A 144,179-nucleotide genomic window follows, 5' to 3' on the forward strand; every position below is an offset into this window, starting at 1 on the left:
ACATAATTTCTATGCAGACAAGTGCAGGCTACTTGACAAAACCCAAAATGATTATAATAATAATTACCAGATTGTGGTAGCTTATCCTTGAAATCCTAGCTTCTCAGAAGTCTGGAGATCTGAGGATTAGAGTTCAAAGCCAACTCAGGCAGAAAAGTTCGTGAGGCTCTTATCTCCATTCAACCTGCAAAAAAGCCAAAAGGGAGGCATGGCTCAAGGAGCGCTGTCCTTGAGGTGAAAAGTCAAGCAACCGTGTTCAAACCCTGAGTTCTAGCCACTCTTCTAGCTCCAAAAAGAAAGAAAGAAAGAAAGAAAGAAAGAAAGAAAGAAAGAAAGAAAGAAAGAAAGAAAGAGAGAGAGAGAGAGTGGGGGGGGAGGGAGAGAGGAAGGAAGGAAGGAAGGGAGGAAGGAAGGAAGGAAGGAAGGAAGGAAGGAAGGAAGGAAGGAAGGAAAGAAAAGAAAGAAAGACAATTGGTTGGCGGTTGGCATTTAGTTAACAAGTGAGAATACAGGACCATTTGAAATCCATCAATTGTCTGTCCTCTTTGAGCCTGTTAAGGGAAACAACAAGAACAACAACAACAAAACAAACCTCTGCAGCATGATGGATAGATTCAGATTTTATTCCCAACCCTTGCCTTCTTCTGAACTTTAAAATTCTTATCAGCGCAGAGAGTATGACACACTCTACAGTGGATGGTAACAGGGTTTAGTTTTCTGTGCATGCTAAATGATACAGCAGCTCTCTTCTCAGCTGTTGCTTGGCTGTCTCCTGGAGTATTTGTTTTCTGTTGCTTAGCAACACTGCTGTTTCTCCCGTTCTCCTTCCTCTACCTTCCCCCCTTCCCCCCCTTCCCCCCCCCCCCCCCCCCCCGCGGGTTTGTTGACTAGCCTGAGCTGGAGATTGACCTGAATCAAAACACATCTTTGAACCACCATAAAAAAGGGTACTCTTTATTTTGGGTTCTTTATTTGGTTCCAGATCTAGCACATGTCTCTTACTAGTAATGAGAGGAAAATACAAATAAGTCATCTCCTTTCATTTGTTTTTCTTGCTGGTACAGGGGATTGAACTTAGGGCCTGGATGCTGTCCTTTAGTTGTAGGTTGGTGACCTACTACTTGAGCTATACCTTTACTACTGGCTTTTTGCTAATTACTTGCAGATATGAGTCTTACCAGCTGGCCTTCCTGAGTTGGCTTTGAATCACGATTGTCAAATCTCAGTTTCTGAAGTGACTAGGATTCCAGATGTGAGCCACTGGTGTTTGGCTTTCTTTCATTTTTAATGATATATTTTATTGTATTGACATGGGCTATTTTTCCCAGTTTAACATGCAAACATGCACATTTTACATGAAAAATGATTTGCATGAGAAGGTGATCATTAGATATGGAAACAGTTTTTTTTTGAGAAATCCTCTCATTACAACCAGAATATTGTAGAAGATTATAAGGAGCTAGGTGCAGGTGACTCATATTTATAATCCTCAGGAGTCTGAGATCTACGAATTTCTGTTCAAAACCAGCCTATGTTGGAAAGTCCATGAGGCTCTTATCTTTAGTTACACACATGCACACACACACACACACACACAAACACACCACAAGCTGGAATTGAAGTGTGGCTCAAGTAGAGCCTCAAGCAGCAAAAGTTCAAGATCAGCACCCAGGCCTTGAGTTCAAGCCCCAGGACTGGCATATGTGCATGCTACACAGATACACACACACACACACACACACACACACACACACACACACACACAGGATTTACATACAAATGGTGATGTATTATATAAATAGAAGCAGTTTAACTTGATTGGAGAAATCCTCTCACTACCATCAAAATACTAAGGAAGAGCCTCTTAAAAGATCCCAAGGCTTTGAGCTCACAAGCCTGAACAATTGAATAGACTAACTACTTAAGTGCCTTGAGGATCATAACAAGTCAGAAAGACGTGTTGCTATGTATTCTGCTGCATTCTCTGTGGACTTCTCTTCCAACAACAGGGTTGGTTCCTTGCTGGCTTGCCCTCTATTCAAGATGCTAAAAATATCGGATAATCACCTTCCTTGCTCTCGCTACGCCAGGATTGGACAATGTGACTCAGTCCTGGTCACAGGGATCTGAGAGGGAGGTCTGACTTAGCCTGCGGAAGAGAAGTGCTTAAATTAAAAAAACAAAACAAAACACAGCTCAGAGCAGGTAGCTCACACCTGGAAACGTAACAACTCCGGAGGTTGAAATCAGAGGATCATGGTTTAAAGCCAGCACAGGCAGGAAAGTCTGTGAGACTCAAAACACCAAAAAAAAAAAAAAAAAAAAAAAAGACAGGAAGTGGAGCTGTGGCTTAAATGGTAGAGTGCTTGCCTTAAGTGAAAGAAGCTCAGGGACATGCCCAGACCTGGAGTTTAAGCCCCAGGGCTGACACAACACATGCACACGCGCGTGCACACACACACACACACACACACACACGAGGAGAAAATGTTCTCTACCCCTGAACATAGTCAGTCACTCCACGCTCTGCCAGAGAGTGTGGAAACTATCTTGCAGCATTCATGTGATGATTGAAAAATAAAATACCTAAGAGACTTAAAGTCAGAGGCTCAGCCAAGAGCAGGATCTGAAAAGTGGACACGTTGTTCCCCATCCGGACAGGACTGCAGCATGGGAGGAGAGCAGGAGAAGGACAAAAGCCCTGGACATGGTTTTCTGGGATTGCTTGGATATGATTCTTGTGTTTTCATTTCTGTTTGTTGCCGATCTGCTCGAGGGCACTTGTAAAATCACAGCAGAGGGCCTTCAAGAGCGGGTCTTAGAATATGGCAGGCTATCTCTGAGTGGAGACCTGGAGTGGAGGCTGGGGGTGGGGTGGAGGGAAAGGAAGAAGAAGGGAGAAACCATATTGTTACAGTATTTTACCTTATCTGATATATTGTATATATGTTTATTTGGTTATTTGAAATAGGATAGGGAAGTGGGAAAACAAGATGAGGGGTGGGGTAGGGGGAGGGAAATGGGGACCAAGACATGAGAAAGGGTATCAATGTGTGTGAAGTAATACACCCTCTATCTGATGAATATAATGTAACCCTTCTATTAATTACAATAAAAATATATGAAAAAAAAGAAAAAGGGAGAAACCCACAGAGGGAGAAAACAGAAGACAGAAAGAGAGGAGAGAAAGGAACAGTGAAGACAAGAGGAACTGAGAGGGTCTCTCATGTTTTAACCCTTTCAGTGGATTAAATCCACTTCATAGACATGAAACTGTAAGACAGTTAGATAAAAAGCACAGTGGAAAGGCTCTATGACATTGGGGTAGGTACTAATTTTTATTTATATATAATCCTTAAGGCACAGGGGACAAATGCAAAAACAGATAAGCTTACCCAAACTACAATGCTTCTGCCTGCTGGAAGCTGTGGCTCACCCCTGTAATCCTAAATAATTGGGAGATCATGGTTCTAAGCCAGCCTCAGAGCTTATCTCCCTTTTGGGCTCCACTTTTCTCTTCATTCTGCTTGAACCTGTGCATGGAGGTGTCTCTAGAGGACTTAGCGGTACCATTGCTTGGAACAAAGGACTCAAATACCATTCTAGGTCTCTAATCTCATATTTCTTGAATTTATATGTAGGCTCAAACTGTTCTTAAAGTCTTATTTCAGTTTCAGGTAAATTATTCTTTCACTTCCACAAAGCTTCTGTTACCAGTGTCACATTGTTCTTGTTCTTATTTATTAACTTATTTGTTTTGTGCCAATCTTGGGGCTTTAACTCAGGGCCTGGGTGCTGTCCCTGAGTATTTGTGCTTTAGGCTGGTGCTCTACCACTTGAGCCACAGCTCTTATTCTGGCTTTTTTGGTGATTATTTGGAAAGAGGAATCTCAGAGACATTCCGGCTCAAGCTTGCTTCAAACTGTGATCAAATCTCAGCCTCATCAGTAGCTAGGGTTACAGGTGTGAGCCATCCATGTTCACTTTTTAATTCTCACAGGATACTATTTTCTTTCAACTATGTCATTCAACAGATATTTTGACTCTTTTCTCCTCTTAGAGTAATATCAGATTTATTCCTGTATTTCTGACTCAATAATTGAGAGTGTTGCTGTATACATATATACATCTGTATGTATATATATAGAGAGAGGCAAAACCTCCTAAGTCACATACATTCTCCAAATTTATGTTATTCTCTACAAAAACTATAAAAGTGTATAACATGATTTCTACCAAGATATAGGTGCAATATTTTCTACAATTTTTACATTTTATATAACTTTATAATATTTATATCTTTGTAGACAAAATAAATATTTTTGTAGAAACATACATGTTTTTCTACAAAAATATACATAAGCAAAAGCATTATCTACATTGGAATTGCTTATAGAATAGTCTTGAGTTCTTATTTTATCTTTAACATGCAGAATGTAGAATGAGGAAAAAAGAATATTCATATATTGGCTTTAAGGAGATAGGAGGGGAGAAGGGGAGGAGAAGGAAGAAGTGAAGAGGAAGGGAGAGGAGGCAGAAGGAGATGCACTCTGAAGCAGACCCAATGAGATTAATTAGTCTTGCTCCTAGAGGTAGAAAAGCCCTTTGGAGTGATCAGGGCCGAGCTGCCATGACCAGGCCCATGGCTGAGGAAGCCTATTTTCCAGTGGGAATTCTCTTACTATTCTTTGACCAAGATCAGGACTCAAACGTGGTATCTGACCTGTTAGGCTCTTTGGCAGGCACCTTACTATTCTTTGAAATGCAGGGCATCTTGTGGAGTTTAGCACCCTTCTGTCTCAGCATTCAGAGACCAACAGATATTTTAACAGTGCTAGTGAGAAAAAAATGAAAACAGGAAAACTAGGTTATTTGCACAGACCAGGCTCCAAATGAAGTTGTTAAATGACCAACGAACAGAGTTAAGTAAACATAATTAATACAATTGCTATTAATGGCAATATAGTTTAAAATATGGGCTAAAAATACCTTGTCAAAGGCAGTAATGCTTGGAGACAGGCAATTGTTAATGATATACCTCTGGAGAGTTTTCCTTCTTATACCTAATTTAACGATAAATCATCACAGGTACATGAAGCAGAATCTAGCTACCTTTGTGTTTGCTAAGAACTTTATAAAATACCAAAGCTCCAATCAAACAGATTTTCGACTTAGGCCCATTTTTTTGTTGTTATAAAAATAAAAGTATCAGAGAAATGTACATATCCCCCTTCTGGAGATATATGTTTCTGTTTCTCATGGGTTAGTACCTAAGTTTTGAACTGTTAGGTTGTGTGATAGCTATTTAATTTTCCAATATTCAATTTATTCTTAAATATCACCTATTCCTGCTATAAAATTTTCTTGTATGTAGAGAATGCATTTCTCTGATTTCAATTCTTCTAGATCTATTTTATGCCCTATCATATATTCCATTTTAGTAATACTTACCTTTTATAAACACACATAGGGATTGGATACATATATTAGATATTCACTCATAGTATGAATACATCCTATAATTAGAAATTTCTAAAATGTATCTCAAGGCTTACTTCAAGATCACATTGCATTATATAATATATACTCTTTCATTAATAGTTTATTATTTGTGTGTGTGTGTGTGTGTGTGTGTGTGTATGTGTATGTGTGTGTGTGTGTGTGTGTCTTAGTTGTGGGTTTACACTCAGGGTTTGAACTCTGTCCCTTAGGGATTTTTGCTCAAGGCTAGCACTCTACCACTTGAACCACACCTTTGCTTCTGGCATTTTAGTAAATTGTATTAATTGTACTAATCTCACAGATTCCAATGGGATTGCCTAGAGATTCATTTGAAATTGAATGGCAGCATACCTATAACTATAGTCCAGATGGTGTAGAGTCTGTTAGGGATCAATAAACATTTTCATGGAAATGTCTAATGACTTCACAGAAGGGATTTGAGTTGGGCACTATTCCTCCTGGGCATAGAAAAAACCCACCGGTATAAGCCTTGTGTGTTCCTCAGGTTTCCATCAATTTAACAAAGACCAGAGGTGATTAACCCACTTATACTTTTGACTCACAGAGGTTTCAATTTGGGATCAGTTGCCCCTCCTCCTTGCCAGGAACATCCCCAGTGACCTAAGGACCTCTCCAAGATTCTGCTTCTTTCCAAGCATGCTTCTAACACGTGGATGCTTGGAGGAAGCATTTAAGATCTCAACTGTAGCACCTAAGAACGCAAATGTCATTGTATTCAAGTTTCTACAGTGAGGCAGTTACTCCAGATAAATTCTCCCTAGAGAAGAAGGATCTATAAAGGACAGGAGGTGCTTGGCCTATCATTTTAATTGTGGGCTCTCACTATCTCTCATGAGGGCAGTGTAGTTGGAGAAAGGCTATGCCAAGGGAAAAAGCTACTCCTTTCGTCATAGATGTTTTTGCTTCTTTGTTTTGTTTTACAGTGGGGCATGTCCTGGGGTTAGAAATCTTGGCTGAGCACAGTCTGTGAGCTTTTTCTCAAGGCTAGCATTCCACTATAGCCACAGCTCCACTTCTGGCTTTTTTGGTGGTTAACTGGACACAAGAGTCTCATGGACTTCCTTCCTGGCTGACTTTAAACAGCGATCCTCAGATCTCAGCTTCCTGAGTAGCTTGAATTATAGGCATGAGCTGCCAACAGTTGGTTTTAGCTACCTAATTTTATATACTGTAATATATCAAGCTTTAAATTGCATTGTTCAAAGATTTTATATATTAATGGTTTTAAAATTCATCTTATTGATAAGTGAGATCAACATGTTGAATTTCCAGTAAGATAGTGGATTTGTCTCTATGTTTAATTATCATATTTGTCTACCTTATTTTACTCTGTGGATTTGGATTTTATTTCAACATATTTGCATATGTAGAAATGCCTATCTTTATCATTCTAAATAGGAATATTGAAATATACTTCCTTCCTTTCTTCCTTCCTTCCTTCCTTCCTTTGCTAGTCCTGGGGTTTTAACTCAGGGTCTGAGCACTGACCTTGAACTTTCTCAAGGCTAGAGCTCTACCACTTAAGCCATAGCACCAATTCTGGCTTTTTTCTATGCATGTGGTATAGAGGAATTGAACCCAGGTCTTTGCGCATGCTAGGCAAGCACTCTACCACTAGGCCAAACTCCTGGCCCTTGAAATTTAATTTTTAAGAAATATTATATTTCTATTCAGGTCGCTGCATTTAATCTAGCTCATTCCTACCAGCAAATACATTTTTGCAATCTGTGTGTATCTGTTTTCTAAAAATATAAGATAGTGCAATCTATAAATCTAATTTAAAGCTTAAAATTGGCCAGGCACTGATGGTTTGTGCTTGTTATCCTTGCTACTGAGGAGGCTGAGATCTGAAGATTATTGATGGAAGCCAGCCTGAGCAGAATAACCTCTGAGAACATTTTGGAAACAGTATGTCTGGATGGGCTGCAGTGTTTGTGTTGCTGTTGCTGGTGTTGTTAACAGGACTAGAAATCTGTCCTGGGGCCTCATGCATGCTAGGCCAATGCTAGAATGACACCCCTAGCCCAAAGCTACAGAGTTTTAAAAACATGAATGGAAACATAAAATACTGGTAAAGCCAGTGTTTTGAACACATACCATTTGTGCTTGACAGTTTTCAAACTATGCAGTATAGACAACTAGATAAATAATGACGCTCAATAATTACCTACATCAGTATACCTGATGCCATTTAGAGCTAACAGTCCATTTCTATTGCAGGTAAAGTATTAAGAGGTTGAGGAAGAGTGAAGAATAGGAAAGCAGAAAATTTATTGAAAGTTGGAAGTAGAGTGCATATTATCTGTATAGAAGAGTTCCAGACTGGTCAGATAATCAACTTCTTTTGGAGGGCAGTTATTATTATATGCTATTATTATATAATAGTCTATATACACACAAATATATATATATATATATATATATATATCATTATATGTGGACGCTCATCCATAGCTCCTCCCCCAGGGCTTTGTGGGATTGTCTGATGGCTTGTGCATGCACCACCTGGCTCTTTCCATTGGTTGAATGGGAACCCAGGGCATTATGGGAAAAAGAGGCACCATCTTGAGCAGGAATGCAAGGACTGAAAATGGGAACAAGATGTACCATTGCCATGTTATCTGCAATGTATTATTGTGAGACTCTCCAGAGCTGAGCTGTGAGATCTGAAAGAGATTGCCATCTCTAAGGAAACTCTCAGAATCTTGGAGATACCAAGCAGTCTAGGCAATGTGGAGGCTCAAGTTTCTACCTTAAATGGGAGCTGTTTAGGACAAGATGAGAGTCTGTGCTAAAGTTAGAATATTTATTGCTTCCCTTACTTCCTAACAGAAGGAAGTCAATTATCACTTGTATGCAAACTATGCCTCGTGTTAATGGTTGTAACCTTAGCCTTTGCAAATACCTACTGTCCCTTCTCCCTGTATTAAACTCACTAAAAAAAAAAAAGAGCTTGTTAACAGGATCTGAGAGTTGGCAAATTGCATTCCACTGGCACCCCAAATCTCAGTTCTTCAGCCTTGTCTCCCTTTGTTGTAATGTCCCCTGTTGAGAGAAACAGCGACATATTATAATCACCATTTTTATCCCTGTCTACCTAATAGTTCTTCCTTCTTGTCCTCAGGCAAGATGAATCAGAAGAATATTGTAATTTTTTTCCTTGTTCAACTTCTTTACTATCTTTTCTAAAAGTCCTTTGGAAAGAAATACATTCTGAATGTAATTTTCCCCTACTGGGAGGCATTGCACAGCCTGGAATTTTATATTCTATGAAGCAAAAGTATAAAATGCTTCTCTACAGACCAGCTTTGGTCTGGCTTTAATAGCTTAGAGAAGCATCAGAATCTAAGATTTTCTAAGTGAGTTCTGTGTTTAACAGGCGACTAATTCAGTTCCTAATGTCTACAACAATTTTGATAAATCGCCAGTAATCAGTGCTATGTGGAATTGTTGGTGCTAGCCAATGAGTGTTCTGGCAGTGACTCTGAAGAACTTTAGGTCATTAAGATGATAGATGGTATCATCCCCTCTGCCAAAATTGTATCACATAAAAGGTAGAAAGTTAAATAAGATTGACTAAAGAACATTCATAATTCACTTGAAATGTGCCGCTTGGGTCATGAAGATAAATTATATGTGTTGGTAAGTTCAGATAAGCCTGAAGATGCTGAAAGCAGAACTAGAAGGCAGCTGGGCTGTCAGAGCCAAGTCCCCCTTCCACAGATTTTCTGTATCCCTCACCATGGCTGTGAGTAATCCTAGAAATCTCATCACAAGAGTATTCATATATGTGGGCCACATCATGCTTATAGCCCTGGAAGATTTGCATGGGCTGCTTGGACCCCAAAGATGTATGCAAGAGCAGGCATCCAATCAGAGTGGCTAAAGAGATCTGGCAAGCTCACACAGGCTGGGTGGAGCTTCCGATTGATTCTGGAGACTGCTATGGCCAATGATCTTGAGAGCCATATAGCTCTCTGTCCTAGAGGCACCTTATTAACTCCTGCAAAACGCACCCCAGGTGCTGCCCTCTTTTGGGACCCCCCTCCTGTCTAGCAAGAGCTCTGATTACTTTATTGTTCAATAAATCTTGGCATTTTACTTTTTTCTCTTGTGTCTGTGTACTCATTCTTCAAGATCAGAGAGACACAGGGTCTGATCCATATGTTGCACATTTTTGGTACTCATACTATGATAATTTAATAATATTATGAAGCCAGATTGACATAAAATATATGGAAAAATGCTGCCACTACAGGCATCAGACAACATGCATTTTTTTTATTTTTTATTTTTTATTTTTGTGGATCATGGGGCTTGAACTTGACCTAGGCATTGTCTCTGAGCTCTTCAGCTCAAGGCTACCACCCTACCCTTGAGCCAGGCCCCACTTCCCATTTTTTCTAGAGGTTAATTGGAGATAAGAGTCTCAGGTCCTTTTGTGCCCAGGCTGGCTTTGAACCTTGATTCTCAGATCTAGCCTCCTGAGTAGCTAGGACTACAGGTGTGAGTCACTGTGCATGGCTACTATGTATTTATTAGCAAGCAAGGTAACACAATCTCTTCTTCAGTAAAGAGTCCATGCTGAGACCTAAACTTATGGGAAAGAAATAACAACATTGGAAGGATGCCATCATTCTAGTGTAATTATCATTGGACAGTCCTGTTAGTGCCTTGTTATCATCATCATCATAACTGTGACTAATGATGATGATGGTGTTTAGTCACCATTAATTTTGTGCTGAGATTCTCAACTAGACATATTAAGCATCCATCACTTACGTATTTATACAGTCAGATAGCTTAACATAAACCTGTACATATTTAAGTAATCTAGGTGAATTATAATCTTGGTGCAGTCTTTTTCTCACTGAGTGTGAATTCTTCTGAGTATGAATGGTTGATTATAAAAACATTTCCAGTTGCCACCTTGAGTGCTAAGCAATATGCAGCTTGTGTATATATACCTTTGTCGGGGGCAGTATTTGAACTCAAGCCTTTTACCTCTCATTTGGCTTTATTGCTCAAAGCTGTCTCTCTGCTACTTGAACCACATCTCCACTTCTGGCTTTTTGCTAGTTCACTGGGGATAGGACTCACAGATTTGTCTGCATGGGCGAGCTCTGAACCTCAGTCCTCAGGTGTCAACCTCCTAAATAACTAGTATTATAGGCATGAACCACTAGATCTAAACCTAAAGAAATATCTATTTCAAAACACAATGTGTCATGTTTTAGATAAAGAGGTTATAGATTTGTAACCTATGGCTTCCAATCTCAATCTTCTCACTTCAGCCTCCTGAATAGCTAGGATTATAGGTATGAGCCACTGGAGCCTAGCTACATTCCAGAGTTTATTAAACAAAATGAAAAACATCGAATGCAATAATAATTTCAAACACAAACACAATGGTTGTTTTCCATCAGTAATTCCTGTCTGACTTTAATTATGTTGTTTCACACAAACAGACAGAAACTCACTACAATAAAAAATGAGTCTGATAATACTTCAAGGATTAAAAATTATGAAATTTTAATAGGTATCCCAAATAATTTAAATCAGAACACAAATTAAGAGTCTGAACTGAGTCAATGATCCTCTCTCCCCAGTTTGTTTTTTATTAAAATGTTGGCACCTTTTATTTTTAGACTCCTCTTGCAACTATTTTAATCAGCCAACATTTTGATTGTAAACAGTTTGGTTCCTACAGTGAGGATCTATCACTCAAGATCACATGGGAAACTGACTGGAAAAATCATGTATTCTTACATAGAAGGCTGAATTGTCTCCAGAAAAACCAGAAGTCTCAGATTTATAAAATGGCTCTAAAACCTTACTTGCCATCTTTTTCCTTAAAACTCCATATCCTGAAGTCCTGCTGCAGTCATGTGACTGACATATAACTGGCTCCCATTACACTAAAAATAAAAACATTCTTCCAGAATCTTTAAAATTTTTTGTGTGTTCTGGTACTAGGGATTAAACTCACTTGAATTTTTTTAAATTTTGCACAAGACTGGCACTCTACCAATGAACCACACCTCCGTTTCAGGCTTTATTGTGGTTAATTGGAGATAAGTGTCTCATGAACTTTCTTGCCCAGACAGGTTTTAAACTGTGATCCTCAGATCTCAGTCTCCTGATCTAAATTTGAAACCAGTTTAAACAGAAAAATTGGCACTGCTCCATCTCCATTTAACCAGCAAAAGCCTGGCTGGAGTGTGGCCAAGAAGAAGCACACAAATAATCCGTGTAACCTCAAAAAAGTCAATAAGTAATTGTCTTTGCCTATATTGTTATTGATGCTTTTTGGCTCAGGGTCAGGGATTTCTTTGAATCCTTGTCATCTGCAAAGAGGGAAGTTTCACTTCCTCTTTCCCTATTTGGATCCCCTTTATGCTTGCTTCTTGCCTTATTGCTCTGGCTAGGAATTCTAATACTATGTTAAAGAGGAAATGGCTTTAGCTTTTTGCCAGTAAGTATAATACTAGCTGTGGGTTTGTCATGCACAGTCTTTATTATACTGAGGAATGTCCCATGCATTCCTAGTTTCTCCAGAGCTTTTAGCATAAAGGGGGTGTTGGGTCCAGCACACATTTCCTCTCTGCATTCTTTCCATATTTTCTTTTCTTTATCTGAGTCTGTGACTCAAATATAGTACCTGACTTTTGCTCCTTCCAAGGCACTCTACCAACTGAACCACACTACCAACCTGGAACTCTAAAGATACAGAAATTATCTGGAAATTGTTGTTTGATCTCCTTTTATGATTAGCGAAATCATGTGATATTTCCATACGTGAATACAATGGACTTTGACCATGTTCACCTGCTGTGATTCTCTTCCTATCTTTCCCTTCTTTATTGTTTTTCAGTTTTAATGGATTCTCTATTATTTTGTTTTCCCACATGCATATTATGTAGTTTGATCATGTTTATCACCCTTCTGCTGGCCTTTCCCTCCATTCCCACTAAGTCCCTTCAGTAAATGTTATCCTTTATATTGATGTCATATTCATATAAAAATATGGCATACATTTTATAAGTATAATATAAATATATAATTTCAAATATATAATAAATGTATAAAGATATGCACATTTTATTATTATATGTATATATTTGGCCTAGATTCTGCATAGGAAAGAAAACAGGTTATTTCTTTTCCTAAGTCTGACTAATCTTATTTCTCAACATGATCATCTCTAGTTCATCCATTTTCCTGATGAAAGAAAAGGTGATTGCATCTTTCCTTGTGGTTGCATCATATCCCATAGTGCTTATGTAATATATATTCTTCATCCATTGCTTGGCTGTTGTGAATAGCATTTCAGTCTTATATGCCCATCTTCCCAGTAGAGGTATAACAGGATTGTATGGTAGTGTGTTATTGGCTTTTTAGGGAAGCTTTACACTGTAGTAATTTCATTAACTTCCATTCTACCTACAGTGGGAATTAGGCTTCCTCCCCAAACCCCCAGCAGCATTTGCTGGTTTGTTTTCTTATTTTTGCCAGTCCTGGGCTTGAACTCAGGGCCTGAGCACTGTCCTTGGACTTTTCTCAAGGCTAGAGCTCTACCACTTGAGCCACAGCACCATTCCCAGCATTTTTTCTATGTGTGTGGTACTGAGGAATCAAACCCAGGTCTTCGTGCATGCTAGGCAAGCACTCTACCACTAGGCCAAACTCCCGGCCCTGGTCGTTTTTCTCATGGAATCTCATTATAGTTTTAATTGTGTTTCCTTTATGGCTAGTAATGTCAAATATGTTTCATCTATTGACAAGTGATTTACCACTCTTCTTAAAACTGTCTGTTCAGTTCTTATTTGCCCATTTGTTAGTTGGATTATTGGTAGACTTAGTATTTAATTATTTGAGTCCTTAATATATCCATGATGTTAATTCTTTGTCAGATGAATAGATGGCAGGGAAAAAAATGTCTTTCATTCTGGCAGCTGTCTCTTCGTTCTGCTGATTGTTCCTTTGATCTACAGACGTGTTTTAATTTTAGGCAATCTCATTTGCCAGTTCTTGCTCTTATTTCCTAAGCAACTAGAGTTCTACAAAGAAAGCCATTCCTATAGGTAGATCTTAAAGAGCTTTAAAGAGTTTAAATTGTTCTGACCTCATATGAAGGTTTTTGATCAATTTTAAATTGATCTTTATGACAGGATCTACTTTCAATCTTCTAAATGTGGACATGCAGTTTTCCTAATACTAAAGAAATACTGTGTGTGTGTGTGTGTGTGTGTGTGTGTGTGTGTTTTATCTTGGTCCTAGAATAGATGGATGTAGCTGTGTGGGCTTATTTCTATGTCTTCTATTCTATTCCATTGGTCTGTGTGTCTGGTTTTGTGCCAGTACTATGCTGTTTTTGTGGGGGTTTTTTTCTTTTTTAATTTTTTTAATACTTTTTATTGTAATGAATAAAAGTGTTACATGATATTTGCCAGATAGAAGGTGCATTAATTCACATACATTGATACCCTTTCACATGTCTTGGTCCCCATTACCTTCCCCCCACCCCCCCATCTTGGTTTTCCCCCTTCTCTATCCAATTTCAAATAACCAAATACAAATATATCCAATATATCAAATAACAAAGTGAGATACTATAACAATATGAGATAACCAAGGAACAGCAAAGGAGATGAGAGATAACATAGTACATCAAGGACAACAATCATTTGTTATATGGCTTTTGTTTCAATATCCTGAAGGTCCTTTCAATTAGCTTCATACTATATGACCTTATGTATCAAGGTTTTGCTCTATTGCAAATCTCTGCTAGTTGAGGCCAAGGTTTCTACTGATTATGACAAATGAGGGAAACCATTGAGCCTAAGTTCCTTTGAGTCTGGCTTACTTCACTTAATATGATTTTTTCTAAGTCTTTCCATTTCCTAACAAATGGGGCGATGTCATTCTTTCTGACAGCAGCATAGAATTCCATTGTGTACAAATACCACATCTTGTTGATCCACTCATCAACTGAGGGACATCTGGGTTGGTTCCATATCTTTGATCACCATCACCATGCTGTTTTTGTTACAAAACCTTTGTAGTAATTTGAAGTCTAGTATTGTGATATCTCTAGCACTGCCCATTTTGCTCAGGATTGATCTTGCTATTTAAGGGCTTTTGTGCTTTTATATATATATCTTAGGAATAATTTTTCTATTGATGTGGCAAATGTCATTGGAATTTTTATGACAATTGCCTTGAATCTGTAGACAGCTTTTGGTACCATAGCCATTTCCATATTATATCCACTGGGAGGTTGTTCCATCTTCTAGTGTCTTTTCCTTTCTTTGTTTATCAATTTTTCATTGTATAAAGCCCTCACCTGTTTAGCTAAGTTTATTCCTAAGTATTGTTTTTGAGGCCACAAGGAATGCAGCTGTTTTCCTGATTTAATTCCCAACATACTTGTTAGTGGTATATGTAAAAGCGACTTTGTTTTGAAAGCTGTCTTTATTTCCTGCTACTGTGCTGAAAGTGTTTATCAAATTTAACAGATTTTTTTGCTGGAGTCTTTAGGGTCCTTTAAGTATGAATTCATGTCATCTGCAAGTCGAGATAATTTTTCTTCCTTTCCTATCTGTATGCCTTTTGTTTCTCTCTTTGCCTTGATGGTCTGGATAAGAAGATATTAAAAATAAAATTGTAGTGGACACCCTTGTTCTTGATTTTAGAATTTTCCTAGTTTCTTCCTTCCTCTTTCCTTCCTTCCTTCCTTCCTTCCTTCCTTCCTTCCTTCCTTCCTTCCTCCCTTCCTTCCTTCCTGCCTGCCTTTCTGTCTGTCTTCTTTCCTTCCTTTTATTGAAAATGAATTTTTAATATTTTATTTATGTATTAATTTTTATTATTCTCAAGTAGTTGTACCAGTAAGTTTCTACTCAACGTGCCAGATTTATAAACATACTGCATCTCAATCAATGTCACCCCATCATCATTTCCTCACACATCCCCTTCACTTACCTGCTTCCGTGGAGAATCATTTTGTTTGTAAAGTCTCAGTTTTATGAATATACCCTATACATTAGTCAAATTAAAGCTTAGTGCTAATGGCTTACCCCTGTAATCCTGCTTTCTCAGGAGGCTGAGATCTGAGGTTCCTGGGTTTGAAACCAACCCAGGCAGGAAAGTCCATGAGACTCCTCTCCAATTAAGCAATAAAAAACTAGAAAGTGGAGCTTTGGCTTAAGTGATAGAGCACTCACCTTGAGTAAGAAAGCTCAGGGGTATTACCCAGGCCCCGAGTTCAAGTCCCAGGATTAGCACAAATGTGCATTAGTACAATTAACATCTCAGTCAAAGGTCTGTTTTTAGTCTTATACTGACTGATAGTGTTATGGTCAGATCTTTAGTTTGACACAAAGCATTAGCTTTATAAACTTGTAACTGTGCAAGTACCCTGTTCTCTCTTTGTCTCTGTCTCTTATGAATCCTTCCTATTTTAAGCCAGAGCCATTAGGACCAACCTTGAATATATATCCTATGGATTAAGCAATTTAAGGCAATTATCGACAGGGCTGGGGGGGTGGAGGGTGGAGGGATTGGGAGTGAGGAGGAGATGACAGGGTGGGGGGAGCTTTCATTCCAGGTCAGTCCCCACATGGTTGCTTTGAAAGTTCATGGGAATTAGCATTCAGTGATATTTGTGTCAGCTGTGACTGCCCATGGCATCATTACAGGGGACTGGTATGCAAATGGCTCTGCATAGCTTCATTAAATGCCATGTTGTCCTCTAATGGAAGTGACATTTCATTACTTTACAGACATCAAATGTATCCTGGCACTTTTTGCCAGTTCTACTTTAGGCATACTGATATTTGTGGCCTATGTGATAACTCCAAAAAGAAAGGTTCTCTAGAATTAAGATGATTGATAGGGACATAGAAGTTACCAGATACATTTATCAAGCCCAATAAAAACGAGCCATGAATAAAGTGTGTAATTATCAGTGACCTTATCTGTGCTACTGATCGAGCTAGGGACACATCACCCTGGCATCTGGAACTACATATCCTGTCTTCCATTAATTATGCCAATGGTCTAGCAAGTGAGTAGTCTTTCATGCAATGTTTTTGGACTTTCTTTGGTACTTTTCAAAAATCTCCTCTGCAATCCAGTGGCACTGACCAAAGTTAAAAAAATGCCAATCACTCGGTTATAAGTGAAAATTTAAGTAGAATATCTCCATGCCAATCTAGCAAGCAGAGAAGAAACGAGGTAGAAGATAGGATTCCCATGCTCAACCCACATTCAGCACAAAGTCTAGTGTACAATTTCATTTCCCTTTACTTCCTAAAATGAAATGAAGGAACTAGACTAATTTATTTAAAATGAAAATGAAGCACTTTGGTGATTTTTTAAAATTATTACTCTTAAGGCCACAGAGCTGTGTAAAGCAATCCTTCAAGCCTTTTATCTTCACAGGGTTCATGTATGAAATTGCTTATTTGAATAATTTATCTCCTGGTTTATTGCCACTTGCATTGCATATTTCGCTTATTTATACTATGACTTGACCTTTCCAGGCAGTCAATATCAAAATTTATCTTTGAACTTTGGAGATGTTTATATAAATGGTATTTTTAAAGTTTTGTTGGTGGTGGTGGTGAGGCTGGAACCTAAGGCCTGGACATTGCCCCAGAACATTTGTTATCCAAAGCTAGTGCTCTACCACTTGAAGTCATAGTACCACTTTCATTTTCTAGTGGCTGATGAGAACTAAGAGTCTCATGGGGACTTCCCTTCACTGGATTGGCTTTGAACCGTGATCCTCGGATCTGAGCCATTAGCGCTCAGCTAGAAATATTATCTGTAACGTTGCTTCCCAGCCCAGGACTGGTGGCTCAGAGCTGTGATTCTAGTTACTCAGGAGGCTGAGATCTGAGGATCTTCATTCAAAATTAGCCTGAATTGCAATATCTGAGAGGTTTTTATCATAGACAACTGGGAGTACAAAGAGAAAATTCTATGAGTGATGTAATAATCATTCATTCATCATAATGAATGAGAAAAATTCCTCTCACTATAGAATGAGCTCTTCTCCCTAGTTATTTCAAAGACCTTTCTTTGCACACTGCATTTTTACAGCCCCCACACACATGTATAAAAGGTTAACTCCTGTCTCTGCAACCGGGTTTGCACTTTTCTCCTTTGTTAATTAGACACTCTCCTCTGCAGATTAGAGGTTGCTTGACTGTTATTAAGCCCATGAATTTGCAACTAATAGGCTGATATGTCATGACTTCTTTTTCATTAAATAAATATATACTAAGCACTTATTTTAAAATTGTCAAAAGTCAGGAAATCTCAGACCAAAAGGAACCAAATAGGTAAAAATGTAATGTGTTTTATTTTTCTGTCGATAGAAAATGTCAGCCTGGTGTCAGTAGCTCACACCTATAATCCTAGCTACACAGGGGGCTGAGATCTGAGGATCACGGTTCAAAACCAGCCTGGGCCTTAAAGACTGTGAGACTCTTATCTTTAATGAATCACCAGTGCTCAGGTCATGATTCTTAACCCCAGGACTCCCCTAGTTTAGACTTTCTCCAACTACACTGTGTCCTCATGAAAGACAAATAGTGAGAGCCCTCAACTACAACTGCAGGCACAGCACTGCCTGTCCCTTATAGATCCTTCTTTTCCTCTCTCATGTGGATATATTGAAGTCACAGTAAAGAAGAGTCAATAAAGAAATGAAGTGCCAGCTGCAGGAGGCCAAAGCTCAGACCATCTCTTCCTCCTCTTCTTATTCTAGGGAGAATTTACCTGGTGCACGTCCTGGCCTCTCAGGAGTAACTGCCTCACTGTAGAAACTTGAATACAATGAGATTTACATTCTTAGGTGCTACAGTTGGGATCTTAAATGCTTCCTCCAAGCATCCACGTGTTAGAAGCATGCTTGGAAAGAAGCAGAATCTTGAAGAGGCTGGGTCTTTGGAGAGTTCTTTAGGTCACTGGGAGTGTTCCTGGCAAGGAGGAGGGGCAGCTGGTAGGGAATTGAAACCTCTATGAGACAAAAGTATAAGTGTGTTAAGTAAACAAATAAACGTATATACAGTATACCAGGTAACAAAGTCAGATACAGTAACAGCATAATTTGAAAGAGGGAAGGGGAGGGGAGAAAGCAAGATGATTGGGAGGGGGTGCAGGGAGGGAAACGGGACAAAAACATGAGAAGGAGTATCAGTGTGCAAGAAGTAATGCACCTAACACCTGACCAATGTAACTCTAACCCCTCTATACATTATGCCAACAATAAAAATTTTTAAAAGTGGTTTAATTTTCTCTGGCCTTTGTTAAACTGATGGCAACCCTAGGAACCTACAAGGCTTATACTGTTGGGCTTCTTTCTAGGCAAAAGTATGCAGGAGGAATAGTGCCCAACTCAAATCCCTCCTGTGAAATCATTAGACATTTCCATGAAAATGTGTATTGGTCCCTAACAGACTCTCCATCCTCTGGACTGTGGATGTAAATATCGCCAGCAATTCAAGTTCAAATGAATCACCATGCAATCCCATTGGAATCTCTGGGATTAATCTGTTCCCATTCTGTTTCCTTTTGGAGAAGAAATGCAGTAAGCCTAAAAATAATTTACAACCTAATTTCAGTGAGTATTTTACATGCAAATGTAAACAAGATGCTGCTTTGAGAACTTAACCAGTAAGACATCATTTTATTAAGATTTATTTTATTGAGATTCCTGGATCACAGTTGGCACTCTACCACTTACGTCATATCTGCAGCCTGATATTTTGCTTGTTACTTGGAAACAGAGTCTGGACTTTTCTGCCTGAGCTGGCTTTGAACCAGATCTGCCAGCTCTCATGCTCCCGAATAGCTAGGATTCCTGTAAGCATGAAAAATATAACTATATGTTTTAAGTATTAACACATACAATACATTAAGAAAATAAAACCAATTCTTTATGGACTCATGAACCTTCTGACTATTAGAATTAAATACTAATAGCCAATTATGGAAGATTAATTTTAGTAGGAATTGTGGAGCACCATATTCTTTCTGGGTTATGTCAAGTCTGTGGTCAGGCTGAAGTCTGGCTATAACATTCGGAAACTTAAGACAAGAAGGGATGCAAGAAAATATGCTAAGATTTTTCAGTTTGTTGGAGAAATAGTTTCCATTGGCTAGTCTTTTATCTCCTAATTTTTCAGAGTTAAGAAAATTCCCTGTGTTATTTCAGCAGAGCCCTGATTACATCCTGTAAGGTTTTATAGAATTAGAAGCTTTATTGATGACTGAAGACAGAAAAAAGTTCACTATTATCTGTTCATTGGTTTACTCTGGAGAATCTATCCCTTAAAAATTAATAACAACTATGATATAGATGGAAAAATAATAGGAGTAAGTTGACAAATATTATCTACTGTCTTTTTCTGGAGAAATTTGTGAAGAGAACTCCCTCCCCATTGGTTATGAATTGCACTGGAAGTATATTGAGGCAAGTTTCAGTTATTGACCTGAGTTGAGAAGAGTCTCAATTAGGTTCTAAAAATCAAGCCATTATAGAGTCAAGGAAAGTGTTTTATACTTATACACACTGGAAGAGAGGGAAGAGAACTAATTGGAGCTAAACCAAAGTATAATGCTCTTTTTCTGGGGTCTTTTCAGTTGCCTCTCTGTGAATCTTTAACTTCTTCACTGATATAGACAAAGCTCAAATTGATTGAGCATCAGCTTCTCATTAATAAAATGAATTTTATAAAATAATACACATAGCTAGCTAACAGACTGTATGTCTCAATTTGAGACATATTAAGAATAATAAAATTAAAATTGTGGTGCCCACACTACTTCAAATAACAGAATATAGATATTTTCTTCAAACTGATTGGTATTACCCAGTCAAGACCTATCTTTCAACTCTGTAAAGTTACTTGTGGCTGAGCATAATGGCTCATGCCTGTAATCCTAGCTACTCAGGAGGCTGAGATCTGAGAATCTCAGTTGGAAGCCAGCTCAGGCAGGAAAGTCTTGGACACTCTTATCTCCAAGGAATCACCAAAGTCCTAGAAGTGTAGCATTGGCTAAAGTAAAGTGATACAGCACTAAATTTAAGCAAAACAGCTCAAGGACAGTACCCAGGCTCTCAGTTCAAGCCCCAGAACCAGCACACAAACAAAAAACAAACAAAAAAGTTACATTATTGGGTCCCCTGTCTCCCTTTTTATTACTATGCTTCAACTGTCCTGCCCACCTCCTACAATCTATTATTACATTGTAAATATCTTATATTTTTTTCCATGAAGCAAGGACTTGGATTAGAGCCTCATAAGATAATATCATTCTTAGTAATAATGCAGTTTACATGAGTATGAAAATAATTCTACAACTTTTGTTTTGCCTGCAAGCCTGATTTAAATTTGATTCAGCTCCAACTGGTTAATGGTTGGGGAAAAAACTAGATATTGAGTACAAGTTGAATTGCTATTTCCGTAGCAATTGAAAAAATTTGATTGAAGAACAATGGCTTGCAAAGTGAGCCTGCTTGAATCTAAGGAAGAGGTGAAGGGGCTCTAATTAGCAGAACACTGATAGAATTGATGAGGAAAGGGTCATTAGAATCAGAAGCAGTGCTGGGCTCAGTGTCCAGGCCTCCATCCATCAGAAGTTGCCATTGGCCAGTTAACTGTGAAATAGCAAAAGGAAAAAAGAAGGGAATACTGTTTAGCACTCTAAGAGAGTCATAAAAATAAGGTCATTTGTATAAATATGTTAGTGATATTTGCATGTTAATTAATACTAACCAACATAGTTGATACAGAAAGTTATACATACATAATATATAAATTATATGAATGAGTTACTGTCATTCATTAAGACAGTGATTTACATATGAATTTATATAAATTTATACCATAAATTTATATACATGTAAATACGAATATGACTTCATATAAATTAGTATGTCAATATTAACATTAATACATATATTAATTATTGTGATATTAATAAAATATATGTATTGCAGAAACGTGTACACATAGGTATATATTTTGTTTTCTATTCACAAGTATACTTGCATGTATTATATGTAAATATTAATACATCAATTTGTATAAACTAATAGGTCAATGCTAATTAATATAAATATATCTGTAATGTATTAATGATTGCATATGTGAATATATTTATATGCAGAAGTGTATATTTACATATGCACATATACATATGAATACGTATATATAAATGTATGTATGCATAGTTACATGTACATAGATATACACAATATATTGTATATATTATATATGCATGTATATTTGTGTGTATGTGTGAATGTATGTGGAATGCTACGGTTTCCTCTCAAAGAAAATTAGCAAGAGCAGAGAGAGTCCATCGCATGGTACTTCATGAACTTCCTCACATTTCTGCCTGGTTCATCGCAGGGGGACCCATGCAATGGATTATGGTGCAGCTGGGCCTGGCAACCCATGAGATGTGGACGTGGCCCCCCGGCCATCCCACACCCCACCCAGGTCCGTGTACACAGCGGCTGCATCCTGCTGAGAGCTGGAAGGGAACGCTTCTGGTGGATGACAGCAGGTGATTTTGTACATGCCAGCCTGCAAGCTGTTCACCTCAATGCTTGGCAAAGGGCCGATTGGCAGTAACGACTTAGCCTACGGTGTGCCTTCCCTCTAACTGCGCGAGGACAATCCAGAGTCCAAGACCCTAGACTGGTAGTAGTTGTTCCATTGTTCAAGTTGACTGCAATATCTAGTTTCTTCTTTGGCCTGCAGGGGCGAAAAAGCTTTCTCCTCTCCACAAGTTCCCAATGTGCACAGAGATAGCAGACAGCCTTCCCTGATGAAGTATGGCTTAATAACAGGATGGAAGTTTTCCTGGCCTGTTTGAAAAAAGAGAAGATTTGGCTATGTGACTTCAATAAAAAATCTGTTACTGTATTTTTTACACTCAATTCTTAATATCAACATATAAGCATAATCCTTGGATGGTATTATGTGAGAGATTATTTTCGCATGTCCTATTTACTCGAAGCAGAAGGGAGACTCTAAGCACTTACGTGTGATTAGAGATGCACTAGACAGTCACATTTTCATTTGAGCACGAAATAATTTTGAAGAACTTAAAAGCACTGGGAACTACAAATGACATACATGATTAAAAATTAAAAACTGCATAATTTATAAGGCAGGCAGGTCTGGTTTTGAATGACAAGAATGTTTCTCCCCAAGCAAGTCAAATATGGAATTCCATAACAGTGCAAGTATCATGTTAAATCCAAACAATTGGCAACCAAATAGCTTATGCAAATAAGCTATAAATAAGATCTTTAGGATCATAATTGCCATTTTCCATTTGTAAAATTGTAATTGTTCAGGTGTATTCTCATTACTGTGGACTCCGCTCACACACATGTATAATACATATGTGTATGTGCATAATATGAAGATTATATATCTATATTTCTAGTGCAACAAACCGAATATCAGGGAACTGACACTCGAAATGTGTATGAGGCAAGTCAAAGGGAGGGGAGTAAACGGGTGACGACAAAAAGGAGGGAAGAATGCAGTCACAATATTCAATGAATATCTTATGAAAGTAAGTAAGAAAATAGAGGGAAGAGGCTGGTTGAAGGGGAGTGGGGGAGTATGATATAGGGCAGACATCAATCCAGATGCATTGTTCTTGCAAACTGATGTGTCAATGGTAGCCCCTTTATACAGCTACTTAAAGATAACAAAGGTACAATAGAAACCTGTGTCTATATATAATAAACTATATATTATATAGTATATACAATATACACGTATAGTATACCCACATATGCACAATAATATAATGCATATGTATTATATGTATATGTTATGTATGTGCAGCTAGAGAGACAGAAAGGGATAGAGGAGAGAGAGGCTGAGATCATAATTCAAAGTATTAACACTCGAAAACAAGAATCATTGTTTTGAGAGAGACAGTAATTAATGTTTTAAGTAAATCTTCCTTAGCAGCGTTCCTAATACGTTACATCAGACAAAGGAGAGAGTTCAGTTATTTCCTCCAGCTTAGGGTCTTCAGAACCAGCCCCAAAGGGCTGTGTGTGTGTGGACTTGACCCCCCTCATTTCTGCTTCCTGTCTTCGGTCTGCAAGAGCAGAAAAATTGCCTGAGATGCTTCTAGCATGGGTAAACAAAAACGAAAAAGCAAGATGTAGATTTCCTGGCCTTTCTTTGCCATGTTATTTCAGGCTGACCAGGGCCTGATTCTTTACAAAAGAAAGCCCTGAGTATTTCTTAGAGATTAGGAGAACAGTAGGGCCATAGGGCTGGGAGGGCCAGAAGGTGAGTGGTATGTAATTGGAGCCCAGTCTGGTCGAGGTACATTGGTTGAGTCCTTAGAGACAGAGCAACAATTGGAAGCGACTCCCTGGGGTTGACTGTGCCAGGAACAAAGAAGGCAGAAAGCAGTATTTGCAATCTGATGGTGAAATAAGAAAGGGGACAGGAGAGAATGTCCCCAGGGAAGATCACACCAGGGACAATTTCCGGGAAGCCTTCAGGACGCTCTGTGAGAGCAGGCACAGAGTGTGAAGGAATCCTGAAAATGTTCACAAGTAGCCAGGCCTGGGGGGTGTCCAACCAGTCCCCTCTCAGTCTTCTGCAGGAGGCTCAGAGAGACAAAGACAAGAGGATGGCAGGTCAGAGGAGTTGGTTACAGCTGGAGGCCAGGGGCCAACTGTGTCTCTTGAAAGTAATTGACTAAGTTTATTTTTCTTTTCTTGAGGCAATAACTGAACTGCACACTTCTTTGGCTGTCACCTTTCCAGATTTTTTTTTTCTGCATAATCCTGATTAATAAGAATGTCTCTGTGTGTGATAATACTGGGGCTAAAAGTCAAGGCCTAGATGCTTATATTTTGTGTTTGTGCTCAAGGCTGGTGCTTTGTCTTTTGAACCACTTTGGGTGTTCTGGTGGTTAATTGGACATCAGAGTCTCATGGACTTTCCTGCTCAGGCTGGCTTCTTGCTGGGGTCCTCAGAGCTCAATCTTCTCAGTAGCTAGGACTACAGATGTGAGCTGCAGACACCAGCTGTAACAGTGTCACTTTGTGTTTGTAATACATTTCTCTTTTTATTAGCTTCCTGACAAGGCCATGATGTTCATATTACTCTCTTCTCATTTATGGACTCCTACAGACAAACCGTGCATCCTGTGAGCATGCGTTTTACCCCTCCAAGATGTACACCCTCAAATGTAATGAATAATACCTGTTGGCTTATTTCACATGGTGTAAGTTATGTTCTGTTTGGCTGTGTTGGGTTTTGAACTCTTAACTTTTTCACTCAAAGCTGGTGCTTACCATTTGAGTGATACCTTCACAGCCCGCAAAAGAGTCTCTTATCTTCTGCTCAAGTCAAAATTCAACCTTCAGATCTCAGCCTCCGGAGTAGGTAGGATTACAGATATGAGCTACTAGCAGTGTTCTTCCTAGTTTAAAATACGTTTTAGTGAAATACATACATTGTAACCTAAATTGTAAATGTAAAGATAGAAAGCTATAACTAGATGATAGATGTATAGAACCATTCTTTTTGAGAAATTATAGCTAATCATTTGGTTGTTTTCTGTTTATTTATTTTCATCTCCTCCAGATATTACCCTCTTGTCTCATTTTCTGTTGTCATCAATTAGCATTCCTCTTCTAGGACTTCATATAAATGTAATCATTCAGCATGAATTGTTATTTTACATCTGCCTTCTATTGTGCAAAGTTGTCTCTTTGTCCCCTTCTTGAATACTCCATTTTAATTCATTTTATTTTTAACATTTTAGGCATACAGCTTTATATTGTTTTTAGAGTGGATTGCTGTATAGATTCTTTTTTTTTCGAGTAATGACCTCTCCATATAGTTACTTTATTTTGAAGTAAATTTTTTTCATAAATTTTTATTGTAATTAATAGAAGTATTACATTATATTTACCAGATAGAGGGTGCCTTACTTCACATACATTGATACCATTTCTCATGTCTTCGTCCCCATTTTCCTCCCACCACCCACGCCCTTTTTTTTTTTTTTCTTTTTTTGCCAGTCCTGGGCTTGAGCTCAGGGCCTGAGCACCGTCCTTGGACTTTCTCAAGGCTAGAGCTCTACCACTTGAGCCTCAGCACCACTTCCAAATTTTTTCTATATATGTGGTACCGAGGAATCAAACCCAGGTCTTCGTGAATGCTAGGCAAGCCCTCTACCACTAGGCCAAACTCCCGGCCCTGTCATGAACTTCTTTACCTGAGCTAGCTTCAAACAGAGATCGTCAGATCTCAGCCTCTTGCGTATTAGGTGGGAGAATATGCACTCATAAACTGATGGGTTGAGTTGAAAACCCTCTGTGCAACGAGTTAAAGATAACATTAAAAAAATCATAGTTTATATGTAGTGAAAAACTGTGAAGTGAGAAGTATGAAATGGAAACTGTCAGGCACAGCAGGATTTTACCCATGAAGATTAGGGGCCCTCAATAGGTGCTGGTGGCACACGCCTGAAGTCCTAGCTACTCAAGAAGCTGAGACCTGAGGATCAAAGTTCAAAGCCAGCCCAGACTGAAAAATTTGTGAGATTCTTATCTCTAATTTGCAAAAAGTTGGTAGTGATGACCGGGAGTCTGGCCTAGTGGTTAAAGTGCTTACCTAGCATGCACAATGACCCAGGTTCGATTCCTTGGTACCACATACATAGAAAAAGCCAGAAGTGGTGCTGAGGCTCAAGTGGTAGAGCTCTAGCCTTGAGAAAGTCCAAGGACAGTGCTCAGGCCCTGAGCTCAAGCCCAAGACTGGCAAAAAGAAAAACAAAGGTGAAAGTGAAACTCAAGTGGTAGAGCTTTAGCCTTGAGGAAAAACAAGAGTTCAGGAGCAGTGCCCATGCCTCTGAGTTCAAGCCCCAGGACTGGGGGAGGTGGGGTGGGGGAGGGAGAAACGGTTTAGATACCCACACAATGCTGCATGCATATTAAATAAATTAATGCCTTTTGTGATGTAAAATATAATAAAGGTCATACAGTGTTTAGGATTTACTAAATAAAAAACTTTTTATTATCCAGTGAGTCTTAACTTTTTTTTTTTTTTTGTGGGACATGTGGCTTGAACCCCACCTGTCCCTGAGCTCTTCATCTCAAGGCTGCTGCTCTACCCTTGAGCCAAGTCCCACTTCCCATTTTCTAGAGGTTAATTGGAGATGAGTCTCAGGTCCTTTTGTATCCAAGCTGGCCTTGAACCTCAATCCTCAGATCTCAGCTTCCTGAGTAGCTAGGATTATAAGCATGAGCCACTGCATCAGGCTCAGCGGGTCTTATCTTTACAGAAAATTCCATCACAGGCATTTGGGCCTGTCTGTGTCTGGATTCTGATGAATACAAGTTGAAAATGACAAAAATCAAGTTGTAAAAACAACATAGACATTTTAAACAGCACATATTTGTAGATATGCTATAAAACCTACACAACATTGTACCCAGATGTGTAGATTTGTTTCTTTCAATATGTACCAGTGGAACCATCTGTGCCTTGCCTTGGTGCCCTCTCTCCCTCCCTCTCTTCCTTCCTTCCTTCCATCCTTCCTTCCTTCCCTCCTTCTTTCTCCTCCTCCTCCTCCTCCTCCTTCTCCTCTTCCTCTGTCTGTCTGTCTATCTGTCTCCCTCCTTCCCTCCCTCCCTCCCTCTCCCTCTCCCTTTCTCTTTCTTTCTTATTTCCTGGGGGTTGGACTCAGGGCCTGGATAATGTCCCCGACCTTTCTTGCTCAAGGCTAGTGCTCTACCACTTGAGCCACAGCTCCACTTTTTGGTGGTTAATTGGAGATTAGAGTTTCATGGACTTTCCTGTCCAGGCTGGCATCAAACTGTGATCTTCAGGTGTCAGCCTCCTGGGTAGCGAGGGTGACAGGCAGGTGTGAGCCTCAAGCACCCATCTCATCTAGCACTTCCAAATGGCAAGATCTTTGGGATAAAGGCCTAACATTTCTTTTAATTAGTAGTAACATTTTAAGCCTGGGCTCTTCAAAATCACATAGAACTAAAAAAGATTCAGGGTTTTTTTTTTTTAACTCTAATTTTCCTTATTAACATTCTGAGCCCCATAACAAAGGAAAAAAGACAGTCATTATTTAGGTAAAAATGGTATCTTTTGCCTGGTCTTCAATATTACAGATAAATGATAAAACACCATATTGGGCCAGGTGCCAGTGGCTCACACCTGTAATCCTGGCTACTCAGAAGCCTGAGATCTGAGGATCATGGTTCTAAGCCAGCCTAGACAGGAAAGTCTATGAGACTCAACTCCAGTTAATGAATAGTAGACTGGAAGTGGTGCTATGGCTGAAAGTGAGAGAGCACTAGCCTTGAATGAAAATGCTCAGGGACAGCACCCAGGCCCGAGTTCAAACCTCAGGATAAAGAACATTAACAACAGCAAAAACCACATCAGCATCTATCAGTCTTAGGAAAGTCTAAATGTCTACTTTAGAATATGTCTCAAAAGGTAATTCTAGTTATTCAAATTCTTATATCTAGATTAAACTAAAGACTATAAAAACTTCAATGTTTATTAGATTCTTTCCCATCATTTATATTTTTGGAGGGGATCTAAAGTATTATGTGTGAATCCTATTAAAAAGAGTTGGATAAGCTGGGTGCCAGTGTTTATTGCCTATAATCCTGTCTACTTAGGAAGCGAGGCTTGAAACACTGTGATTTGCAGTCAATCAGGGAAGAAAAGTTTGAGAGACTCCATCTCCAAAATAATCAGCAAATCGCCAGGTTAGTGGTATGAATCAAGTATTAGAGTGTCAAAACAACAAGCAAAGCAACTCTAGGCCCTGAGTTAAAAGCATCTGAGAATTGTCAGAGTGGAAAAGGCTGTGCGACTCTTGTCTCCAGTAAAGACTACTAAAAAGCCAGAAGTGGAGATGTATCTCAAGTGGTAGAGTACTAGCTTTGAACAACAACAACAAAGCCTAGGGACAGGGCCCAAACCTTGAGTTAGAGCCTCCAGCTGGCACAAATCAAAAGGAGCTGTAGAAGGCCAGAATAATATATATTTAATATTTGAAACTATGCCTGTTATTTGATTTCTATGTAAATTCTTACATCTGGCAGACCAAAATGCTATGAGTTACTTCTGAAGAGAAACTTACATGTCTTCTCTCATGAACATCAAAATCAGAGAGCTGGCTATATGGAACTGTCACTAACCTGAGGAGCACATAGCCAGGTTTTCAAATAGAACTCACCAGTGAATACCTGTGATGGTCTGGGTTTACTAACTGCTCCAGCCCAGATCTGTGTTGTGTACACACTTCTTTGGAAAGACGTTAAGATGGATGTATTAATTCACTGGCTTCCATCTTTGCGATGGGGAATGTGTTAGCTTTATTTTTCTGTGAGCTCTGTTTCCCTCCTCTGCTCTGGCTTGCCCATTCTTCCTTACCATCTGCCCTCTGAGTTTGCACAGGCTGCTCACGTCATCTTCCCTTCCTCTAGAGATATGAATTGGAAACAACATCTCCCTTAAGGAGATCCTTTTACTCTTCTTTGTATTTTGTTCAATGTTTTCAGTGATCAGACTTAACCAGCATATTTATTTAATTAACCAGTACTAAGACTTGAACTCAAAGACCTCAAACTCAAAACTGGTACTGTCCTACTTAACCTACACAATCAGCCAGCTCTTTGTTAGTTAATTAACTAACCAAGACTTTTCTACCCTAGCTGATTTGGAACCAGCATTCTTCACATTTCAACCTTCTGTAGCTAGGATTGTAGTTGCAAGTTGAATTGGGGAAATTTCTTTAGTAAATGTCTCTTCAGTTGTTTTTGACTCTTTTATTTTTTTGCCAATTCCAGTGCTTGAACTCAGGGCCTGGGTATTGTTCTTGGGTTTTCTTAAGGCTATCAATTTATCAGCCACAGCACCACTTGCAGCTTTTCTATATATGTATGTGCTACTGAGGAATTAAACCCTGGCCTTTGTGCATGCTAGTCGAGCACTTTATCACTAGATCAAATGCCCAGGCCTGTTTTTGACTGTTTTTTTTTTAATTATTCTGGTTTTTCTTTGTTAAAAGATTCTAAAAAATTGTCTCTCAGTAGGTGTACAAGGGGTTTAAAGTCAACATGTCACTTACAAGTCTAGTGTCTCAGGTCACACCTTCCATCGTTCTCCCTTATTATTCTCTCTTTTCACCAAATGCCTCTTATTATTATTATTGACAAATTGTAGTTGTGTGTATTTGTGGAGTACACCGTGATGTTGTAATATATGTATACAATTTAACACAAATCAAGCTGATTAATAGATCCTTCACCATGCTCACCCATGTCGTTTAATCATTTGAAACTCTTGGCTAGTTGAGATATGTATACTAAGTGTAGACCTTTCTCACACTGTTGTACAAACAAGACTGGTGCCTGTTTAAAACATTGTAACTCACTTCTTCCATCCTTGCACCCAACTTCTAGTACCCATAATTCTATGGTCCATATTTATTCCTGTGTTGTCATTTTTTAGAACCCACATTTAAGCCAGGTCAGAAGTGCTTACATTTATGCACCTAGTTTGATAGCTGTGTATGTATGTCATATGTTTATGGTAGGTATATCACTATAATAACATTGAATATAACACAATTTACAAATGCATTTTTCTATTCTTGTTTATTGTCTAATCCCTGTGAGGAAATCATTGAAAAAGTGAATGTTTAAAACTTCAATGCATCTGGGAGTGGTGGCTCACACCAATAATCCTAGCTACTCACTAGGCTAACATCTGAGGATTGAGGTTTGAGTGCTAACTTGAGTGGAAAAGCTAAAGGACAGTGTTCAAGCCCTGAGTTAAAACCCCAGTATGGAAGGAAGGAAGGAAGGAAGGAAGGAAGGAAGGAAGGAAGGAAGGAAGGAAGGAAGGAAGGAAGAAAGAAATGAGAGAGGGAGGGAAGAAGAGGGAGGGAAGAAGAAGAGGAAGGGAGGAAGAAGAGGAAGGGAGTAAGAAGGGGGAGGAAGGAAGAAGAGGGAGAGAAAGGAAAGAAGGGAGATAGGGATATAGAGAAATAAGGATGGAGGAAGGAAGAGAAGGAGGGAGGAAAGAGGAAGAGGATTGCAGGTAAGCAATAAAGGATGTGAATATATTCAAAATTCCATGAAAGACATTTCTAGAATTATCATAATGAAACTCCCTTGTACTATTGATGTATGTTGACTAAAAATGAAATATTTGTTTGGGGTTTGAACTTATGGCCTGGGTGCTATCCCTTAGGACTTCTACTCAAGTCCAACACTTTCCTGCTTTAGCCACAACTCTACTTCCAGCATTTTATTTATTAATTGGAATAATTGGAAATAAGAGTTGCACCAACTTTCCTGCCCAGGTTGGCTTTGAACTTCTATCTTCAGATCTTAGCTTTCAGAGTAGCTAGAATAGCAGGCAGCACCCTGCTTAAAATTAAATTTTAAGTAAAATGCATAAGCAAATAAACCTTTGTTTTGGGAAATAGTATAATCCACATGATACTGGATCTGTGTAATTAAATGTTAAGTGGTCATTAGTTAGGAAATAGAATGGATGCTCTCGATTTAAAAGCCTGTTGGACCATGAAATCAAATATTGCCTGATTTTTCAGGTGGGGTTTAAGTAGGCTACCACATTAATGAGTTTTCTATATGATGAATGCAGTCACAAAGACAGAATAGCTTGAGTTATGTTTTACTGTCCCTGTGCTTATTTAATCTTTAAAAGCATTCAATATAAATAACATAATTTATGTCTGTGGGAGTTAATTTAATCTCAACTCAGAGGAATGTGTATTATATTTCTTTTTTTTTTTGCCAGTCATGGGCTTGAGCTCAAGGTCTGAGCACTGTCCTTGGACTTTCTCAAGGCTAGAGCTCTACCACTTGAGCCTCAGCACCACTTCTGGCTTTTTTCTATGTATGTGGTACCGAGGAATTGAACCTGGGTCTTTGTGCATGCTAGGCAAGCACTCTACCACTAGGCCAAACTCCCGGCCCCTGTGTAGTATATTTCTGAAGTGGTAATTTACACTTCAAATGCAGTCATTGCCATAAATAGTTCTAGAATTTATTATAAGGCATATTAGTAGAAAAGAAGGGTTTTATTTTATTAGGAGAAAGAAGTATTAAATACAGTTAGGAAGCAAACTGAATAAGATCTATTTTCCTTGCATGAATAAGGCCTAAAACAAGACACTCTTCCAGAACCCCCCCCCCCCTTCTTCCTTCCCTTCTCTTTCCTCTTCCAGGGCTAAGAATTGAGCAGATTTGCTCTCAGGGACTTACTTCTGTCTCACTTGGGGCCCTTAGGGACTGAAATTTCAGGAGCAGTAGGCCAAAATAAAGCTTTCTTCCTTCAAGTTGAATTAGGCAACCAGGCATGGATAGCTATACCTGCATTCTAGCTACTCAGGCGGTTGAAAGCTGAGAATTGCAGTTCAAAGCCAGATTTGAGAGACCAGTCTGTAAGGCTCCTATCTCCAATTAAATGGTGAAAGGCCAGAAGTGGTATCAGCAGGCTTGATCAATATAGCCAATGCCCTGAATTCAAGCCCCAGTACTGTTAGGAGAGAAAGAGAGAGAGAGACAGAGAGAGACAGAGACAGAGAGAGAGACAGAGAAAGAGAGACAGAGAGAGACAGAGAAGAAGAAGAAGAAGAAGAAGAAGAAGAAGAAGAAGAAGGAGGAGGAGGAGGAGGAGGAGGAGGAGGAGGAGGAAGAGGAGGAGGGGGAGGAGGAGGAGGAGGAGGAGGAGGAGGAGGAAGAGGAGGAGGAGGAGGAGGAGGGAGGGAGGGAGAGAGAGAGAGGAGGAGGAGGGGAAGGAAGAGAGGGAGGGAGGGAGGGAGGCAAGAAAGGAAGAAGGGAGGGAAAATATTAAATATTTTTATAAGGTATCCATTTTATCATCTACAAGGTATAACAGAAATATGCTACCTGAACAGGAAATATTTGGCTAAGCCAAACAGGTGGATTGGTAAATAATTTTCATGATATAATAAAGACTCCTTAGATATATATTACACCAAAGGGATGTTCTACACCTTTCCTGTATCTTTGTGTCCATAATTCAATTTAATATGATTTTTTGGCCAGTCCTGGGGCTTGAACTCAAGTCCAGGGCACTGTTCCTGAGCCTTTATGTGCTAAAGGATATCACTCTACCACTTGAGCCATAGCCCCACTTCTGACTTTTCTGTTTATGTGGTACTGAGGAATCAAACCCAGGGCTTCATGCAGGCACTCTACCATGAAGCCATATTCCCAGCCCCTAATATGATTTTAATAACTGTGAACCTGTCAAGTTTGATTTCAAAACTCCTTGTCCTGACCTAAAAATACACTTTTATCCTATGGCATCTGAGAAGCAAATCCTCACCTTTGGTTTCTCAGAGAAATTATTTTATGAAACATTAATTCATAGTATGTGATGTAAGATTTACAGGAATATTTGTTTCTAAATATATTTTTCTAATATATTTTTTTCTCAAGTCAGGGCCTTGAGTACAGGCCTTACTTTCCCTCAGCTTTCTTGCTTATGGATGGTGCTCTGCCACATGATTCACAACATCCACCTAGTCTTTTGCCAGTTATTTTGGAGCTAGGCTTGTAGTCTATTCTGCCATAGGTAAACTTGAATCAAGATCCTCTGGATCTCATTCTCCTGAGTAGCTGGGATTGCAGGGTGAGCCACTATCAGCTAACAATTATGTGATTTTCCAGTAGTCATAGATCCATCAAATTAGGAATATATTCCCCCTTTTCTACCAGCTTTACATACCACAAAACTTCACATTGGATATATCCAACTCAATGATTTTTAGGAAAATGAATTGAGTTGTACAAGATGAGTACAATTCAGTTTTGAATATTTTCCAACATTTAAAAAAGTTTTCCTGTGTCATTTCCACTCAGGACCACATTCTAACCAAAGATCAAAGCATCCTTTTCCTGTCTCTATAAATTTGCCTTTCTGTAGCATTTGTCAAAAATAAATCATGAAGGAAGTTTACTATAGTCTTTTCCATTTTGTTTCTTCTATTGAACAAGCTTTAAGTAGTCTGTTTTTTTTCTAGTAAATACTATTTCATTGTGTGGATAGAGCCCATTTTACTTGATGGACATTTGTTTTATTTGTGTGTGTGTGTGTGTGTGTGTGTGTGTGTGTGTGTGTGTGTGTGTGTGTGAGCGCGCGCACGCTTGCTGGAACTTGAACTCAGGGACAGGGTATTGTCTTTGAACTCTTTTACTCAAGGGTAACACTCTACCACTTGAGCCACAGCTCCACTTGAAGCTTTTTGGTAATTAATGGAGATGAGAATCTCAAGGACTTTTCTGCTTGGATTGGATCTGAACTGAGATCTTCAGATCTCAGCCTCCTGAGTAGCTAGGATGACAGGAGTGAGCCACCAGCGTGAGCCTTTGATGGGATCTTGTGTTGTCTCCATTGAAGGATAATCTGGAAGGCCACTTCTCTATATATTCTACATACATTGTGTGAGTGTGTGTACAAGTGCTCGCATGTGCAGGCACACATTTTGCCTTTACTGAAGTTTGATCTTAGGGCCTTGTGTTTACTTGACTTACTTGCTTGTCTGGCTCTTAATACAGCATTTTTATTGGTTATATTTTGGTGTTGGTATCGAGAGGACTTTTCTGGCTTTGAACTTCACTTTGGATTTCAGCTTTCTGTGTGGCTAGGATTACTAATATGAACCATTAAGGCTCATATCTTGAATACTTTCTTTAGTCAAATTCTCCTCAAATCTGTTGTCCATTTATCTTCTGTCATATTCTAAACGTACTTCCTTTATCGGAGACTTAATTTCCAAATTGTTTCTGTAATATGGACCTTACTTTTTATTTTTCAGAAAGATACTTTTTTTTTTTGCCATTCCTGGGCTTGAGCTCGGGACCTGAGCACAGTCCTTGGACTTTCTCAAGGCTAGAGCTCTACCACTTGAGCCTCGGCACCATTTCTGGCTTTTTTTTAGGTATGTGGTACCGAGGAATTGAATCCGGTCTTCATGCATGCTAGGCAAGCACTCTACCACTAGGCCAAACTCCCAGCCCCAGAAAGATATTTTTGAAACACGTTTTGTCTTAAATTTTGATGAAACCAATTTATTTTTCCTTGGATGAATCCTATTTTGATGTTTTCATCCTGGGAAATCATAAACATCATATATTTCCTCATTTACTTCCCAGTTGCTTAGCTTAATCACAGAACACTTGCACAGTGATTAAGAAAATGATCCATTAAAGGAAAAAGTTGCATTGCACCTCTCTAAAAGAAAACTCTATGAAAGACACTCCAATTACGTGTTCACAGTTTCACAAATAAATGAACTTGCAAGCCTGACGCTGATGGCTCAAGCCTGTGATGCTCATTCAGGCAGCTGCATCTGAGAATCGCAGTTCCAAGCCAGCCTAGACAAGAAATTCCACCAGACTCTTATTTCAAACTAACTGGCAAAAAGCAGAAGTGGAGATGTGGTTCAACTGATAGAGTGCCAGCCTTGAGTGAAAAAGCCAAGTAAGAACGCAAGTCCCTGACTTCAAGTTCTAGTACTGGTGCATGTGTGTGTGTGTGTGTGTGTGTGTGTGTGTGTGTGTGTGTGTGTGTGTGAGCACACGCACTTGCTCACACACACACACACACACACACACACACACACAGGCAAAATCACCATGAGCTGCACTGGATTTCCAATCAGACTCACTAAAATCATAGACTAGATCTGATAAGAGGTTTTGCTAGGAGCACACAGCAATCAGGACAAGCCTACACTGCAGACAAGATGGGGCCTTCCTGGCCCCATCTTGCAGCCCTCTGTCCTTCACAGACATATTTCCTACCCCATGGTAATAGAGGGATTGCCAGCAGTGATTGGAAGCTTTCCCCACCATGTGGAGTGGACTTGCAAACAAAAATTTTTCCACCACACGATTGAGGGTTTATTTACTCTGAGTAATCCTTCAAACAAAGACACTTAATCAGAAGTCCATTTTATACAATTAGCCTGGGTCATCTGCCTAATTTTATTTCCTGACTTTTCTTTCTCTTGGGAGCATTCTACTAAACAAAGTTAGTAAATTAAACATAGCACAGTTGTCTTTTACTACTTCTTTCCAGGATGAAAACTGGAAAGAATAAGAAGCGCTGGAATTAAAAGTGTAGAATGAACAAAGGCATTCCATAAATTAGAATTTCTAGAAATTCTGGAAATTCTATAAATTAGTACTGAGACAGGTTGAGAAAATACTGTTTTCATCTAGAATTCTAGTGTGTTTTTGATGATTCTCGGGAATTTTATTATGCTTCCCATATCTATCTTTTATTTCCCTTAAACAAACAAACAAAAAAAAACCTCTTCCATATATCCTCCTTAGATCGCAACTTAAGATTTTCTCTTAGCTGATAAATTGTTTTGATGCAATGAGAATTCTGGTAAAATTGTAGGAAATAAAAAATTCCTCTTCTTACTTCTCAAGAACATGTGTGTGGCTCAGGAGGCAGAGATCCAAGGATTGAAGGTTTGAAACCATCCTGTGCACCAAGGTTCATGAGACATTTATCTCCAGTTAATCACTACATAAAACCAGAGTGGACCTATGGCTCAAGTGTTAGAGCAACACTCTTGAGCAAAAAGCCCAGGGAAAGCACTCAGACCCTGAGTTCAGGCCCTGGAATAGCATTAAAAAGGGCAGTATGTAAGTGGAAGTTGTCATACTATTTCTAAAAAGCTGAGATCTCTATGTGCAGATTTCTTAGAAGAAAGATCGATTAACCTTTAGAAATCTATTCCTCATTGCATCCAGGAGGCATTTGCTAGACTCATCCATTAAACATTTAGTTAATGATTTTTCAAAGTTGACATGCCTGTGATTCCAAAATGACAGACTCTGTGCAAGTATTTTGTAAATGATGCAACCAAACGATGCAACTTTGGAAAAACAATAAATCATATTATATGTGATACATTAATATATAATATATAGTATATATGAACATTAACATTACTAATTCTAATATATACGGATATACAATATTTAATGTATGAATCAATATATTAATATATTACATATTAAAACATTAATATGTAATATGCTATATAGTATTCACTATGTAAAATGTGACATTATATATTACATGCATATTTTACATATAATATTTATTACATATGAAATATATAATACAATATATTATACATAAAACACATATACATAATGTGTATCATATATAATATAATATAATTAATACTATATAATATATGCATATACTGTATTAATGTGTTATATACTATGAATCCTAATAAGCATAATGTATACCCCATAGAGGAAAGTTTTCTCTGTGATGTATTGAGAGAGGTTGCGTCCCTTGATGTGAAACATGCTGATGGTCCGGCATTGATTGCATGGTCTCCAGCCTGGGGTGCTATTGGGAGTGTAGGAGAAAGATATGAAGGGAAGAAATTGTTATTGGAACTCTGGCTCCATTCCCATTTCTCCTTTTGCTTCTTGTCACTTGATATGAGCAACTTGATTTCACACATGCCTCCCATTGTGAACTATTGCTGAGGGGCTGAGAAATCACTGACCAAAACCTCGGGAAGCCATAATAAACCTCTTTCTCTCCTTTCCCTTCCCTTCCCTTATCCTTCCTTCCTTCCTTCCTTCCTTCCTTCCTTCCTTCCTTCCTTTCTTCCTTCCCTCCTTCCTCTCTTCTCTGTTTCTCTTCTCTCTTCTCACCTTTGGCCTATGATTTGAATCATACTTGCACATCTGGCTTTTTGCTGGTTAACTGGATGTAAGTGTGCTGTGTATTTGTCCATCCGTGCTGGCTTTGAACCATAATCCTTAGCTCTCAGCCTCTTGAATAGCAGAACCATAAGCACGAGCCATCAGCAAGCAGGGTGCACAAGGCCCCTGTTCCCAGGAACTTGAATTTAGTAAAAGAAAGACAAAAAATACTTGGTAACAAGCCCGGCACCATCACTCATATGTAACCCTAGCTCATCAGTAGCCTGCAATGTGAGGATTAAGTTTCAAAGTCAGCCCGGGCAGGAAAAGCTTTAAGAACTTATCTCCAATTAAGCGGCAAAAAGCCACAAGTGGAGCTATGGCTCATGTGGTAGAAAAAGCACAAGGGCAGTGCCCAGGCGAGGAGTTTAAGCCCCTGGACTTACAAACAAACAAAACCCCAACTGGACTTGAATTATTTCATTTGTAGTAAAATAAATGGATCTGGAGAATAACACCTGATGCAAAATAAGCCAAACACCCATCAGAGGAAAATGGTGGGGGAGGTGGGGTGTGTAAATGGACATGAAAGTAAAAGGGACAGTGTTAGGGGTATGTAAGGAGACATGGAAAGAGAATGGACAGACAAAGAACAGTAAGAGACAGGAAATATGACCAGAATACATTATCCAAATGTGTGGAAACGCCATTATGAAACCTGTATAAGCTAATAAAAGATGACAGGACAACAAAAAGTACTTGTCTACATAATTATGCATTTATTTAGTTTTAGTGGAGCAGGTTTATGAAGAGAAAGTACATGATTCTGGCAAATTACTTGATAAAAGACAAATTGAATTTATTACTCATTATAGCAAAGGCAAACACACACAATAGGGCAAACGGGGACATCTCAATAAGAGGATATGAGAACCAGGCATGGCATGGTATTGGCTTTGGGTAAGTAGTTCTGGAAGTGTCTAGGAGAGCAGCAGAGGATAGGGGTGAGGGGAAGAGATGGGAGGAGACATGGATGGCGGAGAGGAAATGATGAGAAAAGAGGGTAGGAGGAAAGGGGAGGAGAGAACAGGAGAGGAGACAGGAGAAGGAAGGAGAAGAAGGAAAAAAGGAAGAGAGAGGAGGGGAGAAGAGAGGAGAAGAAGGACAAAGAGGAGAAAAGATTGGAGAGAAGGGGTAGAAAGGGAAGAAGAGAGAAAACAGGAGGAAAGGGGAGGAGAGGAGAGAGGAGGAGAGAAGAGGAAGGAAGGGGAGATGAGGGGAAGATAGAGGAGAAGAGAAGGGAGGGAAGGGGATTAGAATGATGGAAGGAGAGGAAGGGAGGGGAGAATGTCCCTTATGATGGTGTATCTCAACAGTCCTTCTCGGAAGAAGGGACTGCAAGAAACTCAGCACTGCAGTTGGTGAAGATGCATGGTCCTTGTGTTGTGCTTCTGAGGACAGTTGATGTTGTATCCTCACGCAGAGGCCATGACTTATTTGTTTACAAAGAGACATATTACGATGATGTCTTGTTTGGTCTGGCTTCCTGCTGTTCTAGGAAACAGCCTATATCTGGAAACAAATCACTGAGTCTAGACCAGCCACATGCTGCAGAGGAGGGAAGGCTCCAGGCTAAAAAAGAATACAGTCACACAGAACACAGGTATGTCTATTTAATACAATTTGACACCACATGGCAGCCTTCAGGAATGGAGACCCCAGGACTCCAGGGAGAGAAAAAATTGTTTTTGTACTAGTCCTGTGGCTTGAACTCAGGGAGCCTGACCTGTTGGGTTTTTTTTGTTTCTGTTTTTGTTTTACTCAAGACTAGCACTCTGCTCTACCACTTGAGTCCTAGCTTCACTTCCAGTTGTGTGTGTGTGTGTGTGTGTGTGTGTGTGTGTGTGTGTGTGTGTGTGTGATTAATTGGAGATAAGGGTCTTATAAAATTTTCTATCTGGGCTGACTTTGAACTTCTCATCCTCAGATCTTCCCCTCTTGAGTAGCTAGGATTACAGGTGTGAGCCACTGGTACCGAGCTGTAAATCAGTCTTTAAGCTTACATTCAATGAAGAATCAACAGCCCACTGGAGCTTGAGTAGACAAAAAAAGCATAGCTTAATGTTTATGGCGTATATACTGAGTTGTGGATAGCATAGAGGGGACCCTTCTGGAATGAAGGGCTCAGCACAAGGGTCAAAGAATTCTTCAGAATCAGCTCCTCAGAGAGAGGTGAAACAAAGCTAACCATTAAAGTCTTAAAGTCATACCATCCTGGACTGAACGATCTTGCTTTGGGAAAGATGAATTCTAGTTTCTGTGACCTACCTGGACTGAAGGAATGAGGGAAGAAGAGTTTAAAGAATTTCCTTGAGCTTAAAGACATTAGTATGCTAATTAGTAGACTGGTTCCTGGATGGGTGCTGGGGCCATTTCTCTCAAGAAGAAAACCAGATTTCATTAGACTTTGGTAACTCAATGATAGGTCAAAAGTACCTATGCAGGCACTTAAGTAGGCAAAAGAAATGTTTTCATGGGGGGAAAATTCTAGACTACAGGTATAAATCTAAGAATTTATCTATAGATCTAAATAGAAAGGGAGAGGTGTGAAAAGTGAAAAGATTGTCATCGAGGTCTAGTGAAAATTACCTCACAGGAAGAATAGCCAAAAGCACGAAGTACTTTTGAAAGGTCAGCAACAGAGGGGAAAGAAATACTAAAATATTATTCATTGCATTCGAATCACAGATGTCAGAACTGACCTTAGCAAGAAACAAGATATTAAAATAATAGCAGTAGAGAGGAGACTGGAGGGTGAGGAGGGAAGGGAAGGGAATAGGAAAAGGTATCAAGAACAGTTGTAAAGAAAGAAGAAAGCTGGCTACGTGTGGCTCATGCCTGTCTGTAATTGTAGCTATGGAGGAGGCTTTGAGCTGAGGACTGCAGTTCCAAGCCAGCATCAGCAGGAAAGTCCATGAAACTCTTATTTCCCATGACCAGCAAAATCTGTTTTCTGCTGGTTATATTTTAGACAGAGTGTCCCATCTGGCCTACCATTCCCCTAACTTGAGATCTGCCTACTTTAGGCTTTCAGTTGTTTTAGGGACTTTAGGAATGCACTACTGTGTTCTGCTTCCCACTGTGGAGATGGATTCTTGCTAAGTGTTCTACCTGATCTGGCTTAGGACAGTAATTCTCCCAATCTCAGCCTCCCATGTAACTTGTGGTGACAGGCGTATGGCTCTAGACAGAGCTATGGGTTGAGAATGAGTCATAGTCTGTGCTTGCCAGCTGGCCCTGAACCACAACCCTTTTATTTTTAGCTTCTCAAATAGCTGGGACTGAAGACATAAGTTACTTACACCAGCTAAAAACTTCCTTTTTATAAAGCATAATTTATTTTCCAAATCAATAAGAGCTAAAATGGTTTAGCAATGAATGTACTTGTAAATACAAATAATTTTTATTCTACCTATGCTTATTTACTTCTCCCTCTGCACCATGAACTTATTTTTGGAGGCCATAAAGACAAAGACCTGATCCAAGTGTATGGTTTCCAATCAATGTGTTTATCTTCTCTTTCTTTCTTTCTTTCTTTCTTTCTTTCTTTCTTTCTTTCTTTCTTTCTTTCTTTTTTCTTTCTTCCTTTCTTTTTTTCTTTCTTCCTTCCTTTTTTCTTTCTTTCTTTCTTTCTTTCTTTCTTTCTTTCTTTCTTTCTTTCTAATTCAGTTGCATGACTGTTCATCAGTAGCTTGTGGTTCTACATAATAAGTGTGTAATGAATTTAATTTCTGTAAACATCCTAGAAGATAAACTAAGAAATCTGTATGTATGTTTTAAGCATATGGACAATAATTCTTATTAGTACCTAAAACATTGAAGCTGTTTGATGTTAATCCCATATTTTGTTGTCACCAGAAAATATGAAATATTTTATAGACTAACTGGTCTGTATGTTCTGAAAACAATCAGTAGAATTGCTATCCTCTGAGTGTTTGTGAACATATGAGAGAGAGAGAGAGAGAGAGAGAGAGAGAGAGAGAGAGAGAGAGAGAGAGAGAGAGAGAGAGTCATGAGACTTGAACTTGGGGCCTGGGCACTGTCCCTGAGCTTTCTTTGCTCAATGCTAGCACTCTAACAGTTGAACCACAGACCCACTCTCAGCTCTTTTGGTGGTTCATAGGAGATAAGAATCTCAAGAGCAGTGGTTTCCCTCATTCGTCATAATCAGTAGAAACCTTGGGCTCTACTAGCAGAGATTTGCAATAGAGTAAAATCTTGATACGTAAGGCCATATAATGTGAAGCTAATTGAAAGGACCTCCAGGATATTGAAACAAAAGCCATATAGTGAATGATTGTTGTCCTTAATGTACTATGTTGTCTCTCATCTCCTTTGCTGTCCCTTGGTTATCTCATATTGGTATAGTATCTCACTTTGTTATCTGATATATTGAATTTATTTGTATTTGGATATTTGAAATTTGATAGGGAAGGGGGGAAAACCAAGACGGGTGGGGGGTGTGGGAGGGAAATGGGTACCAAGACATGTGAAAGGGTATCAATGTATGTGAATTAATGCACCTTCTATCTGGCAAACATCATGTAACCCTTTTAATAATTACAATAAAAAAAATAAAAAAAATAAAAAGAATCTCAAGAGCTTTCCTGTCCAGGCTGGTCTTGAACCATGATCCTCAGATTCCAGCCTCCTGAGTAGCTAGGATTACAGGCCTTAGCCACCAGCACCTGACTTCTATTCTCTTTTGACACAAAACATTAGGAACAGTTCTAGGATTGTGTTCTTTAAACTTTACTTTCATAAAACATTGTATGTTTGTGTCTGACCTTAGGGAGAATGTTCCAGATTCTTTGTGTCTGTTTATGCATCTTGTCAATAAGGCTAGAAAGTGTTTTTTTTTTCTCCAGAAACGTATATAGTGATGTGGAGAAGACGGAGAGGGGGAGATGAATATAGAGAGGAAGGGTAGGTGCAGTCATACACATATGAAAATGGAAGCAGGTAAGTGAGGGAAGGAGTGGGCTACGAGAGATGGAGAGAATGATGGGAGGGGTGATGACCCCTCACAGGTTCATATGTTGAGCTGAAATTCCTTTTATACAAATACTAAAGATGATAAAATGCATAAATAAAATGTATCTGAAAGACAGCAAGCCTTCGACTAAAAAGAAGATAGTGAAACAGTACTTTGGTTGGGGGGGAAGGAAAACCCAATGACTTGGTGTGTATTTACATGTATTGTGATTTTCTGTAGCTATCAAGTGATTATAAAAATCAGAGCTTACTGAAGGACTTGTCCTTTGCTTTGCTTTCATGATTTGGCTTCTTTCAGGGAAATGTTCACCACGGTGAGTAGCTTCCATTTTAGTCAGTTAATTGTGAATACATTGATGATAGGACTTAAATTTTTTCGCTTGAAAATACATGCACAGAATTGCAAATGGACTGAGCTGCAGGCTCAGTTTTCTTCTACAAAGTTTCATACATTTATTGACTAGATTCACCTATATGGGCAAAAGACCTCTTCTAGCTGTTTTTTCTTCCTTCCCTCAATTAACTTTTCCCATTTCCAGTCACCTCCCTGCTTTTTCTTCCTCTTCCTGATCATCTGAACTTTTACTTCCTCTCCTGCCCAAAGCTTATAGCTATAACCTCCTGTCTGGACTTCATTTATTTTTATTTTTTAAAATTATCATTGAGTTATACAAAGGAGTTTCAATTCCATGTATCAGTTTATATTTCTTTTTTTTTTTTTTTTGCCAGTCCTGGGGCTTGAGCTCAGGGCCTGAGCACTGTCCTTGGACTTTCTCAAGGCTAGAGCTCTACCACTTGAGCCTCAGCACCACTTCTGGCTTTTTTCTATGTGGTACCGAGGAATCGAACCCGGGTCTTCATGCATGCTAGGCAAGCACTTTAACCACTAGGCCAAACTCCCGGTCCCCAGTTTATATTTCTTAATCAATGTCATCCCTTCCATCATAATAACTTTACTAGTCACAGAGCTCACCTTGAAGTGCCTTTTTCTTTTAATGAGGTAAATCTTGGCTGGGCTATTTTAATAAATGCTCTTCTTATTTTTATGTCTTAGTTACTGCATTTTTCTTTTAAGTTAGTGAAAGATGATTTATGTCTCATAGCCAAAGAACCTTGACTCTGACAGAAATCAATTTGCCACACTTTCCTTTTTATAATATGGATACACAAAGCTTCATTAGTTGGTTAGTGAACAAAGAAATGAAATTATTTCCCTGGAAATGATAACATTCTCAAAATAATTAGATTCAAGCCAGAGATACTTCTGGGATACTTGCTAAATTAAACAACAAATCAGAGGGTAAATAAAACCACATGAGCACTACTTCTTTCTAAATGTCTGCCTTCTGAAAATGATTTTCAAATTCTATTTGTTAGAAATTTTGAATTGCTTTATTGTGATAGTCCCTAAAAATTTTATTCTTTGTTAACTTTCTCCTCCTCCTCTTCATCCTTCTTCTCTTCCTCCTGCACCTCTTTCTTGCATCTCTTACAATTAAAATTGGCCTTCACTTTTTGATATGTGTGTGTGTGTGTGTGTGTGTGTGTGTGTGTGTGTGTGTGTGTGCTGGTACTAGGGTTGAACTCAGGACCTGGACACTATCCTTTTAACTTTTGTGCTTGTTCTCTATCACTTGAGCCACAGCTCCACTTCTGGCTTTTTTTGGTAGTTAGTTGGGAATAAGAGTCTCATAGTCTTTCCTGCCTGGATTGGCTTCCAACAGTGATCCTCAGATCTCAGCCTCCAAGCTAGTTTTTACAGTCATGAGCCATAGGCTACGGGCTCGATTTTACTTTTTTTTTTTCATCTGCCTTTTTGCTGGAATTTCCTCAGGATTGAGACCCTTTTATTATTCTGGCATTCACTTTATAGTAATTGTATTTAACAGAATACCTAGGAGTGTAGTGAATATTCAAGATAATTATGCTAAATGAATGAATTGGAAAATTAAGGGGTTAAAGAAGTTGAGATTAATGTCATAATAAGGAACACTGGTCGCCTTCCTTATGATAAGTAGACACTCCCGTTCAAAGACAATCCTCAGAATAAATTTCTTCAATATTATCAAATGTTTTAAATAAGGCTTTGAATGGATCAGCTAGTCATAAATGCCTTTTATTTTTTTTTGACTTGGCATACATTTGTAATGTAAAGAGGTTTCACCATATTTCCACAATGCATATAGTACACATTGAACAAATTCATCTCTTCCAATAAATCCCACAGCCTTGTAGAATATTATATTCTGCAAGGCACGGATGGCTCACCCCCATGTAATCTTAGCTCCTTAGGAGGCTAAAAAAGTTCAGCAGGTGGAGGTTTGAAGTCTACCCTGCCAGGAAAGCCCATGAGACTCTTACCTCTAACTAACCACCAAAAAGCAGAAGGTAGAGGTGTGGTTCAAACGGCATTGTGCTAGCCTTGAACAACAAAAACGCACTTAGCCCCCAAGTTCAAGTCCCAGTACTGACACTTAAAAATATATGTATATATCTATTTCAAATCCTCCATCTTTCTTAGTCCATGGATTTCAGGGCTCCTAAATGTTTGTATAAGTGAATTCTTACCACTCCTTTCCCACTGGGAGAAATGAAAGAATTTTTATCAGATTCTCAATAGGAAATGTAATACAAGAAATAGCAGATCTTGTTGAGAACACCAACAAAAAACAAAAACCAGCAGACATATAGCAAAACAAACATGATTTGCTACCTAAATACTGTAGCCAGGAAAATTCAGTGTTGTTGGAGTTGAAGGAAAAGGATGAGGAGCAAAGGTGGCCTGTGCTGTGATGACTTTACAGAGGAACTAGAACTCCAGCCTTGGGTTAGACATGGAAGCAGCAAGTGGAGAGGATGAAGGGCAGGTGGGGACCCTGGAAAATGGCTTCCCTGGACTGCCTTCATCATCTCGAGGGTATTGGAAGAAGAATCCACAGATACAGAAAGAGAAGTCAAACAGAACAGATTTACTGGAGAAAGAGATTAACAGAGCTCATGCTAGATAAGCCCCACCAAAGGCAGGCATCTCCTGGGCCTTGGTGTGTGTTGGGAATACCGTGTTGCATCAGGGCAGCTTATGGGTCACTGGAGGTCCTCTAGGTGAGGCCCTGTCCTGGCAATGGCAATGTGCTGCCACAGGTAAAGGGCATGAGGGTTCTTTATGCTCTAAGACCCTCCCACTTCTAATGGCTTCCCATTTTAAAACATCTCACAGTGGAAGTGTTCTCTCCTTCCTATCAAGATTGAGAGAGAGAGAGAGAGAGAGAGAGAGAGAGAGAGAGACAGAGAGAGAGAGAGAGAGAGAGAGAGAGAGAGAGAGAGAGAGAGAGAGAGAGAGAGAGAGAGAGAGACAGACAGGCAGACAGACAGAGACAGAGACAGACAGACAGAGTACACTGGGATTTGAACTCAGATCTTAAGTGTTCTCCCTCAGGTTTTCCAATCAAGGCTAGCATTCTATCACTTGAGCCCCACCTCCACTTCCAACTTTGTGTTGGTTAATTGACAATCAGAGTCTTAGGATTTTCCTGCTTAGGATGGCTTCAAACAGTGATCCTCCAGTCTCAGCCTCCTGAGTAGCTAGGATGACAGGCAAGAACCACCAGCCAGGTGGCACTCGGCAAGGAAATGAAATTTTGGGGTATCTTAAGTAACATTTGTGCTTCTTACAAGAAGATTTCTATATTATATCATAATTGCTAAATTTCCAAAAGATTACAAACTTTTGGTGCCTATTTCATAAGAGTTCTCTCTCAGTAAAGCTGCAATTGATTTCATTTAAATAACTACCTAGTCAACACCAGATACAACATTCAGAGGTAATGATTATTACAAAGAGACCATTGGAAGACAGAGGAACCAGTCCCAGTCAGAATTTCAATACTAGCTTTTTTCCTAATGCAAATTGCTTAAATGAAGGCTTAGATAGAGAGGAATCATTTTTCCCTATTGAATTAGATGGACAGGCAATAAATATTCCACAGCAAGATGCTCAGTTCTGAGTAATTCAGATGCACTGCTTTCTACAGTCAAGAGGAGGGGGCTTTATAAGGGAATTTTAATTAATGGGCTCACTGGACCATAAAATAAGAACATAGGCCTTAAAAGGCAATAAAATATACCCCAAATATGCCATGTTTATTTCTCTTTAGATTTAAAAAACTGATTAAAAATGTATGTGTTGGTAGTTAAGAGAAAAATCTTGTCAAACATACATAATGGGCTTTGAAACATCTATAATTATCTGTGTGGAAAAAAATGAGAAAGCGGGCCAGGAGTGTGGCCTAGTGGTAGAGTGCTTTTTTAGTATGCACAAAGTCCTGGGTTCAGTTCCTCAGTACCACACACACAGAAAAAGCTGAAAATGGTGCTGTGGCTCAAGTGATAGAGTGCTAACCTTGAGCAAAAAGTGTCCAAAGGCCCTGAATTCAAATGTCAGTACTGGCAATTTTTTTTTAATTTTTAAAAATTTTAAATGAAGAAATGCTCAACATCTCTGGTCATAAAAGAAATGCAAATCAAAACAACTCTAAGATTCCACCTCACTCCAGTTAGAATGGCCAGGATCAAGAAAACTAATAACAACGATGCTGGAGGGGATGTGGCCAGGAGGGATCACTACTACACTGTTGGCAGGAGTGCAAACTTGTTCAACCACTAGGGAAAGCAGTATGGCAGTTCCTCAAAAGACTAAACATAGAACTCCCCTATGACCCAGCAATTCCACTACTTGGCATTTACCCAATCGTCCAGAAACAAGGACATATTAAATCCACTAGCACAATGATGTTCATTGCAGCACTATTTACCATAGAAAGATATGGAACCAACCCAGATGTCCCTCAGTTGATGAGTGTATCAACAAGATGTGGTATTTGTACACAATGGAATTCTATGCTGCTGTTAGGAAATGGAAAGACTTAGAAAAAAATCATATTAAGTGAAGTAAGCCAGACTCAAAGGAACATAGGCCCAAGAGTCTCCCTCGTTTGTTAAATTCAGTAGAAACCTTGGGCTCTCCTAGCAGAGATTTACAATTGAACAAAATCTAGATACATAAGGCCCTATAGAATGATGCCAAATGAAAGGACCTCCAGGATAAAGAAACAAAAGACATATAATGAGTGATTGTTGTCCTTAATGTACTATGTTATCTCTTATCTCTTTTGCTATCCCTTGGTTATATCATATTGTTACAATATTTCACCTTGTTATCTGATATATTTTATATGTGCTTAATTGGTTATTTGAAATTGGATAGGGAAGGGGGGAAATCAAAAAGACCCAGGACCTAAGCACTGTCCTTGGGTTTTTCTCAAGGCTAAAGCTCTACCACTTGAGCCACAGCACCACTTCTGGATTTTTTTCTAGGTATATGGTACTGAGGAATTGAACCCAGGTCTTCATGCATGCTAGGCAAGCACTCTACCACTAGGCCAAACTCCTGACCCTTTTTTAAATTTTATTTTTTATTTTTTTATTGTGATTAATAGAAGGGTACATTATATTCACCAGATAAAAGATGCATAACTTCACAAACATTGATACCCTTTCTCATGACATGGTCCCCATTTCCCTCCCCCCCTCCCCCCACTTATCTTGATTTCCCCCCTTCCCTATTCAATTTCAAATAACCCATTAAGCACATATAAAATATATCAGATAACAAGGTGAATATTGTAAGAAATATTTGCCTCTGAGTCTTTTCCCTTGGAGTTAAGATTATTAGTATGATTTCTAAGTTTTTAAGTCATTGATTTATAAATCTGATCACTATTTAAATTTCAGGTCTTTTAAAAAGACTCTGAACTCACAATAATCTGAAACAACAGCAGCAACATTAAAGCTACCCTGTTTTTTAAAGCCATCCAAAATTTAAAGGAATAATAATATAGAAAAGGGCTGGGAGTTTGGTCTAGTGGTAGAGTGCTTGCCTAACATGCACAAAGACCCAGGTTTGATTCCTCGGTACCACATACATAGAAAAAGCCAGAAATGATGCTGTGGCTCAGGTGTTAGAGTGCTAGCCTTGAGGAAAAAGCCCAAAGACAGTGCTCAGGCACTGAGTTCAAGCCCCAGGAAAGAGAAAATCACTAAGAAAGAGATTTACTGAGATTGTCCAGGAACAGGACAGGCCTTCTTTCTTTCTTCCCTCCCTCCCTCCCTCCGCCCTCCCTCCCTTCCTTCCTTTCTTCCTTCCTTCCTTCCTTCTTTTCTTTCTCTTTCTCTGATCTTGGTGCTTGAACTCACCCTGTACAATGTCCCTGAAATTTTGTTGCTCAAGGCTATTGCTTTACCGCTTGAGCCACAGCTTTATTTTCCAATCTTTACTAGTTAAACAGAGATAAAAGTTTCACAGATTTTCTTAACCTGGTAGGCTTCAAACTGGGAGCCTCTGATCTGTATAGGAGACAGAGTAGCTAAAATTATAGATATGTGCCACCAATGCCTAGCTGTTAGCATTTTTGATCTCTAATAAAATTTTGTATCGAGACATGCATTTATATTTATATCCATATATACACAAAAATATATACAAATCTTTATGGACACATACATATACCATACTGTATGGACACATACAGCTATAGATAGCTGCACACACACACACACACACACACACACACACACACACACACACACCTGTATATAATGCTAGATTCTCTCATGGCCCCTTTTCCTCTTAAAAGGTGAAAAACCTTTGCATTTCCATTCTGACAGTTGAATTCAACTCATTAGAAGGAGAACGTTTTCATTTTGTTTCTGCCAGTTTTGTAGAAAAATATCAAAACAATTGAAGGACAAGCACCGTCAAATCAGTATTTTACAGTCCTTTTCTCTGTTCCATTGGCGATTTCTTTAAAAACAACACAGAAATGAAAGAATGCAATAATCTTAGATAACCTGTAATGAAATCTGAATTTGTTTTTGCCTGATTATAATTGAGCTAAATTTTAACATACTTATATTTTCTTCCATTCAACCTACTGTTGAAACCACTGTATGTGTAATACTTTCTGTTTTTCAGTATATACACGTCTTTTCAAAGACTACCGAAAATCAATAAGGAATTATCCAGTTGTTTTCAGAGATTGAAGAAATAATCTTTTAACTTCCTTTCCTAAAGCTATTTTCAGAAGTATAAAAAAAATTAATTGTATCCATAAAGTATTTTCCAAATTGTATACTTTCTGGTATTTTCCTTTCTTTGCTTCACTGGCTAAGACAGCCAATGTAGTACTGTGTAAAAATAATTATCATTGTCAAGATAAAAATTTTTTGAATGAAATTAGATCTCTTCTTTTTTTTGTACTAGTCCTGGAGTTTGAAATAAAAAACTCAGGGTCTGGGCTGGGAGTTTGGCCTAGTGGTAGAGTGCTTGCCTAGCATGCACGAAGACCCAGGTTCAAAAAAGTGTCCCAGGACAGTGCTCAGGCCCTGAGCTCAAGCCCAGGATTGAAAAAAAAAAAAAGAAAAAAACTCAGGATCTGGATGCTGTTCCTGAGCATTTTTGTTCAAGGCTAGCACTCAACTACTTCAGTCATAGCTCTACTTCTAGCATATATATATATATATATATATATATATATATATATATATATATATATATTTTTTTTTTTTTTGGCAGGGGAGACAGAAGTCTCCCGGACTTTCTTGCCTAGGGTGGCTTTAAACCTTGATCTTCAGATTGCAATCTCCTGAGTAAGTAGGACTGTGTGAGCCACTGGCACCCAGTTGAAATTAGTGTCTTCTTAAGGAAAGATAACCATCATTACATCTAAGCGTACCTCCAAAAGTTCCAGAAGTTTTTGTAGTACACAAATAATAATTCCCTAAAAATGACCATTATTCGGGTGTTGGTGGCTCATGTCTGTAATCCTGGCTTCTTAGAAGGATGAGATTTGAAGGATAAGACTTGAAGCCAGCCCCGGTATAAAAGTCATAGTGACTCCTATCTCCAATTAACCAGTAAAAAGTTAGGAATGTAGGTATGGATCAAGTGGTAGAGCTCCAGGGTTGACCAAAAAAGCCCAGTGAGCTGAGTTCAAGCCCATAATAGGCACACACAAATGAAGGTCATAAGTATCCCCTTTTTCTATCAAATATTAGTTATTTATCTGCCAAATCCAAGGATAGCTTCCCCTCATCCACCAAACTGATTATACCATATGACCAGTTCTCCACATAAGAATTATTTCTCTAAAATAATGGCTAGTGGTCATTCTTCATAAAAATCAATCAGTAATTTTCTGTCATCTGTGGAGCTTGTAAGAGAAATAAAATGGCAAACTGCTTCCTAGGATTCAATTTGCTTGAGCCAATCAAAAGCAAAAGGGGAGGGGTTGGAGGCATGGTTCAGGTGGTAGAGTGCCAGCCAATGAGCAAAAGCAGCAGATGTCAAGTTCTAGTTCTGGTCTGGACAAGTAGTAGGAGAAAAGCATAAAAAATTCTGGCAAAATAAGAAAAGAAAAAGAACAGACAATGTGGAAATGACAGCTATTAAGATGATTGAATTTGTAAAAAAAAAAAAAACCACCAAGGATATGTAAAAGACCATGATTAAATTAATTAAATAGTTACTCCTCTTTGGGGTATGGTTAATTAAATAATAATGGCTAATCAAATAATTAAATGATTTTCTTAACCATGCCCCAAAGTGAAGTGACAGATACACAGCCTCCGAAGAAAACTCAGTCTCGATTTTCTTCCACATCATCTCTCAATATCTTTGCTTCCCTAAGGAAATGTACTTCTACACCCACGCATCCAGTAAGAACCTACAGACAGGCCTTGCTGGATTTCTTCCTTCAGTCTGTTTCCATTAGCTTTGATGCCTTTGGCCATTCTACAATGATTATCTGCACTTCACTAAATCTAAGTATGAAGTAGTGTTCCCTGAGTCTTTAGGCTTTTGCCTTCCATGTCAAAATTCCTGTGGAGGGGAAAATTTCATTTGCTCCCACCCTCCATTTATCTGAGAGGAACCCATCCACTGTTTCCCTGATGAACATCATACAAAGTAGAGGGAGAGTTCTTTTCAAGTTCAAAGAGAATGGCCGATTGCCAATCTCAGGATACCCTTCATCTTCCTCACCCAGCCTGCTCACCTCATCCTCTACTCTCAGGGTCAAAGGGACTTCTGAAATTGGCTCCCTTCACAACCTCTCAGCTTCTGTCTACACAAAAGCAGCCTGCTCCCACAGGCTTCCAAAATACAGCCCTTCCAAAAGTTTGCATCTTTTAGTCATTTCCTTTGTTCTTCTTGTTAGTGAAAAAGCTAAGGGGCAGCACCCAGTACTAGCATGAAGAATATACACTTCAACTTTTAACTTGTTCCAATGTTGCAGTTGGTACTATTGGCTATGCCATAGAAACATCAATCAATACCAGCTTTCTCTATTGTAAAGTGCGGATAATATAAATTAACTATAGCAGGTAAATATTTACATTGTCAGCATATGTTTTGGATAAATACACAAGATCATGGTTAACATGTACTCTTAAAGTGTGAATCATGATTATATAATTTTGTGTCGACCTAGCATCATCTGAGTTGCCTTTGTAGGATGGGGCATAGCTTCTTTATCACCACTTAGCATAATTTAGAAACAATTTTGTTGTCTTTCATTAGCTGTTAAACTATATGTGGGCAAGAAATATGTCTCCCTTGATCTTCACTGAGTAATTCAAATAGACTTCAAACACTTGAAAACAGCCTTCAAAGGAATAATAAATTTGTGAAATTGCTAAGCAACCTAACTTCATCATTTGTTAAAAAAGTAAAAATAAAAAAGTTCATGACTGCATTTGGATTCTCCTAAAGAAAAAAATCCAATATATCATATATTATTTGTTGTATGTTATATAATATTATATGATATGCAGTAGGCAATAGGCAATGTTATATGTTATACATTATATAGTATATCCCATTATAAGCAGGATACACTGTGATGTGTGATACATCACACTTATGTAATGATTACTGCATATACATACAAGATATGTTATATATCTGATTTACAATACCCATTGTATAGGATGGGATATACATTATAAATGCATTATATATTATCTGTATTATATAATATAAAATTATATGAGAGAATTTATTAGATTGACTTAGATGATCAGACACTGGATAACTCTATGTTGGCCTCTGCAACAGGGAGAAACAAGAAATTTGCTAGATGCCCAAGGTTGTAACCAACTGGGAGGCCAGGGTGGGAAAGCCCAATGGAGAGTCACGCTGCATGTGCCTGTGACCCTGAAGAGCCTAGCTGGGGGCTGTGTCTAACAACTTAAGAAGCTGAGATCTGAGGGTCAAGGTTCAAAGCCAGCCTGGGCAGGAAAGCCTCTGAGACACTTATCTCCAATTAACTACCAGAAAGCTGTTGAATAGAGCTATGGCTCAGTATGGTAGAATGGCCTAGCCTTGAGTGAAAAAGCTCAGAGACAGCACTCAGGCCCTCAAGTCCAGCCCCAAGACCAGTACACCTACCCACACAAAACTGAAGAATGTGAAATCTCATGTCAGGATGACACAAAGAATAAAACAATTACAAAAAAAAAAAAGAAGAAGCAACAATTGAAACAAAGGCACACACCTGTGTACCCATACTTGTCCCTTTTCCTCCCAGAGTTTTTGTTCCACCCAGCCCCCACTTTAGGTCTATTCATGGTAGACCCACCTTCAAAGTTTCTCACTCTGTTCACTACCCCCCTCACTCTGTCCCTCCCTCCTTTCTTCTCTTGGAAGCTTTCACAGACTCACCTAGAAATGTAACTTACTGATTTTCTAGGTACGGTTAATTCAACCAAGTCAACAACAACCGAGATTAAACAGGATAGCTTGTTGATTTACCACCCAAACATGTATCCTTAACTATCCGTGAATATGAGGGTTGAGTTTGCACTGCAGTTCAGTCAACTACACAATGCGCCTCGGCTGTGGTGGGCAGTGATTTCGTTCTCATGGCTACAAGAGAGAAAGTTCTTCCTTAAGGCACACTTAGTAGCTTTTAGGTTATTTATGTACATCTGGTGCTGGGAATTGGGATCTCAGAGCTCATTCTCTTCTTTATTACATTGTCCAGGAGTGCTAGGGACAGCCAGCCAGATCATTCTGTTCCTTAATTTTCCAAAACTGTTTGGAAACATCTTATGTACAGTAAACTACATTATTTGCTCCTTACAAGTGTCCAATCCATGTTGGATATATATCTATATCTATATTCTGTTCATACAATGAATATCAGTGCTATGTTATTAGAAGAAGAGTCCTTGGTAATTTTAGCTTTGATCAAATTAGAGAATCAGTACCAGAAGCCAGTAAAGGATATTCATCCCTAAAATGATTGTTCGCTAGACCCTCCTGGTACCTAAATCTATATTGGTCAGGATTCTCCAGAGGAACAGAGCTAATATAATATACATAATTATGAGAGGGATTAATTAGATTGGCTCACACAATCAGAGACAGAATGGTCCCAAAACAGCCATCTGCAAACTGAAGAACCAGGGGAAATGGCAGCTTCTCAGAGAAAGAGAGAGGCCTAGGAGGCAATTCTAGCCCAAGGCTCAAGGCCTCACAGCTCTCCAGAGAGCCACTGGGGCCAGGTCCCAGAAAGACTGATCCATCCTGTCTGGTGTCCACAGGAAACAGGGTGGGCCAGCCCTGGAAACCCGAAGGCAAGAACGACTGAGCACGTGTGCAGTGAGCTCCCCCTGGCTCCCTCTTCGTGGTTCCATCAGAGCCCTTGGTGGTTGGAAGAGTGCCCTCTGCATCCATCTGGCTTCTCTTGAAGTACCCCCACAGGCCCACCCACAAGGAAGCTTTACCATTCTTTTTTTTTTTTTTTTTGCCAGTCCTGGGCTTGAGCTCAGGGCCTGAGCACTGTCCTTGGATTTTCTCAAGGGTAGAGCTCTACCACTTGAGCCTCAGCACCATTTCTGGCTTTTTTCTATGGATGTGGTACCGAGGAATCGAACCCGGGTCTTCATGCATGCTAGGCAAGCACTTTAACCACTAGGCCAAACTCCCGGCCAGCTTTACCATTCTTTTAAACCAACTTTTAGATAAAAAGTAGATAAAAGTAAAGTAGATAACAGAGGTTAATCATTACAATCATCCATAATATAAATAAATAATTGTGTGCATTCAAATGAGAGTGAAATTTGACAATCAAGATTAATCAGCTATACTTTGATTTGAAGTTGATTAATCTTGGCTGTCAACTTCACTCCCATGAGTCACATATGATTATATGTAATGATATATGCATATGTGATTATATATTATATACACTATGTTCCATCATATGTATTTGATATGTATATGATATATACTATATTTATCATACATACATATATATTATTTTTTATTTCACATATATTTCTGCCCAGGATTTTGGAGAATTCTGAAAAGAGCAAAAGAAAACAGAGACATCGCATAACAGAAATTCCCCTCCATAAGATTACTGGCAGAAAACTGACATGCCTATAATCCCAGTATTGCAGAGCTTTCAGCGGGCTGATTGAAAATTGACCACCTGCCTGGGTTATATAGGGAGGCTCTGTGTCAAAAGCAAATAAATAACAAATATAATGCTAATAAAGCAGTCTTACTTCCGGATATACATCTTGTCGAAGTAAGATCAGTATGCAGAAGAATTTCTGTACTAATATTTATAGTGAATGAAATAACCAAGCTGAGTGCTGTTGGCTCACACCTGTAATCCTAGCTACTCAAGAGGCTGAAATATGAGCATTGCGCTTCAAAGCCAGTCTGAATGCGAAAGTCTGTGAGACTCTGGTCTTTGAGACCAGAAACCTGGAAGTGACACTGTGGCTCAGGTGGTAGTGTGCTGGTCTTAAGCTGAAGAGCTCAGGGACAGTGCCCAGGCCCAGAGTTCAAACTCCACAAGAGATAATAATAATAATATTAATAATAATAATAATAATAAGAAGAAGATATTAGCTAAGATATATAATCAATTGATTTGTTCATTGATGGATCAATTAGTAAGGAAATGTAAGTTTGTGTGTGTGTGTGTGTGTGTGTGTGTGTGTGTGTGTGTAATTGAAATTAGTCAATTGTGGTGGTTCATGCTTGTCATACTAGTTACTTGAGAGAAGCTTGGTGGTGAGCTTCTCATCCCAGCTATGCTGAAGTAAATAGGAGGATCTAAATCCAGACTAGCTTAGACATAAGTAGAAGACTTACTAGAAGAAAAAAAAGTAAATGGGGCTGGGAACATGAGTCAAGTGGTGGAGCATCTGCTGGTGAGTGCAAGATCCTAAATCCAAACCTGACTACTGCTGAAAGAAGGTGGAGAGGAGGAGGAGGAAGGAGGAGGAGGAGAAAGGGGAAGAAAAGGAAGAGGAAGAGTAGGAAAAAGAAGAAAGAGGAGGAGGAGGAGGAAGAGGAGGAAGAAAAAAAGGAGGAGGAGGAACAGAGGAAGAAGAAAGAGGACAATGAGAAGAAGGTGGTTCTGTACCATATACATAGATAAATAGGGAGAGCGAATGATCTTTAGTTTTTAAAAAATAGAAGAGACTTTTTTTCCATTGACAACATAGGTGAACCTAGATACCATTATATTAAAGAAAATCAGCCAGACACAGAAAGACAAATAATGTGTTATCTCACTTATCCATGAAATCTAGAACTGTCACTCACGGAAGGGGAAGTGTGGAGAGTGGTGGCTGGGCTGGGCAGGGGTGAGGGAAATAGAGCGACAGTCATTACGTCCGCCCTGGAGTGGGCAGGCTTATTTATTCCATGAAAATCGATGCAGGAACTATTGGCAACAAGGGCAAGCTACTTCCTTTCTTCTTCTTTTTCTTTTGCCAGTCCTGGGCTTTATCTCAGGGTCTTAGCACTGCCCTTGGGCTTTCCTCAAGGCTGGAGCTCTACCACTTGGGTCACAGCACCATTTCTAGCTTCTCTACATATATGGTAGGGAGGAATCAAACCCGGGTCTTCATGCATGCTAGGCAAGTGCTCTACCACTAGGGCAAACTCCTAGCCCCCTTTTCTTTTTTTTCTCCCAGTCCTAGGACTTGAACTCAGGACCTGAGCACTGTCTTTGAACTTCCCCAAGGCTAGCACTCTACCAATTAAGCCACATCATCACTTCCAGCTGTTTCTGTGTATGTTGTACTGAGGAATCAAACCCAGAGCTTCTTGCATGGTAGGAAAGCACTCTATCACTGGGCCACACTCCTGGTCCCAAGCTACTTCCTTTCTACTGTCAAAAGAGAGCCTGCTGGAAAATGGAACCAAGTCACCAAAGATTCTGTAGAGACAGGAGAAGAAAGCAAGACAGTGCTTTGGTGGCAACTTTGTGAGAACCAGAAATGTAACACACCTGAAGTCGATATCCATTCTGGCTTGATTCACATTCACATTTAAGCCAGTCAGAGGTGTAGACAGGTCTTAGTGATGCTTTTGGTTTGGGTTTATTGTCAGTTTCATCTACTGCTCTAACAAGATTCACTGTCTTCAGGGTGTTCTCAAAAATCTGGACTTGGGCTGGAAGACATATGGAGAAGAAAATTATGGATTATTAGAAAAGAAAAAATACTTGTAAGATCATTTTTGGGGGGTCCACTTCCTTTGCTAATGAAATGGATTCCTGTTCACTTATTTTTCCTATAATAGCACTGTAGCTTTTAATGGGCCATTCAAATTTAACTGATAATTTATATGTGATAAAAAGTACCAGTTATATGAATGTAATTGGATTAGCTTGGTAAATTCCATCATAAAGATCAATATAAAGAACATTCTCATCACCTTGAAAAAAAAAAGTATATCATGGAAGTTGCCAGTGGTTCTCACCTGTAATCCTAGATACCAGTGAGGCTGAGATCTGAGGATCACCGTTTGAAGCTAGCCTGGGCAGAGAAGTCTGTGACATGCTTTTCTCCATTAAACTACGTTAAAGAGCCAGACATGGAGCTACGGCTCATGTGGTAGAGTACTAGCCTTGGACAAAAGAAACATCATGTTAATTAAAATATGTCAAGCCCAGAGAATCAAAGGATATATGTTTTCTCTCACATGTGGAAGCTAGAACTAACGTACAAATAAATAAATAAATAAATACTTTAGGTTGAATGTCAAAGTGATGTAATTCCTGAGAAAGGTGAGCTCACAGGCCCCCCCCAGAAACATCAGAAGGGGAGATCCTCAACAGTGGATCAAGAGGCTAGAGCTAAAGGAATGATGAGAGGAAGGGAAAGAAATACAGCCATAAAATCCAATGCACGTCCTATGAGATAAAGAAAATTGAGGGAAGAGGTAAGATGGGAGAGATGGAAGGGAATGATGGAGATGGACAGACTGACATTGATCTAGATGCATTGCATTTATTTACTACGTTGTTAACTGGCTACTCCTTTGTGCCCCAACTCAGAGGTAAAAATAGCAATATAATAATAACAACAACAACAATAATAATAGTAATAAAATAATAATAATAGTGTTCAATGTTTCTGCTACATAGGATGAAAGGCTTCCAGAGATCACCTGTAGAGCCCAGTGACAAAAATGGTATTTCACAACATGTTGAACTTTGCTGAAAGGGGTTAGTAGTTCTCAGTTTTTATCAGGAGGCATAACCTTGTCAGGTGGTGGATGTATTAATTAGCTTAACACCATTTTGGGGTTTTTTTTTGACATGACTTAAATACATACAGCGTTCTTGCTAATGATATAAATAGAAAGTCAACATCCATTCTCTTGCGTGTAAGGGATTATCATCTTGTGAATCATAACAAGTTTTCCTAGTTTTGTGTCCATTTCTAATTTTTTTCTCAGCATTCTCTAACTACAAATACTCATATGAACTAGGTTATAATACCAAGTGGCCCTGCATTAACTAAGAGGTTACATGTAAAAATACACAGTTTTGTCAATTACATCTCCTTAGAAGCTGGAAGGTAAATATAGTTGGTTTTTGTTTATTTGTTTATTGTACCAGGCCTGGAGCTTGAAATAAAGGCCTTGGATACTGTCCAATAACCTTTTCATTCTCCTACTTGAGCCACAGCTATATTTCCAGTTATTTGCCTGTCAATTGGAGCTATAAGTCTCTTGGATTTTTTTTTTTTTGCCAGGGGTGGGGGGAGTGGTGGATGGGCTGGCTTTGAACCACCTTACTCAGAACTCAGCCTCTCTGAGTAAGTAGGAATATAGGCATAAGACACCAGCATCTTACATAAATTTGCTTTTGATAAAGTGGTATATGTAAAAATAAAATACCTCAACTAGAAATAAAAATGTTTAAAGAAACACCTGAACTTTCTCATTTGACTTGCGAAAATAAACTTTCAAAGTTTAGATTTCGTGAAATAAATTCTGTGTGCATAATTAAAAAAATTTTTATTCAGATTTCTTCTATAGAAAGTATAACTAAGCTTATGTAATTGATTTAAAAGGCAAATAAACTAATGGGAAAATATTTATAATTACAAATTCATTAATGTAATTTAAAATATTAAACTGTTTAGTGGCACAACAAAATTACCATGACATCTCAATTTGGTTTCATTTTATATATGTGTATACATGTATACATACAAAATTATATGTATACATATGTGTGTAGGTATGTGTGTATAATGTGTATTGCATTGCCTGTAATCCTAGCTACTTAAGGAGGCTAAGATCTGAAGATCACTATTTGAATAAAATTCATGCAGGAAAGTCAGTGAGTTTCTTATCTTCAATAAACTACTTAGAAAAGCCGGAAATGGCTCTGTGGCTGAAGTGGCAGAGAGCTAGCCATGAGCAAAGAAGTTCAGGGATAGCACGCAGGTCCTGAGTTCACACCTCCAAGTCCTGAGTTCACACCTCCAGGACTTACACAGAAGAGAGAGAGAAAAACAAAAGGAATCTAACTGGGAAAATTTATCAATTAGATTTACTAATAGTAATATTTTTTGGGGGGGAGGAATCAGTTGTGGGGCTTGAACTCTGGGTCTGGGCATTTTTCCTAAGCTCTTCAGCTCATGGCTATCACTCTACCCCTAGACCCACAGCACCACTTCCCGTTTTCTGGTGGTTAATTGGAGATAAGAGTCTCATCGACTTTTGTGCTGGCCTGGCTTTGAACCTTGATCCTCATATCTTAGCCTCCTGAGTATCTAGGATTATAAGCATGAGTCCCCAGAGCCTGCTGCTAATAGTAATTTTACAAGAAACATTTCACATCTCTGTACTCAATGAAATCTTTCTCTAGCACTCTTGCAAGATGTAATTCTATGATGTGAAAAGAAGGACAAAATATCTCACCATATGCTTTTATCTTTCCTTTGGTATGAGTGAATAACTTTATTTTTTTAATATTAGAAACATTTTATATGGGATATATATAGGATATTTATATATTATTGATAGTTTTCATATTACTCTTTCCTCCCAAATTTCCTAGATAATTTCCTATTTGATGGCAATTGTCACATAAAGTATGTTCTGCTCTGTATAAAAACACTTTGTACATAGCTAGGAAATATACATAGGATAAGAAAAGTAAATTAATTGATCTCAGGCTAAATATTTATGCATGTCATTGTCTTTCAATTGAAGAGATGTTGCTTCAAAAATTGAAGATTCAGGGCTGGGAGTTTGGCCTAGTGGTTAAAGTACTTGCCTACATGCACGAAGACTCGGGTTTGATTCCTTGGTACCACATATATAGAAAAAGCCGGAAGTGGTGCTGAGGCTCAAGTGGTAGAGTTTTAGCCTTGAGAAAGTCCAAGGACAGTGCTCAGGCCCTGAGCTCAAGCCCAGGACTGGCAAAAAAAAAAAATTGAAGATTCAAATACATCCTTCATTGTCTTTTCTCATTATTGTTTTGCCAGTAGTCAATCTTGAACTCAAGTCCTTGTACTCAAGCTTGCCATTTTCACTAGAGGCTTCCAGCTGAACTTTAGCTCTACTTTGGCTCTTTGGTAGTTATTTGAGATTAAGAGTCTGAGCTGTCTTTGCACTGTGATCCTCAGCTCTCAGACCCCTGAGTTGCTATAATTACAGATGTGAGCCATTAGTGCCTGCTTCCAGGGAATTTTTTTCATTTCTTTTCGAGTCATCTCTAGTCGAAAAACAAAATTTGCATTGGCACTTGCCACATCTGTTGAAATGCTAAGCTAGTCTCATTTTTGTATAGAAGTCATGAGATTTGAACTATCCATTCTCCAGCTGCTGTTGAATTGCCGTCATTAAATCTACAGAACTGGGAGGCCATGTTTCAGTCTTGGATGATTTTGTAAACATTTGGCATGTTCAAAGACAGTAATTAGTATTCCATAATGAACAGCACACTTGGATGCTAATATCATTTTTTGAAGCTACATGAACACAGAGTTTCATGATCTAGTAGTGTAAATTAAACTTTGCCACTGAATACAACAAACCCATAAGAATATAAAGACAACAAGGGAAAGTAATTCTGTCAAAATAGTAATTACTTCTTTTGCTGGGCACTGGAACTTCATGCCCTGTAATACTAGCTACTCAGGAGGCTGAGATTTGAGGATCATGGTTCAAAGCCAGTCCAGGTAGAAAAATGTATGAGACTCTTATCTTTAATTAACCAGTAACAAGCCAGAACAAAGGTAGGGGTAGAGCACCAGCCTTATGTCAATCAGCCAAGGAAGAGCCAGTACCCGGAGTTTAAGCCCTGGTACTGGCTTAAATAAAGAAAAAAAAAAAGAATTATTTATTCTTGTAATTTTTCCAACTCCGGTAAATGTTAGAAAATAGTTCTGTTTTCTAAGATATCCAAATGAATGTCTATGGTTATTATATTTTGTTTCTTTCCAAGCGAATACTTATTATTGCTGCTACTCAGGAGTCTGAGTTATGGAGGACTGATGTTTGAAACCAGCTGGGGCAAAAGTATTCATGAGACTCCATTTTCAGAATTACTAGCTAAAAGCAAGTGTGGCTTACAGCACTAACAGAGCAAGTGTGAGGCCCTGTCCAGAATTATTTTAGGAGAACACTGATCAATAGTCTGCCTTTGTGGAGGAGAAAGTTTATGGCATTCTGCTGGTTTCGCTTGCCGTCATGATCCTGGTAAAAAGCACTCCCACGGGAAAGAAGGCGAGCATCCTGAAGAGGCATAGTTTCTTTTCTGCTGCCATAATGTTATAGTCTTAGAAGCAGGAAGCACTTAGATTCTGTATCACAGCTGTAATAAATCAGGAAGCAGATCAGCAGGAAACACAGAGGAAGAAATCACCGAACCCTAACTTTCCACACTAAGTACCACAATCTAATTAAAAGAAAGAAAATTGCCAGACTTCTCCATCGGAAAACCAATTTCTACTTTTCTTGAGATGGGGAAGTTGGGTCTTGCTAGCGCCATCTTGGTTATGTAGTAGATAGGAATTGGGTTTAACCAGTGCCATCTTAATCTTCATGGTGGAGGAAAGTAGTCTTTCCTCCCAGGTGATGAGAATTTCTGGAGGCAGGAACTGAGATGATAGGTTTCTGAATCTGTCAGTCCTGGGCCTTGAACTGGAGACACTCTCGACTTTCCTGTGACCCTGTCTCCAACCCTTATTCTATTTAGGCCTTGACCAGCTCAGATGAAGCTATGCCTCCCATCTCCTGACTCTTCTCGGGTCACCGTGGTGTCTCACTACAACTACTCAGGAGGCTGAGATCTGAGGGTCACAGTTTGAATCCAGCCCAGGCAGAAAAGTCTGTGAGACTTTTATCTCTAACTATCAAAAGGCAGAAGTGGAGGTGTGACTCAAGTGGTTGAATGCCAGCCTTGAGGATAAAAACTAGGGGACAGCGTTAGGAAACTAAGTCATGTGGGTATTGGAATAAAGAAAAAAGAATATGAACTCAACAGACCAGATCAAATTGAATGGAAAGTTGAAGTGAGGAAGTCGTGGTGATATGAGGAGATTTGACAGACACAGGCAAGGCATAAGGGGGCAGAAATGACAGGACTTAAGTAGGATACTCAGGACTCACTACCCAGAAAGCTGAGTACTGGACCCTGGACAGGTCAAAACAGGCAAGGAAAGATAAATGTGTAAGTTACAATTAGGTAGAAGCAATGGTGTATAAATCACAGTTTACTGGACCCTATGATACTTGAGAGAATGGGACTAAGAGGAATGCTTGTGTCACCACTTCTCATTGCTTCCCAGCTACAGGGAGTTATTACTAGGAACACAAACTCTGTCTTATGTTAATGCTTGTAAACACAGGAAAGATGGATACCTTGTTTTCTGCACCTACCTAGAGTAACCTTGCCTGTTCTGAACTGAATGAATACACTTGCTTATAGACGCTGGTTGTTCAGAAACCAATGAGTGCTGGACCCCCCTGGCACTTCACTTTTCGATTCTCTGCCTCCTTTCCTGTTCTTTCCACTCCAGTGTCCTGTCCAGCTGTCCCTGGATGAGTTTAGCAACAGGGTGTCAGGTAGCTGGGGAATTCAGAGTGTTTGTGGATCAAGTCTTGTTCTGGGAAACTGTTGTTCACAGAATTCAGGTCTCTCACCGAGACCTGAACCTTTATACTTAGATTTAAGATTCTGGGCTGGAGAGTGGGTTGGAGAATTTTTCCAAGAAAGTACCCACAGAGAAGGGGTGTCAGTAGGCCAAGCCATAGGAAGAACATGGAATTATGTAAACAAAGCTGATTCTCATCAGACAATGCCTAGGCTCTAAGTTTAATCCCTAGACACAACACCAGCAACAAAGAAGAAAGTGTTGAATTGATTTTTTTAAAGCCTAATAATAAAAACTAAAAACAACAAAAACTAAACAACACAGAACAAACCATTCCATGCATTCTTGCAAATTCATACAAAATCCTTGAAGAGCTGGAGACATTGTATCAAGAGGCTTGAAGTTCTGCACACATTTGGACTTCATAAACAATCACCAAAGCCTACCTCTAAATTTACAGCCCTGGAACATTTTCCAGGACTCAACCCCCCCAAACCCCAGCCTCCACTGTCCCAGCTCAGGTCCTATCCAACTGCTTCTGGTTTTCTTCACAGCTTCCTTTTGTCTCCCTAGCATGGATTGCTTCCTTCTTCAACCTGTTCCCTGCAAAGCTGGCATCTTTGGGCTCTGAAATGACAGTTCTGATCTGTTGTTTTCATAATGAGATTATTATTCTTCTCCTTCTTTTCTTGTTCTTCTTCTTGTTCTTGTTGTTGTTGTTGTTGTTGTTGTTGTTCTTCTTCTTCTTCTTCTTCTTCTTCTTCTTCTTCTTCTTCTTCTCCTCCTCCTCCTCCTCCTCCTCCTCCTTCTTCTTCTTCTTCTCCTTCTCCTCCTCCCCCTGCTCCTCCCCCTCCCCCTCCTCCTCCCCCCCCTCCTCCTCCTCCTCCTCCTCTTCTTCCTTTTTGGTGGCATAGCTGCTTGAAGGACATCATTTCAAATTGTGAATAGAATGTACAAGACAATCCCAATTTGAAATCTTAGTCCTGAACTTACCCACCAGCCTCATTATGCATATATCTGATTATATTCCTGGAGGAAAATGAAAACAAAATTGATTTTTGCCCATTGTTTCACCCTTTCATTTTGCATAGTTCTTAAGGTATGAGCTATCTCCTGTAATTTCTTGATAATGATATATTATGTATTTGCTAATATCAAGGCACACAGCTTTAGCATTGTATAACATACTTGAGGGCTCAGGTAAAAATACATGTTACAAAAAAATCTGATTAAGTCTCAGGCCATTATGTTAATCGGGACCATTATTTGAAGGATTAAAAATATTTCTACTCCTCTGCTTGTTCAGAAAAGTTTAACAGGAAATGTGTTCTTATTTTACTGGCTCCATAAACTTTCACAAATTAAGAAAAAACACACAACTTCTTTTGTAATTAAATCATACTACATTCAAGCCTTCTACATTTAGAATAAGTGCATTTAATTAATCCCTTTCACTACAGTAGTCATAATAATTAAATACAAAGCCCTGATGTTTGTTTGATGACTATTTGTTAGACATCCAAAGGTTGCTGTAGAGAAGGTAAAGTGTAAACTAATTTTAGGTAAGTTCAATGCATACATCCTCACAGATGACCATCAAAATCATCTTCAGTTAATCCTTTTTCTCTCTGTCTCCTCCCCATTCACATATTAATTTATATTAATCTAGCAGACTCCATTAATCATCAGGACACCTTGTCTCTATGCAGGATCATCAATAGTCTTCTCTGTAAGGGATCTGATTCCTCGACATGACTCAGGCTGAGAATTCTGTTCATTTAACAATAGATAGTCCAAAAAAAGCCCAAACCCAAAAATGCCACTGGAAGGATCTGAGATAAAAACTATAAATGCAATATTTCTTGAACTCCCAAAGGAGCACCTGTCTCCAGCAGTGAAAGAGAGCTGTGTAAAACTGGTGACATTTCCTACTCAGTGTTGTCCAGAGAGACCCTGGAGTATGGCATGTCTCGTCCTCACTCTCCGTGACATGCTGTCAGGACTTACGAGGCAGGAAGACTTGTTAAAAAGAAAAGACTAAGGTGGCCTCACTTCTAGCCAGACCTGTGAGTGTTGTCAGTGACAGTGGCTGCCATTGTCTCAGAGGGACATGGGAGGGGGAGGGGGCCCTTCTGGTGGTTTTAAAGAAAGAATGTAAAAAGATCTTTAAAATTTTTAATGCAATATGCCATAGTTTCTCCTCAATGGATATTGAAATGCTATAGGTTTGATCATTATTTGAAAAAAAAAACTCTTCAAGTTATACAGATGAACTAGATACACTTAACATCCAGATATATGCCAATAAATTAGTTACTTTGTAACGCATCCATTCTGTCTGAGGAATACCTGTAAGAAGGCAGAGGCAATATCTGTCAAAGCATCAGGTGTGGTGGTTCATGCTGGTAAGCCCCATTTAGGAGGCAGAGGTAAGAGGATCAGGAGTTCAAGGTCACCCTGGGCTAAGAATGAAACCTCTCCTCATCTTCTGCATATTCCAAAAAAACTAGATTTTTTTGTGTGTCCCGTGAACTCCCTTTCTGCTGATCATCTTCATTCTGTCTACCTGCCCTCTAATCATTAGTATAATATAATCTATCCAAACACATTCATTTTAGGATGGCCCCTGTTTTAGAACTAATGAGAAGGCAAGAGAGTGGAAATACTAGAAAATCCATAATATTTGTGAGCATGCTCATATTGCCGGGTGAGTATCCCTTTCTCACCAGCAGGAATCCAAATATTTGGATATGCCCCATTTTTTTGGTCTTTAAATGTCATCTAATTTATTTATAACTCATCCTCTAATGTTCTGTCATTCTAGGGACATAGGCTTTTTGTTCTGCTTTGTTCTGTTACCAGCTACATTTTCCTCTGCTCTGTTGTTGATATATTTTCTGGGTTTCTTTTTTATTTGCATCAAGTTTCTACTTTAAAGAAAAGTGCTATTTTGACAACCCATTTTATTTAATTGTGCTACTAGAACTTAGTCAGATCCAAAGTTATAGTATATTGGACCTTTCTTTTTTAACTTATGCTGTAAAAGCCTTTCTCTGAAAGATGATGTCAAAATAAAATTAATGGAGACATATAAAAGCTATGTGTTTTATTAACCCTGTTTAGTGAAATAACAAGATGAGGAAAATCAATAAAGAAATCAGAGCTGTGATTTCTGTGGGTCTGGTGCGTGACTGCACACAAACGCTGAAGAACTTTTCAGAGTAAATCTTGTAAAGGATGTGAAACTATAAATTCAGTAAAATAAGTGAAAACAAGTGCATGTTATGGAATACATTGTACTACTTCAATACAGCTGTAAAAACTGAATAGTCAGAAACAGGTAAACATTACAAGGGACAGGTAAATCACAATTGTCCATTCATTTTCCATAAAGTTGATTGGTGGGTAGTTAGGTTCACTATGCTAATATGCAAGTATATAAAATGTTATTTCATATGTATAAAATTATAGAGAAAGTAATATTCATTTCCATTTTCATGAGTGTGAAAGAAAAGAACAGCTGGGCTCTCGTGGCTCACCCCTGCAAATTCCAGACATTCAAGAGACTGAGATCTGAGGATTCTGCTTCACTGCCACCTTGAGCAGGGAAAACCATGCATCTCTTATCTCCAATTAATCACCGAAAAGCTGAAAGTGATGCTGTGGCTCAAGCAGCAGAGCACCAGCCTTCAGTACAAAAGCTAAGGGATTGCACCCTGGCCATAACGTCACACTTTAGTACCAACATCATTTTGCTCAGTCCCACTCTCCTTCCAGCTTTGTGGTGGTTAATTGGAGATCAGAGTGTCATGGATTTTCCTGTCTGGGCTGTCTTTGAACCACAGATCTCAACTGTCAGCCTTCTGAAGAGCCAGGATTGCAGGCGTAAGCTTCCAGCACCCAGCTTCAGCTCATGGTGTTAGGTACATGTGGCTAAGATATTGTGTGATTCTTTACAGATACACCATTGGACTCTGGATTCATGATTTTAGTACTTAATCTTTGTGTGCTTTCTTTTGCATTTCAAAGTGCAGAAAACATAGGCAAATTGACCAGGAATAACAAGATTGTCAGCAGAGTAAAGATATTTAATATAGTTCATAGCTATTTTGCCCACTAATATGCTCTATATAGACTTGATATTAAGAGTAATTTTCAAGTAATTTTCTATTTCCCTCCTCATTTTTCTTGGTGGCTTATTACTGTCCACTTTAATCCAATTTCAGAACGTTTCTATTTCTGTCTCACCAATTGACCTTTCCCCTCACCCATGTGTCCTCAGTCCCTGGTTTGGATGATATTCGTGTGTGTGTGTGTGTGTGTGTGTGTGTGTGTGTGTGTGTGTGTGCCAATCCTGAGGCCTGCATTAGGTGTCTAGCATTGTCCCTGAGCCTTTTCTTCTCAAAGCTACTGCTCTGCCACTTTAGCATCAGCTCCACGTCTGGCTTTTTGGTGGCTAATTGGAGATAAGAGTCTCATGAACTTGGACGGTGATCCTCAGATCTCAGCCTCCTGACTAGCTAAGATTATATATGTGAGCTGTGAGTGCTTGGCTTTGTACGCATTTCATGGGTGACATATATATATTTGAAAGTCTGAATGAAGAAGCTGACAGAAGCTAATGAGTCACCTCAGTAGCTTTCCACAACCTTTGAACATGAATTCAGATTTTATTTCTTATTTCTTGCTCTCACTGAGAACCCTCATCACTCACTAGCTACGTCAGAAACTCTTCCCACTCGACTATCTCCGGGGATGTCAGTGTGTACATTTCCACAGAAATTTCTTTCCAAGGTGATTTATTATTTCTTTTTAAATGTATGTGGGCTGTTCTGGAGGCTTGAACTAGGACCTGGGCACTGTTCCAGTGCCTGAAGTTTAGCATTCTACTGCTTGAGCCATAGCTCCACTTGCAGCCTTTTTGGTACCTCATTGGAGAAAAGAGTTTCATAAATGTTCCTGCCCAAGGCTGACATTGTACAGAAATCCTCAGCTCTCAACCCTGGAGTAGTTAGAATTTCAGGTGTGAGCTACCAGCGCCCAGCTTAATAATCTTTCTGTTTTATTTTTGTTTAGTTTAGAGATGTTTCAGTCTCTAAAACTAAAACATAGCAGCTTATCTTTAAAACTGGTATATATAAAGCAATGTAAAACACATTCTTTTGGATAGGTGCATCTGTTATAGAAAAGTGGTAGCAAGTGTTTAAAGCAATTGTCATATGCACTCCTTTCTTCCTTCCTTCCTCTCTCTCGCTCTCTCCCTTCCCCTCTTCTTCCTTCCCGTCTTTCATTTTTCTCTATTATTTACTCCTTCTCCTAGCCGCTTCTTTTCTTTTATTTTTCGCTATTACATAAAATAGCAATGTTGTAATAAGTAATAAATCTGAATGGATCTTAGGGCAAATTCTGAACAATGGCATGGACAAATAAAAGAGTTATACTTTCATTTCCTTTTCATGCTTTTACTGGGGCTCTCACTTGGCTTTGTTGCTCAAAGTTGGTACCCTACCACTTGAACCACAGCTCCACTCTGACGTTTTGCTGGTTAATTAGAGGGAAGAGTCCCTTAGGCTTTTCTGTTCTGGCTGGCTTCCAACTGTGATTCTCAGATGTCAGTCCCTTGAGTAGCTAGGATTATAAGCTTGAAGGATTAGTGCCAAGTCTGTGCTTTTCATGAATTCTGCATCTATTATGGTTTAGATGTCCATGTCACCCTAAAACTCTTATGTTGTTAGCTTAGTCTTCAATCGATGGTGTTGTTGGGAGGTGGTAGAAAGTCTGGGAGACAATATAGTTAGAGTTCAATGGGGCCATGCCTAAACAATGGAGTCCAGCTAGTTAGGATGGAAACTTCTAGATCCATGAGACAAAGTAAAACCTTTCCCCTTTTAACTGCTTTTCTCAGGTCCTCTATCACTGCAATGAAAGAGCAACATAGAGTCTAGAGTATATATATAAATATATATATATATATTACATAGTTGTCATTAGTCATGCAACAGTCTATTTCTCTCCAACTCTCAAGTATTATAAAATATGACATTTAAATCTCCCATCCAAATTTAATGATGCATTCATTGAAGGTTTTAGGCATATTATTTTGCTTCTAGAAATCATTAATTTCTTTCCTTCTCAATGTAGTGCTTTTAAAAAATGATTTTAATTAAGGAAGTTATACAAGAAGTTGCACTGCTGGAAAGATACATGGCAAACAAGAACTTCCTCTGAGAACTGTTAGAAGAGCAAGCTTTGTTTCATAACTTTTTTTTTCCAGTCCTGCCTTGAATTCAGACTCTGGGCACTGTCCTTGGGCTTTCTCAAGGCCAGAGTTCTACCACTTGAGCCACAGCACCACTTCTGGCTTTTTTCTATGTCTGTGGCACCAAGGAATCTAACCTGGGTCTTCATGCATGCTAGGCAAGCACTCTACCACTAGGCCAAACTCCTGGCCTCTAGAATTTCTTATTTAGAGTCATGGATAGTTACTGAGTCAATGAGAGCAAGAAAGGCAGACTGTGGAGACTAAAGAAACCGAGAAAGAAAAAAGGATTCCTCTACTGCTTTCATCCCCTGGGCTATTTGTCCCAAGTTAGCACCCAGGGAATTTATGTACTATGTGTGCTAAGAGAACAGAACAGCTTGCTTAGGAAACTTTAAGGAAAGGATTCATGCTCCTTTTGGAAATGTGACAATTCTGGACCACCATAGGATAACAAAAAAACAAATGTAAAACTCCAAAAAATGGAGCAATAGTCAACAGTCTCTTCTTATCAGTACTGGGGCTTATGATGACTGGGTCAGTATACAGTATATGAGAAGCTAACTCACGTTCTGAGCGACCAGGAATGAATCAAGGTTGGGCTGAGCTCTTGTGTATAGGAATAAGAGGTGTGTGTGTGTGTGTGTGTGTGTGTGTGTTTAATATTTGTTCTGTTTTCACAAGGACCAATGATCAATGTTTTTAATGATAGGAAACTTGAATGTCTTTAAAATATTGAAATCTTTATGACTTTTGTTATCTGTGTATGTGCAATTTTCTATTTATTTTAGTTACTTATTTGTACCAATAACTGGAGTTTGAACTTAGGGCCCAACACTTTCACTTTAGTTTTAGTTTTTTTGCTCAAGGTTAGTACTTTATCACTGAGCCACAGCTCCCCTTCTGGCCTCTTGGTGGTTAATTAGAAATAAGAATCTCCTAGAGTTTTCTGCTCAAGCTAGCTTTGAACTGTGGTCCTCATCTTGCAGCCTCCTGAGTGGCAAGGATTACAGGCATGTGTCACTGGCACATGGCTCATTTGTTTATTTTTAATTGTACATACATAATATATATACATATATATATATACAGAAAATGTTTTTAAAAATCTGAAATTATTACCTTTCAATCCACAGTGCTTGAGCTGGTTGATATCTTTATACACAAAACTGAGTCTAGGAGTTGGAGGTGAAATGGTATAAACAAGTTATTATTTTAATTTGTTCCAAATTTTAGTATTGCAATATCGTTTGTAATGCCAATACTGTTCTACTGATTAAAGCTGAAAGTTTTCCAGCTAGCCCCTACCATTAAGCTCTGTAGCCATCCTTGTTAAACTTGGTTTGAGTTGGTACTTGTTCTCAATCTTACAGGGGAAGATGATGGCTGTAGAGGACTAGGTATTTTTCAGAAGGTAAGGAGCTGTATCCTTTACCAGAAAAAGTCTGTATTATTCTGTTCTGTGATTTCACGAAGCCTGCCCTCTAGTGATTGTTTTGCACGCTGGCATCTGAAACCCCTGCACCCCCATCCACACACACATACCACCACCACTACCACCCAAGTGACAACTCCTACTGTTCTACCAAATGGTTTCTGACCTGTTTCCTGCCTTGTTTTCCAGGGGTTCAAGAAATAAGCAAAACATCCTAACTAGGCAGGAGGGGAAATCCTGTGGTTTCCAGGGTCGAAGGAGCCCTCAGAGACAGCCTTGCATTGCATTCTGAGATCCCAGCCTCGGGGGTCATCATTTCTCAATAAAACATCTTTTCCATTCCCAATCGTGACTTGAGTAGGCTCATTATTCGAAGATCTGGACCCCGTACCAGAGGCGTAGCTCAGTTGGTAGAGCATTAGCCAGTGAGTGAAAGAGTTAGGTATGGGGTTCAAGGTGCAGTCTCAAATCAAAAAGAAAAAAGACAAAGAAACTGTGTTTAGCTTCCAAGCCTGCACCATGAACAAAAGCTAATTCAAAATGAATCAGATGCTAGATGCCCGGATACCAGGGACTCACGCCTATAATCCTAACTACACAGGAAGCTGAGATCTAAGGATCGAGGTTCAAAGCCAGCCTGGGTAGGAGAGTCCCTAAGACATTTATCTTCAATTAACCACCAGTAAACTGTAAGTGGCGCTGTGGCTCAAAGCAGCAGAGCACTAGCCTTTAGCAAAAAATCTCAGGGCCAAGGGCCCAGGCCCTGAGTTCAAGAACCAGGACCAACAGGAAAAAAAAATCTTGTATATAAACAACCTAATCTTGTGTAACTCAGGGCAAAAAGAACAAATCAACACTCAAAGTCAGTAGAGGAAAATAAACCATAAACATTAGAGATTAAATTAATGAAATAGAGACTTTAACACAAAAATATAAGTCCATCTACAGCTATCATCCAGGGGACAGACATTGGCTTTAGATTAAAGAGGGAGACTTGAGGCCAGGGAGTGAGAAAGAAACCAATGTTAAAACACAGACTCCAGTCACAGGGATAAGCAGTCTGTGTCCTTGAAGGCTTTTAGAAGAATTACTATCCTTGTGCCCTTGGAATGAGAAGGGGAATGAATAAGTTGCCTGACAGAGAATCTCTGGAGTTTTTCTTCTCTTTGAAGGTGATAAGAAGGCTCTACCTGTTTGAGAAGCAGATTTCCTTCTACCTAAGATGCTTATCTGTTAATCAGGCCTTTCTAGAAGTTCAAGGTGATTGCAAAGGGACTGGAAGAGACTAGCACAGATCAAAGGGCCCACATACAAAGTGAGCTACTTCACCAACCCAGCAAAAAAAAAAGCATCTTTTAAGTTGCCTCTTGCATAACTAATTTGCCAACAAACCTACAAGAAATAAAATTCATTTCTGGATGCATATAACCTACCAAAATTAAAACATGAAGGGACAGAATATTTGAACATACCTAAAATAAGCTACAAGATTAAATCAGTAATAAGACATTGCTCAACAACAACAACAAAATCAGGACCAGATGGCTTCACTGCTGAATTCTATAAAATCACTTAAAGAAGAAATAATAACCATTGTACAAGTATTGTTTTAACAAAAATGTTCTTTTGTTGGTTTTTGTCTGGTTTGAGGCTTAAGCTCAGGGTCTAGGCACTGTTTCTGAGCTTGAGGCACAGCTATACATCCAACTTATTGGTGGTTAATTGGAGATAAGAGTCTCATGGATTTTCCTATCCAGGCTGGCTCAGAACCATGATCCTCAGAACTCAGCATTTGGAGTGTATAAGGCACCAGCATCCAGTTTTTTTTTAAGTCTTTTGCTCTGCAATAAATCTCCTCTCTCTGCTCTTCACCATATTTCTTCAGATTATAGGAGTGAATGGCTGTATCTGGTAGGGGGTGCTGTGGGGTTTGAGTATGAGGGCTCAGATCTCAGTTGCCACTATATAAAACAATAGTACCATTTTCAGATACCAATGAATGCAAAAAATATATTAGTAGTGAATGTAAAAGAATGTTCTCTTTTTTGGTAGTACTGGGGCTTGGGCCCTGCCTATTCTTTAGCTTTTCCCCTCAAGGTTAGTGCTCTTCTACTTGAGCCATAGCTTCATTTCTGACTTTTTGGTAGTTAATTTTTTTGGTAGTTAATTGAAGATAAGAGTCTCATGAAATTTTCTTCCCTGGCTGGCTTTGAACCAGCCTCAGATCTCAACTTTCTGATTAGCTATGATTACAGATGTGTTCCATGAACTTCATTGAAAAAGAAATTTAAATAACATTTCTCTACCCCCTAAAAAAAGCCAAAAAAAAGTCACAAAAGTACCTGGGAATACTTTTTAACTGAGGAAGTGTAAGATCTCTATAGCAAAATTTAGAAAATACTGTTAAATGAAGTAACTGAGGATATTAAAAATTCAAAGATATTCCATTATTTTCTACCCAAATCAGGGCCTGGGTGCTATCTCAGCTTATTTTTTGTTCACCACTAGAGTCAGACCTCCAGTTCAGCTTTTGGTGGTTCATTTGAGATGACTTCAACCCGTGATCCTCAGATCTCAGCATTCTGAGTGGCTAGGATTACAGACATAAACCACCAGTACCCAACAATACTGTTTTTAACTTAGGACTTTGCACTAATGAGATAGGTGCTCTGCAGTCTAATACGTCTTCCCAACCTTTCTTTGATGGATGGATGGATTATTCATTTGGGCAAAGTCTTTCACTTTTGCTTAGGATCTACCTTTGACTTCAGTCTTCCTTCCTGTACTCTCCCAAGTGGCTGGGATTGCACACACATATGCCACCATTTCCAGCTTATTTATTAAGGTAACAAATAAACTTTTTGTTAGACTGGCTACCTCTATTGCTTGAATAGCCAAGATTGCTGACCTGTACAACCACACTAGGCCACATTCATCTTTGATTTCTTGGTAAATGTTAGAAATATATTTTATATTTTTATTTGTAATATTCTTTTCTTTGGCACTCTTTTTTTTGCCATGTGGGTTATAGTATTTTATGTTGCCTTGTGTTTCTTTTCTTTTGGAAATGATTGGCTATCCTCAGGAATTCATAATAATATTTAATAATAATTTTATAATAATTGTATCCTTTTGTATTTGTATGGCCTGCTCATTATACATAAGGAGAATGTCATTCATCTACTTCTCACATCGTTTACATCTCAGGGGGTTGCATTTTGTTATTTTTCTCTTTCCTTATTTATTTATTTATTATTTTATAGTTGTGGTGATGTACAGACAGATTGCAGTTATGTTCATCAGATAGTGAGCACATTATTTCTTGGACATTGTTACCCCTTCCCATGTTTTTCTCCCACTTTCTCTCCCTGCACCCCTTCCCAATCATCTTGTTTTTCCTTACCTTTCCTTTTTCAAATAGACAAATAAACATGTATACAATACACCAGGTACCACATTCAGATACAGTAATAACATAAGATAAATCATAAGGGGAAAAGAAGAGAAAAGAAATAGCTTCACATGGTACATTAAGAACAACAATCACAAAGATAAACCTCTTGTTTCATTTTGCTTAGCTTCATCCTATATGGGCATATGTATATAGATTTTGAGCTATTATGATCCTCTGTTAAGAGAATCCTAAACGTATACTAATTGTCACAAATGAAGGAAACCATGGAGCCTATGTTCCTTTGGGTCTGGCTTACTTTACTTAATATGATTTTTTCCAAGTCTTTCCATTTCCTTACAAATGGGGCAATATTGTTCTTTCTGATGACAGCATCGAATTCCATGGTGTAAATATACCACATCTTCTCGATCCATTCATGTACTTAAGGGTATCTGGGTTGGTTCCATATCTTCACTATGGTAAACAATGCTGCAATGAACATTGTTGTGCTAGTGGATTTAGTATATTCTTCTTTCTGGATATTTGGGTAAATGCCCAGAAGGGGATTGCTGGGTCATAGGGCAGTTCTATGTTTAGTCTTTTGAGGAACCGCCATACTGCTTTCCATAGTGGCTGAACGAGTCTACACTCCCACCAACGATGTAGTAGTGATCCCTTCTGGCCACATCTCTGCCAGCATCTGTTGTTATTAGATTTCTTGTCATGGTCATTCTAACTGGGGTGAAATAAAGCCTCAAAGTTGTTTTGACTGGCATTTCTTTGATGGCCAGAGATGTCAAGCATTTCTTCATGGGTTACTTTGCAAGTCGGCTCTACAATAGCAATCTCTATCTTTTTTCCAGTCATTTCTCCTTTGGTTTAGATCAACCAACTGTGCTCACTCCAGCCTTGTATCACAACTTCTCCATTCATTTATTTGTCAGTAGGATTTCATCAGTAAGTGGCCTTTCAAAGAGAAGCTACAGCTATCCTTGGCCTTTATTTCTTTTCTGTTGAAAAATAATGTGTCAACTTATTGGGACACCTACTTTCAAGAGAATGTGTGGGCAAAAAGCTCAACATGGCGGTCAACATGGTGGAGTCAGTGGTTATACCCCATTTTGCTCTGTTGCATGGTCATTTCTTTACCTACATTGACAAGGAGGTTTCTGGGTTACAGTAAACATTTTTGTCTTTCAGAGTCTTCTGTGATTTGTGGCTATCTTCTTTTACAAGATTGGAAGAGACAGAGCTTTCTGCAAAGACACCCAGTCAGGTCTCCCCTGATCCCTCTCCTTTCCAGCCACAGTCACGTACTTGAACTTCCAACTGTGATACCAACGTGTGAGAATCTTGAACTCGGCTTCATCTGTGTTGGCTTTGATGTTTTCATGTCTTAACAATTGTTGATCTAGATTGTGTATGTGTGTGCTAGTATTAAGTTTTGCATGCACTTTGGATTTTGTTTTGTTTTGTTTTTCTGCTCAAGGCTAGTATACTACCACTTGAGCCATAGCTCCGCTTTTGGCTTTTGCGTGGTTCATTGGAGATAAAAGTCTCTTGGACTTTTCTGTCAGATTGACTTTGAACTGTGAAACTCAGAATTCAGTTTACTGAATAGCTAGGATTATACATGTGAGCCACCAGTGCCCAATTAGCATTTTTATTTGTGGTATTGTAGCTATTTACCTAAGTTCCATTGAGAATTCAGTTGTACATATAGATAAGCATTTCTTTTTTCTTGTTGTGTAGTAGAAAGCTGATTTCAGAAGGAAGGAGGAGAGAATTTCAAGTTGCCATTTTTATCTGGAAGTCTCCAGGTTGTTTTTTCGTCTTCTTTTTATTTCACTGAGTCATATGAGAACAAGCTAAGTTGCTTGGGAACAATTTAATCACGTACTTTATATAAACTAGTCACTGAATTTTCTTCAGAGTTAAGTTAAACATTATAATTAATTGAAAGCACAACATACCCATTTCAGTTTAGCTGTGCTAACCTGAGCCTTTTCACAGAAGGTAAGTAGAGTTCAGCCTAAGAAAACAAAATCTGCCCACCAGCTCAACTATCCTCATTCCCCTCTGGCTGCTGGCTTTTCAGAGAGTCAACTTTCACCCTCTATTTCAGAGGGAGAGATCCTGAACTTTCAGTAAACCCATGTCTGATCCAGTACGACAAATGAGTGTAAGCAAGAAAACACATAAGCAGTGAGAAGTGGAGAAGGCCTGGGTAAGACAGAGGGCTCTACGTACTGCTCTGGAGCTCACTGTACCCCGTGGCTCAGTGAGACAGCTCTTCTCCGCTGCACCTGACTGCTGGTAGGGATGGCCTCAGGCCCACAGCTGCCAGACTTCTACTTTTCCCCCAGTGAGTGCAAATCTGTAATATGAACTCTGCCAGCTTTTAAATATTGGCTCAACCATAATTTTGAAACATGTAGAAAACAAAACACATCTGTGGGCCAAAAGTTTGGCCCAAAGGGAATTTGAGTCCCTTTCTGTCACAGTCAATGTTTCTGCCAGGATTTTATTCCTTTTGCATATATATACATATATATGCAGATATGTACATATATACAGATACAGATCTACAGATATATATGTGTGCTTTGGTACATTTAATATATACACATAAACATGTGTAGGAGCTTGTTTTGAAAACCCATAAGTGTGTAGGTATATATACATATATATGTACACATACGTATATGTATACATATATGTATATATATATGTCTATATTCATATAAACCATATTATATATGTAAACACAATCACTCACACTCACACATATTATTCACTGTAAGTACCTGGCTTATAGCTCAGGGCCTGGTCCCCAACTTCACATTCTATTCTCTCCCTTGTAACTGTGTGCTAACTTTTGCCTTCAAATATTCAGAGCTCTTACATCACACCCTCTTTAGAACATGTTGTATTTCTGGCTCTTTGGTCAAGTCATTGTTATCTGGGTCTCTGGCCACTCACGCCTGCAATCCTAGCTACTCAGGAGGCTGCAATACAATGGTCACAGCTGGAATCCTGCCAAGAAAGGATTCATATTTCCAATTAACTACCAAGGTAGCAGTGTGGCTCAAGTTGTAAGATGTCAGCCTGGAGGAGAAAAAAGCTAAAGGACCATTTCTAGGCCTTGACTTCAAGCTCTAGTCCTATCACACACACAAAAAATTCTTTATCACTCATTATTATGTTGGTATATTTCTTTTACATTTATGATATATGAATATGCTGTTGTTTTGTACAGCTGCAACTGAAATTATAGACCCCACATCCAAACCCTAGGGGTTTCAGCTGCTAGCAAATATGAACAGAAGATTGTGCCTTCTTCATTCTGGTCATGAAGAAACGCCAAGGCCTAGAACCCCATTCCTTTCAGGTGAATGCACAATATCCACAGTATTGTAAGTGCATAAAACCAGAGAAAGGACTGCAAAATATTTTTAAATACATGCAGTAAAAGTAAAACCATCTGGGATTCTTGCAAATAAATGTCCAGATATACCTATATAGGCACAGTTGAATTCTTCAGTCATGAGGGTATAACCTCCATATAGGTGATTTTGCCCTTATAAAAGAAGCTAGAGTGTACCACCTTGCCCCTTAATGGGGTAAGGACAAAATCAGAAGGTGGCAGTGCCAACAGATGAACATACGTACATAGATGAAACTGTATAAAAGTAAAACAAGAGTAAGGAGTTGTCAAACAAGGGTCCATTGCTGTCACAAATAATTCAAAAACTGAATCAAGAAACAAAACAGAGTATAACCAAGGAGAAGGGTACAAATACAATGTCTGATGGAAAAGTAGTGGGAATCAGTTATTTCTCATCTTTTTGTTGTCCCTTGTTTATCTCATATTGTTACAGTATTTTACCTTGTTATCTGATATATTGTATATATGTTTATTTGGTTATTTGAAATAGAATAGGGAAGGGGGAAAACAAGATGAGGGGAGGGGTGGGGGAGAGAAATGGGGACAAAAACATGAGACGGGGTAGCAATGATTGTTAAGTAATGCACCTTCTATCTGGCAAATATAATGTAACCCTTCTATTAATTACAATAAAAAAAGAAAAAATAAAGACCAGACCAGGGCCAGGAGTTTGGCCTAGTGGTAGAGTGCTTGCCTAACATGAACAAAGACCTGGTTTCAATTCCTCAGTACCACATATACATAAAAAGCTGGAAGTGGTCTATGGCTCAAGTAGCAGAACATTATGCTTGAGCTGAGGAGCTCAGGGACAGCACCCAGGCTCAGAGATCAAGCCTCACTACTGACAAAAAAAATGAACAGACAGACCAAGAAACTGAACGGAGAAGAAAATTTACCCATGTTAAAAAGCATACTGATTTCTTTTCTACTTTTCCCAAATAATTCTTCATGAATCTTGGTTATGGAAGAAATACTGGGTGTCACTTATTTAACTAAATATCCTTTATGACAAGTTATTGTCTGCTTTTATTTACGTAATTAACTTACATATCTGTGAGCAAAAGAGCCCAAAGCTTCAGATAGTATTTTAAATGCAATTTTGAATTTCAGAATGACTTTTCCATAACAGCTGAATTAGGATATCCCTTAAAATGAGTCAGAATACACAGGAGCTTTTCCTAAATAGTACTCAGTTTGAAATGAAAAATGATAGTGTGTGATAGACTACTGTAAACATAACTGAATTTGGGGATGAACCACAGAAAATACAGTTGAGGATTTCTAGGGTTAAAGAAGCATACATGAAAATATATAAGTATCGGGGCCGGGAGTTTGGCCTAGTGGTTAAAGTGCTTGCCTAGCATGCATGGAGACCCGGGTTCGATTCCTCGGAACCACATACATAGAAAAAAAAAAAGAAAATATATAAGTATGCTATTAAATATTAACTATATACATATAAATATCTGTATATAAATAAATAAATGCACATATTTATATATACCAATACAAAAATTTATATAACTATATAAAATGCATATACTATCTAAATAAATGCATGCATATATACACACATGTAAACATATGCATGCGTATGGTTAATATTAACATCACACATGCATACACATATACATGTATATGTGTGTATGTGCTGTAATATATAATATATAAAATGCATGCTTCTATTATATATTAGTATGTAGAAGCATCAAAAGAAGCATATAGATACATATATATTCTATTAAACGTCCTTTAAAGAATTAAATCATAAATGTATGATGTGAAGTAAAAACTTGCAGAATCTCAAGTGATCTAGATTATTCTGCAGTGCATAAAATCTCCAGATCTCTTGTCTCTGATTCCTCCTTCCAAGGGGCCTCTGCAAGGCAGGAGAGATGCAGATGCACCCACTCATGTATGTGCCAGGGTGAAAGCATCTGCTACTTCCACGCGAATTTTTTCTGACCCCAACATGTCAAATAAGCTGATCTAAGGACAGTTTTATCAAATGCCCAGAAATAAGAATTGATATGGAGTAATGATAGTCGGTAATATTCTCTTCCTCGCTCTCAAATGCATTTTATCCAGTTCTCAGCAGGGCAGGTTGACTTCCCGTGTAGTTACAGCATCAACTCCCAGGGCAGAGCTGTGGATGATGAATGGGCGCCATCATCACCTCACATCCAGCTGTGGCTCTGACTCCCATGAATGGCCAGGCGAGCCTCCTGATCCCTCAAGCCCAGTCATTATCCACAGGCACAACAGAGGCAAGATAAACACAGAAACACTTAGGAGTCCGAAGGGAAGATGAGAGACAGAGGAAACACAGACTGTGAATTCAAATTGGAGGGGCCGTGATGTTTCTTTCCAGTGAAGTCCTTCCACAGTGGACAGGCCCTGTGTCGACACTTAGCCCAACTCCACTCCACAAAAGTGTCTCCTTTATTTGGTAACCCATTCCCACCATATCAACACACACACACACACACACACACCTCCCACCTCCTTTCCCTTCTCTTCCCCTCTCCTCTTCTCTTTTCATCTCCTTTTTCCTCCTCCTCCTCCTCCTCCTCCTCCTCCTCCTCCTCCTCCTCCTCAGTCCTCAGGCTTGAACTCAGGGCCTAGGCACTGTCCTTTCTATGGTACAAGGGCACCTTTCTCCTCATTTTTTTTTACTCAAAACTAGCACTTGTGGCACACCTCAACTTACGTTGGCTAATGGAAGATAATAGTTTCAGAGACTTTGCTCAGGCCCTCTTTGACTTGCAATCTTGAGATCTCAGCCTTCTGAGTAACTAGGATTTCAGGCATGAATCTATAAGTTTCCCTTCTCAGATTCTCCAAATCCCAATCATTATCATCTCTCAGTTTACCTCATAGTGGAAATTTGCTATTTGTGGGGACACCACTAAACATGTATCCCTCAAGTCTGGTTTTACCAAGTCATTTTGTTAGGTAGAAAGGCTTTCCTATGTACAGACTTGGAAAGTTCTTTCCTGAAAATTGTTGGAAATGACTCGGGATATTATGATGTCACATGGGAATATGACACTATGTCCAGAGGAATGTGGATAAGTTGCCTTCTGCAGGACATGCTGCTGATAGAGGTTTATCCCTAACTCATCACTGCCTCTTTGTTCTGGTTGGTCAGAACTCAAGTTCACAATCCATCATGGCTAACTAGTTTAGATGGAGTCAAAAAGTTGATACAGGCCTGGTGCTAGTGGCTCATGCTTGTAATCCAAGCTACTCAGGAGGCTAAGAGCTGAAGATCACGGTTCAAAGCCAGGCTTGGGCACAAAACTCCATGAGACTCTTATCTCCAATGAACCACCAGAAAACAGAACATTAGCCTTGAACTGAAGAGCTCAGGGACAGTGCCCAGGCCCAGAGTTCAAGCCCCACAACCGACAAGAAAAAAGTTTGACCCCTGTTCAAAGCAGAAACTTGTTCCATTTGTGATATTTCCTGGAACTTAAGACATAGAATACTTTAAGAGACAGTTGCTGTCCCTACAAATGTCAGTTATGTCAAGCAACTACTTCAACAGAAAAGACTTTACATCCTAGGAACTCATTATTCTCACTGATTTGAAAACAAAATGGTTAGATTTCACAACAGCTTCATGATCCCATTTGATTTAATGATCCGATCTCTCATCCAACTCAGTGGTACAAGGTTACAGCTACCTGTGGTTCAAGATGACGCAATGGAAGATTGTCACAATAACCAATTTGTAGTTTTCAATTGTATGTCATGTCTGAGTAGGGTGGTGAGATCTTGCTTTGCTCTATTCTATCTAGCCCAGGGCACAAATTATCCCCCCCTTAAATTGCCCCACGCCGTCCACGTTACTCTGTCTCCTTACTTAGCAGCCTGCTGAGTTATTTAGCCACATGTTGTTTTCAGTGTTTATTTCCAATTGACCTGTATTTACCCTTGTAATAGACCTAACTTGTGATACTAACTCTCTGCTACCAACCATCTCAAGTATAGACATCATTTGGGAAATGGATTTTTCTGAGCCATCTGTTTCATACTCCAGTCATTTGAATAGAACCTATCCATCCCTGTTATTTCTAACTTCTCAAGCCACAAAAATCCAACTGCTTAATCAAATATAGTAACTTCCTCTCTCTTCAGATATTGCCTTTTTGGCTTAAGACCAGTATTTCTACCACTTGAGCCACTGCTCCACTTGATGCTTTTTGGTGGTTAATTGGAGAAAAGAGTCTCATGGACTTTCCTTTCTCACTCTAGTTTCAAACCATCTCTTCAGATCTAATCCTTCCGAGTAGTTATGATTACAGGTGTGAGCTACTACTGTCCGGCTGAATTACATGTCAACATATTTGTAATCAAGAACTGTCTTAAAGCTTCTGCTTGATAAGAGATGTTTCAACCGCTGCTCACACGTAGTTATCTAAACCAAGGTATAAGCACCTCTGTTTTGTCCACAGAAGCCACATTTTGAAAGGTTGAATCTTGCAGTCTTTATTCTGGCTGCATGGCATGGTGGACTCTGATCTCAGAGACCAGGAGCCACCAAATACACTGCTAGAAACACGCCAGAGAGGAAAGAAAGAACCAAATCAGTACCAACAAACCAATTCAGCTCTTGGTTGGAGCTGAACTGGAGAACATCCAGGAGACAAGAGACCGGACAGGGACATGGAGACAGATGACAGGGTGTAATGATCCCTGAGCTGGTCTGGGCCTAAATAGGGTTAGGTCAGGGGGCAGGGTCACAGAGAACTCCCAGTCCCAGATAGTGGACTGACCGTTTAGTAACCTATCAGGTGCACCCATTACCTGGAGTGGGGAGGAGCTTTACCTTCCCCGCCATGAATACAAGATGGTGGACTTTATAGGAACATACTCAGGTACCAGTAGAACTTTTCCATCTAGGGAAGTTAGGCCTTACCTTCCGTATAGGGTATACTTAGAGGTTACTCACAGGCAGGTGAGTCAAGCCATTTTAGGGAGTTAAAGTAGACTTAGAGCATTCTTTGTATGCAAAGCTTTCCTAAGGCTATGACATCTGAATTTCTCTGACGCAGGCTTCTCCTTGCTCACTTTGAACTAGTAATGATAAGTTCTGCCATATCAAATACCTGCTTTAATGTAAATTCAATGGCAATTGTAAATAGGGAAATCATTTCATGTTTTGTGTGTGTTAGTCCAGGGCTTGAACTCAGGGCCTGTGTGCTGTCCCTGAGCTCTTTCTTTTTAAGGCTAGCACTCTACCACTTTGAGCCATAGCTCCACTTGTGGTTTTCTGGTGGTTAATTGGAGATAAGCATTTCTATGACTTTTCTGCACCGACTGGCTTTGAACAGAGATCCTCAGATCTCAGCCTCCTGAGTAGCTAGGATTACAGGTGTAAGCCATCAGCTCTTGGTAATCATTATATGTATTACATAATTGTAAGTATACAAAGGGGTTTCAGTTCAACAAGTCAGGATTATGAGAACAGTGAAATTTGATCAATGTCACATCTTCTATTTCTCTCCTCCATCTTTCCTAATCCCTCCCCTCCCCTCAAGTTACCTGGCTCCATCTTCACCTACATGTATTGCTTAATATGCTGTATTCATCTATCTTCCTCTCTCATTTGTCTGAATCCCACCCCTTTTCCATCTTCACACAGCACAGCATGTGTCAGCTTGCTGGCATCCTTTCCATAATCTGTTCATCAGTTGTTCAGAAATGTTATGCATCAGAATCCTACCCTGGGTATACCATGTTTCACTTAGTTGGTTTTGTGACAGTATATGTGTTCATATATGTTTATATTTTAGATCTAACTTCCACATCAGAAAGAAAACATGAGTCGCTTGTCTGGGCCTTCAGTTAACACAGTTTTTCCAGATTCATCCATTTCCCTGAAAATGACATACTATTGTTTCTGACAAATAGGTAAAATTACAATGTATGTATAGAGGTGTGTGTGTGTGTGTGTGTGTGTGTGTGTGTGTGTGTGTGTATCTCTGTGTGTGTATGTATGTATGTATGTATGTATGTATGTATGTATGCACACACCATACACACATAGCCTTGAACTGTGTTCTCACTTGCTTTTTCTCAAGGTGGTTCTCTACCATTTGAACCACAGCTCCATTTCTGGCACTTTGCTGTTTAATTCCAGATAAGAGTCCAAAAGATTTTTCTTCCAGGGCTGGCCTCAAATTGTGATCCTCAGCTCTCAGCCTCCTGAATAGCTAGGATTGCAGGCATGAGCCAACAGCACCCAGGTAAATTGTAAATGTTTTCTAAAAAGGAAATCAAGGAATAATACAAACTTCTGGGGAAAAAATAAAACACTTTTCCACAATTAAAATTGTTTTTATTTTTGTTTTACTGCTTCGATTTTAAACGTACACTTCACATTTTCTCACTGAGCTGGCTTGAGTCACTTGAATCACCTCTCCAGCCCTACTTTTTGCTAGTTATTTCAGAACTGGAGCCTTGTTGACTCTCTTGCCTGGGCTAGCTTTGAACCTTGATCCTCCAGATCTCAGTTCCTTAAAGAACATGTGTCATCTATCAGAACCAATTAAAAGATAAATTGAACAACTTCTAACAAGAGGAACACAGGTAAGGATAATTGAATTGGGGTAGTTTGACTAGAAAGGTTTCTTTTTTCTCCATTAATGAGAATTTCAAGTTTTTAGAGTTTTATTCCTTTAATTTTTAGCATTTTCTCTTTTCAAAGTTTAGCTTTGGTCTGTATGAAACTGATCCTCCTTACTTTAATGCCTTCCATGATCTTCTTTTTATTTCCAAACAAAAAACCATTTTCTAATAAAATTAGTTACAAAATGTTCTCTCTCTTCTGTCAGATTTCAATCCCCCGATACTAAAAGTTGCTATTATGTAATTAGACAAAAAAAATAGTGACTGTTATAATCAGTAACAAAAAAGAGGGGGAAAAAATCAGCCTTCAGGACACTTACAATTTTCATTAAGTATCACATTAGTAGTATTTTCCTGCTAATGAATAATTCTATTTATTTAAGTATGTAAGAGCAAAAATTGCCCACATATTTCTCAATAAAGGGCTAAGTTATATAACTTTTCAATTAGTAAAAATTGTATTCATTTCACTGACTTGCCCTCTACATAATGTCATATTTTGTATAAAAGAGCCATTAACTCAGTTACAATTATTCATATTAAGTGAACAAAAGATTATCCCTTTTTGCCATTTTGGATTTCAAAAAATATGTCTCAGCAAACATTACTTGGTATGTGTGTGTGCACATACACAATAGAGAGCTAAGAAAAATTAGGAGTACCTGTTCTTTTGTGCTGAAGATGGGGATAAGCAACCCCAAATAATTTTGTTTTGTCTGACATCAAGTACAGGCTGAGGCCAATAACATAACTGAATCATTGTGTTCTAAAACTATTAGTATAACATATTTTTTGGAAGGTATCATTGTTTGTTTTTCCATTCAAAAGACAATATATGCTTAAACTGAAAATATGTCCCTAAAAAGTAATCTTTGGCAATGTCTTTAGTAGATAAGACTGTAAGGGACAACTATATCCTGAACTTTAGTATTAATTTGTCCTTTTTTTAAAACCTGTCAGAGGTAAGAAGTTCTTTGAGGGCGAGGAATGAAATAGCCCTGGTATATGCATTATTTCAAAGCTGAAGAAAATTAAAAGAAAAATTATAGGAAGGATGAAGTGTTTGATCTCTCACTCTCTCATAATGATTCATTCTTAAAAATTATTTTTCAGTATTTGTACAAAGGGGATTCAGCTCAACATGTGAGTTCATCAGTACAGTCCATTTTGATCAGTGTCATCCCTTCCATCATTCTCCCCCATCTCTCCCACCCCCATCTCTCTTACCCCCCACCTCTACCATCCATCTCTCTTATCCCACTCCCTATCACCCTAGGCAGAAGTCACTCTTCCCTTGGCCTACTTCCCTTTCTCTCTAAAGAAAGCTGTAAAATCTAAGAATTTTCTGGCCAACCTCCTTTCCCTCTCAAAGGTCCTCATGACGATTTACTGCCCTATCTAAGAGAGACAAGAAATCCTACAGAGACAGAAAAACACTGCAATGAACACGGCTTGCTGAGCTCCAATCCATTTATTCTAATTAAATCCAAATGAGCCATGTTGCTACTCTTTCTCTAAACCTGAATAATATAATGTCCTATTTTCCTTGGATCTTAGCCATCATTTCCTTCTGAAAGGATTCTGTAACATATAGAACATTTGTTCAATATCCTTTCTTGTTTGCTTTGTGTTTATCTATCTTTGAGTTTCAGACTTAAGGAAACTTTACTAGCCTCTGCCTCTATTTGTGATTCATGCTCTTTACATTTATTCTTGTCCATTACCCAGAGTTCATGAGCAATCACAGTTTAAAAAAAATTCTCTGACCAAGAAATTTATTTTCAGCCAGGCACTGGTGGCTTATTCCTAATCCTAGGTACTCAGGAGCTCAGGAGGCTGAGATCTGAGGATCACAGTTCAAAGCCATTCCAGGCCCAAAAGTTCATGAGATTCGAATTGCCAATTAAGCACCAAAAAGCTAGAAGCAGGGTCATGACGTGAGTGTAAAAACTAAGTGGCAATGGAAGGGACCTGAGTTCAAGCCCCAATGCTGGCACAATGAGAAAGCAAGCAAGGAAGAAATGAAAGAAGGGAGGGAGGCATGGAAGGAAGGAGGGAGGGAGGAAATGAAAGAAATAGGGAAAGGAGGGAAGGAAGAAGGGAGGGAGGGTGGGAGGGAGGAAGGAAGGAAGGAGGAAGGAAGGAAGGAAGGAAGGAAAGAAGGAGAGAGAAGAGGAAGAAATTAATGTACTTAGCATAGAGAAGAGTGATTAAATTCTTAGCGCAATTCTGTCTCCTTGTATCTATGGAAAGAAATTGCCCTAATTAAGAATTCACCAGCCAGGTGCCAACGGCTCACACCTGTAATCCTATCTACTGAGGAGGCTTAGATCTGAGAGTTGTGCTTTGAAGCCAGCCTGGGCAGGAGTGTATATGAGACTCTTCTCTCCAATTCTGCACTCAAAACCAGAAGTGGAGCCGTGGCTCCAAAGTGGTAGAGTCCTAGCCTTGAGCATAAGGGACATCACCCAAGTCCTGAGTGATCAACAACAAAAGAATTCACACTGAGGTGTTCTCTCTCCTTTGATCTAAAAGGCCACACCCAAAACTCAGATCTTTTACTTTTGCTTCTATGAACTTAGCCTCCATAGACACTTAAAACTACCCTCATATTGAGAAGTTTAGATTTTTATCCATTGGTAAAATTAATAGCTTGTCCACTTAACATGAAGGATTTGGGATCGGAGCTTTTGTTTGTGATATTGTTTTTCTGTAATCTACATGAATTTGTGTCTGCCTTTGCTGTGTCACCAATAAATGACAAGCAGAATTTAATGACTTGTCACATTGGCCTCAGAATTGCTTGTCATTGAAAGCTTTCCAAGAAGCCAAGAACGATGATAATTTGGAATGTGAAAAGCACACCAGGCTAGGCACCAGTGGCTCATCCCCGTAAATCTCACTACACAGGAGGCTGAGATCTGAAGCAGGTCTAGGCAGACAACTCTTATCCAATTCACTAGCAAAAAGCTGGAAGTGGAGGAGTGAAAATGCCAACTTGAACTTGAAGTTCAAGTATTGTGCACAGCACACACAAACACACACGTACTCACACACACCCAGAGACCCCAAATAACTGTTTTGATTTCATTGATAGACATTATTTTCTTATATGTAAGAGCTCATCTTGAGGCATGACACTAGGAGACAGATTAAGAGGAAAGGGCCAGTCACCGCTGGCTTACTCCTGTAATCCTAGCCACTGAGGAAGCTTACAACCGAGGATCACAGTTTGAAACCTGCCCAGGCAGGAAAGTCCACAAGACTCTTCTCTCCTGTCAATCACCAGAAAATCAGAAGTGGTATGCGCTGTGGCTCAAATGGTAGAAGGCTAGCCTTGAACACAAAGAGACTCAGAGACAGTGCTCAAGCCTAGAGTACAAGCCCCAGGACTACAAATCTAAGTAAGTTGGGTTTCCTATCTGAATGAAGTTGGTGCTCCAAAGTCAACTGGAAAAAATCAAGAACAAGATGAACAGGGTGTGAGCAGTGTCCAGGAAGTGGCAAAATGCTCAGTCCTGAGCAATGGCTCCCAGTTCAGTCCTCGCGTAAAAGGCAGCCTAGAAGATGCTATTGGGGCACCTGTCACTTACAGAAAAGCGTCTGTAAATCGGTGTCCTTTGAGCTGAACCACTGACTGTTGCAGGCACTTTATAATCACCGTGGGCTCCAAAGAACAAATATGCATTTAGTGACAGCAAGCAGTCAGAAACATGGACCCTGTCAGTTTTCACACTACAACAGCTTCTTTGTTCCCTTCTTCCCTCCCCTCCCTCCTTCCCTCCCTCCTCCCTCCCTCCCCTCCCTTCCTCCCTCCTTCCCTCCCTCCGTCCTTCCTTCCTTCCCTCTCCCTCCCTCCCTCCGTCCTTCCTTCCTTCCCTCTTCCTCCCTCCCTCCCTCCCTCTTTCCCTTCTCCCCTCTTTCTCTCTTGTCCTAGAATTTCAACTGAGGCCCTCCTTTTTGATAGGCTGGTATTCTAACACCTGAACCATGCCTCCAGCCCTGCTTTTGTTTTTAACATGCAAGTACTGGAGCTTGAACTCAAGGTCTCCTGCTTTTAGTTGGCTTGTTTTGTTCACAGCTGATGTTCTGCCACTTATATCACACCTCCCCTTCTATCTTTTGCTGGTTAGCTGAAGAGTTGTGTGCCTGGGCTTCTCCAATCACTTCTCGGCTCTCCGCCTCCTGAGTAGCTAGGATTACAGGCATGAGCCAGTCACACATTTGGTCATAGAGTTCAATGAACCTTTCTGCCTGGTTTAGACTCTACCTCTGACCCTTCCCATCCCAGCTTCCTGAGGAGCTAGGATTGCTGGAGTGACCCATTGGTGTCAGGCTGGTAGCTCTCTAGCTGCGCACCAGTGGCTGCAATCCCACACCTGGAATCCCAGCTACTCACAAGGCTGGAATTGAAGGGTCCTGATTGGAAGGCAGCCTGGAAAGTTAAGTCCATGAGACTCCTATCTCTAATTAACCAGCAAAAAGCCACATGTGGAGGTGTATCTCAACTGAATGAAAAAGCAAAGGGACAGAGTCCAGATCCTGAGTTCAACACACACACACACACACACACACACACACACACACACACACACACGCCATATCTCTCACACACCCTCCCAATTTACCACAGTGAAATCACATAGGATGGACTACACTCATGAATAGACTTACTGTTTCCATGCCTACCTGAACACACAGGCTAAACATCTCCTCCTACTTAGAGGCCCTATGGACAAACCAAGCAAGCTAGAATTCCAGTGAAAATGATGACTGTGAGGAACTGTTACAAAAAATGAAGATTCCTTGGTTTTTCCTACAACTTCTTTTCTCTATGGATATCTCTACAGATAACAAGTTTGTGCTCTTCTATGTTTGTAATTACCATTGGAAGAAAACTATAATATTCCAAATTAATATGTAGGCACTACAGAATTTCTGCGTTAGCTAATTAAAACTCAAAACCTTCGAAGAGCTAAATCAGAAATAGCCTAAATGTGCAAATATAATTAATGAATGTACTCAGTATTGGGAAATCAAATTAGTATGTTTTAAGCTGCAGATTTTCTCTTTAGATTTTAAAAATGACATATCTTAAATGGATGCATTTCCATTGACTAGTGTCTGCTGAGTTTTAGAGAATAGTTTATCCTTAATAGGGTAAAATCTTAGAGCACTTATGATTTATTTAAAGAAAGGGATGATACATTACTTGTGGTATGAATCAAAGTTACATACAAGCCATGGTATCCGACATGATTAGGACTAAAAATGCTATTTCATCACTGAGAAATGTTTGTTGTGTGACTGAGTAATAGTCTTTTAAATTTTATATATTAAATAGTTTCCATATGTGCGCTTATGAACACAATGCATTAAGATACATTGTTACTCTTCCATGCTTCTCTCCTATTTTTCAACTTTCCATCCTTACTCTTAAGTTAGATAGTTAAATTTTTATATAGTGTACATTGAACATAATGATTTCACCTGGTCACTCTTCCTCCTTCCATTGATATAATTATTCTTTATTTTTTTCAGAGCGAAGGAGCAAACTCAGGACTTGTGGGCACAAGCAATATCTAAGAATAGATGGTCGGTGGAAATCTTTGCTACAATATCTTATTCACATTTGATGAGTTCTGAAAATGGGTAAGGAAGTTCTGAATCTTTTGAGCAAATATTTTACTTTTAATGATTTACCACTTAAAAACAGTTCTTTCATCTTTTAGCTCACGTGAGGGGCTGGATTCACAAGGACATCTGAATTTAAACTCATGAAGCAGAAACTGTATTTTTGGCCCATGAATCACATTGCAGGGGCAGAAAAGTGTCCCATTTATATTTGTCCTTGGGTGGTTGCTGTAGAGGTAAAAACATCTCTCCCAGAGAGCTCCAACTTCAGTACATTTCAACTTTCAGACTAGTCAAATATAAATCTTCTTTACTCAAAAGAAAAGAAACTATGAATATGAATAGATAATATAGTTTAAGCTAGAGAATTAACACTAAGGAGAAATAATATAAACTCTGTGGAATATTACTGTCTTCTCTAAAGCAAAAGACAAGAGCAAAATTAAGTTAAGGGACAAAAGCCTAAATTATATTTACTCTGGATACTTCAAATTCAAGTGAATCTTGCATTAACAAGTCAAGAGAATGTAATAATAAGCAAAAGGAAAATGAAAAAAAATCAAAAGTGTCTGGCACCAGTGGCTCCAGCTTGCTACTCTGGATGCTGGAAGCCAGGCCAGGCAACAGAATCCTTGAGACTCTGATTTCTGGTTAACTAACCAAAAGCCAGAAGTAGAGCTGGGGCTCAAGAAGTGTATAAAGCACTAACCTTGAGCCAAAAAAGCTCAGGAACAGAACCCAGGCCCTGAGTTCAAGTCCCAGGATTGGTACCAAAACAACAACATCAAAAGATAATGCCATGGCAATGCATAGCTTGATTTGTGTATCAAATGTCATAGAAGCATGTACAAACAAAGGCATCCAGCAGATGACAGGTATGGTAAAGAAAGTTGGAGTCATTGTAAAGAGAACTTAGTGAAGACAGAGGGAAAAAACAAATGAACTATCAAATATAGATTTAAGAGACTCTATTTGCAATGGGAGTAGTAGAAAGGGAGTCACTGAGGGATAAATAAAAAATACATAGGGCCAGAAGTTTAGCCTAGTGGTAGAGTGCTTGCCTAGCATGCATGAAGACCCAGGTTCAATTCCTTGGTATCACATATATAGAAAAAAAAAAGCCAGAAATGGTGCTATGGCTCAAGTGGTAGAGCTCTAGCCTTGAGAAATCCCAAGGACAGTGCCCAGGCCCTGAGTTCAAGGAACAGGACTGGCAAAAAAAATAATAAAAAAGTACTAATATGGTTCTGAAAGTGTTATACATAATGGTATATGTTATAATACTTTATATGCTTAATACTTTATATACTTAATACATACATATATAAAGCTTCATATATACAACTTTATATATGTATAACTGTATATTATATATTTATATATGTTATGTATTTACATAAGTATATGTATATATATATATATATTTATTACTTGAGCGCATGTGAGATACTGGAAATAAAATAATCCAAAATCCGATGGCACATATCTTCATGAAGCTCAAGGAACACTGGAAAGCACAAAGGAGATCAATGTCATACCTTGCAAAGAAGCAAACACCTGTTGTCATGCTGTGAAGTCGCCGCAGGTGTAGGGCTGGCAGCCACAGGGATTGGTGAGGTGAAGAGGAGGGTCCAGAACAGCCCTCCTGATGCCCAAGTTCAGCTCCAGCAGGCGCGCGCGCCGGCAGCCAGGAAGGGAGGATGTAAAAGAAGGCGTAAAAGAAGGCGAGGGAGACCAAATATCAACTAACATTCAAGAAAAGGGCCCAACACCAGGGGCTTATTCAAGTATTATTGAAAAGGAGGAAGCTCTGCAAACAGCTAAGCTTTTTTAAAAAATAATGTTCTTATTATCTATTAAGTAATTGTACAAAGGAGTTGACTTTCAACAAAGCAGTTTATAAATACAATGGGTCATGATGAAATGTATAAATGTATGTGCATATGCGTGTATATATACAGTAAATTTCAAGTCCCATTGCCAGCACACACAGACAGCAAGCAAGCAAGCAAGAGAGAGAGAGAGACAGAGAGAAAGACAGAGAGAGATGGAGAGAGATACAGAAATAAAGAGAGGAAGGAAGGAAGGGAGGATGGGCAGGCAGGAAGGGAAAGAGAGAGAGAGAGAGAAGAAAAAGAAAAACTACCATCCATAGTCTTGTGACTAAAATGTGTTTCATAATATTCAGAGGTTATAAATATTACTTCATGTAGTGTTTTCTTTTTGTGGATAATCAAATGTTATTATTAAGGTGTTGTATTATGCTGTTGTACAGAGGGGTTACCATTTCATAAGTCAGATAATGACTGATATGTATGATTACAGATGTGAGCTACCAACACACAACTAAGGGCTGAGTACTTTAGCGTGAATACGGTGTCTCTCAAAGGGGCCTTTTGTCCTCTAGGTTTCTGTAACTTGCTTAAGTATAAGGAATGTTTTCCACAAGAAAGTTCAATGTGACTTAGGATAATAATTTTTTTTAGGTCAGGTCTAATTTATAAAGAGCTCTCTGAAGGCCAGCATACCATTTCTGATTCATCAACCAAGTCTCATCCCTCAACCTGAGGACACATAGGGTATGAGGAATCGAGCCATCTGTCAGTGTCATAGGATTTTTTAGAGGGCTGCAACTGTGATATGTATACTCTTTACGCATCGTGGGCAATCATGCAACACTACAACCCTTACACCCTTAATGTCTCTTTGAAAACTCCTTCCTTCTACCTCAAAATGTACACACTCACTGAGGAGCAATATGTTAGGATTTAGTGACACTGTCTCAGCTACCATGAACTCCAAACTTAGAAACAGAAGAACGAAACCTCATCGACTCACACATTAGTTTATGTCAGTCCTGAGACTTGAACTCAGGGGCTAGGTGCTCTGTCCCTGAGCTTCTTGTGCTCAATGCTAGTGCTCTACCACTAGAGCCACTTCTGGCTTTTTCAGTGTATATGATACTAAGGAATGGAACGTAGGGTCCATATGTGCTAGAAAAGCCTTCTACCATTAAGTCACATTCTCAGCTCACACATTCTGTAGGCCAATTCACTAGTTGTGAATTATCTTGGTGCCTCTGGCTGAACTTACTTAGAAGATTACAGCCAGAATGATGGTCTAGATTTCAATCTCATCTGAGAGCCTGGCTGGAGGATATCTCTTCCCAGACTCACATTGCTGTTGATTGAACTTAGCTCCTTCTATTTGCTGAAGACTTCAGGCCTCTGCAGACAGCCATAATGCCATCCCACACTAACCTCATCTTGGCAGCTTCTGTATATCCGGGCTGTACCTCTTCATTGAGAATACAGCTAAATCCAGCTCAGCTCAGTGACAGGGGAGGAAATGAAGCCATGGAGACCATGGATGAGGGATTCTTAAAGCCATCTGAAAGGCTGCCTGCCCCACATACTAACAGTAAGATTGCTGGACAGGATGGCTCACAGTTGATACCCTAGCTACACCTCATGGCAAATAGAAATGTACAAGTCTCTAGCATCATCATACTTGGCATTGAAGGCTAACCCTGCCTTGCTTTGCAAGGTCATCACCTACCTCTCTGACCTTTTCTTGTGAGCAAGGATAAACCGCAGAACACAGTTGTAAGGAGGGGAATGTCCCTAGTTGCCCTTGACCTTCTCCTTGGAGTCTAGAATTCCTTCCACTCTTTGCCATTCCTTCTAGCTTAGTAACACCTCTCTATGAGTAAGGTTTACAGTTATGTGACAGTAGTAACTAGTCCCCTAAATATACATTCAAATTAAGGGTTCTATCATGGGCATTTCTAAATCAGAACACCCCTTTAAAACAAACAAAAACCCAAGCCAGCTGGGACACTATTTTGGTCGAATTGTCCTTTCTTGGGCCTCTTATTAGTTGTTTCAAGATTAATCCTCAAAGATTCACGTAGGGGACAGAGGGGAAAAATGTAGATGTGCTTAACATCAAATGTGAGTTAAATATATGACAATAACCATGAATGAGAAGTGATAAAAATTTCACAGGCTTTTAAAAGAAAAAAAAACAGGCTTCACAAATCTTAAGTGTTAAAAGACCACCAAATGCCTATTTGTGATCATATTATATCTATAATTGTAGCTGAAAAAGTTTGAACACAACATTTTTGTATATACATATATATTATATTTGCTCTATATTATATGTGTTCATATATATATTATTCATTAGTAATGTTTGTGACATAATTGTTCTTTTAGGATATATATATATATATACATATATATATATATATATATGTATATATTGAGTGAGGTGTTGTGTCAGTCCCAGAGCTTGAGTTTGAACTCAGGGCCTGAGCACTGTCTCTGACATTTTGTGCTCAAGGATAGCACTTTGCTCTCCCATTTGAGCCCCAAGCTCCACTTCCAGCATATTTCAGTTATTAATTGGAGATAAAAGACTCACAGATTTTCCTGACTAGACTGGCTTCAAACTGGCATCCTCAGATATCAGCCTTCTGTGTAGCTAGGACTGCAAGCATGAACCACCAACACCCAGCTGAGGATATGTTTTGCTTATTTTGTTGTTACTCTTTTACACGCTTCTACTACTACTTCTACTACTGTCAAAAACAATGTTATTAGAGACAGCACTCATATAACTAGGTATTAATGAAATGTGGGATGTAATTTGGATGAGTATACTTCATAAGAAAATTATTGAATTGTCAGGGTACTAGTGGCTCACACTTGTAATCCTAGCTACTCAGGAGGCTGAGATCCAAGGATCGCAGTTCAATGCCAGCCCCGGCAGAAAAGTCCATAAGACTCTTATCTCCTATCTCCAGTTGCTCAGCAAAAAGGCAGAAGTAGAGGTATGTTCAGGTGGTTAAATACCAGTCTTGAATAAAAACACCAAGTAAGAGTGTGAGACCCTGAGTTCAATCCCCAGTACCGGCACACACAAGAAAGAAATTTGGAATTAATTTTCTAATGTTACTAAAGATGATCCTTATGACTTCTCACAGCTCCTCTATTCAAAGAAGACTTAGCTTCAAAAGAAAGCTCATGTCTCCAATGTAGTTATTCTTTATTTTGCATTTTCTCCCTCTTACTTCCTTTCTACTTCTAAGTCATCAGCAGCGCATCCCCTGCCATCCTGAAATCATAACTATGATGTTTCTGTTTCTTCCTTCATTGACACCCTCATAGACAAACACCCTCATAGTCATTTTATTTAAAATAAAAGAACAACAACAACAACAAACCCCACTAGCTTAGTAGCAGTCGCTTCTCAAGAGCTAACAGCATCCTTTTTGTGATCAATAGACCTTCACTGGCCTCTTCCTACTTGTTTTTGAAAGTCTCAAAAATGGTGAGACATTGCTTCCCTTGGAGAAGTACATCTGGCCACATGTGCAGCACAGCCCAAGGCCTCATGGCTTGCAGAACACTTTACCTCTTGCCCTTCATCCTATGCTGGGGTGACAGGTCATGAAAGCCAGAGGGCAAAAGCCACAAAGCTCTTAATGTCAGCCTGACATCAATGTGATTATATATTTATTTCTTCATCTGAGAAGAAAATGTGGACAGAAATCAGAAGAGAAATAGAAAAAAATCTCAGTGATAGACACTGCAGTTTACTGCTCTTGAATATAACAAGTGAGCCTAAAAGAAATCAAGGACTCCAACTTTGTTTGGGGCTAACTATGCAGTCCATTCATATTATCACTATGACATTAAATATTGTGCTGGGAGAGCAGAACAGTACAGTTAGATAAAGAAGAAAGGAAGAGGAAGACGAGGAGGAGGGGAAGGAAAAGGAGGAAGAGGAAGAGGAGGAAAAAGAGGAGGAGGAGGAGGACGAGGAGGAGGATGAGGAGGAGGAAAGGGTAGTTGTCAACATTGGAAAGAAAGGGTACCTGACTGTATTTTTTAATCAAAATAAATTTTTAATATACTATTAGGATGAGTAGATAAGTTCAGCAAGATCACAGACAGAATCTATAAAGTTTACTGGTATTTTTTAATTATAAGAAAACCATTTAAGGAAAAGGAATATAAGCTATAAAGACTTATTGTACATGAATGACTCCTGATGTGGACACTAAGGAATATACACCTTTGCAATAGTATTAAAGCTCCTGTCAGTGAGGATGAATCTAGCATAAGTGCATAATATTTCTTTCCTAAGGATAATGTTTCTTTATACATTTAAACCAAAACAAATGGAGCAAATAACCTGATAGTAGGGTGCTGAGGTTGAGTTCAAAGACTTACTGCTCTGTCTCTCATTCACACCCAGTTTATGAGGAAACGATTTTAAAAAATACTAAATAAACTGAGAAATTGTTTATTTCCAGTGTTTGGAAAAGCCAAGCATGTGGTTGTTTCAGTTTCCCAAGTTCATCTATATACTTAAAAAATTCCGTTGAGAAGCAAATCTTGATTTCATTTATTTAGTTTTAAATTTATTAAATATGATGAAATTACCAGGTCTGTAAAAATATAGAACTAGTCAAATATAATCATGTAAATGATCACCAGAGATGAGAACAATGCTGGATGCTGGGGGCTCACGTCTAGATCTCAGGAGGCTGAGATCTGAAGATTATGGTTCAAAGTCAGCAAGGACAGGAGAATCCATGAGACTCTCATTTTCAATTAATCACCAGAAAGCTAGAAGTGGAACTATAGTGGAAGAGAGAGAACTAATCTTGAAGGGGAAAAACACCAAACCCTTAAGCACAAGGCCCAGGCCCCAAGTCCAAGCCCTAGGACTGTCAAAAAATACATACATACATACATACATACATGCATACAGATAACTACGACAATGCTATACTCCTCTTAGACAGAAAACAGCAATATTTGTAAGTTTACAATACTGGAATATATTAAATGCATAAATTCATAAATCCGGAAGTATATTGCATTAATGAGCCATTCTTGCTATAATATAGATTATTGAAATAAGAGATTACTGAAATGAGATAATAAAACTACATAATTTAATTAGTATAGCAAAACAAAGAAGCTGAATTGAGCATAGCATAAATGAAATTAAGCATAACTAAAAAAAAGATAACAACTTTGTTATCTCCCAAACTGCCAAATAGCCACACACACACACACACACACACACACACACACACACACACACACACACACACACAAGAACATGCAGAAAATGAATGAAATCCATAGGCCTGGCTGGTTAAAATATCAATTTAATTACAAGACAGTTCGGCTTTATTTTCTCACCTAGAAGGTTATAATACCCCGATAGGTAGCAAGTCTTTGTGTAGGTGTACAAACTCACAAGGACTCTTGTAATATGCTTTGAGATACTTTAAAAATTCCCAGAGAAGCATCATTCATAAAAGACAAAGCATGGGGAGAAATAAAAGCCTACCAATTGTAGAATTCATAAACACATTAATAAAAATCTTTTAATGAGTTTCTACACAGCAAATAAAGTTGAGACAACAGCCACTTATGATTTCCTGAACAGAATCTCAACAATCTAACACTGAATAAATGGCAAAGACAATTAGATAGCTTAGGTACAGAGTAATACATAAAGTTAATAGTTAGATTCAACACATTTCCACATAACAATATTATTGAATACTTGGGGAAAACAAAATTGAATTAAATTCATAATAGCAATAAGTGATAAAAGGTACAGCAATGCATATATCAAAACGTGTTAATAATCGACATCTCTCTGCTGGGATTAAATTTAAAGCCCTTGAAACAATATTATTTTATAAAAAATCCTGTTGTCTGATGAAAAAATAATAGGGTAACATCTTTTTTGCATGTATGTGCTGATACTGGGACTTGAACATAAAACCTGGGTTCTGTCCATTAGCTTTTTCCCAGGTGCTCTGCCATTTGAGCCACTGCTCTACAATCAGCTTTTTGGTGGCTAATCGGAGATAAGCATCTTATGGACTTTCCTACTTGGTTGACTACGAACCTTGATCCTCAGATCTCAGTCTCCTAAGTAGCTAGGATTAAAGGCATGAGATCCATGCCTAGCTCTAGAATAATGCCCTTTATATACCATTCATAAATAATGAATGAAGGTTAGTAAAATATGCCACTATGAAATGCACTACCTAGGTATAATGATTGTTCTGAGTTTAGAAACAATTGAGGAGAACCAGATATGAGACAGGCCCTTGGCTTTTCCTCTATTTGCTGAAATGTAGGACAGAATATTATAAAGGTAGCTGGGCAATGGTAGCTACTCAGGAGGTTGAGATCTGACGATGGCAGTTCAAAGCCAGCCTGGGCACAAAAGTCCGTGAGACTCTTATCTCCAACTGACCACCAGAAAACCAGAAATGGTGCTATGGCTCAAGTGGCAGAGCACTAGCATTGAGCTAAAGAGCTCTGGGACGGTGCCCAGGCCCGGAGGTCAAGTCCCAAGACCAACCAAACAACAACAAAAAAAGAATATTGTAAAGGTATTCTCTCCCATCTACTTGAAATGACCAAAGGTATGACCACAGTCAAATCTAGACACTCATCAGTCCAAAGAAGATACCAGAATATTCTCCATAGCAAACCCACTCACCAGTACTGCCCTAATGTGTCTCCTTAGAGACCTCAACTCCACTTTCTGTGGCTTTTCCTTCCTTCCTTCCTTCCTTCCTTCCTTCCTTCCTTCCTTCCTTCCTTCCTCCCTTCCTTCTTGCTTTTTCACCATTTTTATTAGCTTACATTAATAGCACGAGTAGCATGCATTATGATGATCCAATGGATATCTAGAATGTACTTTGAACAAGTTTCTTGTCTGTTCTATTACCTTAACTCTCAGTTCTCTACCAAGTCAATTGTTCTTTCAAGTGAACTGTACCCAGCACCTGAGGCACCAGCACACTTGAGATTCCAGACACTCCTTTGAGTTCTCATTACCAAGTGCTCTTATGATAGAACTAAGATAATACATTAATAAGCTGCTGTCTTTATTCTTGCTGTTCTGTCTTTTGTAGTCTTATACGCAGGACTCCAGACAATGATTCTAATATGGATTCCTACAGTGGTTGAATTGTAGGGGTGAATACATGAAGGATTCCATTCATTCAATGAAGGAATTTTTAATGAATCAGTTCAAGTTATCCCATTCAGCTTTCACTGAGCTTTTGGCTCGGGGTTGATGCTCTATCATAGGAGACACACTTGTACTTCAGAAGTTTTTGCTGGTTAATTGGAGTTAAGTATCTCACAAATTTGTCTGTCTGCAGTGGGAAGTTGGTTGGATTGGCTTTGAACCTTGACCTCAGCCTGCTAAGAAGCTAGGCTCCAATCACCAAAGAGATTTGAAAATAATTGTAAATTAATCTGGAAAATATCAACATAGGAAAAGAATCATGAAAATTATCCTCCAAATGGGAGTTACTCAGACTGCAATTCAGAACACAGTATCTTTCTTTTCTCTCTCTCCTTTCACCTATCCATTCGCTCCCAAAACACAAGCCACCCACAAAAGAGTACTCTCTAGCCTCTGCTCTTTCTGCTAAAGCACTTCATGGGTCAAGAGATGAGGATGGATATTTTACAGAGACACAAAACACCCTGACCACATATGATTATTAACATGAAACTACACTATTCTGTTTAATCATTGTTCCTCCACAATGCCCGCTTTTCCCATAGAGTAGATTTTCCTCCATTTTTAGGTCTTACTCCAGAATTGTCTCATGTCATGAAATTTGTTTTAGCCAGCCATCAATGGTTCAAGCCTATAATCCTAACTATTCACAAGGCTGAGATCTGAGGATCTGGGTTCAAGTACAGCCGGGGCAGACAAATTTGAAAGACTCATATCTCCAGTTAATCGGCAAAAAAAAAGTCCAGAAGTGCAACTGTGGCTCAACTGCCTTGAGCAAGGAAAGCTAAGGAAGAGTGGGTGGTCCTGAGTTCAAGCCCCAGTATCAGCATCAAAAACAAAAACACATGGGCCAGGAGAGTGACCTAATGGTAAAGTGCTTGCCTAACATGCACGAAGACCCCGGTTTTATACATCAGTACCACAAACACAGGAAAAGCCAGAAGTGGGAAGTGGGACTGTGGCTCAGGGGTAGGGTGGTAGCCTTGAGCTGAAGAGCTCAGGGGCAGCATCCAGGTCCAGATTTCAAGCCCCAAGACCCACAAAAAAAGCCAGAAGTGGTGCTGTGGCTCACGTGCTAGAGCACTAGCCTTGAGAAAGCCCAAGGGCAATCACAAGGTCTGAGTTCAAGTCTCAGGACTGGCAAAAACAAAAACAAAAACATATACACATTTGGCTTAATTGAATTTATTATGTTTCCTCTCACAACTAGTCTTTTATTATGGAATATGAACCATGACCCTTGTGATATATGAAGGAAAGATACTAGTTTTCTCCCCTGAAGTTAACAAATACAATTTTTTCAAATACAGCTAAAAATTTAGAAGTCTGACCATTCTCAGAATAAAATATTATAGAGTTTGTCAGTAGAGTGGCTATCTTAAATAGCATTTGTAAATCTGCTATAAAGTGAAATTTTGAATAAATGGGCACCAATGAAATATTCGAAATTTGTGCTAGGAAGAATGGTTGGCAACTTAGAAGGGTAGAAGGTTTGAACTGAGCAATGCAGTGTCTCTGCCTGAACTCACAGTTACTTGGCTGAGATTGGAAGGATCATGGTTCAAGGCCAGCCCAAGCATAGAATTCACAAGCCCACCATGTCAACCAAGAAAAGCTGGGAGAGGTGACATGAGCTTTTATGCCTCACGTAGCTAGCTGCTCCAGATATGTGAAATAGCCATTCTAGGGTTGCCATTTAAGTTAACCTTGGCAAAAATATGACATCATATTTTAAAAAATAGTCAAAGCCAAAAAAGAGAATGAGCTATGTGACTCAAGTGGTAGAGTATCTCCCTAGAAAGAATAGGGCCAAGAGTTAAAATCCTAGTAACACACACACACACACACACACACGCATCGCACAATGTTTGTTCCTTCTTCCCCCTTTTCTTTGTGCTGATCCTGGGGCTTGAACTCAGGGACTAGCTCTGTCCCTGAGCTCTTTTGCTCAAGGCTAGTGCTCTAACAATTGTGCAATAGTTATACTTCCAGCTGTTTTTCTGCTTCATTGGGGAATAAAAGTGGCATGGATTTTCCTGCCTGGGCTGGCTTCAAACCATGATTCTCAAATCTCAGCCCCCAGAGTACCTAGGCTTGCAACCTCCTGAGTAACTACATTCATACATAGTGTGAGCTTCCTGAACCAGGTTCTTTAATTTTTTTTTAAATCTGATTGTCAGGTATGCAAACAAGACCACATAACTTTCTGAGGTTTAATCTAAATTTTATTCAAAACTGGTGTGCTAGCTTTCCCTCTCTGTTTACCTTACTAAATGGTGCCAGTTATATTTGTGCCTTCTCCCATTCTTCAGATATTTTCCTTCCCACGTCTTTAAAATATACTCCAAACTCCATTTTTCCTTTTCTTCTCTCTTTGAACTTATCAAATTCTCTGTTAAAAGAAAAAGAATCTCTCCCTCAAAGTCATCTTCATGAGACATTTCCTGGAGAGCTCACATTTTCTATTGAAATTTGTTTAGTTACATACAGCAGTATTTTTTATTTCTCGTTCTATTTCTTCCTAAAACTCCTGCTGCTAATACTAAAAAATCTGTTTTCATTTATACAGTCTGTGCCAGGTAGAGTATAGCCTAAACTAATCTGTGCTGATGAGGATAAATGGAGAGAAAGAATGCCTTCAGCTCTGAGGAAGAATCAAAATCTGGCCTTGGTCTCAGAGCCCAGACTAGCTGACAATCTGAGCTTCCACCAGCCAGAAATATTCACAAACTTGATTTGTGTCAAAATAATCCTTTTGCAGTTGGACACTGGGGGCTCATGCCTATAATCCTAGCTACTCAGGAGGCTGAGATCCAAGGATAAAAATTCTAAGCCAGGCGGGGAGTTTGGCCTAGTGATAGAGTGCTTGCAATCTACCTGGGTGCTTGCACTCTACCCATAGTGCTTGCACTAAGACCCGGGTTCGATTCCTTGGTACCACATACATAGAAAAAAGCCAGAAATGGTGCTGAGGCTCAAGTGGTGGAGCTCTAGCCTTGAGAAAGTCCAAGGACAGTGCTCAGGCCCTGAGCTCAAGCCCAGGACTGGCAAAAATAAATAAATAAAATTTAAAAATTCGAAGCTCGCCTGTTAATCTCCAGTTAACTACCCAAAAGGGTGGAAATAAAGCTGTGTATCCAGTGCTAAAGTGCTATTTTCTAGCCAAAGAAGCTCACAGACTGCACCCAGGCCCTTAGTTCAAGCCCCAGGACTGGCAAACACAAACACACACACACACACACACACACACACAACTAATGAGTCAAACAACTTGAAGAATGCACTGCTATTGCTACCAGCATAGATAGATAGATAGATAGATAGATAGATAGATAGATAGATAGATAGATAAGATAGTTCGGTTCCCCCTGAGGTGCTGTAAGCTGGAGCTCACGACTGCCCTTCCTCTGCCCTTTTATGGTGCCACTTTCCAAGAGGACACATTGAATTGGTGGAATCAATGTTTCTGTTGCAAGAGAGCCTAGGAAAGAATTAAGATTTCCAGTCTCAAGGGAGGAAAATGTATTTTGCCTCCACCAAGATGCATAACATTTCAAAGCTCCTTAGACAAGTGACAGAGAAACTAAATAATACAGGACAATTATAGCCTATCATTGGTCATTTTTCTTTAATTAATTAATTTTGGACATTGTTAAATCTAAGGGGTTTGTTCATACTTCCGAACTCTACTCTCTTAACAACACTCCTAAAAAGACATCTAAGTATTTTTCCTTTCAAAAAGATGAGAGAGCTGATTTCACTTCCAGGGAGGGAGGGTCATCAGAGTCACTCAGAAGGGTGTGGTAGTGTGTTCCCAAATGGGACATAGCCCATACCATACCGGGTCCACACACAGCAGACCACAAAGTTGGTTCACCTATCTGAACACAATAAAATATATAACCCAATTCACAGATAAATATCTTGTGTGGAAGGCAAACTTTCCTGCAAATAGACAGTGCTTTTTCTTTTTGTTTTTTTTTTTCGTTGGTAGTGAGTCTTGAACTTAGGGCCTCAGTGCTTACCCCTGAGTGCTTTTGCTCAATACTAGCAGTCTACCATTTTGAGCCACAGCTCCACTTCTGGTTTTCTGGTGGTTAATTGGAGATGAGTCTCCTGGACTTTTCTGCCCAGGCTGGCTTTGAATCACAATCCTCACATCTCAGCCTCCTGAGTAGTTAGCATTATAGACCTGAGCCACTGGTGCCTGACAATGACTTCTTATCATTTTAAAACAAACAGCCAACAACTCCAGGGCTCACTTTACCCCTTTGGTAAAGTCTTCTCACTCCCTACCCCTGGTTCTCCCTATTTAATCGGAAGCCACTGCCTAGCCTCTGCATGTGGCTGACAATGAGTGCTGGCTTTCTGTGGCTGCTGGGCACTAAATCTCCTTCTCTGCCCTTTGCCACGGCTCTTTCTTTGGTATATGGAAGTAAGTGGTTAGATCTAATTTGGAACACCTAGACTTTGGTTCTGGGGTCTTAAAACCTGATTTTAACATAAATACAAGTTAATTTAAGTAATTCTAAATTTGATACAGAAGGAAGATCTTTTCCCCCTAGTGGGCTCAGAGTCTGTTTTAGTTATTTTTTTTTCCAGTGGCAACGCCTAGCTTCAAAACAATCCTCTTAGGCTACAGTATATTGTTTTCTCCAGTGCCTCAAACCAAAATAAAAATTTTAATTTAATTTGAAAAACATATGGAACTTTCTCTAATTGACTGAAATTGGAATCGATTTAAATAGATTTGAATTTGCCCTTGGGGGAGAAAACAAAATAAAATCAAGGGATTTTCATGCAGCTCTTTTCCAACTTTAAGCAGAAAGTATAAAGTATAAAAAGTGTAGATTCTACTTCAAAACATAGGGGGAGGTGACAGCTTTCTGACTGAAAGGTATGGCCCCTGCAGACCCTCAGACTGTACTGCATGGCGCCGGGCCTTCTATTCGCAAGGGTTCATGCAGAATCTTCGCAGGTGTTACCAGGACTGAGAACCCTTGAGCTAGCCATTTCCGTAATTGAATTTAAATAACAGCTGAGGTCAAAAGAAAATTACTTTCTAAACACAGATTAGAAATCTTCTGTTGAGACAAACATCCCATTACACTTTTGCCTTTTCATCTTGTGACCACAGAGGAATCTAATTTTTGTTTGTTTGCTTTGTGTTTCTATTTTGGTTTCCATTTTCATTCCCTTGAATGTTTATTGTATAAAGAATAACCCATTAGCTTTGACTCCATGGACTTTCAAAAATGTCTAAGCACCATATATTACTTAAGGCTCATTGTGTTTCTGTTTACACTGTCTGTAAGACAAGTTATGACTAAGATAGTTCTTTTGTTTTGTTTGGGTTCCTCTTTGCAAGGGACATAAATGTTCAGTTTTCCTCTGGCAAGTGATTTACTACAACACAATGTGTCTAAAATACAGGTAGTGTACCAGACAATTACATCAGGTGTTAGTTCCTTCTGGCAGCTATAACAAAATGTCCTGTGGTGGGCAATTCAAAATAGAACTAACTGAAGCGTATTGCTGACATGTCTGGGCATGTGACGATTCCAAGATCAAGTCACTGAGATGTACCCTCTGCTTCTAAGGTGGCAGAATCTGTGTCCTCACAGGACAGACAGATCCAGCATCCATTGGTTTTCTTCTCCTCTCCTCTTCTTTTCCCTTTTCTTTCCTTCCTTCCCTCCTTTTTCCTGCCTTCCTTCCTACCCTCCCTTCTTTCTTTTCTCCCTCTTTCGTTCCCTCCCTCCATTCTTTTTTCTTTCCTTCTTTTCTTTCCTCCTTCCTTCCTCCATCCCTCCCTCCTTCCCTTACTCCTTCCTGCTTTCCTTTTCCTTCATTCATTCCTTCTTTTCTTCCTTTTTGTGCTAGTACTTAGACTTAAAACTCAGGGCCTGAGCACTGTCTTTTCACTTTTTCACTCAAGGCTAGGGCTCTTCCACTTGAGCCACAGCTAGCTTTCTATTAGTAAATTGGAGATATACAATCTCTCATGGAACTTCCTACTTGGCTAGATTTCAACCTTCATCTTCAGATTTCAGACTCCTGAATAACCTGTAGAAACCCATATAAGAGTTGTGCCATCTTACAACCTTATTACCTGCTTAAGACTCTATCTTTTAACACTAACACAGTAAAGATTCCATTTCAGCCTGTGACTTGGACAGGACACATACATTCAGACCATAATGAAAGAGAAAATCAGGATCTAGGCCCCTGGGATGGCATCCTTACTAAATAAGCCAAAAGCAGATGTGAGAGAGCATTTGTTTCAGAACATCTGGCCTCTGCATCTCCTAGCCTCTTCCAGCCTTCTCATGACCCTGGTCAGGGGTTGGTAGGCAGGACCTGATCCAACCAATAAAATATTACCTTCTAAAGCACCTAATTAGAATAGAGGCAACCAATCAGAGCACAGCTCAGGGTATAAGTATCCCTAGGCTCAGAGCTACTTCGAGACAGCGCAACATCAGTGGAGATCAGTGGAGACAGGGAGACAGACAGCCACCCGAGGATGGGAGAATGGGTAACTGGCAGAAGAGCAGCAAAGGCAGTGGCCTTTGAGCTAGCTAAATCTCTGCTGAACTCTTCTGGACTTCTTTTGTTCGGCTCCTGAGACATGAACCTGAGGAGACCATGACAGAGCTGGCCTGTGTGGACAGGCCTCATGGTCTCTGTTGAGCAACAGATTGTGTGAGATTTGCCCACTGAAAGCAACCGCAGATAATTTTGTAGCAGTGGCACAAGGAAAGAGCTAGAAACAATGATATACCTGCAGTTTAATACTGACTGCCCCGTTTCTAACAGTTTCTACAGTTAGAAAGGAGGCATAATGCAAAGTGACAGATCAGAAGCTAACTCCATGTCACCCAGCTCTGTGAGCTCAGCCAAAACACTTCATTCTCTAAATCTTATTTCCTAGCCCAACACCATGTAATCCTAGCTACTCAGGAGGCTGAGATCTAAGGATCCTGGTTCCAAGTCAGTCCAGGCAGGAAAGCCCGTGAGACTCTTATTTCCAGTTAACCAGCAAAAAGTCAGAAGCCTAGCTGCGGTTCAAGTGGTAGAACTCCAGTCCTAAGTAATAATGTTTAGCAAGAGCATGAGGCATCGAGTTCACATCCCAGTTCTGGCACACACACATGCATGCGCATGCACAAAAAGCAACCTTCACAAAGTGTGAACAAATATAACAGTGATTATTCACAAGACAGTATGTTGGAAAGGAATTTTACAAGTAGGGAGGGGTGGAGAAAGTGAATGTGGAAGAAAACCATGGGAAAAGGTAACAATGTTCAAGAAGTAATGTACCCACTATCTTATGAAAAAAAACCACAAACTAAGATTATGTTCTTACTATTATATAAATAATAGGAAATGTTTCCCATTAAAGAAAAATGACTGAAGTAATGGATAACTGATAATTATATTTCATTAAGCTGATTAAAGGAAAGATGGTGACATTTGTAAAAATTATGAGAAACATGATCTCTTTTTTGTTTATTTCTTTGATAGTACCAAGGTTTAACTCAAAAAGCCTCACAACTTGAGCAACAACTCTAGTCCAGCTTTTTGCTGTCTAATTGGAGAGTCCAGTGAATTTTTCTCTTTAGGCAAGTCTTGAACCCTGATCCTCCAAATCTCAGGCTCCTCATTATTAAGGATTGCAAGCATGAGACACCAGTGCTAGCTTGAATGTTGTCTCTTAAGTGATTAGACTTATCTTAGTCTTATTGTTCAGAGGTATGGGAAATTGATATATTTTTCTCCTCATCTCGCTTAGGCATGAATTAAATTAGCCCATTGCATAAATGTCAATTCTGTTTAAAACATTGCAAATGCATTAATTTTCAATGATAAATTCAGCTGCTAAAAATAGATACACGAATCCTCTTTCTAGTGTATTTTCTAACTATAGAGAAATTTGATTCAGCGTTCAAATTTTAATATGAGGGTAATTTATATTTCTGAAACAAATATGGATTGTGTAACAAAGAGCAATGCATGCACCCATAATCCCAGAAACTATGGGAAGGTTTAAAGTAGGTGAACTACGGCTCAGGTGTCTACCTGACTGGTAGTTTAGATTCTGTGCTAAAAGTAACCAGCAAGAATCAGGGTGGAGTGTGGCTCAGCCTAACAATGTGAAGCCCTGAATTCAAGGCCTGTTACTGTACACAAAACATCCTATTTCTATGTATGTATTTATTTATGCAGATTTAGTATAGATACTTTATTCTGCACATGTGCTGAATGTGCAGGTGTAATTTGTTGAATGCATTCTCATTTTAGGTCCCTTCACAAATGTAGACTTTGAAAATGTCTTCTCTCATTCCCGTGATTCTCTTTTCACTTTCTTGGAAGATGCTTGAGGCATTTCTAATCGTGATCATGTGTGGTCTTCTTTCTCCTGGGTTGTTTGTGTTTTTGTCATGTCTAAAAGGCTTTGCTAGCAAAGATCAGAAAGGTTAACCTCCAGCTACCTGGGTTCCAAGTAAAGTTTAGGCCTTACATTTAAGCAGCTGATTTAGAAACACAGAAATGAGTCCAGGCTCACTCTTTTGTATATGGCCATCCAGCTATCCCACAGCTGTTTGTGGAAAAGATCATTTTTCCCCGAATGAGAGGTCCTGAAACACTTGCCAAAAGCCTGTTGAGGGCTGGGAGCATGGCCTAGTAGTAGAGTGCTTGCCTAGGATGCACAAAGCTCTGGGGTTTGATTCCTCAGTACCACATACACAGAAAAAACTGAAAGTGGTGCTGTGGCTCAAGTGGCAGAGTGATAGCCTTGAGTAAGCCCAAGGACAGTGCCCAGACCTTGACTTCAAGCCTCAGGACTGGCAAAAAAAGCCAGTTGATGATCACGTAGATGAATGGTTTCTCAATATTGCTTACACACACACACACACAATATGTACATACATATAGATAAATGACATATACATGTGTATCAATATATTATATATCATATAAGAGATATATGTGTGCATGTATCTGATATATCGTATATCCCTAATATATCATATATCCTGTTATAACCATATGTAACATGTATCTCTAATTATGATGTATATGTTAACTATGTCATGTCTGTCAGTCATATATATATGATATATAAGATATGTCTCATATCTATTATGCACTTCCCTAATTATGATATGTATGATACATATCATATACATCATATTTTGGCCAAATCCCCCCTCATCTCTTTCTCTCCAATCTATGTCCCTGCCCCAGATATCCAGTTCCCTTTCCCTTCCTTACTGGTTTCTCTTCAACTTTCAAGTACAAAACAATTACAGTATAAAATAAATAATAATTTTCAATCTAGTTCAATTACTTTTTAATTGATCTGAGAATATGGATATAATGTAAGGGAAGAAAAAAATCAACTTGTTATGTGAACATATTAAGTTTTGTTAACTCAAAGCCAAAATAGTAGGTCTGACTGAAAGTAGAGTGTTGTGTTTCAATCACTATTTACTTGTCTGTTAGTGCAGACAAGATCACTTTAGTCAGGTGGTTGTGTTCTAATCTCCATCTAAGAATCAGTTCAGCTTTAGTTACATTAAATAGGCAGGAATGGGAAGCATGAATTCAGCTACTAGCTTTGCTGGAAGACTTGTGCTGGTAACTGTGTAAAATGCTGTTCTAATTGGAAGCCTCCCAGATTATCAGAGCCAATGGGGGAAAAATATGTAGCAACAAGTTGGGGTGAAAAGTTGATCTGTCATCTCTTAGTCTCTGTGCTGATCACACTCATGAAAGGAAGTTGGCTGAAATCCTATTTTGAATCCAAAGAACACTAATGTCCACAGCTGTCACCATCATCTTTGATAAGTTGACATTAAATAGCCATGCTTAGTCCCCATTTCATACAACTGGATTGAAACGGTTAACAATGAATTCTTTACCCATCAATTGTTTAGTTTCACTGAAAAAAATATAGGGTGAAGTCAAATTACTGTGTATACAATTCTACGTGAATGGATATATCCAGATCCATGTGTCTATAAGCATAAATATTTGTATAGTAAATAAAAGGTGTTCCCTTCCTCTTTGGAGATTAATGAGACAGAAAAATAAGGTTGATAGAATGTTCAAACTACTACTACTATTCTTGACAACGGAAACCAGTTTTCTTTCAGAACTTCCTATTCAAATCAAGATTGAGATACAGAACTTCTACGATTACAATATTTTGTTTCCTATCACTGAACGAAAATGGAGGCCTACATCATCTGCTACTACCTTACCCATTTGCTTAACTAAAATGTCACTATTTAAGGAGCAAGCTAAACTCAGATGTACCATCAGTGTACTACTATCAATGGTAGAAGTCACCGAGTATAAGGCAATTATTAGCAATGCAAATTCTGAGAGAAAGAGCCAGGTACCTAGAAGTCAAATAATCAACAAAAGAAAAAATGGTCCTCACTACCAGTCGCTCACATCCGTAATCCTAGCCATTCAGGAGGCTGAGATCTGAGGATCACAGTTCAAAACCAGGCTGGCCTAATATCCAATATATACAGGGCCTCAAGAAACTAGCCTCTCCCCCGTCTAATAAACCACTCACTAAATGGGCAAAGGAGCTAAGGAGAGACATCTCAGAAAAAGAAATAAGAATAGCAAGGAAACACATGAGGAAATGCTCATCATCCCTGGCTGTAAAGGAAATGCAAATCAAATCGACCCTGAGAAACCGCCTTACCCCAGTCACAATGGCCAATATGCTGAATTCAGAAAACAATAAATGTGGTTGACAGGGATGTGGAGAAAGAGGAACCCTACCACACTGCTGGTGGGAATGTAAATTAGTATAATCACTCTGGAAAGCAGTCTGGTGGTTCCCCAAAAATCTAAACATAAACCTTCCCTACCACCTAGCCATACCATCTACCCTGAGCATCATAACCCAGGATATGATAAGGACACCAGCTCAACCATGTTCATCTCTGCACTATTCACAATAGCCAAGCGATGGAAACACCCAGATGCCCAACTACAGATGAATGGATCCAAAAAATGTTGTACCTGTATACGATGGAAATTTTCATAGCCATTAGAAAGGATAGTTTCATGGCATTCTCAGGGAAATGGATGGAACTTAGATAAACCATGTTGAGCAAGGTAAGTCAAGATCTGAGAGAAAAACAGCACAATGGTCTCCCTGATATATGAATATTAGATTTAAAATGCAATGAGATATGGCAAAGTAAACAGGATTCTAGATACCCACACACAATGAAACCAGAAAAGGGTAGTCTTAGGAGAAAAGCACCAAGCATCTCTTCATATGTACATAAAATAATATACATATGGAAAGGAACTGCAAAGATAAGCAAACAAAGGACTTCTTAGTTTGCCTGAATCATTTTTTTAGACGACTCTGGACTCTACCTGGTAGATGGTGTATGTGTGTGACCTCTGAGGGAAGGTGGATGAAGGGCGGGGGATGAGTGGAAATCAGGAGAAAATGTGTAGCAGCAGGGCCCACCAGCTGCACTGGACCTTGACCAAAGTAAACCAAGCAACACATGGGCAGAGAAGGGAGGGTAAGAGAGAGAAGGAGGGAACAGGAAATGTGCTTATTACCTGATGCATGTAAAGGTAACCCCGCTGTATATCACGTCTAAAACAACAATAAAGTAATGTGAAAAGACAACCTATGGGAAGAGGAGCTAAATAAACAGGTGATAATGATTTAAAAACAAACAAACACACAAAACAGCCTGGGCAGGAAAGTCCACGAAACTCTCCATTTAAACAATGTTGGATATAGAGATGTGGTTCAAGTGGTAGTGTACTAGCCTGGAATACGAAAGCTCAGGGACAGTTCCTAAGCCCTGAATTCAAACACACACACAAGAAAGAACAAGTGGAAAACTTCCACAGAGAATTAGAATCAATAAAGTAATTAAAGTCACCATCCTGGAACTATAAACTGAATGCTTGAAATAAATAGTTTAATGATATGTGATTATATATAATATGAATATATGAACATGAAATAAGAGATGGTAGAGGGCCCTTCTGAGTGTGTAGCCTACTTGTGGATCAGAAAGACAGGTGAAGAGGCAAGAAGAAAGCTCTTCTTTTTTTTGCCAGCAAATAATGGGACCTGGAAACAAACAAAAATCTAATTTGCAAGTACACCTTGTGGAGTCGTGCAAATTTTAGGAGACCTAAAATTTTATCATCTCTGCTTGGAACCAAATTCAGCTTTTGGAAGAATTACCTAAAGGTCATAGATAAAAGGTTTTGTTGTTGTTTACTCCAGTCCACTGACTTTAGTCTTTTAAAACAGCTACTTTAACACAACTCAATCCTCTTATCAAAGTTCCTTGGCAGCTTCTAAATTAAGAAATCATTGTGAAGTTGTCAAGCAAAATAAAAGAAAAATAAAGCTATGAAGTTGTATTTTTTTGAACAATGGTCAAGAGATAAAAGAAAAACCCCACAGTCACAGAATGAAAAATGTTTTAATAAATGAATTACAGTGACCCAGCTCTTGGAACTAAATTTCCAACTTCCATAACTGCCATTAATGGAAAGAAGTGAAGATGTAATAGCATAACTTTATTGCAATCCAATGGACTATAAAGCAAGTTATTTTGTCAAATGATAGTGCTTTCATTATTTTTATTATTTTCCTTTTCTTGTGTTCACTTAGTTTCCAAATGGGAAAACTCACAGAGCTTCTTTTAAAAAATATGTGTGTGTGTGTGTGTGTGTGTGTGTGTGTGTGTGTGTGTGTACAAACTTACTGGAAGAAAGAGATTGAAATTTCTTCAAAGAAATGTATTGCAAGATCTGGAAAATTAACTTTGTATTTCTTCCTGATAAAGAGAAAGAGATCCTTTCTACATTACCTTTATGCTAGGCACAGTGGTATATGCCAATAATTTCAGCTATTAGGAAAGTAGAAGCAGAATGGGGAATATTATAGAGATTCTTTCTTAAAAACAGACTGGCCAGGAGTTTGGCCTAGTGGTAAGAGTGCTTGCCCATGCACGAAGAGCCATGTTTGATTCCCCAGTGCCATAATACATAGAGACAATCAGAAGTGATGCTGTAGCTCAAGTCGTAGAGCGCTAGTCTTGAGACAGCCTAAGGACAGTGCCCAGGCCCTGAGCTCAGCTTTAGAACTTGGAGGGAAAAAACCAGGTGCTAGTCACCTATAATCCTAGCTACTCAGGAGGCTGAGATATTAGGATCTAAGGATCCAAGTTTGAAGCCATCCCAGACAGAAAAGTCCATGAGACCCTTATCTCCAATGAACCACCAGAAAACCAGAAGTGGAGCTGTGGCTCAAAGTGGCAGAGCACTAGCCCTGGATAAAATTGCTCAGGAACAGCGCCCAGGCCCTGAGGTCAAACTCCACGACTGACAGAAGAAAAAAAGATAAAAAGAGGGTAGATAGACTTCAGTGCTTGCCTAGCAATACAAGGCCTTGGTTTCAGTCTCTAGTACTGAAATCCATCAGCCAATCAATGAGCACATAACTGGTAGTCAATTCATTTATAGCTTTGGTACCTGTGGCTCATGCCTGTGATTCTATTCACTCAGGAGACTGATCAAGATTCAAAGCTGGTGTGGGTAGGCAAAACACTGAATTTTACTTTAAATTAACCAGCAAAATTCAAAAGCAAAGTGATGGCTCAAATGGTAGAGTGCCAGCTTTCAGTGAAAAAGCTTAGAGATTGTGCCCAGGCCCTGACTTCAAGTCTTGTAATGGCCACAGGAAAAATGGCCCCATTTTGCTGCTTAATTTGACACAAGTATCTCATTGGCTTTTCTGCCCATTTCAGCCTCCTGAATACCCTATATTACAGATATGACCACCAGTGCCCAGCTAAAAGAAGTGTATTTTGCCCTTTCTCTTTCTTTTCCCTTCCTTCTTTCTGTCTTTCTTTCTTTTTTTTGTAGTACAAGGGACTTAGAATCAGATGTCTGTGCTCACCTGGCTTGCGTGCTCAGCTGACATGTAAGTCCTACTTCTAGTTTCTATAAAACTAGGGTTTAAATTTTCATATACTTTTAAGAAAGAGAAGGAAGGAAGGAAGGAAGGAAGGAAGGAAGGAAGGAAGGAAGGGAGGGAGGGAGGGAGGGAGGGAGGGAGGGAGGGAGGGAGGGAGGAAGGAAGGAAGGAAAGAAGGAAAGAAGGAAAGAAAGAAAGAAGGAAGGAAGGGGGCTAGGAATGTGGCTTAGTGGTAGAGCGCTTGCCTAGCATGCATGAAGACCTGGGTTCAATTCCTCATGACCACATAAACAGAAAAAGCTGGAAGTGGACTTGTGGTTAAGTGGTAAAGTGCTAACCTTGAGCAAAAGAAGCTCAGGGACAGTGCCCAGGACCTGAGCTCAAGCCTCAGGAATGAAGGGAGGGAGGGAGGAAGAAAGGAAGGAAAAAGGGGGAGAGAGAGAGAGAGAGAGGGAGAGAGAGAGAGCGAGAGAGAGGCAGAGGGAGAGGGAGAGGGAGAGAGACTGAGAGAATAGTGAGGCTTAAATAGTTAGGCCTTGGTTTTCATTTAGAATTCTGTGCACAAGAACACCCTAAAGTGGTTTCTTTCATGTCTTAAGGAAGAAGAGAAAGAACTTTTCAACACTTCAAAAACATGAAATCTCAGCTCCCCTTTCCCCCAATCAATGGAAGTCCAGAATAGTTATCAGAAGCGAGAGGAACCTTGTTGTTTGAGCAGGTTAAGGGAGGACGGGGAGAGGAGGTAACCCTTCTTTCCGAGTCTCTCTAGGGCCTCCCCAGAAGAAGCCATCGAGACTCGAGGCTCCAGGAGAGCCCTGAGCAGCCAGGAGGGCCGCCCTGCTTGGCCATAGTGATACCCGGAGTCCTTCTCACAGCTGGGTCTTGACTGCAGAGTGGCAGTGGTGAGCCTTGGGGCTGGCCGGCAGTCAGATGTTCCTGCAGTCAGACTCCCAGCCGCACATCTGGACAGGCATTGGCAGTATCCCTAGGTCTGGAGAACGTTTCTTATCTTCCCAAGGTGTCAGATCAGCAGGTGAAGCCAAGCAGTTTAACAATCTCATTTTAACAACTAACAACAAGAAGCCAAGAGAAAAGGTCCAAAATAATAATAATATTAATATTAATAATTAATAATAATAACGAACCAGAAAATTCGGGAAGTGGAGCTGTGGTTCAAGCGGCAGAGCACCAGGTTTGAATGAAAAAGCTATGCAATAGCAAAAGACCACAAGTTCAAGCCCCAGTTCCTTTATAAACACACAAAAAGGTATTGTTCTACACACGTTTTTATTGAAGTCTATTTCCAGTAACAAATTACTTACTGAAGTGCTCAACAATGTGTTATTCTTTTGATGCAGTTGCTAAGTTGCAGTGACATACCATATGAAGGTTCCTACTATGCTATCAAAGTAATATATAAGTAATTTCATTAACAGTGTCATCAATCTGCTAAAAAAAAAAGAGAAAAAACAATAATAGGAAATCTAAGATGTGGAGAGAGACCCAGGAAGATCTTTATTTTTTTTTTTCCTTTCAGGATTTGCAACAGGATAAAGGTTAGAAGTTTAAGGAGATGACACAGCAGAATATTTTAGAGAATCCAGAAAAAGGACAAGAGGCAGAGCAGGAAAGAACGTGTATGAAATGGGCAGACGTAAGAATGAAACAAAGGTCTAGAAACATCTAAGTATAATTTTACAGATGTTTTCACCATTCATTTTTCGTAAAAGTATGTTGGAATGGTGTCAATGTACATTTTTAATTTGAACAAAGCATACATTTAGTTTCTCCTGAACCTTCATTAAAAAATAGATATATTTTATCTGGTCTTAATTTTAGTACTACTGAGTTTCCATAATTAATTGTGCTGTTATCCCTGACTAAATTGCATTTGCAACTAAATCATCTTTTTTTTTCTCCTGGTTCTGGGGCTTGCACTCAGGGCATGGGCTCTATCTCTGAGATTTTTTTGCTCAAAGCTAGCATTCTACCACTTGAACCACACCTCTGCTTTTGAATTTTGGTGGTGAACTGGAGATAAGAGTCTCCCAAACTTTCCTACCCAGACTGACTGCCGATCATGTTCCTCAGATCTCAGCCTCTAAGTAGCTAGGAAACCCTGAGGAACATCCACCAGTATCCACATGGCTCACTAAGTCTATTTCAGGATGATCCTGAGTTTGAAGCCAGCCTGAGCTTAAGTTTGAGTCCCTTTTCTAGATAGCTTTCACCAGGCTGAAAGTCAAGATCCTCCTGTTCCAACCTCAGAAGTGCTACAATGCCTGGATATTTGCTGGCATATTAAGTAGTATTATTGGATTTTTTGATAATCAGCAATTATTTCCCAGTAGATTTTGAGGGGAAATATGAATTAAGGTTTTGGCTAATGATTTCAATCCGTTTAGGAAGTCAATATCATTCTGACTCAATTTCATTTTGCCTTAAGTAGCAATTAATTTGAAAGTACTTATCTGAGTAATTATTCATATTAATTGCATAATTTTTTTCTGGCGGAGAGTAGAAACTTTGACAATTTTTAAATTGACATTTAAAATTTTCACATAGAATCTGTTTCTTCCCTGGCCTCAAGTAAAAATTAAAATTGTTATTTAGACGTAAAAATTTGATTGAAAACATAACATAGCTACCCTGTATTACAGTTTTCTACATTGTATCACTTATCTGCTTGTGAAAAAAAGAATCTTTTGGGGTTATTGAATTGCTTTCTAATACATTATTGGTTAACTTTAAAAATATTTATTCCTTATTTCAAATATATTGTTCCTTGTTTCAAATAAGCATGAATGGGTGTCAATGAACTCTAACTTCAATAAAATACAATATTAGCCTAGAGCCAATGGCTCACACCTGTAATCTGAGCTACTCAGGAGGCTGAGATCTAAGACACTCTAGTTGAAGCCATCTTAGACAGAAAGGTTCATAAGACTCTTATCGTCACGGAACCACTAAGAAGCTGGAAGTAGTGCTATAGTTTAAGTGGTAGAGCACCAGCCTTGAGCAAAGCAAAAGCTAAGCCCAGTTCTTGAGTTCAAGCCCCAGGATTGGTACATACAGAAAAAGACATACACTAACAATCCTATTTCACTCCTTTTGCTCTATGATTTTGGAGTACATACAGAACATTCTACATAATGAGGTGAGACAGTTTCCTGTCTAGTGTGCCTAGAAAGCAGAATAGCCCTCGAATAAAACGAAGACCGATAAAAAAGATTGCCCTGCTAGCCAGCTTCTTCTGCCCCTTTTTATTGCATAGAAGAGATGTTAAGTGGAAGGGTTTAGGAGCTGCCAAGACCTCCTAGAATTACACATTCTTGGCTTGCTTTTCCTTCTGCTGAATATGTTAGCAAACATTAAAGTGATTTCTTTTCCCCTCATTCACTCAACTTTTTTCCAGTTCCAATAAAGTCTCAACAAGAATGTGGACTTTTCTTGCAGTGGGTTATGCAATGATGTAATGCATCAGAGTCTCCGTTAAAATGCCTGTGATGCTGAATTTAGTTTTTAATTAAAAGGCAGAAGACTTCTCAGAGTAAAATCTTTTTTTTATTTCTTGAGAACTTTATGGATTTCTCTAGAAACTTCATTTACATTTGTAATAAAATTTCAGCTCATTAGTTTCCATCATCTGGAAATATAGGAAAAGAAAAACTGAAAGAAGGGAAGGATTCCTTACAATCCTTTATCTTGCTTTTGGGCCACAGTTCTACAGCAGTAGGTGATGAAGCCATTCATAAATGTTATTATCAGAGACCATTTAAAGTCAGGTTAAATTTAAAAGAAAAAGAAAAGGTGAAGGGGGGCAGGAGTGTGACCTAGTGGTAAAGTACTTGCATAACATGCATGAAACCCTGGGTTCGATTCCTTGGTATCACATACAAAGAAAAGGCTGGAAATGGCGATGTGGCTCAACTGGCAGAGCGCTAGTCTGAGCAAAAATTGTCCAAGGACAGTGCCCAAACCCTGAATTCAAGCCCAAGGACTGAAAGGAAACAGAACATAAAGAAAAGAAAAGTAGAAGTGGAGTTGTGGCTCAAGTGGTACTAGCTTTGAAGGAAAAAAAGGCTTAGAGAGACTGCACCCAGCCCCTGAGTTTAAGCCTTAGGACTGGCACTAAATAAATAAATACATACTTAAGAAAAGATAACAGACAAATCCTGAGCTTTTTCTTGATCAGAAGATCTAGAAGGCACTAGGATATCTGGTAGGTACACAGTCACTATCTCCCAGAGTTCTGCCTCCATAACTGGGTGACAATGAAGATAGAAAGTCATAGAATTCTATTAACATGCCCTGCCTAGGTATCAAGCTCATGCTAGACTTTGCCAGAGCCAAAGCCTCTACCTAGCTCTTTCCCCTACCCTATTTTGAGAATCAACCTCCATTACAGCTTTATTGAAACAGTTTAATTGATTTTTATTTGATTTCTCTAAACCACTGAGTCAATTGTATACAAAATCATTTCTCTTTACCCTGTGTTCCTTCAATTTAGAAACAATTTAGTATAGGTACCTTCTTAGGTTAAATCTTTGTGCATTGAGAAAAAGCACCCAGTGTTATCTTGACATTCCTACCACAGCTATTTATAATTCTATAATTTTCCTACATGGAATGGTCACCTGTTTGCTACTAAGTATCCATAGAAAATGGCACTATAGTTGGTGCTGGTGGCTCACACCTGTAATCCCAGCTACTCAGGAGGCTGAGATCTAAGGATCGAAGTTCATAGTCAGCACAGACAGGAAAGGCTGGGGGACTCTTATCTTCAATAAGCTACTTAGAAAAGGCTGGAAGTGGTGCTGTGGCTCAAGTGGCAGAGCACTAGTTCTGAGCACAGTCAGAGACCGTGCAGGCCCAGAGTTGAAGTCCTATGATCAATAACAACAACCATAAAAAGTTCCATTACCTCAAGAACTTCAGTCACTTTTTATTCTTTTAGTACTTTTTTTTTTGCCAGTCCTGGGGCTTGAGCTCAGGGCCTGAGCACTGTCCTTGGGCTTTCTCAAGCTAGAGCTCTATCACTTGAGCCTCCGCACCAACTTCCAGCTTTTCCTATCTATGTGGTATCAAGAAATCGAACCCAGGTCTTCGTGCATGCTAGGCAAGCACTCTATCAATAGGCCAAACTCCCCGCTAGTATTTTTATTATCTTTAAGAAGTTACACAAAGGGTTTCAAATGAACCTGTCAGTTTGCAAACACAATGCATATTGATCAAAATCACCCTTTCTATCCTTCTCTATCTCCCACCCTCACTGCTCTCCTCTATTTCCATCTGTATCCTAACCCTTAATTAATCTGCATTGAGTTACTATTACTTACCAGTGAAGCCTAAATAATTAAAATCCTAATGGATTTATTTATTCTAATCCATCCGCTTTGACGTTCATATATAAAAGGGAAAAAGTTTAGCCACCAATGCTACCAAAGATAAATGACTTTGCTGAAAATGCATCCAGTTAGTTACCAGGCTCTGTCATTCATTATTCATTAATAACCTTTAGCAAGACACTTAATCCTTCTGACTTTGAGTTTCATACTATATAAAAATGGCGCTGAATAATGACTTAATAGGGCTCTGTTAAGAATTTAAGCATATAAAGACACATGTAGAAAGAGCTCATTCATTGCTTAAGTCCCTCTGTTATTTGAGATTTTGAAATAAACGGTTCCACTTGTTTCTTTCATTGAAACAAAACCACAGCAATGAGATCCATGTTTCATCTTTTTTTCCTTTATTTTCTTTATTCATTTATTTCTTTAGTTAGTGTCAGTACTGGGACTTGAACTCAGGGCCTTGTCCTTGGCTTTATTTTTTTTCTCAAGCCTGGCACTCTACTCCTTGAGCCACACCACCACTTCTGGTTCTATGCTGCCTAACTGGAGATAAGAGTCTTATGGAATTTTCCATCTAGATTGGTTTTGAACCTCAATCCTTAGATCAAAGACTCTTGAGCAGCTAGGATTACTTTATTTTAGTTGTGCCAACTTCTGGATGATTTCTAGTTTCAAACTTTATTATGTTTAATTTTGATGATCATTTTTATTGTTTCTAAAAATTGTACTTTTTTGTATGAATGTCAAAGTTCTTTTCATCTTTTTTTTCTTGATTTAGGGCTTGTATCAGGGCTTGAACTCAGGGCTTGCTTACCTTCTTTGCTCATGGCTGGTGCTTTATCACTTGAGCCACACTAGTATATCCACATATTAACTTATTTTCCTTCTCTCTTGGTCTTTCATGAGTGTGCTGATTTCAGTCATTTCCTTCATCAAGGAAGCTTACTTTACATCTTCTTTGAAGATATCATTATTTTAAACTATTTAAACAAAAATTTCAATGTCTTTCTCCCTCTCTGGCCTTTCTTTGGTGAGAAGGGGAAGAAATTAAGACTGAAACAAACGAGATACCAACAAAGCAAAGCAAAATGCACGAAAGCAAACTGCATCCATAAGGTGCGAGTGTGGCTTGAATCCCACATTCATGGTATGCAAACTCAGACTCAGATGCTGGTTCGAAATCTTAATAGCTCAGCAGCAAGCCCAGCAACCACAAAGGTGCAACATTTTAACTCAGAGTGACAGTGAATTGAATTCTGTACAATCAATTCTGACTCAGCCCTTTTACTAAAACCTGTTGCTAATGCCCTTTTGCTAAAACCTGTTGCTAATGGATGCCTTTATCTCCTGAATGGTATCTTTGGAAAGATTTCCATCTTCATTCCCTTTTATGTTTTCATCAAAGGGAAAAGTCTTCTTTATAGGAGTTCACTACCCCAAATGCACAAAATTAGTACAGTGCAAATCACTTTATGTAGGTAGCAGGTAAGGCCAGCAAAACGAAGTTTAACAATAGATGGAAAGAGTCTTTTGTAACTTTTTGGTAATTTTCCTTCTATCTCCAGATAAGCTGGCTACATGAACACAGGAATGTTCAAGGGGCAGGAAAGTGTAACTCAGGAAAGAATAGGCCACAAAGACAACTCAGATACCAATGGAACTCAGAAAAGAAATCACCCAGAATTCAGGTGGAAATAAATGGTTAGGAACCTCTAGAAGAAAAGATGAGCTGGGGCCTGGAGTGTGGCCTCGTGGCAGAGTGCATGCCAAGCATGCACAAAGCCCTAGGTTTGATTCCTCAGTACCCCATGCACAGAAAAAAGAGATGATTTTGATCAAGATGAATTGTGCTTGCAAACTGACAGGCTTCTTTGAAACCCTCTTATGTAACTCCTTAAACATAATAAAAATACTAGCTGGGAATTTAGCCTAGTGTTAGAGTGCTTGCCTAGCATGCACGAAGACCTGGGTTCAATTCCTTGGTACCACAGAGATAGAAAAAGCTGGAAGTTGGTGCTGTGGTTCAAGTGGTAGTGAACTAGCCTTGAGAAACCCAAAGGACAAGGCCCAGGCCCTATGTTCAAGCCCCAGGACTGACAAAAAAAAAAGAGCTACCTCTGTTCATCCTTCAACTCTTATAATGCATGGATCTACATTTGATGGTTGTTGAGCAATGCTGTGTACCTAGGTGTTCAATTATAATTTAGGTCCAGAGGGACTTAAATAGAATAGAGATTGGACTGAGGGGTTTATTGTTTTGGTCATAAATCGGTAATCTGTGGTTGTATTAGATTTGTATGTAAGTGCACAAAAAGAAAGAGAGAGTGATATTACCAATCTAAAAGTGTGAACATTTATTATCAGCCAACTAAAAGGTCTAGGTTGGTTATATCTGAAAAATTATAACCTTGTTTAGTATTAATCTTGCTCCCATTTTCAAATGGGCAGAACAAGAAACTCAAAAAAAATGTCAAATCAAGGAATAGTATCTCCCACCCAACATAAACAGGCAATGGAGCAGTCAGTGGCAAATCTAGAGGAGAGTTTTCCAAGTGCTATACAAATGCAATTGATAAACATCATTAATGAAAAGTGTGAAAACATAAAGAGATAAGGGAGGAAGCTATAGTTAAACAAGAGGAAACCATAAACAAGGTGATATGTGAAAAAGGGAAAGCCATAAAGGAGGCCATAATAAAGGTTTTTCAAAGAAAAATGGACGAATTCATAGAATTCACAAACAAAAACGCGATCAAACTCCAACAAATGTCCAAAGAGAATAAAGCTGCTGAGCTAACCACTCAAATGGAAATCAAGGAGTTAAAGAAATCCATTAATGATCTAAAACAAGAGATGCAAGGCATCAAAAATGAGCAATTAGAAGCAAGGGAGATGAAGAATAAAGTAGAAAGCTTCAATAGCAGGTTAGACAATGCAGAAGAGAGAATTTCTGGGGTTGAAGATAATTTAGTTGTTATAGAGAAAGAACAGAAAATGAGTCAATTCAAATCTAGGAAATATGAGAGAGCACTTCAGAAAGTCCAAGATACAATTAGGAAGCCTAATTTAAGGCTAATTGGTATTGAGGAGGGTCTGGAGAAAGAGGTCAATGGTATTGGAAATATACTTCAGGGAATCATCTCAGAGAACTTCCCAAATATCCAGAAGGGCAGGCCCATCCAAATACAAGAAGCTTATAGAATCCCAAACAGACCTGACCAGAAAAGGACATCCGACTGCCACATTTTAATCCGAACTGGATCAATAGAGACAAAAGAAAGGATCCTAAAAGCAGCCAGGGAGAAGAGAATAATCACCTATAAAGGCAAACCAATCAGAATAACCCCAGATTTCTCAGCAGAGACCATGCAAGCAAGAAGAGATTGGAAGGATATATGTCATGCCCTGAAGTCAAATAACTATCAACCAAGAATACTGTACCCATCTAAGCTCTCATTCATAACTGAGGGAACAATAAAAATATTCCATTCCAGGGAAAAGCTGCAACATTATGTAGCAACCAAACCAACATTACAGAAAATTCTCAAAGATGTTCTACACATAGAAAACCAACACAAATGTAATACAGAGAAAGAAATGGCACCTAAAACTCATACCGTCTAAGTACCACAAGAACTGTCAACACACAGGCCCTAATGAAAGCTTTTAAAAATGGCAGAAACTAATAAATATTTCTCAAACCTAATTCTCAATATCAATGGACTTAACTCTCCAATTAAATGGCATAGACTATCTAGTTGGCTCAAAAAGCAAGATCCATCATTCTGCTGTCTTCAAGAGACACATCTTACCCCAAAAAACAAACATTTTTGAAAGTGAGAGGTTGGAATAAGCTTTATCAAGCTAACTGCCCCCATAAACAGGCTGGAGTTGCCATCCTCATATCAGATAAAATAGACTTCAAAGTAAAATTAGTGAGAAAAGACAAAAAAGGTTACTACATACTACTAAAGGGATCTTTCCTCCAGGAGGACATAACCATCCTAAATATCTACACACCTAATCCCGGAGCTCCGAACTTCATCAAGCAAACTTTACTTTCACTGAAACCATACATAGATGGAAACACACTGATTGTTGGTGACTTTAACACACCACTCTCACCTATGGACAGATCAACAAGGCAAAAACTCAACAGAGAAACCTTAGAATTGAACAACTGAATAGACCAACTAGATCTAACAGACATCTGCAGATTATTCCACCCAGCAACAACACAATATAGTTTTTTCAGCAGCACATGGAACATTTTCCAAAACAGACCACATTTTAAAACAAGCCTGCACAGATTCAGAAACACTGAAATTATTCCCTGCACTCTCTCAGACCACAAGGGCATCAAATTGGAACTGAACACCCTTCTCCACCAATGAAAACCCTGTAACTCATGGAGATTGAACAACACATTGTTGAATCACCAATGGGTCATCGAAGAGATCATAATGGAAATCCAACAGTTTATAAAATTTAACAAAAAGGAGCACACAAAATACCAGCTCCTTCGGGAAACAGCAAAGGCAGTACTCAGAGAAAAATTTATAGCTCTGAGTGCCTACAATAACAAATTGGAAAAATCTCAAACCAACACTTTAATGGGTCACCTTAATCTCCTGGAAAAAGAGCAACAAACCAACCCTAATCGCAGTAGAAGACAGCAAATTATCAAAATCAAAGCAGAATTAAATGAATTGGAGTCCAAAAAAACTATAGAAAGAATCAACAAAACAAGGAGTTGGTTGTTTAAAAAAAATGACAAAATTGACAAACCTTTAGCAAATCTTACCAAAAAAGAAGGAAGCATACCGAAATAAACAAAATCGCAGATGAAAATGGTAATATCACGACAGAAATTACCAAGATCCAGAGCATCATGAGGGAATATTCTCAAATCTCTACTCCAACAAATTTGAGAATCTAGAAGAAATGGATGCATTCCTAGTCAATATTAACATACCCACACTGACCCAAGAAGACCTAATCCAACTAAACAAACCTATTTCAAGCACTGAAATAGAAATGGCGATAAGAGACCTTTCACCAAAAAAAGCCCAGGGCCAGATGGATTCACAGCTGAATTCTATAAGGTCTTCAAAGCAGAGCTCACACCAATACTCCTCAAGCTCTTCAACGAAATTGAAAATGAAGGCTCTTTACTAAACTCATTCTATGAAGCCAGTATAACCCTCATCCCCAAACCAGACGGAGATTCATCAAAGAAAGAGAACTATAGACCTATTTCTTTGATGAGCATCATTGCAAAATTCTCAACAAAATACTGGCCAACTCATCAAAAAAATCATACACTATGATCAAACTGCATTCATCACAGGGAGGCAAAACTGGTTCAAAATACACAATATAATTCAGCACATCAACAGGAGCAAGGACAAAAATCACATGATTGTCTCAATAGATGCGGAAAAGGCATTTGACAAGATCCAACACCGCTTTATGTTAAAAGCTCTGGAGAAACTAGGAATCCATGGAACATTCCTCAATATAATGAAGGCTGTGTATGACAAACCCACAGCTGGAATTATACTTAATGGCAAAAAGCTAAAGCCATTCCCTCTAAAATCAGGAACGAAACAAGGATGCCCACTCTCTCCGCTCCTCTTTAACATACAATTCCTAGTCAGAGTAATAAGGCAAGAAGCAAGCATAAAGGGGATCCAAATAGGGAAAGAGGAAGTAAAACTTTCCCTCTTTGCAGATGACATGATTCTGTATTTAAAGAATCCTATAGACTCCACTCCCAAGCTCCTTGAGCTGATTCAAAACTTTGGCAAAGTTGCAGGGTATAAAATCAACCCTCAAAAATCAACTGCCTTCCTGTATGCCAACAGTGAGAGAAATGAGGCAACAATCAGGAAAGCAACTCCTTTTGCAATAGCCTCAAAGAAAATTTAGTACCTATGAATTAGCTTAACTAAGAATGTAAAGGACCTTTTTGATGAAAACTTTAAAACCCTGAAAAAGGAAATTAAAGCAGAACTGAGGAAATGGAAAAACCTCCCATGCTCCTGGATTGGAAGAATCAACATCGTGATAATCACAATCTTGCCAAAGACTATCTACAAATTAAATGCAATATCCATCAATATCCCAATGTCATTCTTTAAAGAAACAGAAGAGGCAATTCAAAATTTTATATGGAATAATAAAAGACCCCGTATAGCAAAAACACTTCTTAGCAGAAAGAACAGCACAGGAGGAATTTCAATACCAAACTTTAGACTCTATTACAGAGCTATAATTCTCAAAACAGCTTGCTACTGGCACAAGAACAGGCCTGAAGACCAATGGACTAGAACTGAGGACCCAGATATTAAACCACAGACCTATGGCCACCTAATCTTTGATAAAGGAGCCAAAAAAATAGAATGGAAGAAAGATAGCCTCTTCAACAAGTTGTGCTGGCAGAACTGGTTAAGCACCTGCAGAAAACTAAAGTTAGATCCTTCTTTGTCACCCTGCACTAGAATTAACTCCAACTGGATCAAAGACCTCGAGGTAAAGGCCGACACACTGAAAACTTTACAAGAAGGAATAGGAGATACATGAAGTCTCCTTGGCACAGGTTGAAACTTTCTTAATAAGAATCACAACAAATCAGAGAAAGGCTGGATAAGTGGGACTGCATTAAACTGCAGAGCTTTTGTATGGCAAAGGACATAGCTAGTAAATTAATTAGGAAGCCTACAGAGTGGGAGAAGATCTTCACCAACCAAACAATGGACAAAGGCCTCATATCTAAAATATATCAACAGCTCAAAAAATTGAATCACTCCAAAACTAACCTCCAAAGTAACAACCATCCCATTAAAAAATGGGCCAAAGACTTAAAGGAGTCTTCTCTGAAAAAGAAACAAAAATGGCCTATAGACACATGAAGAAATGCTCAACATCTCTGGTCATAAAAAAAATGCAAATCAAAGCAACTCTAAGATTCCACCTACACCTCACTGCAGTTAGAATGGCCAGGATCAAGAAAACTAATAACAACAGATGCTGGAGGGGATGTGGCCAGGAGGGATCACTACTACACTGTTGGTGGGGGTGCAAACTCGTTCAACCACTATGGAAAGCAGTATGGCAGTTCCTCAAAAGGCTAAACATAGAGCTCCCCTATGACCCAGCAATTCCACTATTTGGCATTTACCCAATTGTCCAGAAACAAGGACATACTAAATTCACTAGGACAACGATGTTCATTGCAGCGCTGTTTACCACAGCAAAGATATGGAACCAACCCAGATGTCCCTCAGTTGATGAGTGGATCAACAAGATGTGGTATTTGTACACAATGGAATTCTATGCTGCTGTCAGAAAGAATGACATGTCCCCATTTGTAAGGAAATGGAAAGACTTAGAAAAAATCATATTAAGTGAAGTAAGCCAGACTCAAAGGAACTTAGGCTCAATGGTTTCTCTCATTTGTCATAATCAGTAGAAACCTTGGGTTCTCCTCTCAGAGATTTGCAATAGAGCAAAACCTAGATACATAAGGACATACTGTATGATGCTAAATGAAAGGACCTCTAGGGTATAGAAACTAAAGCCATATAATGAGTGATTGTTTGTCCTTATGGTACTATGTTATCTCTCATCTCTTTTGCTGTCCCTTGGTTATCTCATATTGTTACAGTATCTCACTTCGTTATCTAATATATTGGATATATTTGTATTTGGTTATTTGAAATTGGATAGGAAAAGGGAGAAAACAAGATGAGGGGTGGGGGTGGGGGAGGGAAATGGGGACCAAGACATGATAAAGTATATCAATGTATGTGAATTAATGCACCTTCTCTCTGGCGAATATAATGTAACCCTTCTATTAAGTACAGTAAAAATATATGAAAAAAAGTTGAGCTAGACAATTGAAAATTGATGATAAATGATGATGATAATGGTGATACCTGAGGTCATAAATAGAAATGATTTATTTCCTCCCAGGTCTTTATTAATATGTCCTTAACATGTAAACTTTTCTAAAGCTATGTATATTTTTCACTAATACTAAATATTACTATTTCAATGAAAATTTTCTACAATTAGCTGTAAAAATATAATTGAATATTGCGAATTCAAAAATAGCAGAAGGGAATATTTTAAGGGCTAGAATTCTTTTTCTCTGAAAAATAAGATTATATCTTATTTAATTTTTGAAGATACACATAACTAAAATTATAAAACCTATGAAATGGTTTTCCATAAATTCATCTGCTAGAAAGTCATGCACGCATACCCCTGCTTCATTTTCATGTTATCAGTAGAAAACAACAGAGAATTGATTTGGGAAAAACTTACTATTGTGTAGCATTTTAGTAAAAAGTATATTTTAAAGGCCCCACCTTGAAAATATTTTAATTCTACTCTGAAATACCTAAAACATTTTCTGGCTCGTATGATATCAAATGCACTCTTTACCATCTGGTTTGATATTCAGATGTAATTTAGCTATTGAAATGGATATAATCACAAATTAGTGTAACTTAACTTCATTAACTCAATTTCAGAAAATATTTAGAGATTTTTTTAAGGAAGTATAATGAAGAATAACAATGAGACACACAATCTTTTAGATGTATTCTCTAAATGCTTCAATTTACACTTAAGATAGCTTGAAAATTGGGGAAATAAGAATAACATAGACATGACCATTTTTTCTAAACAAGTCAATGTGTATTTCCTACAAACAATGACTTTCTCTAATAGCCTATAAATAAAAATTACAGAGCCAGGAGTTTGGCCTAGTGGTATAGTGCTTGCCTAGCATGCTCGAAGACCCGGGTTTAATTCCTTAGTACCACAGACATAGAAAAAGCCAGAAGTGGTGCTGTGCTCAAGTGGTACAGCTCTAGCCTTCAGAAAGCCCAAAGACAGTGCTCAGGCCCTGAGTTCAAGCCCCAGGACTCGCAAAAAATGCAATTAAAAAAATCACACAACTAATTATGATATGATATTATTTAATGTACAGACCTCTGTCTCTTGGCTTATTGGCTCATTAATGGTTTATATCTCATTCTTACTGTTTGGTTCATTCTGTCTCTGTCTCTGTCTCCTTGTCTCTCTCTCTCTACTAGTAAAGGGGCTTGAATTTTGACCTGGGCACTGCCCCTTAGCTTTTTCATTAAAGGCTAGCACTCTATCACTTGAACCACACCTCTACTACCTTCTTTTGCTAGGAAGATAGTTGGAGATAAAATCGAAGCCTCACAGACCATCCTGCCCTGGCTGGCCTTGAACCACTATCCTCCTGAGTTGCTAGAATTACGACTGGGAGCTAGCAGGAGTCACCCAGGATTGCACACTGCTCGTGTCCTATCTTTGTAGACTCTTTTAATCTGGAACGTCCCCAGACTCTTTCATTTCTGGCAAAAGCAGATAATGTTTTCCAATGTATTTCTCTAAGGTTGATATGCTCCTTTAGAGGAATGCAGCAGAAGTGAAGCTAGGTTCTCCTTAGGGCTTCGTATTCGATGGTGCGTGGCTCTGGTACAGGTGTTGGTATTGTCCGGTGTTTGCTTACTGGGGTGTATTTCCTAATTCTCCCTCTGTTACTGTCTTGGCCTTTACAATGAAGAGATCAGCATCTCGTAGGTTCTATTTTGATATGTTTCCATCGGGCTTCAGGCTCCACTTGTTGCTTTGCTTTGGAATACTTATTGTTATATTTAGCATTTTATTTGTTTTAATTGATAAATCAAAAATGGCTTTGTTTATGATGACCAGCATGGCCTTTTGAAATAGGTATATGTTTCATTCATAGTTTGTGTTCTTTGACCAAATGCTCCTCTAGTTCTTTCCAGCCCCTCAGTTTGTCAGTTTAGATTCTACATAGAAATGAGCTCATGTAATATGTCTTCCTTCCCTCTTTCCTTCCTTCCCTCCTTCCCTCCTTCCCTCCCTCCTTACCTCCCTCCCTCCCTCCCTCCCTCCCTTCCTTCCTTCCTTCCTTTCTTTGTGGTGGTAGTGAGACTTGAACTCCAGGCTTAGGTACTGCCCCTTAGCTTTTGCATTCAGGGATAGCAGAACACCACTTAAGCCACACCCCCTCTGCTTCCAGAGTCTTGCTAGGAAGATTTTTGGAGAGTCTCTTAACTAAGGTATTATGTTCCAGATGTGTGCATATTGTCACAAATGAATGGTGACATGAATGAGACTCAAGTGTGAAGTTGATTCTTCATTGCTAAGTAGAATTGCAGAGACAAAAATTGAGAGCTGTGAAATAGACAATAGCAGTCATGCAGGAATGAGAGTTCCTGGGTTCTTAATGACGATTAGGCGAAATGCCTTGTATGTAATTCCTTGAATTATAGATCAATTGGGATCTTGTTGTTTAATGGGGGAAGTGGGGCGAGCCAACTATTTGATTATCAGTTTTAATGAACAAACCACCAACTAAATTTGTAACTGTTTCAAATGTGTAGTAAAATACTGAATCCTCTAAAATGTGACCACCTGTCTAGACTCACAAATATCAATGTGTACATTTCATGTAGAATTTTATGTTAGTAGAAAAGCTCTCCCAATGAACAATGATATTATTTCCAAAGAAACCATAATTGGACTATAATGATGAGAAGATTTGCATATGTTGTTACATGAAGTCAAAGGAAGGTAAGTAATGTGTAATTTTTCTTGTCATTCCTAAAAGAACACTCTAAGAAAAATAAATTTGCAGAACTTTGAAAAGGGATCAAAAAAGGTAGAGTGAATTATCAAATAATTTTATATTTTATCTAAAGCCATTGCAGTTTTGTGTATTATTTTTGTGTGTTCTTCCCATTTGGAAACATTTGAACAAAAAAATCAAAAGGAATGGGAAAGTCCAGAGAAGAAATTCTTGGGCCCTAATATCATGTGGCAGAACAGTTTACATGGCAAAGAAAGGTCATATCTTGTCACATTTTTACCTCAGTTGACAAGCTGGAAAAAAATCCCTAAAAAGAAAACATGTAGAAATGTCATATCGTCTTCTTACCAACATTAATAGGAGACAGGGTACTTCTAATGGTGAAATTCTGTCTACAAATGGTGGTGTCTATTCTGTAAATAATAGACAAATGTCCTTCTTACTGACTTGCTTTGCTTAGAATTCTTTTTTTGTTTTGTTTTGTTTTGCTTTTTTGCCAGTCCTGGGCTTAAGCTCAGGGCCTGAGCACTGCCTTTGGATTTTTCTCAAGGCTAGAGCTCTATCACTTGAGCCTTAGCACCACTTCCAGCTTTTTCTAAGTATGTGGTACCAAGGAATCGAACCTGGGTCTTTGTGCATGCTAGGCAAGCACTCTACCACTAGGCCAAACTCCCGGCCTGCTTAGAATTCTTAGAGGGTTGTGTTGTGTATTTAATAATGTTGTCATGAGCTGGGCGCTGGTGGCTCACACCTGTAAAAGGATTAGGAAGCTGAGATCTGAGGACTAAGGTTCAAAGTCAGCCCAGGCAGGAAAGTTCATGAGAATCTATTTATTTTTTTATTTTTTGCCAGTCCTGGGCTTGAGCTCAGGGCCTGAGCACTGTCCTTGGACTTTCTCAAGGCTAGAGCTCTACCACTAGATCCTCAGCACAACTCCTGGCCTTTTTCTATGTATGTGGTACCAAGGAATCGAACACTGGTCTTTGTGCATGCTAGGCAAGCACTCCACCACTAGGCCGAACTCCTGGCCCAGTAGAATCTTATGTTCAGTGAATCACCAGAAAGCCAGAAGTGGTGTTGCGGCTCAAGTGGTAAAACACTAGCTTTGAACCAAAGAAGCTCAGGGACAGGGGTCAGGCCCTGAGTTCAAGTCCCAGGATAAGCACAAAATATTAAAAAAGAAAAAGAAAAAAAGAAAGGAAGAATAAAACAGGTGGTGTAATGTGTCCTAGGAGAGTTGAATGGCCTTCTAGTAACTTCAGGTGACTACTTCAGTGTAAAACAATTCTCCAAAAGGAGGTCAGAATTTCAGATGAGTCACAGTACAAGAATTTTTCTCTTTTAGATCCATTCATCAACTGAGGGACATCTAGGTTGGTTCTATATCTTTGCTATGGTAAATAGTGCTGCAATGAACATTGTTGTGCTGGTGGATTTAGTATGTCCTTGTTTCTGGACGATTGGGTAAATGCCAAGTGGTGGAATTGTTGGGTCATAGGGGAGCTCTATGTTTAGTCTTTTGAGGAACTGCCATACTGCTTTCCATAGTGGTTGAAATGTGGTATTTGTACACAATGGAATTCTATGCTACTGTCAGAAAGAAAGACATTGGCCCATTTGTTATGAAATGGAAAGACTTAGAAAAAATCATATTAAGTGAAGTAAGCCAGACTCAAAGGAACTTAGGCTCAAGTGTTTCCCTCATTTGTCATAATCAGTAGAAACCTTGGGTTCTCCTAGCAGAGATTTGCAATAGAGCAAAACCTTGATACAAAAGGCCATATAGTATGACGCTAAATGAAAGGACCTCTAGGATATAGAAACATAAGCCATATAATGAATGATTGTTGTCCTCAAGGTATTATGTTATCTCTCATCACTTTTGCTGTCCCTTGGTTATGTCATATTGTTACAGTATCTCACTTTGTTACCTGATATATCGGATATATTTGTATTTGGTTATTTGAAATTGGATAGGGAAGGGGGGAAAACAAGATGAGGGCTGGGGATGGGGGGAGAGAAATGGGGACCAAGACATGTGAAAGTGTATCAATGTATGTGAATTAATGCACCTTCTCTCTGGCAAATATCATGTAACCCTTCTATTAATTACAATAAAAATATATGAAAAAAAAGAAGTTTTCTCTTTTAAAAGTAAAATGAAGGACCAGGTATTTGGCCTAGAAGTAGAGAGCTTGCCTAGCATGCACAAAGACCTAGGTTTAATTCCTTGGTTCCACATACTCAGAAAAAGCTGGAAGAGGCGCTGTGGCTCAAATGGTAGGGTGCTCGCCTTGAGCAAAAGAAGCTCAAGGACAGTGCTCAGGTTCTGAGTTCAAGCACCAGGACTGGCAAAAAATAATAATAATAAAGTAAAATGATATCAGGATTGTCTAGTGAAAAAACAGCCCACAAAAGGATCTTGGCCTCCCAATAAAGAGGTCACCAGCAAAGCGGTCACCAGCCAAGTCTTGAGTATCTGCTATTACTAAAGAAATACACCTAGCCTTCCACTGACTGCGCCACAGGCTCCACTTGCCTAATTTATGATATTTTTTCTTACAAAAGCACAGTGGGAATCAGTTGCTTGTGGATCACAACTATTACTCGAGCTCTTGGATAGTTGAGATTTGGGGGATCACAGTTCAAGGCCAGCCTGTGCAGAAAAGTTTCCTAGACTCCATCTCTAAGATAATCAGCAAAAGGCAAGACTAGACACATGGTTCAGGTAGTAGAGTACCATACTAGCAAGTGCAAAGGACAGAGTTGAAACCACACACACACACACACACACACACACACACACACACACACACAGAGCATAGGAAGGTTATCGGAGATGCTGGAGACTTTCTATAGCTTCTCATTTCCAGTCCTGCTCGGATGTCATGGTGATGACATTCAAGGCACAACTTAATAAGTGTGAATGAAAATCCATAACGATTCGAGGACCAAGAATATAATTTTTATCAGCCAAAAATGACCAGTGTGGATCAGAGAGAAGCTATGCAGATATCCTGAATAACAACAAGCTGATGTGATCTGCTCTCTAATAAAAATGGCTGTCTATCATTGAGAAGGATTATAGCAAGATTATTTATGAGACTCTGGTAGGTCCTAGACACTCTCCTTTTTGTTACTATTAGCTTAAGTAGTTGTGCAAAGGGATTTTGATTAAATATGTCAGCTTGTGAAAACAATGCATCTTTTCTTACATTATTGTAATGGTTAAGGTATTCTACAAGGGATTCCAGTTCCATAAGTCAGGTAATGAGCGAAATGCTTCTTGAACCATTGCATCTCCTCTGTTGCTCTCTCGCACCCATCCCCTCACGTGAGCTGCTTCCATTTCTGCATATCTCATTGAAGAGAATGACTGCATCCTTCTCTCTCCATGTGTCCACTCCTTCTTCAAAACCTCTCTCCTCTCCTGCCTCAGCTTCCACGTGTTCCTTTTGCTAAACCATAAGTTAGTTGTTCAAGGGGGTTACACACATGCCACATCATGTGTGTGCGTGTAAACAGGTGATCCTGTATATGTTTTCATATATGTTTAGAATTTATAAGAGAAAACATGCCTTTTCTCAGCCTGATTTACTTCACTTAATATAATTCTCCCCAGGGACACTTATTCCAAAAAAGTTACATGCCACGATACAGTAAAGACACTTGTACATCTATCTTCATTAATGCAGTATTCACCCTAGCCGTGTTATAGAAATAGCCCACCTGCCCATCAATGGCTGAATGGATCAAGAAAATATGCATGTAAATGAAGTAAAATGTAAATAAATATGTAGAAATATAATATAGAAATGTATATCATATAATATATAGATATAACAAGAACATTTGAATATATTATATAAAATATATATAAATATCCAAGTATTTGTGTATAAATATTTGTGTATAAGTATTTGTGTATAAATATAATATGCAAATATATAAACATCATATATGAATATTTAAATATGTGTATATACAATCGAATTTTTCCTCACCCATTGTGAGGAATAATATTACGTCATTTGCAGGTACTCTCCGTTTTGTGAAGCCTCAATTCAGTTCCTATGTAGAGGATGTAATAGCATTTCAGCTGGACACCAGGTGCTCATACCTGGAATCCTAACTGCACAGGAAGCTGAGACCTGAAGATCATAGTTCTAAGCTAGGCTGAGCTGGAAAATTCATGAGACTCTTCATCTCCAATTAGCTACCAAAAAAGAACCAGAAATAGAGCATTGGCTTGAATAGTAAAGTGTTAAGCCTTGAACAGAAAAGCTCAGGGATAGCACCAAGGCCCTGAGTTGAAGCTCCAGGCAAGCACGCACACACGTGCACACACGTGCACACACACACACACACACACACACACACACGTTTCAGTCATCTTTTCAGTATTTTGAAGGTGTGTTTATCTTTGGATTTGTACTCATAAAGCTTAATGAAGCCAAAGCAGCCTATAGGATAGTGAGAAAATTCCATATAGAAAGGAACAATACCTGAGCCCGTATTCTAAGAAGGCATCTAGGTCTTGGGCTGTGGAGGTGGCTCTGGAGCAGGGGGACACTGTGTGTAAAAACTGGGCCACAGGACAGGTGTGTGCTGAGACCAGAAGCATCTTGGAGAAGCCAGACTTTCATCCTGTGATGGACGTGTTACTATCACACTGGCAAAACAGCTGAAGGACAAAGCCACTTCTCTCTTCTCCCTTCCCCTTCCCTCTTCCTTTCTCTTCTCTTTTCTTTTTTAAATTGGATGCTCCACTGTGGAACCACGGAATGAATTATCATTGGGAGAGGAGGTAATCTAGAGATGAACAATTGAGTGATTAAAAAAAAAAAAAAGCAAAAGCAACCCTGAATAAGACCTTTGCTTCTTAGGCCTACTATTGGCAATTTCTTAAGGGTAGCTCTTCATCTAGCCCCTAACCTGACGATTATTAAGTCCCACTGCCTTTCTTCTTTATAAGGAACTTTCCACCTCTATTCCTTCAAAGGGATAAATGAGATGCGGCCTCCACACCGTTGCATGAAACCAGAAAATACCTCTGCCATTCTCTGTAGCAAGCTGGTACTGCTGATTTGCAAAGAGGGATAATTCTGGTGTTGGCGAAGGTCCCCACAGCCATTCTGTCACCAGGAATTGGGGCACTGACAATGGCTCTGATTAGCTTGTGCCTCTGCAGCCTAGCTCAACCTGCAGCCCGCAATCAGCATTTCTAATCAAAACACCTTTCTACCAGCCATCCTGCCTGCTCGCTCGCAGCTTCCTTGGCCCAATGACTCTGAAATGTACCAGCCGTAAAAATTGCTAGCCAATAGTAAAATAGAAAAAGAAAAAAATACAAATTAGCTAAAGAAAGAAAGCAAAGAATGAATGAGGGCTAGGGTCTCATCGGTGGGTTTTAGAACATTCAAGACAGTACTATAATCTGTTTTGCTGCATAACACTATTCTGTTCAGAGCAAGTTCACCTCTGCAAGTTTCATGTGAAAATATTGCTCTCAACTCATAAAAATACACTCAGGATCAGGGTGGTTTTGAGGAAGGAAGATACAACTATATTTTTAATATTCTACTTCCTTGAGCTTGTTTTCTTTACCTTGTAGGTATGTCTGAATATTTTACATCAAGATCATTTTCTTCATTGATATTCTTTAACTAATGGATGTGAGTTGATAAAAAGTTACATTTACTTTATTCATATGATAATAATAATATATTAATAGAAGAATATAAGATTTCCAGTTCATCTTTTTTTAAAAAGTTGCTAGCTGAGTCAGCCTTTGGATTCCTCTTTGCTGTTCCCTGGATGTATGAGCTAGCATTGATTTGGTCTCACTTTTCTCTTCTTCAGAATGGCAAGAAATATGCTAACCATGTCCCATGTTTTCTCCTCTCCAAATCTAATGGGAAACTTTGGTTCATTTGTTGATGCCAACAGAGAGAACCATTGCTTCTTTAAAAATAAGTTAATTAATAAAGATATGTGGGAGTTAGATCTAAATTATAAACAGAGATGGAAACCTGCAGGGTCATTTACCTATATACACAGCACTGACTTACTGCATGGTGTACGCAGGGGAGGATTCCAGTGGTGTGACGCCTCTGAACAAATAAATTACAGCCTAGCAAAATGAACACCAGCAAGCTGGGTCTGTGTTGCTGGGGGTGAGGTGGAAAGACCCTAAGAGGGGCTCTGCTTTCTGGCTTTATTTTGGTAATCACATGCTACCCAGGCTGAATTTGAACCTCAGTCCTCAGATCTCAGCCTACCAAGTAACTATGCTTACAGGCAAGAGTGACAGGCCCCCGGTGAGGTACATTTTAAGGTGAGAATTGAAGAGCTCTCTGGCAACATTGCATTTATCACTAATTTTCATTCACCATGGATTGCTCTAATAAATATCCCTAGAATTCTACATTTTTTTCCTCTCCTAGTGGGCACACAAATGATTTTCAACCTCATGAAAGATCGGCATTTAGCTTGAGGTGTCTTTTGATCTGTCAGTGTTGAGTTCATTTTCAAGCTAAATGCCTTTGTAAATCTCAAGAGTTTTCTCTTTACTAAGTTTTTCATACCTCTGGTTCTCCGGACATTTGAGGCTTAGCTAATTTTCAGCTCCACCTTCCTACACACAAGACAAGAAAACCAATGCACTTTGAGTTCCCTCTCATTCTCCGTGCCATAGAAATTTACAAAAGGCAATAACTTGAAGTTAGAGCTCATAGTTTGTCTCTCCTAAATCTCAGGGATCATTTTCCATCATGATTCTATCATCACAGTATCTCTAAAAAGAAATTGCTGCTTTGGATTTTTGTCTATTTTTTTAAGTTGAATGTTATCCCTTCTTGCGCTCTTTTAGTAATCAACAGATTACAAGGCAAGCTATTTTCATTAAAAATGGTTTATGACATTCAGATATCTCTGCTATTATTTGTAAAATAAAATTTGCTTTTGTTTAAAATAACTGATAATAAGCAAACCACAAAAATCCGACTCTAACTGAAGGTAATAATGACTTGCTTTTTCTTTCACCGTGGAAATCATGCACCCCCAAATTCACATTATACTGTGCTTCTTTTTTAATTCCATAGAATACTTTTTATCTTTCTTCAATAATGCTATTGCTTGTGAACTCATAAGTTTGATAATAATGACCCTTTTCTTTGTGGAAAATTTTGTGTGATTTTGAAAATCTTTTTTTTTAATGTAAGGCAAATAGTTTTTATAGGTGCAGAACTCTTTGATGGTCCTTAAAGTATCATGTGGGTTTGGGTACTTTTCCAAAGTGTTTTCCATTGTTTGGTTTAAGCATTTGATGGGCAAGTTGCTGAATATCACTAGAAGAACTGACAGATTTTTGTTGCTTGGCAACAGGGTTTGGTAGTACAGAAAGTTCCAATTCTCTGGAAATTCTTGTTTGAAGAGTAAAAGTTCATCTGGAAAGAGAAAAAAAAAAGCCTTTATATAAAGGTATTAGTGAAAGCAACGTAATTAATAGGCTATTAGTACTCCTGCTTCATGCATAAATTTCAGGAATTATAAACATAGGGGCATGCTAGGGATCATTCTAAGCGTTGAGAGATTGTATTATTAAGGGTATGGAATTCTGTAGTAGTATATTCATGAATATGTTTTCATTTATTTTAATGCAGATGTATTTTGGGTGTGTGCTGGTCCTGGGGCTTGAACTCAGGGCTTAGGCACTGTCCTTGAGCTTTTGTGCTTAAGGCCAACACTCTACCACTTAAGTGACAGCTTCATGTCCAGCTTTTTGGTAATGAATTGGAAATATGCATTTTACTGGGGCTGGGAGTTTGGCCTAGTGGTAGAGTGCTTGCCTAGCATGAATGAAGGCCTCGGTTCGATTCCTCAGTACCACATGCATAGAAAAAGCCTGAAGTGGTGCTGTGGCTCAAGTAGTAGAGCTGTAAACTTGAGAAAGCCCAAGGACAGTGCTCAGTCCCTGAGTTTAAGCCCCAGGACTGGCAAAAGAAAAAAAAAACAATTTCACTGACCTTGCTGCTCAGGCTGGCTTCACACTGTAATCTTCATATCTCTGCTTCCAAAGTAGCTATGATTACAGGTATGAGCCACTGTTGCACAGTGGATTTTTTGATTCTTTCCAGAATATTTTCACATTTATCCATATAATAAATCCCTAGTAAATGTCCCAAAACAATGTAGCTATGTGTCATTCAGAAAAAAAATTAATACATTTTTCCAAGTCTATCCAATTTCCTTTAAATTACATATTACTTTTCTTGATACATGAGTAAAACTCAAATATATGTACAAACATATGTAAATATATACATATTTACATATACACACATATTTGGCAAAATTTAAAGTGAAGCATCTAGTCTCACATACCATATTTCACTCAAATAGTAGTTGTGAATTACAGGACATCTGGGAGTTTTTTTCTCAGAGCCTATAAAATGTTGACCTTAACACTTGTATCAAGTGTTTCAGAATCAATGCAACCCAATGATGTTAAGCCAACATATGCCATTCAATCTTAAAGCTCTCAAACGGCAGGCTGTTAGAAGTATCTTGTTCTAGAATTTGGGACAGAGAGTCCCAACAATCCATGCTTCTTCTATTAATTTCTGCAAGTCCCAAGTTTCTTTAAACATATATTTTGTGTCCTCCAATATGTTCCCTACACCTCCGTCTGAGAATTACTTTTATTATCTTTAAGTAACAGCCCAAAGAGATTTCAATTCAACATGCCCATTTGTCAATACAATGCATCTTGATCAATCTCACCTTTTCCAAAACCCCATGTCTCTCACTCCCCAAGATTATCTTTCTTTCAAAACAAATATAAACATATGTTGCAACCTCATATAAATCATATGATTAATACACATCAGCTCCATTGATTTTGGGATAAAAATTTCAATCACTGTCATGACCAACTATGTCTAAAAACCTGCCCATACCATATGATATGATAATGTTCCAGTAATACCGGCCTCTACATCCTCAAATGCGCCTTTCTTTGTAGAATGTGTTCTTGATATCTGTGGCTTGTTTTTTCTTCATGGCTAACACTTATGCTGTAAAATTAAGTTTAAAAATTGTGTGTGTGTGTGTGTGTGTGTGTGTGGCTTGCACTCAGGGCCTGAGCACTGTTTCTAAACTTCTTTTTCTCAAGGCTAGTGCTCTACTGCTTTGAGCCACAGCTCCACTTCCTGTTTTCTGGTGGTTCTTTGGAGATAAGAGTCTCATGGACTTTCCTGCCCAGGCTGGCTTTGAAAGGCTATTTTCAGATGTCAGTCTCCTCTCTAACTAGGATTACAGGTATGAGCCACCACTGTCTTGCTTTTGAAGTTTGAAACATTCATCTTCATTTTCTGACCTCAAGCCATTGGTCATTTCTTCAGGAAAATATGCCTTTATCATTTAAACTTCCCTAAGTTTTGCTGTTATGTTATTTCATAGTACCTTGCATTTAAAATATCATAGTATTTATAACAGTTATAAATTTTCAAAAGGGGTCTCTAGTTTCCAAATGAGCTTGTGAACTCTAGGGAAAGAGCAGGGGTCAGCACAGCAGTCATGGACTAGGCAGCGGTCAGTCAGCAGAAATATCTCTGCTCTAGCCAGCAGGGATCAGTGGCTCAGAGGATCATTGCAGGAGGCCCAATTTTCTATTGCCAGCATTACTGGTTTGGTACTACTAAGGTCACACCTCCAAAAATAGGCAGTCCTGGGGAGTTGGCATGGACCCCTGAATTGACCAAGATTGAGTTTCTGTAATTGGTATCATAAAGCTTCGAAGGAGACAAGAAAAAAGATGTATGAAGAAAAATTGAGAGACAGGCTTCTCGAAAACCTGCATTTATTTGGTCTGAAATTCAGATCTGTTGCATCTTCACTGTAAAGAATCAGAAAAAAGCAATCAACATACCAATCATTCAAGATCCAAGGATGAAACAAGGTAAGACACCAAATATTCTGTTGTTTCCTTTTTCTTTTTATGACTTATTTTTATGATTTCCTCTCTAAATCGCAAGGGAGCTGGGTGCCGGTAGCTTATGCCTGTAATCATAGATACTAAAGAGGCTTAGATCTGAGAATCACAGTTCAAAGCCTGCCAGGGTAGGAAGGTCTATTGAAACTCTTACTTCCAATGCACCAGTGAAAAGCCAGGCGTAGAGCTGTGGCTCAAGTGGTAGAGCACCAACCTTAAGCAAAACAAACTAAGGGACAGTATACAGGGCCCAAGTTAAGCCCTACTATACACACACACACACACACACACACACACACACACACACACACCTAGAGGGAAAAAGTCAATCTTTTAATCATAAAACCTAACTCTGGTTGGCATACAATCTTTTATTGAACTGTAACTGTAAGTGTCTTAATTCCTGTTAGGGAAATGGAAGATACAGAGGCTCAGCTCTGATCTCCTCTCATGCCATTTAATTGGGTCCCTGTTGTATTTAGCTATGTAAATACAGTTATTACAAAGTCTGTTGAAGATTGAGACTGTGATTCCATAAATGCAAACACAATATCTTTATCCCAACAAGAGCCGTTAGAGTATTATAGCTTCTTCCATGTCATTGTTACTGATATTTACATAAAACACAAAATTGTACAGAGGATCAACCAAAAGTGAGGGGAACTCTTCTAGACTATGACATTTATAGTTACTATTTAGCACTTCCTGACAAAAGGAAAATCAAGCAAGTAAATTCAGAATGGCTTCTGGATAAAGATTTATTATCTACAAGTGTAATGGACTGTGACACTTTAGAAAAAGACATGTCTAAGGGAGGAAGAGAATCAGTCATAAAATTCAATGCATATTCTACAAAATTTAGAAAATTGAAGAGGGAGGTTTGAGGGAGACCAAAAAAGGGCTGACTTTGCTCAAGATGGATTGTATTCATAAGCTCTTCTGTTGCATGGCAATTCCTTTGTACAACTACTTAGAGACATCAGAAGTATTTTTAAGGCAATAAAATAAGCTCATCACCAGTGGCTTGTGTTTGTAATTCCAGCTACTCAGGAGTCTGAGATCTGAGAATCACCATTCAAGTCCTGGGCAGAAAGTCAATGAGACTCTTAACTTCAATTAATCACCCAAGACAAAACAGAAATACAGCTATGGCATAAAGTAGTAGAGCACTAGCCTTGAGCAAAAGAAGCTCAGGGACAGCACCCAAGGCCTGAAGGAAAGGTGGCTCACATTTGTAATCCAAGCTACTGAGGAGGCTGAGATCTGAGGATCAAGGTTCAAAGCCAGCCTGGGCACTAAGGACCATGAGACTCTTATCTCCAATTAACCTCTAGAAAATTCAAAGTGGTGCTGTGGCTCCAGAGGTAGGTCCGTAGCCTTGAGCTGAAGAGCTCAGGGATAGTACCAGGCCCAGAGTTCAAGCCCCACAATCCACAAAAAAAAAAGAAGGGAAGGAGTGGAGGGAGGGAGGGAGGGAGGGAGGGAGGGAGGGAGGGAGAGAAAGGACATTTCTAAGGGTAAATTTTTGACAGCCGTCATTGCATTTTGTCTATAAAAACGATAGGAAAAATTATAGTTACTTTAATTTTGATCACTTCTGAAGCCTAAGTATTTTAAGCATGACCATTGCTAGCATCTACTCCTTTAACAAATATTTCTAAAATAGCTCTTCTGCCTCAGGATTCAGGCTACATAGTGAGATAGAATGGAGAGAACACTCCAAATAGAAATCAATGGTCATATCTATAGTTTTGGCCTGGGCTTCTTTTAAAGGTTGGTATGAATTTGAAATTTGAAATATAGGTTGATAGATGGATTCAATCTGTTGACTGAAGCCAAATGACCCTTAGGGAATAGTCTCATCTTATGGAAACAGCCATCTTACAGGAAATATCAGGAGTGTTCAATCTTGCTGCTTATGTCAATGGTACTGCCTGAGTTAACGGAACACTAATGTTAAGACTGTTCAGTCTTAACACAAGGCTACATTCTTCAGAGAGACTGTTGTCATCTTTTAAATGTTAAGTCATCGTACAAAGGAGTTTCAACTCAACAAGTCAGATTCTGAGTACAATGTACTCCCTCTCATCTCTCCCAACTCCACTCAACCCCTCAAGTTATCTGGTCCAACTTTCATACAATGTCCATCAAACCTTGTCACTGTATTTGCCCACTTTTTAATCCATCCGTTCATCTATCCCACTTCCCTTTGCCCTTCTCTCCTCAGACAAAACATGAGTCAGCTTTTCAGTTTTCATTTTGTTAAACAGTTCACGTGAATTACACTACTGGAACCCTCCCCTAAGTATATCATCCTTTAGTCAATTTGTATGTGCAGATGACCCTATGTTTCCATGTTATGTTTACATTTTAGATATTACTTCCACATATGAGAAAATATGCACCATTTGTTTCTCTGAGCCTGATTTATTTCACTTAACATAATTTTTTCTAGATTCATCCTTTTCTCTGAAAATGACAATATTTTTCTGATAGATTAGTAAAATTCCATTTTACACACACACATATGCATGCACACACAAATAAAACCAATAATTTTCTACCTCTTAAAAGATTTCTACAAACCTTAATACAACTATACCATTATTCATGGTCTGCCAGAAGCTCATTTTAGTGCGATCTGAGAATGACAGAGTTCTCATTCTCATGTTCACGGAAGGAGTTGGAGAAGAAGCTAGAACAAAACTTTTGTATGGGTCATGAAAAATATTTTTTCTCACTTATCTGGGTCAAAAATACCTAGGGATATTAGGGTGTTACATAGGAATATGGAGACTAACTTGGAAGGAACTGGCAAGGCAAAACTTACTTCTGCAGAAGGGGTACTATGGGCCAAAAATCTGTTACACAAGGGGAGAGCAGACAGGCTGCTCCCTTTTTATTCCTAACTCAGCCAGCCCCGCCCCTGTGCTCCCATTGGCTGAACTCATGCCCCTCTGCTCCCATTGGCTGAGCTCAGGTTCACAGCCTACAAAGGGATGTGGCTTAATTAACAGGATGTAACCCAAATTCAAGGAGCTTCTAACAAGGGTATCTTCATTAAAGTGCTTAGGGAAAGGATACATGTAACTAAAATGTAATTAACAAGGGCCAAGTCACCTGGCCAAAGCACGAACTTTTCATAAACACAATTCTAACAAGATTAACAGACACTTTTCTCACACCTGCTATCCATAACATCCTAAAAACTTGAAAATTGCCCAGCACCCATGGCTCACATCATGTAATTCTAGCTACTCAGGGGCCTGAGATCTGCAGATCATGGTTCCAAGCCAGGCCTGGAAGAAATTCCCCTTGAGGCTCTTATCTCCAATGAGCCACTCAAAAACCAGAAGTGGCACTGTGGCTCAAAGTGTTAGAGCACTAGCCTTGAGCAAAAAGAGCTCAGTGAATTCAAGCTCCACAATGGACAAAAACATGAAAATTGCCTAGTAAATTTCCCCCCTTTCATTGGACCATACAGGTCTTTCTAGTCTTTTCTTTAACTAGTTCTACCAGAGTGATCACATTTCCATATTAGGATATGAATTAAACAGGATGTGTAAAATCTCTCCAGCTAATAATTAGATCTAGAACATGAAGTAGACCAAGAAAGCAAGAAAATGCAAAACATGGTACTCACACTCATCATCCTATGTGAGAGAAGAATACATTGTATTATTTGTAAGTGCCTGAATTCTGCAGATGTTTGTATTTTAACTGTTATGTTTAACTGGTTTATTTCTATCAGTGGGGGTCTAGGGAATAAGCCATTTGTTTAGCAGCTAGGAGGGAAAGTACAGGGGAGAGCAATAATTATGTATTTTCTGGCTAATCATATGTTTAATGAAGACACAAGAATTTCTAGTTCCTAATCTATTAACTTCCTGATTTTTTGACTCTTTTGAAAACAACTGGCTATTTGGTTCTTTTAAAGAAGTGATCAGTAAAATAAAATGTACAGAGAGCAATTGCTCTTTGCAGCTGGACATTGGTGGCTCACGCCTGTAATCCTACCTACTCAGGAGGCTGAGATCTGAGAATCGATGTTCAAAGCCACCCCAGGCATGAAAGTCTGTGACTCTTATCTCCAATGAATCACCAGAATACCGAAAGTGGCCCTGTGGCTCAAAGTGGCAGATCACTAGCCTTGAGCTGAAGAGTTCACGGACTGCACCCAGGCCCAGAGTTCAAGTCCCACAACGGAAAAAAAGGGGAGGGGGTTACTCAGGAGTGTGACCTAGTGGTAGAGTGCTTGCCTAGCATGCATGAAGCCCTGGGTTCAATTCCTTGGTACAATATACACAGAAAAAGCCAGAAGTGGAGCTCTGGTTCAAGTTGTAGACTGCTAGCCTTGACATAGCTCAATGACAGTGCCCAGGCCCTGAGTTCAAGCCACAGGACTGGCAATACATATTGCTCATTTAAATCCTTGATTTAAGCCCCATTACCAACACACACACACACACACACACACACACACACACACACACACAGAGTAATTACAATAAAAAAACTACATAACTAAAACTAGATTTACTAAGTGGTTTACAGCTATAATCCTAGCTACTCAGGAGGTTGAAATACGAGGAGTGCAGTTCGAAGTCAGTCTGGCAGAAAAGTCAAAGAGAGGGGGGGAGAGGGGGGGAGGGAGAGAGAGGGAGAGAGAGAAGAGAGAGAGAAGAGAGAGAGAGAGAGGGACAGCAAGCAAGCAGGAAGACAGGCAGGAAGGAAGGTACTCTGGGGAGACATTCTGAATGCCTCCTACACAGCAACTGGTTATGTACAATTCCAGATCCTCAGATGAACATTCCTGGGGGAAAGAGTCTCTGAACCTTGCAGAATGACAGCTACTTATTAACTATTCCATAAGCTAGAATACTAACTATAGTTATGATATTTCATACATGTGTTTGCATTTTGAAGTTCCTATCCAATCTGATTGACAAATTTATGAAACTGGCTTTCTACTTTGTCTTAAAAAGAGACAATTTGGGGCTGGGAGTTTGGCCTAGTGGTAGAGTGCTTGCCTAGCATGCACGAAGACCAAGGTTCTATTCCTCAGTACCACATGCATAGAAAAAAACTGGAAGTGGTGCTGTGGCTCAAGTGTTAGAGCTCTAATCTTGAGAAAAATGCAAGGACAGTGCTCAGGTCCTGAGCCCAAGCTCAGGACTGGCAAAAAAAGAGACAATTTATGCTACTGATTCAAAAGTATATTTCATTTTATGATGGGGGAGCAATACTGGGGCTTCAACTCAGGGACTTTTGCCCTCACTTTTCTTAAGACTAATGCTCTAAGAGACTGAGAGTTTGCCCTAGTGGTAGAGTGCTTTCCCAGCATGCTCGAAACCCTTGTTCAATTCCTTAGTACCACACACATAAAAAAGCCGGAAGTGGTGCTGTTGCTCAAATG

At 39.0% G+C, this 144,179-nt stretch overlaps 2 long non-coding RNA genes across 2 annotated transcripts; both read left to right on the forward strand.

Moving 5' to 3' along the window:
* Window positions 1-878: 878 nt before the first annotated feature.
* LOC150066294 (uncharacterized) lies at window positions 879-42,303 on the forward strand. The gene is made up of 3 exons (XR_016532913.1): window positions 879-947; window positions 21,951-22,107; window positions 42,250-42,303. It is a non-coding gene; the product is annotated as an uncharacterized LOC150066294 (long non-coding RNA).
* On the forward strand, window positions 42,292-70,853 carry LOC150066295 (uncharacterized). Its single transcript, XR_016532912.1, has 4 exons — window positions 42,292-42,343; window positions 42,597-42,690; window positions 70,496-70,536; window positions 70,747-70,853. It is a non-coding gene; the product is annotated as an uncharacterized LOC150066295 (long non-coding RNA).
* Window positions 70,854-144,179: the final 73,326 nt, after the last annotated feature.

The sequence above is a fragment of the Megascapheus bottae genome, chromosome 2 (assembly GCF_031878675.1).
Source record: "Megascapheus bottae isolate mThoBot1 chromosome 2, mThoBot2.hap1, whole genome shotgun sequence".
NCBI lineage: Eukaryota > Metazoa > Chordata > Mammalia > Rodentia > Geomyidae > Megascapheus > Megascapheus bottae.